The 144,179-nt window shown below is 36.4% G+C and overlaps 1 protein-coding gene across 2 annotated transcripts; it reads left to right on the top strand.

Annotated features, from left to right (window-relative positions):
• The first annotated feature begins 36,587 nt into the window (after positions 1-36,587).
• Positions 36,588-113,727, top strand: LOC149830189 (putative beta-1,4-xylosyltransferase IRX9H). Of its 2 annotated transcripts, none has more exons than XM_090016374.1 (5): positions 36,588-36,971; positions 37,137-38,553; positions 107,570-107,819; positions 107,950-108,158; positions 108,699-109,113. In XM_090016374.1, the coding sequence occupies exons 2-4, from the start codon at positions 37,670-37,672 to the stop codon at positions 108,115-108,117; spliced, it is 1,302 nt and encodes a 433-aa protein (XP_089872500.1). In that variant the 5' UTR covers positions 36,588-36,971; positions 37,137-37,669; the 3' UTR covers positions 108,118-108,158; positions 108,699-109,113. The 2 variants fall into 2 exon arrangements, with proteins under 2 accessions (XP_089872500.1, XP_089872499.1); XM_090016373.1 differs by lacking the exon at positions 108,699-109,113 and adding an exon at positions 113,603-113,727 and having other exon boundaries at positions 36,595-36,971.
• Positions 113,728-144,179: the final 30,452 nt, after the last annotated feature.

Genomic DNA, 144,179 nt, shown 5'->3' with positions numbered 1-144,179 from the left:
TAGATGGGGCTACTCCCCGAAACGAAGGACACAAAGGAAGAAGGTAGGTTCTGCCAACTCTCCTCCAGAGATCACAAACTCAAGTAGGAAGCTTGTAGAAATCTTTGAATGTGTAAAAATGACACCCAAGGGGCATATTTATAGGCTTTCTACCCATTTCTGTCGAGATCCATGCCAGACCAAAGCATTGGTGTGGATCCAGCCACTTTAGATTGGATTCAGGTTAGATTTGGGTCTGGATTGGGTCTAGACCCAACTAGATCCATATCAGTGTTCGACACATTGGTCTGGCATGGATCTAGTAAATTTGGATCTGGGTTGGGTCCAACCTACATCTGAACTGGGTCTAGACCCAGCTAGATCCATGCCTGACTTGAGCTCTAGCATGGATCTGGGTTGGGTCTAAATCCAAATAGGGTCCAAACCTAGCTTAATTAATGCCAAACTTGAGCTTTGGCATCAATATACTGGATCTAGATCAAAACTAGGTGCAAACCTAACTGGATCCATGCCAATGCTTGGCACTGGATTTGGATATGGATCTAAAAACCGTGAACCCATTCTAATACCTTGCGGGAAAAACCTATAACATGGGATTTATAAATTCATTTGACAAACACTTTATAGCATTTGAAAGATAATATCATCAACTACAAAATCACTTTTAGGATCAAAACCATATTCAAGCATTTGGAATGTTAAAAATGCCCTCAAAATGGGCCCTACTTTTCAAACAAGTCGTTTAAAGATCCAAAACTTTGTTTTGGCCATAACTCTTCACCCCAATGCTCGATCAAAGTGATAGAAACCTTTATTTTTGGTTAAAAGTGGTTGAGGATGTTATTCTATGGGACAAAAGCTCCATAAAACTGGATTTTCTTAAAAAGGACTCAAAAACACTAAAATCCTTTGAAAATATTCTTTGAAAAGTATTTTATCAAATGGGACTTTAAAATACCCTTTTTAAAATATGTGAGTGTGCCTGGTTGATGTTTGGGAGACTAAGGATTCCTTCTGTCCAAAAGATTCTTTGTATTGTAAATGAATAACAAAGTACAAAAGAGTTTACACCCTGCAACCTAAGGAGTGTGATAGAACAAATCCTATTTTTCAACGAGTTGTAACATGACTGTGTGTCAGAGACCAACGATGGAAGTTGGTTCAAGATTTTTTTCCTGATCTTTATGTTTTGTGGAGTATTTTCTTGATTTTTATGGAGTTTTCATAGATTGTTTTATGATTTTTTTTCAGAAATTCTATGATATTTTATGTATTTTTTAAGGAAAAATAAGCTGAAATGAACCATAATTCAAGAAGATGACCAAATTTGTAGCCAGTTAAACCAATTGGCTACAATCTGGGTCTACGACCATGATCCATGCCAGTACTTAGCCTTGGCATGGATCTGGATCCCCTCCACTAGCCTAAAAATAGTGAATGGAGGCTCCACCCTCTCTCTTCCTTGTTTTGTGCACCCTTGGGCTACCTCTCTCCCTCTCTTTTCTTGGGGTGCATTTGTATGGTTCCTCCCTCCCTGACCTGGCCTGCTAGGTAAGGTTGTCTACCATTTCTCTCTCTTGTTTATAACTTCCTCATTTTAAAGTTGTTTTTCGATCTGTTTGTTCCTGTGAGCTCTTAGACAAGGATGGGGTGCACATGTACCACTTCCTACACATGGGTGTCTGTGTACACTCCTATCCTTTATTGTCTATCTTCCTAGGCTTCTATATTTCTTTGGCCTAAGGGAACCTCTTGTACCTTTTCATCATTTTCGGTGCTTTATGCATTTTGTGCGCTAATCCAATCCCTACCCTTATGGTAGCTATTTTTTTGGATCTACTCGGTCTGGGCCTTGGTCTATGTATACCTCACATTCTTTTCATGTACATTGTGCATTTTGTGCATTTTTTTATGCACATTTTTTCATTGTTTTCTTTTCTTGTTCTTTTTCTTTCTTTCTTTTTTGTGCCTTTTCTTTTTTTTCACTCTCTCTTTCACTTATCTCTCTTTTTTTTATATCCTCCCACACGATGCTTTCAAGATTAAGCCTTATTAAATCATTATTTTATTTCTTTAAATGTATCGAATTATTCTCTTGTGGATTCCTTAGTGAACTAATTATGCCAAGGTTTCACTTGAATTCCACTAACTTTGTTATTTTAAGGTTTTCAACTAGTCTAGTTAGGTTAAGGTTCTCTGCCTCGTAGCAAATTCTTCCAATCCAAATAGATCCTATCCATTTGAATTTCTAGAGAGTTGATTGGATTTAAAGATCATTACTTCTTGAATGAAGAGGATAAACTTCTCTCTATAAAACTTGGGATCATTTTGAAAAGATTTTTTAAAACACCCTGCCCCTAGTTTAAGGATATGTTTTTTTAAATTTTTTTGCATGAACTGGGTTAGGGATTTCAACTTCATCAACATTGATGAGTCGATAGGAGTTGTTGGGCAAGACTTGTTTAATGACAAATGGTCATTCTCAATTAGGTTTCTACTTTCCCAAGGGATGTGGGCCAAAGGTGTGAATCTTTCTAAGGACCAAAACACCAATCTTGAATGGTCGCGCGACCACAGACTTTTCATAATATTGCTTTACCCTTCTCCTATATCCTTCGGCATGCTTGTCAACAATGAGCCTCCTCTCATCTAACAAATCAAGCTTGGCAAGCCAAAGCTCTTGTTAAGACTCAAGAAGCAGCTTTAATGCAATGGCAATCTTAAGAAAGGGTAATTGCACATGCAAGGGCAACACAACCTCTGCCCCAAACACCAACTCTAATGGTGTAACATTGGTTAGAGTTCAGATCATAGTCTAATAAGCCCAAATTGCATTATGCAACTTCTCTTGCCATTAGTGACCTTTCCCAATGGTGAGCTCAATAATGTGAATAATTGTTTTGTTTGTGGCTTCGGCTTGTCCATTACCTTGAGGGTAATAAAGACTCAAAAAATGTTGAGTAATGCCAAACTTTTTACAAACTTTCACAACCTTTTCATTTTTAGAATGAGTGCCATTGTAAAAAACTCGGTCTTTTGGAACACCAAAACACCTAAGGTTTTTATGAATGAAGGATGCCACATGTTGACCTTTGGCATTAGCTAACGATACAACCTCTACCCATTTAGTAAAGTATGTACCTATGTCCATTGGACATGGTAGGATGTATGGGTCATATGACATCGAAGGTCCACATACAAAAAGGCCACAAAGATGCCACTGAGTGTAATGCTTAAGAAGGTGCATGAATGGTATTGGCATGAATTTGGCAATAAGGACAACGTTTGACATACTCATAATAATAGTTGGACTCTAAGTTTAACCAAAAGTACCCTGCATGAAGGATCTTCCTCGCCATCATACGAGAGCCAATGTGTCATCCCCAGCTGCCATCATGACATTCTTTTATCGTGAGTTGAGCTGCATCCCAATCCAAGCACTCAGAAGCTCATGGCTATACACATTTTTATAGAGAATTCTTGACAGTAAAGTATTTGATTGTCATTTCTGTCAATTGATTTTTGTCCTTAGAAGTAGCTTTTAGGGGAAACTCTCTCTTCTCTAAGAAGTTTATAATATCACAGAACCATGGTTTCCCATTATCAAGTTATGTTCTATTTATCGTGTTGATCTTTTCTTGTAGAGCTACTTATTTCCTCTCTTTGCAAGTTTGCCTCTCTATTTTTCCAATGATAAAAGATTGATATTTCTGGTCATGCCCCACTTTTACAATGGAAGCAATACTAACCAATCCATGTGCAAACTGATTATTTTCTCTTCTCATATGAGAGAATAAACATGAATCAAAATTCTTGACAATATCCAATACCAAACAAATCATTATATGGGATTAGTTTTCTCTATTTCATCTGTCATTCCACAGTAACTTGCTTGATCACAAGCATGTAATCTCCCATTATATGTACTCTCTTGACTTTCAAGTCAATCAAGATCTTTAATCCTTAGATCAAAGCTTCATATTTTGCAATATTATGAGTACACAAAAAATCAAACTTCAAAGCATATGGGATCTCCTTTTTTGGAGTAATAATCATAATTCCAATCCCTGATCCATTGACATTTCTTGATTCATCAAAATATAATTCTCAAATATTTTCTTAATTTTTCTTCCAAAGCCAAGATATCCTCATTAGGAAAATTATCTTTTATTCTAGTTTTGTCCTCTAAAGGGAGGTCTGCTAAAGCTTGCCATTTGATGGAATTTTGTGGAACATATTTGAGATCAAACTCCATTAGCAAAACTTGCCATCTCGCAATTATGTCAATTCGAACTGGCTTCTTGAAAAGGTATTTGATTGGATCCATTTGAGAGATGATTCTCACCTCAGCATATAATGTCAGTTTTTGTGCTGCCCTAACCAATGATAGAAATATTCTCTCCAATTTAGAATATCTTCTCTCATATTCTATAAATATTTTGCTGATATAATAAATAGCATGTTCCATTCTTCCATCTTCCTCATATTGGTCAAGAAGGCTGCCTAAGGCTACCTCATTTACCGAGAGGTACAAAAGAAAAGGCTTTCCTACGATCAAGGGTTTTAGCACCGGTGGATTTAGGAGATATTCTTTTAATCTATTGAATAAATCTTGACATTCTTGATTCCAAATGAACTCAACATCTTTCTTTTAAAGTCTATTGAATAGATCACATCTTATTGCCAAATTTGAAATGAAATTTTTTATTGCTTAAATTTTTTCTTGCAAACTTCTTAGTAGCTTGATGGTGGAAGGAGTTGGCATCTCAATAATGGCTCTGATCTTGGCATGGTCTATTTCTATACCCTTCTTGCTAACCATGAATTCTAAGAGATTGCTAGACTCTCTGAAGACACATTTTTATGGATTCATCCTCAACTACTACTAAAGAAGATGATAAAAGACTCTGGTGAGAGATCTCTACACAACCATTAATCTAATCATGGAAGATCACTATCATGGCTCACTGATAGGTTGCCCAAGCATTCTTAAGACCGAAGGGCATAACAGTGTAACAGAAGGTTCCCTAAGGGGTAGTGAACGTAGATTTAGGTTGGTCTGGGATGACCAACTTAATCTGGTTATACCTACTGAAGCCATCTATAAAAGAGAACATGCCATGCTCAGTGGTACTATCAATTATAGGGTCAATGATAGGCAAAGGAAAATCATCCTTTAGGGTGGCCTTGTTCAAGTCATGGAAATCAATGCAAGCCCTAACTTTTCTAGTGAATTTAAGGACTGCTATGATATTTGCTAACCCTTCAGAATAATTTATAGTTAGATAAACCTTACCTTAAGAAGATCCTCTAGGTTTTCCTTGACTTGTATTTCTACCCGTTGGTCAATCTTCATAAGTTTTGGCTTTATTGGCATCATATCCAGATACAATATTAAGCAATATTTGTCCAATGCTTGATCCAAACTCATTATGTCTTTGAATGACTAGGTGAATATGTCGGAATATTGTTTCAAGAGATCAACCAATCTATCATTTTTTATAGGTTCTAGGCAAGACCCTATTTTGACAATTTTGGGTTTTTTTGGAGTCTTGAGATTGACCTCTTCACTCTCTTTGTAAAATCCAATTTTTTTTTATGAATATTTCATCAATAAAAATAGAATTTTTTCCCAAATATGGTTTGCAATTTTAATTTGAATTTAAAGTGCCTTTAAATTAGTCGATGATAATTAATTGGGCATTTAATTACTAAATTTTAAATTAATAGTAGTAAATTAATTAATATTTGATTAGGAATTTAGATGATAATTAAATAATAAAAACTATTTTTTATATATATCAATTAGTGTTTGAAGGAATTATTGAAATGGTTATTGGATTGATCTGTTTCATATTGGATCTATTGAATCAAATCAATCTAAAGGGGATAGGTTGGATCGACCCACATGGGTATGATCCACTTAGGTCTATTTAGAAGGCCTTGAGGTGACACATTTTCCAAGGAACATGTGGTTAGCCATGTGACCATGTGGCCAAACAAGTGGAAAGCTATATGACACATGCAGCAAGTCATGTGGCCAACCAATTGGCAAGCCATGTAGCCATATGGCCAAGTTAGTAGCAAATCCATATAGGAGATGTAGCAAGCTTAGATATAAGGAAGTTAGAAGAAGAAGCCATGTGGGACAAGTGTCAAGCTTAGACTAACGGAGATAAGCAAGTGGAAAGCCTACTTGGCCAAGTGGGAGGAAGGCTTTAGAAGCCTCTCCCTCACTCCCTTGGTTGACCTCCTTAGGGGAGGAAGGTGGGGCCCACACCCATAGGATTCCAAAAGAGATTGAAATTAAGAAGCTTCCCCAAGCTTCTTGACTCTTAGGTGGCATGATCTTCTCCATTTAATAACAATGCATCTCAACCCCCCACTTGTCAAAATGAGAATGAACCCTAATAACTAATTTAATCTCAACCCTCAACTTGTCAAAATCCTAAGCATCTCTACCAACCACATTTGACTATATATAGCCCTCTTAATCCCTCACTCTTCTTATCTCTCATTTGAAGTAATGTTACTCTCTCTCCCAAACCCCTCCACAATTTTAGTAGAATCTCTCTCTCTCTCTCTCTCTCTCTCTCTCTCTCTCTCTCTCTCTCTCTCTCTCTCTCTCTCTCTCTCTCTCTCTCTCTTGGGCGATTTAGAATGTAGAAGTTCATGTTTTGGTGGAGGAAGAAGAAAGGCCCTTAGTTGGATTTAAAGAAAAAGAAGGAACTCTAATTGGATTGCATGTTGGAATGATAATTCATACAATTTATATTCAATTTTTATGTTAGAATTTAGGGTTTTTCCTAATTGGTACTCTAATAATTTATAAGTATTGAATCATGTTTGATTAAATTTCAATAGCATATTTGAATGTTTATTCATGCAAATCATAATTGAATTAAGGGTTTTTCTTAATTTATACTCCAATCACTTATTAGAGTGTTGATTCATGCGTAATTGAATATCAATAGCATGTTATAATGTTAATTTATGCAAATCATAATTGATTCATGTATTGAAATTAGAAGTTTTTTCTAATTTACACTCTAATCACTTGTTGAAGTGTTGATTCATGCTTAAATGAATGCCAATAACATGTTGTAATGTTAATTCATGTAAATCATAATTGGTTCATGTATTAAAATTAAGGGTTTTTTCTAATTTATACCCTAATCACTTGTTAGAGTGTTGATTCATGCTTAATTGAATGTCAATAGCATGTTGGAATGTTAATTCATGCAAATCATAATTGGTTCATGTATTAAAATTAGATATTTTCTCTAATTTATACTCTAATCACTTGTTAGAGTGTTGATTCATGCTTAATTGAATGTCAATAACATATTAGAATGATTAATTCATGAAAACCATAATTGGTTCATGTATTAGAATTAGGGGTTTTCCTTAATTTATACTCTAATCACTTATTAGAGTATTGATTTATGCTTAATTAAATGTCAATAGCATGCTGAAATGTTAATTCATACAAATCATAATTTGTTCGTGTATTGAAATTAAAGGTTTTCTCTAATTTACACTTTAATCACTTGTTAGAGTATTGGTTTATGCTTAATTAAAATGTCAATAGCATGTTGGAATGTTATTTTGCATATTTTAGATATAATTCATGTTATGGACTTTGGATTTTTTCCAAATCCATATTGTTGATACTTGTTTAAATGCAATTATGATATGCAAAGTTAAAATAAAGCTGAGTTATGCAAATATGAAATTTTATTTGTACATGGAAGACTTGTGTGATGACAAATTTGAATTTTCAAAAGATGACCCTGTACATATAAAATTAGATTTGTATTTATGAATAATGCTATGCATATGAGCACTCAAAATAAGTTTTTATAATGTATGATTAGTAGTGTGTATGAGCACTAAAATCGAATTTGTGACGTGATAAGTGCTTTGTGAATAAGCACTGTAGATCTATTTTATGACAATGTGATAAATGCTTTGTGAAATGATACCTAGCATGAGCATGATGATATTGTTATATGTGGTCATGACCTTGAATGATGATTGTAATGATAAGCATGATGTATAAGAAATCATGTATGTTTGAATAAAAGATGTTAGATGTTATTGTTCTATAAGACGTGCAAGGCATGCATAAACATGAATATGATGTTACATGTTATTGTTTTGTAAGGCGTGTAAGGCATGCATGAACATGATGTTTCTCATATTTTAACTTGTGGTTTATGAAATCATATGATGTTGGTGCTCTCACTTTTGTGTCATTATTAGTTTTAGTTTATCATCACTAGTATGGGTCATATCCAGATCTAGATTAATGATGACAAAATCATTTGTCGTTATTACTTCCTTTTGCTTTTATGTCCAGAGACCCATATTCTGCATTGTGGTTAACAACACTTCTTTTTCTAAGAATTATCGTTATTACTCGAACAATTTTTGTTAACAGTACCTCGATTGTCATTTGTTTCTCCCTGCATTCCTGAAGCTTTTGGATTGTTTCCAAGAACTCCAGAATGCACATTTTGATACATTTGTGCTTATTTTCATGCATTCTCGCATGCATTTCATGTATTTTTCATGTGTTACATGCATTTCCTATGTTTTCCGTAACATGCAAGCATTCTTCTGAATATACCTATACATGCATTTCATGCATTTTGCATATTTCTAACTGGTCTCTTGCAAGAATCCAGTCAAACCCTTAGGAAAAGTCTACCCATATCTCAAATTAGGACCATCCTATAAATAGGTAGATATTAGGTTCATAGGTTATTCCACATATTGATGGAGCAATTTGAAACCCATTTGAAGGACACATAAACCATCCTAAAACCAATCTTTTGTCCTATGGAATGTGTCTTTAAAGCAGTAACTCTTTCATGACTTTCAAAATGATACAAAATATCTCAAAGTCATTTTTTATGCTTTTGCCATAAAAGCCTTCTCTATCTTTGTCTTTTAAAAAAGAAATCTTTGTCTTTGACAAAATCGCCAGCCATCTTTTATGTGATTCTCAGCGATAAGGCACTTGTTCTATCTTTGTCTGATCTTGCACAGACAAGACTCCCCGCTTACAACACCAAGTTCAAAGAAAAACCCTCATATCAAACAAGGTACTAACTTAGTCTATAGTATAACTGTGTTTGGCTAGACTTTTTTGAATATATGATAGGCACAATAGGGAGTTCCTTATATTAATATACGTACACACTTTTAGCTATCATTCTTGCACTGTCAAGACATCTATGTCTTTGTCTTTTATCAAGAATTTTTTTTTTGATTTTTTTTTTCATAGCCAATCTTTTTGGTCTCTTCCAGCTGATGTGTCTACTTCTTTGTTATCGAACGAGATTCACACACTCGACAATAAAGATAAACATTTTGTAGCAACCCGTTTTTGGACCAAGATATTTGTCATATAAAAAATCTTTATTTTCACCATTCAAGTTTGTTTTAATGTGATTTTGACCTTTAAAACTACCTCTTTAAGGGTTTTAACCAAAAAAAAAAGTTGAAGAGGAGGTTCTTAGCTTTCCCAAACAAAATTAATGCTATGCATGTGTGGCCCAAGCCACACAACATGAGGGCACTTAAGGGATTCTTGGGGTTGACTGGGTATTATCGGAGATTTGTGAAGGGCTATGGTCACATTTTCCAATCCCCTGCCTTCCTCTTTAAGAAGGAAGGGTTTATGTGGTCCGACAAGGCCACTGATATATTCAAGAGGTTGAAGAAAGTGATGTGCCAAGCTTTTGTCCTTGGCTTACCAAATTTTATCAAGATCTTTGTAGTGGAGACGAATGTGTGTGACAATAGGGTAGGTGCTATCCTCTCTCAAGAGGAACACCTCACAAATAGCTTCCTCATACATCACACAAGGGAGGATATGGCTGCACAAGAATTTTAGAATAATCTTCTCAACAATGAAAATCATGCACATTATTTGTTTTATAATGGATAAAGAAATATAACAAAAGAAGAAATCAAAATAGTAGCCTGCATAATGCATGATATCAGATGTATAACTATAAGTATATGTTATAGATGCAAAAGTGATGGATTCAAAGATCATGACAGCAACAAGAGTCTATAAAAAAAAAAACTAAAATTGGAAGTACAAGAAAAGGGCACAGGATAACATATAGTGTAAATTTTCCCATATGGGGTTCTATGAAAAAGTACATGCTCATAAGCATGAAGATGTTCAGAATCCATCAGTCATTTTTCAAAAAAAATTATATTCAACAAATTTAATGATCAAGGGAAAACAATGCACTAAATACATAATTTTTGTAATGTAAATCTCATGACCCCATCAGAGAAATAACCACATGAAAATGAACATCTTACCAAATTAAGGAAACAAAGCGAAAAACAAACCCATAAAAATAAATAAAACAAAAGAAACAAAAAAGAATAGGCAAAAGAAGTGTCATCACACGATGGAGAGCAATCAATAGTGCCAAAGAATTTTGCCAAAAATAGTCATAAAATTTTTTTTTTGGGTGAAAGGCAGTTGGGGAAAAATGAGTTGGAGACCACAAATACCCTAGTTTATGCGAAAATAGCTCCAAAATGTGAACCATTACTTTTGAAAAAATAAAGCATTGCATTTAATGCTCCTATGAAGATTCACAAAAACTTGGGAAAATTCACATTTAAGTCGTGAGAAAATATAAGAATCTCATAACCAATGTGAGAATGTTCGACAAGTCCACAAATAAGATCAAAAGATTCACATATACAAAGGGCATTCATGAATCTTGAGAATCTAACGAGGATGACCACACATGAGTGATGACATTCGCAACAGGTATTTGTGAATGGTAGCACACATTTATGGACGTACGTGATGAGTATTTAGTTAAAGGAGGTTCACAAGTTTTCTTCGCGAAGGTCATACTATATTTGCGATTGTACTATTTTTCTTAAGGTTGAATCACAGTACAAATATTAGAGACATTTGAAACAGGTGACTATGAATGTTAGCACACATTTGCTAAGCTCCTTGAGGAGTATTTACTTAAGAGAGGTTCGTAAGGTATCTTCGTTAAGATCATACTATATTTGCGAAGGTAATACTATATTTGTGGAGTTTCGCTCGTGATCTCTTTTTTATTAAGGTTGCAAACTTCATACAATGTAACTATATATCACATGAACCTCAACAGATTCACATGTGCAAAGGGAAAAGTGTACTAAAAAAGTTAGAAATCAAAGATTTTGGATATGCAGGGGATTTCATCAAATTGGTAGGCATTTCGAGAAGTGCGCTATTTTGCAAGGACAATACGATTATTTTTTGTTTATTATTTTTTATTAGTGAATTGGCCATGTTTTACATATTTCTCTAGTCTAAGCTAAAACATGAAACAATGCCAAAAGTGAGTGTCATCTATGTCATTGTCAGCTAGAAAATGATAAGTTTCCAAAACAATATGATGCGTGCAATGTAAATGGTAACATGCATATGCATGTAATGTGTGCCCCATAGGGGTGCACTATAAGAAATCTATGGATTAGCGACGACCTCAATCTGTCGCTAATCCGTTGCCAATCTGTCGCTAAATAGTTTAGAGACAGATAACTTTCATCGCAAAATTCTAGTCGCTAATTAGCGACAGAAACTATCTGTCGTAAGTTCCATCGCTAATTTACAACGAATTAGCGAATGCCATGATTCGTCACAAGGCCGTCATTAATATGCGGAGATTTGGTTTGACGATGGATTTTAATTCGTCGCTATTATAGCGACGGAATTAGCGATGGATTAAAATTCATTGCAAAAACATTGGTCGATTCACTTTTGTGATGGATAAATATTTGTCCATAATCTGTCACTAAATTAGACGCCAATACTAAATAGCGACGGATAATATCCGTCGCAAATAATAAAAAAAAATTTAAAACATAAATATCGAGAAGAAATTCTCATGATACAATTTATATTTCCTATACAATTTATATTTCCTGTGTATAAAAAACAAAGTACACATAAAAATACATATAAAAAACAACTAAAACAATTTATCGATCCATTATAATCCTCGCCAAGTTCTAATTATTTACAAGTGAACATTTACAAAGATTTTCTTTTGAAACAACAAGAAGGTACAACAAATTCAACACATGAATCTAATCATCGCCAAGATTCTGTATGTCATCTTCTTCATTGTCTCGATCTGCCCCTTCAGCTCCTCTACGATGATTATCTCCAGCATCCTACAAGAGAAAAGAAAGGTTAGTATTGATAAACAAAATATAATAAAATAAATGATATGCAATGCACCTAAGTTAAGGCAATCAAAGTAACATGAGTGAATTACACATAATCTAGCTAGCAATAAAGTGAAGGATATTAACAGAATTGAGATGTGTTCTAAGGCTGACATAAAAAAAATCATAATGATTCAATCATGCAAATATGTGTTCTAATCATGTATATACTAGCTTGAAATTTAACGACATGAAACAAATCACATGAAACTTTCATACCTGAGAGGCACCTGCAGACGAAGTTCTCTTGTCCCGAAAAAAGTTGCACAACTTATTATGGACAACGTCAGAAATTGCTTCATGTAAATAGTCACGCATTGTGTCCTTAACAAGCTGGTGGACACCATCCCAAGAATTAGGCGGGTCAGTCGGATGCTTGGAGCTGATGCTGACGGGAGAAGTCTGAGAGCCGTGACTGAAGGAGACAATGACTAGTGAGGTGCTCATATTACTCCCAAACTCGAACACACGACTCTTTTTGGGTTCACTTGTTGCAGTCACCCATGCTGCAGGATCAAAAGGCGGATGCTGAGTAGAGTCATCACCATATCGCTCTACCATCTATTGCTCGCATGACTCATACAAAGTAATGATTACAATATGGATTAATAATTAAGAATTATAATATTTATGATAACTTGTATATTATAATGTTTATTAATACAATAAATATATATTGTTGTTGTTCTCGCCTTCTCTTATATGAACTCTCCTGTGATCTTATGTTTATGTGTTTCAACAAACACATCCTTGTATGACACAACGCCTCATTTTTCTGCTTTCTGCGAAGTTAAATGATAAAAAATTATTTAACATGTATGCAACAATACTTATAAAATTGACAATATATATATTAATGAGTTACCATTTTCTTCAGGTGGCTCCCAAAAGTCCTAGATCCACCTGTGTGTAGATGGGCATCAGGCATCTTCGCTCGGTTTTGTGCAGCCTTCACTGAGCGCTTTCGAAATTCATGCTCTGCCCACTTGTCGCACATTGCATCCCAAACATCTGACCTGATAGTAGGAGGGTCATGACCCTTCCACTGCAGTGGATCATCTATCTCATCAGATGCTTTTCTTGTTGCAGTCTTCATATTGTGCAGCATGTCTGCAAATCGACTGGCAGCCACCTTCTGTCACACCTTCCTCGCGTCCTACTCTTCCATCATAGTCGCAAACTGATTCGAAGCTTACAAATAATTTCAGAAAGTTAGCAGACATGACTATAACAAAAAATTAAATATGAAACACATTAACTATGAGAAACTAGTGTATACCATGAATGAGGACCACAATCTGTCCAACACCTCCTTCAGATACTCTTTTCATTGAGCGACCGGTCCTAGTAGATGTTGAACTAGTGAATGCCTAATCTCTCGTATTACCTCTTGTGGCCCGAACCTTATGAATTGGTACGCATTAACTATCAATATATAATATTTATAAGATAAGTATAAGATAAGTGAAAAAGAAATACTTACAATCGATTATCGATATATACTATTTGAATGAGTCATCGTGTGTCAGACTGAGAAAACCCTGTATCCAGCATTGTCTCGTGACTTGTATGAACAACTGGTGTAGGTGGGTCATGTGTAGGCAAAACATCATCTATAAAAAAATGAGTTACAAAATTCACACAATGCACATTTAAACTAATCAAGAATATAATTAGTTAAATGATATACCTATCGAAACAACCCATGAAGACGAAGGCTGAGACTGGCTACCACTGGGTGCTCGACCACTGTAACCTCCACGAACCATATTCTAACAAATAAAAAATGTCATGCAATACATTCAAACATTGCAATACCTTCAAATCATTGTAATATATTTTAATACATTCAAATCATTCACATCAAATATTGCAATACATTAAAACATAAGATATGACATCACTTACTAATCATGGATAACTTATCCTTAACTTGCAATACAATTTGATAAGTTACACAACTCTATATCATCATGGATACATAATCAATTTGAAAATAACTTAATGCAAGACATTCAAACATTGCAATGCATTCAAATCATTGCAATACATTTCAATACATTCAAATCATAACTCTATACCTATCAAAGATACATAATCAAATCGAAAATAACTTCATGCAATACATTCAAATCATTCAAGTCATTGAAATACATTTCAATACATTCAAATCATTTAAATCATTCACATCAAATATTGCAATACATTAAAACATAAGATATGACATCACTTGCTAATCATGGATAACTTATCCTTAACTTACAATACAATTTGATCAGTTACATAACTCTATATCATCATGGATACATAATCAAATCGAAAATAACAACATGCAAGACATTCAAACATTGCAATACATTCAAATCATTCAAGTTATTGCGATACACTTCAATACATTCAAATAATTCAAATCATTCACATCAAATATTGCAATACATTAAAACATAAGATATGATATCACTTGCTAATTATGGATAACTTATCCTTAACTTGTAATATAATTTGATCAGTTACACAACTTTATATCATCATGGATACATAATCAAATCGAAAATAACTTCATGCAAGACATTCAAACATTGCAATATATTCAAATCATTCAAGTCATTGCAATATATTCAAATCATAACTCTATACCTATCAAAGATACATAATCAAATCAAAATTAACTTCATGCAAGACATTCAAACATTGCAATACATTCAAATAATTTAAATCATTACAATACATTTCAAATCATTCAAGTCATTGCAATACATTTGGTCGAACCATTTTGTAAATCACATATTTTTTGATCTTTAACATCACCATAGCGGACCTACAAGCATAAACAATGACTGTGATCATGACCAATTCAGTAACTTATTGTTGTTTACACAGAAAGAATGTATGTCATCGTCCTTACCAACTCTTTCAATCATGCCACAAACTTATTTTCACGTTCTTTTTGTACTTCTGCATCAGTGAGATGTGGAAGTTCTCTTCGCAACTTCAGATCAAATCGTCTGCACTTAACAAATACTTATATTACAGAACCATGTACGCACGTATAGAACTTAGTGTTACATATTAAGTATACTTACTCGATATATGGGTCGATTGCTGAGCAATTAAAAGGGATATAGATTTGTGTTGCATCTTGCTCTCGATCTTCCAAGAGTCTTAACCGACAACTGCTAAAGGCATGCCCAAGTGGTTGAAATATCGACAGTTTGTCAGCTACAGTAAATTACTCTCCATCATCATTATGAGGTGGGCATGTGTAACGTGTTGGACTGTGAGGTTCAAAGTATATAGATGAGAAATTCGAAATCTCTTATAAAGTGTATGCCTCACAAATAGAGCCCTCTACTCTTGCTTTATTCTGAACCTTTTTTTTAAGGTCAAACATGCATGTATCAATAATGTACATCTCGGATTACAATAAATTTCTCAATAGCATTGAAGAGAAAAATATAAAAAAATATATACCTTTCAAATGGGTACATCCACCGATATTGCACAGGACCACCAACCCTTAGTTCATATGGCAAATGTATGATCACATGTTCCATAACATCGAAAAATGTTGGCGGAAATATCTTCTCTAGCTGACAAATAGTAGTGACGAAAGAATCCTCGAGATTCTTTACCTCAGATACTACGACTTTCAATGCACACAATGTTCTAAAAAATCTACTCAACTCAGACAAAACCCCCATATAGGTTTGTCTAACATATCATGGAATGCTAGGGGTATCAACCATTGCATAATGACATGACAATCATGGCTCTTCAACCCATATAATTGTCTCTTGTCTATCTTCACAGCGCGAGCAATGTTAGAGACGTATCCATCTAGAAATCTCAACTGTCTCAACCATTGACATACCTGCTTTACTTGATCTGGTCCAAGTACGTACCTTACCTTTGGTTTCAGTACTTTGTCATTGTACTCTTTGAGTTCCAATTCTTGTCTTTACATATTACTTTTAAATTCATACGGACCGTCAGATTATCCTTTGTTTTCTCTTTCACATTCATTATTGTATTGAACACATTATCAAACACATTTTTCTTCACATGCATCACATCCAAATTATGTCGTATCAATAAGGTCAGTCAATATGGTAGTTTTTAAAATATGGATTTCTTTGTCCAATTATGATCCTTTCTAAATTCAAGGAAAGGCATCGGGCTACGGACATCTGTCAGTCCATATGAAAAGTATCGCAATCTTCTTAAAATCTTTATGCCAGACAACCTTATGGGTGGACCTTCCATTTCATTTGTGCCTGCTCGAAACACATTCCTTTATCATCGGAACGAATGGTCGCTGAGTAGAAATCGATGGTGACAATCAAACGAGAACGGCTTCATTCTATGCGTCAATCTAAAAGATTTTGTATCTTCCATGCAGTATGGACATGCCAACCTCCCATGTGTGCTCCAACCAGATAACATACCATATGCAGGGAAGTCATTGATTGTCCATACAACAGCAACCTTCATATTGAAGTTTTATTTTTTATGGGCATCGTACGTGAGAACATTGTCATCTCACAATACTTTCAGTTCATCAATCAATGACCTTAAATATACATCAAGATTTTGGCCTGGAGAGGTCGGACCAGGGATCAATAGAGACAAGAAAAGATTTTGATATTTCATACACAATCTTGGAGGAAGGTTGTATGAGGTTACAAATACTGGCCAACACGAGTATGGAGTTGATCTACTCCCAAATAGATTAAATCCAGCTGCATATAAACCAAGCCTAACATTTCACTTCCATTGCGAAGGTATGATGAGTATGATCAAAGTGCTTCCAAGCTTCCCCGTTAACAGGATGCGCGATCTTGTCTTCATCATGTCAAACTTTATTTGCATGTCATCTCATGTGTTTAGTTGTTCTCGAAGACATATACAATCGTTGCAATCTAGGGTGAGAGAAAATTAGTGGAGCGACTTGTATGACACTTCTTTTGACCTCATGCTACCATTGCCTCTTGTCTTTGACTTGAATCGATGATGCCCACATGACGGGCATGATCTGCTATTTTCCTGATCTTTGAAATACAACATGCAGTGGTTTGGACAAGCATCTATCTTTTGATACCCCATACCTAGAGTATTGACCATAACCTTCATACGATAGAAATTTTGTGGCAATTTCTCATCTTTGGGCAATATATTCTTCATAATAGAGCACAGACGATGAAAACATGATGGACTCAAATTAAACTCAGACTTTAGATTCAGTAGTTAAAGAACTGCAAACAAGATAGTGTGACTCTCGCAACCATTCTAAAGTGGCTTATCAGCATCTCTAAGTAAATCATAAAATCTACTAGCTGCATCGTTTGGTGCTTCTTTCTCTACCCCAGTTGGTACATCACTAGAACCTATAACAAAACTCAGTTCTGATCCTGCGACATCAAATATCAAATTCATATATAGATTATCGTGCACCACATTCACACGTGCAACAAAATTGTTCCTAAATTCTTCACCATGAAACGTCTAATTCTAATAATCACTCACAAAACCCTTCATGTGTAGGTGATGTCTAATGCCATAAGGTTCTACAAATTGATTGTTCTTACACATCATGCAGGGGCACCTAATATGACCTGTTGGATCCACTGTACTGACACTTGTCATTGCAAATTCAATAAAATTGTCAACACCACTCATATATTCAAGCGATACCTCATTGTCAACTATCCTACGATACATCTATTCACGGTTTGCAGTCATTTTATTGTATGATGTTACAAATATTATTCTAATTAGTTAAAAGAGAATAATCAGAATACTATGATGAAGAAAATATCAAATTTATCATGCATTCATGGTAGATGTAATGATTTGATATATATATCACACACACACACACATACACACACATATATATATCATACAATCACAAGAACTATGATGCATGCATTAATAACTTAATATTTTCATGTGCAAAATCATTCATTTGAAGCATTGATAACTTATCATTCATTTTCAAGTGCAAACTCATTCATAACATGATATATTCATTTGAAGCATGTTTTCATGATATAATATCACATGAAAGTCATAATCAAATTGAAAGTAACTTCATGCAAGCATGGATACAATCACATCAAATATTGTAATACATTCAAATCATTCATATCAAAACAATGTCAAACATGTACCTACAACAAACATACTCCAATATCCCGCTAACTACTACCATGTCTAGCATGAAATCCGAACTCCAAAAATAAGAACACTTCTATTTTCATACATTAAAATCATGCTCAGCATGATCTTCATCAAAGCAATCCTAGATATCCATAACTAAGTGAATGTGTGAAAAGAAAAGTGTTGCATCCAAGAAATTAAATAACCTGTAATGCACATGCATCACTTACTCACTACGGGTATTTACCCAATTTGCATTGCTTTTGTCACTTACTTACCATGGGTGGCGGGACACAAGCGGGATCCATTGAGAAATCTGCAAGAGACACTATGTTAAAATAAAGTTTATTACCTGATAATAAGGAGGGTGACGCCCCCTGTCGGAAATAAGCTCGGACAGGAAGACACAACCCTTTGGTGAAAGCGAGACAAACAGGGGCGTTGCCCCTGCCGACAGTAAGGTCAAGGCAGAGAGGTCTCGCCCCCTCCCATATCAATCATGAGGCAGGGAGGTCTCGCTCCCTACCGAGAAAAAATTTCCCGGCAGGAGGATCCGCCCCCTGCTGAGCAAAAAAGACAAGGGGCAGGGGGGCTTCGCCCCCTGTCAAAATTATCGAGGACAGGAGAGCAAAGCCACCCTCTGCTAGGGAAAACAAAAGGGTAGGGGCTTCTCCCCATGCCGATCATTCTCTGGCAACAGATAGGGGGGCCCTATCAGCAAAGTCAAGAGAACAATGGGGCCCTATCGGCAAAGTCAAGAGAACAGGGGACCCCTATCGACATTCGAAAGGACAGGGGCGAAGCCCCTTGTCATGCCAGAAAAAAAGAGGACAAGGGCGGAGCCCCTTGTCCTGCCGAAGAGATCAAGGGCAAGGGGAGGGCCTGACAGAGGTGATTGGGGTCTGCCAGCCCCCGTCAACTACACAGGGGTGGGGAGGGCCCGACAGAGGCTGTCGGGCCTCTGCTGGCCCTCCAACAACCATAGGGGGAAGGGGGCGGCTACACCATAGGGGAAATGGGGAGGGTTACCTGCGGACGGGGCTCACCGAAAAACCCAGAGGGGGAGCAACGAGAGAGATAATGGGAGGGGAAAGGGAGAGGAGGTCGATGGGTATCGGGCGGGCGGTGAGAGGTCGACGGGCGATGGGAGGTCACCTGGTGGCGGGCGACGGGAGATCGACGGGCGACGAGCAGGCGAGGGGAGGCAGACGGGCAGCGGGTGGGCAACTAATGAAACAGAAAGGGAAAATGGGCTCACATTAGAGATTTATGGGAAATTTAGCGACGGATTCACGACAACAAAATTGCATCGCAAACGCCGTCGTAAATGTGTGACGGAGTAGCGATAGTAAATTTCTGTTGCTGAGCCATCGCGAAGTTGCAATAGAGTTTGAGACAGAATTGTTTCGTTGCGAATCCATCGCTAATTCGCGACGGATTCTCGATGGAATTTTTTTCGTCGCTAATTCTATAAATAATTTGAATGTTAGGGACAAATAGTTTTATCTAGCTAAGCCATCACAAATTTGCGACAAAAAAAATCTGTCATAAATTTATGTCGCTAATTAGAGTCTTCTTGTAGTGGTGGGCAACGGGTTAGCTCGGCTGAGCCCATGCCCATGCCCATGTAGAGCTTGACCCAATGAGTTTTAAGTACAATCCATAACTGAGATGGCTCGACCCATTATTAATGGGTCAGGTTTTGGCTCAGTTCTTAATGAGCTAGGGTTTGAAGAGCAGTCCATGACCCACTCCATTGGCTTAATAGGCCAATGCTCAGCGGGTTGGTCCAGCCTGGCCCATACCCATTTGTAGGTTATTTTTAAATGAAGTTTATAAATTAATTTCTATAATAACACAATCTATGAATTAAATGAAACATTAATGCAACCAACTAACTATCTTTCTATTTTTCATAAAATCAATGCAACTAATTAGATAAATAATAATAGTTAACAACTTTCCATGTACACAACTAATTGTCTTTCTAGTTTTCATAAAATTAATGCAATTTATCAGGTAAATAGTAATAGTTACCAAGTTACTATGCAAATGCCGATGGGGTCCTAATAGCCTATGGGCCGACCTGGGCCTGGGCCAGGGCCAACTGAGCATAAAAGTTTGACCCAAACCCAGCCCATGGTGGGCCGAGTCGACTTGGTCCACCCATCGGGCCGCCCATTGCCCACCTCTATATATGTCCCGCTTGCATGAGGCCTCCCAGCTATAACACATGTTATCATGCTTGTGCTTGCATTATTACTGAAGGTCATTGTCGTTGAACATTGGCAATGACATTACTTTTTAAGGGTTTTTAATGCAGTCGATGCTCTCTATCATCAACAAAGGTTACAATCGATGGACATTAGTAGCAACACTCCTTTTTTTATGTTTGCTAGCTACTATCGCTTACCAGTTACCGTATACAAGTGAAAAAGTAAAAAAAGGTGATGTATTTTAAAAAGTTAAAAATCGATTTTATTTTTTTGGTTTTGAAAATTTCAAGTGGCGCTCCTCTTTGAAAACAACATTTTTTATTTTTGGATTTTGAAATTAAGATAAAAAGGCAAATGAAATATGAGAAATAAAAAGGAAATTTGGAAATAATTGGATTTCAAAAATCCAATCTTGATTTATAAAATCCAATTTTGGCAAAAACTGGATTCAGAATGATTTTTTTGAGAATTTTTGCAAAAATATTGATTTTGGTTTCTGAAATTTCAAAGATTATCTTGAAATTAGGGATAAAAATTTGATTTTAAATTTGAAATCCCCAAATTGATCTTTTATAAAAATTGGATTTTGAAATTAGATCTAGATTCATTTTGACATTTGGAAATCCAAACTGAATTTTGAATTGGATCCTGGGTATTTTTCAAGAGATTTTTGAAATTCAAAGGTTTGTTTTTGGATTTGGGGATAAAAATTAGATTTTGATTTTAAATTTGAAATCCCCAAATTGATTTTGAATAAAAATTAAATTTTGAAACTAGATCTGTATTCATTTTGATATTTTGAAATCCAAACTGAATTTTGAACTGGATCCAGGGCATTTTTCAAAAGAAACTTTGCAAAATGATGGATTTTAATTTGAAACCCAAAGATTGATTTTGAAATTAAGATAAAAATTGAGTTTTGAAAAGGATTTGGATCTAACTTTTTGAAAAAGATTGGATCTAGATCTCGATTTGAAAAAAAAATGGTTTAAATCGATGTTTAACAATGGTGACCTCCGCTGATGATGGATAAGTGCTACCAAGATTGCAGATGGCTAAAAAAATATGTTTCTACTAATGTCTAATGACAGTGACATCTGTTAACGATGGATGAACATCGAATATGTTGAAAAGTTCTCAAAAAGAGGTGTTGTTACCAATGTTTAGTAAGATGACCTCCACTAGTGATAGACGAGTACCACCGATATTATAAATTATCAGAAAGAAGAGTATCACTACTAATTTCCAACGATGGTGACCTTTACTCATAATAGATGAGCATGCAGTATGTTGAAAAATACTTAAAAAGCAACGTCATTGCCGACGCTCAGCGACGTTGACCTTCAGTGGAGTATGTCATAACGGCTCTCGCAAGTAGTCTCCACTTTAAGGGTAAAATCATCACAAAAGCTCACAAATTCACCATAAATAAATCTTTGGACAGAGGAGGAATATTGCTATATTTTGTGGTTAATTAGGTAGAGAAATATCAATATTTTCAGGGGGTAGTATATTTATTTAAAAATGATAAAATGCCCTATAAAAATTTTAGTATCCTTTTTTTTCTCATGATTGGCTTGGTTTACTTGACACACGGGTGATAAATGGGCATCTAAATCAATGATGATATTGTTTTTTCTAACATAATTTTCTTTCAAGAAAATCAGGACAGAATAGGGTGAGAGGAACTTGGGTTGATTCATATTGTCAAGAGTTTTCTCTTCATTGACTTCAACATGTTTCTCACGGAGGAATTGGGGTATAGAAAAAATTCAGAAAAATCTTGTAAAAACATAACAGCTGACATAAGAAGGTGAAGAGGTGTAAAAGACATAGCAAGTCACAATATTATATACAAAACCTCACCTACAAAAACTAAAGCCAGGATTTGTATTGGATGAATTTGTGGAATCGTTTTCTCCACAATTGATTTGGACAGAGAACAAACATCAAAGAATCATCCTATTTTTAAACTTTAAAGCATCCAAATTAAATTGAGGGCCTCTCTCATACGCCATTAGAAATAGCATTTCCAACCTTAAAACATGGAGATGCCTTGCCAAAAGAATAAAAATGGATTCGTAAAAAAAAAAATCATAGAGAAAACAAAAGCACATCAATATTTCTATGTACATGTAATATTTTCCAAAAAATACAAACCAAAATTGAGTTATTTTGGACGATAAATGACTGTTTTCACACTCATATAATGTTTTCAAAAGAAAAAAATAAAAAACCATGATTTTAAGAATATTTTTGAAGTTTTTTCTTGATTTTTTTACCTTCTTTGGGAAAAAAGATTGTGTTTTTTCGGTGAATCACCAGAAATTGTGATTTTTGCAATCCGATTTATCGCAGAGTTACTGCTTAGGCAATTTCTTCATAAAATTGGGGATTTTCCCTCAACGAAGCCTCCAATCACGATTCCTCGATGATTTAAACAATTTATTGCCGAGAGAGAGAGAGAGAGAGAGAGAGAGAGAGAGAGAGAGAGAGAGAGAGCATAAAACATTGTTTGAAAATATAACCATTAGCCTTGTGCAAAAATTACATGTCATATAACACATCCATTTTTTAAGAAAAAAAATTCAATTGCCCAAAGAAATTTACAGATTTCATTCTAAAAATACATGATGTTACTTGAAAAAGAAATTATAAAAGAAACTTTTTGGCCTACATTATCCATGCCTATGCTTTTACAAGATTTAGGATACATATTCTTGGCTGGCATAGATTTTGTCCCCATAGGTTGTAATCACATATTGCTTAGGACATGTGGGATTGCCTGCTTTATATGGCCCAACTGGCCCCAAGGGGGTTGGCTGCTAGACGGACAATCAGGGTTTGATTCCCATGCGTGTCACCCTTCTGCACAAGCCAATGTGTAGCATAGGCCCCGGGGGCAGGGGTCCTAGTCTCGAAGTTTTATGTTGCCGGCACGACAACCGTAGGTATGGAAGGCTGAGCCAAGTGCGACCAGGTCTTCGGCTGTGGTTTCTTTGGGTTATAAATCCAAAAAAAATATGGCCCAACTGGCCATAGGCAACATTAGTGGGATGACAAAATGGGTATAAAACTCTATGAAAAAAATACAATGCATCAAATAATATATTATATGGAACTATAAAGGCACCAACCATCGAGTTTCTTGATAAAAGAGATTAAGCAAATTTTATCAAAATAATTCAAATTATTTCAAAGATCCAACATGCATTTCTGTGTAGTGGGCTCTTTCATCAACTAATGGGTCAATCAATGTCCATATTTTATCTTTATAGGAAGATAACGAGATGGCTCTATGTGCCTTGATTCTTTAATTCTTTTTCTTTATGCTTTATGATTATTGTTCCATGTTGAGAAAAACTTTCTTTAGTTGGAAATTTTACCAAGCTTTGAATTTAGTTTAAAGAAAAAAATAGAACATAAAAGGTTATATGCATTTTTTTTTTTTTGCTTTCCTCACATGAACACATTTTCCACTAATGAATAGTAAAATTTATTTTTTATGAGGGAATTGCTACCGTACATGCATGTGCATTAAGGGTTAATAAGAACTATATATACCTAACCCAAAAATTAATTAAGACCGAAAGTGTCCATGTCCACTTCGGCAATGGATACTCCTAAGAGATAGGTGCCGCCAACCTGCAACGTCGACCTGTAAGAGAAAGGAATCGGGTGCCGCATAGATGCTCACAACACACTATTTGAAAAGAACCAACTATTATTAACTTCAACTTTAATTCTTTCAAAAAATTAACTTCAACTTTAATGCATGTCATATATAAAGCAAGGAAAACAAAACCATATTTTAATGCCTTTCTCAAAATAAACTTGAAAATAAATGTTGGGTGGGCATGATGGGAGAGTTAAGATTCTACATCTTCCATTAAGAAGTTTATATATATATATATATATATATATATATATATATATATATATATATATATATATATATATATAGAGAGAGAGAGAGAGAGAGAGAGAGAGAGAGAGAGAGAGAGAGAGACTCTTGTGTGATCAAGATCAAGATTCAGATCCAACGTTGGATCAATATAAGTCCAAAAAGAAAAACATATTCCAACGTTGGTTCTTGTGTGAAGTTCTAATGTGAAGACACTTGCTAATGAAAGGACACCTTCCAACGTGAATCCAAGGACTGGAATCCAAAGAAAGGTGGGATTCCCAATGGATCTCCCATCATGTACTCTAAAAATCAATCTTGTATGTTTTTCAAGACTGGATGTATTCTTGAGAGGTTAAACTATATTAGAGACCTCTCTAAAGATGGACTTGTACATGCTTCTATAAATAAAGAGTGACCCCCATCCTCTCTATAGTGTGAGATAGAGAGCGAGACAGTCCGTGGACGTATGTCATGTTAAGACCAAACCATGCTAAAATCATGTGTGCTTGTGTGTGTTGTGCGTGTGTGCATCCTTTTCATGGTATCAAAGCCCAACAACTCATACTGATTTTCAGTATTCAAAGTCTTTTTGTGTTTGATCGTAATCCTCATGGTGTTCACCTTAGCTTCCTCTATGTCTGGTCTCTCTTCACTTATGCCCAAATTTACTATTAAACACATTTTCATCATTGGTGTTTCAAGCTCAATAGACACAACTATCTATTATGGAGGTCGCAAATAGAATTCGTTATGCATTCTCATGATCTCATCAAGTATGTAGATAGACATTTCTATGCCCCAAGTCAGTTTATCAAAAAAGGAGAAGAGATGAAACCAAATCCTGCGTTTACAGTGTAGAAACAAGCAAATCAATTGGCTCTAAGTTGAATTCATGCCACAGTTACAGGGTATGTTCTTTGTCAGATTATATGTATTCCTTTTTCTCATGCATCACGAGTCATGTTGGAATGATTCTATGCTTCCCAATCCAGCCTTAGAATCCTTCAGTTGAAAAAAGACCTCTAAGATGTCAAAAAGGAGAAGACAAATATGGTAGAGTATTTAAACCATATTAATTTTTTTTGCAAGTTCTTTATGTGCGGTGAGTGAACCAAGTAAACCTCTGAAGCAATTATCGAAATATTTAGCGCAAAATTTTACTAATTTCTTTTTCCTTAAACTCGCTTTTTCAAAAACACAACGGAAGCCTATTCTTACTTTAAAGCTACTTTTTGAGCCTCTCTTTTTTTAAAACACAGTGAAAGATTGTTCTTACTTTAAAACTACTTTTTGAACACAGGTTTCTAAACCAAGATCCAAATTCACAAGACAATTTGTGCACTTATGCAAAACATAAGTCATTCATTTCACAAAATGTATCTTATACAAAACGTTTATTCTTATGTATATTTTATGTACAAAGTTCCCAAAAACTATATAAGCAGTCTCAGGTCCACATCCATGAATGTCCACAAGACGTCCATGTATCCTACACTGCCACATCTGCCTACCGCTGATGCCTAAGAATAACATTAATCGAGAGGTGAGATACCACACGTATAAGAGTGATCCAACTACTCAACACAAGCATCACAAAGTAGTAAAACGAGATCAAATAAATTAAATCACCACTAGTCCAAAGTCAATTTCCCAAACAAGAAGAGTCAGCCCTCAACTCATCAAGTGTCAACCTTTAGGTGAACTCACATTAAGAAAGAAACTCAAGAGTCAACCCTCAACAAAAGGTTAAACCTCTCTAAAAGAACAAAGAGGAGTCGAGCCTGCATTCCCAAGAGTCAACCCTTAGAAAAGAGCATAACACAAAACAAAAGGCGAGTCTACTCTTCCAACTCAGGAGTCAACCCAACGCCCAACAAAACCACCAAATTGAACAAAAAAGTAGTCGACTCACCCAATTCAGGGGATCGACCCTTAGGCATGGATCACTATGCTTATTTATATTGCATGGGTATTTTATTTCTTTCTTTATTTAGTTATTTTTGCATTACATGCCATGTTCATACACAATTTTTGTTATGATCTTGTTTACAACCAAGAGGGCACCACTCCCTTCTCACTATGGGCATCACCGGGCCATTCTAGCAGTGTTCATTCATCCATTTCATTTATAAAATCCTAGATAGTTCATGATGCTTGCACTAGAGTTTGGGATCCTTCGTCAAGGCGTCTCTCTCCCTGGGACCTAGAGATTGGGACCTTATCCCTCTCCATATAGTCAATGTAGTACACTACTAGGCATACCGCAACAACTCTACCTCCGCTTCGAGTATTGGAGTGTAGTGTTCTATAAGCCATCATGGTGGGAAATAGATCCCTATGATCCAAAATACAATAGCTCACTCAACTATCTAACTTCCACATAGTTGGTGCGTGCTTGTTCACATCTAAAAAGCTGGCTCAAGCCACAAATACTGGTGAGTTCATGTCACCCTTCATGACAACATATAGTATATCTTGTTTTTAATTAAATTTTGTATGCATTACATAACCTCTCTGTGTACCTTGGGTCAACACCTAAACAAAATACATCTAGGATCATCATCCTAAAATTTCAATTGTATGTATACATACTTTTTCTTCTCATTGGTATTACCATCCTTGTAATACTCGTAACTGAAAATAGGGAACTCTGCATCCTAATGCATTACACAACATATAATAACAAATATGCATCTATGCACGAACTGGGTCCCTCTTGGACCAACAAAAAATAAAGAGTGTCTCACGCATAAAGATTGATAAAAATCATCATACACAAGTCTCAACAACCCATATACAATTGTTTCAGATTGCTTCCATTGAATCTCAAGCTGAACAACCCTTATTTGCACAAAAAATCACCATATAAATCACATAACCCACTCAAGACTAGACTCTTTCGAGTTCAAGGGTCAACTCTTGAGCCAAAAAGAACTTAAATAATACACTAGAGTCAACTCTTCTGATTCATGAGTCAACTCTTGGGCTGCAAGAGTCAACTCTTACACTGCATGAGTCAACTCTTACATTGAAAGGGTCAACTCTTTTATTACAGGGGTCGACTTTTACATTGCAAGAGTCGACTTTTAATTATAGGAGTCAACTATTACATTGCAAGAGCTAACTCTTTGTCCTCTAGAAACACAAACAACCATAAAAATGACGGAGTCGACTCCAAATCTGTAGGAGTCAACCCTCAAGAATATAACAGAAAGCATGACATGATGGAGTCTACTCCGAATCTGCAACAGTTGACCCTCGACTAGGCCAAACCAAAAACCCAAGTTTCAAAACAACAATATCAACAAAAAATTCATGAATTTTTATTATAAAACATGAGGCAAACAATTCAAGCATAAATTTCTATAAGAAACAGGTTCAAAATTAGCACTTAAAACTCATACCCACTTAAACACACATATGCTTTAAAAAACACCATTTTCTAAATATACAATCGTCATGTACATGCATTTTTTTTGCAAAACTCAAATCTAAACATGGTTTGTCAACTTCATAATATCAAATGGCATACAACAAATTTCTCAACAAAAAACACTCATGATGCACATATTAAATCACCTCCCAAATATGCTAAGAATTGAAGAAGCTAGCATGGTTTCCAACACAATTTCATCTACATGCTTACATGCCCCTAGAACTTCATAGAGTAAAGGTATCACACCTTGATACGCAAAAAATTCAAAGAATCCACCCAAAATTGGATTCATCCCCAAATCAAACCACAAATCTATCAAGGTTCAGTTAGTATCACACACCTATTATCCTTCCTTCGTAGAAACACCCTCTACCAAATCTTCAATGTGAAGGGGAGCTTGGTTTAAACAAGATGGGGAAAACATGTAGGGAATCCAATAATATGAAGCAAGGGAGAGAGCATGAGAGAGAGAATATGCGTAAGTGGGGAAAAATATAAAGAAAGTAGGTTTAATGATAGTGGCGATCCCAAATCAGTTGGTGGGGGCTGAGTTATTAGATTTAATGATAGTTGCCCCTACCAAAATTCCAAAATACCCCTTATTGCTTGTTTAATTTTCCAACCTAACCTTCCTATACCAAAACTACCCTTAGTTATAAACCTATTTGCCAAGCTGCCAACCTCAATAAAACCAAGAACTTTTAAATAAAACCCTAACTTGTCCCTTGACAAAGTAGCCTTTCACCTTTTTTAAAATTTTTGGGCATGTCCCTTGCCAAAAAAATATGGTTTTGACTTTGATCAAATCAGATCTGATCCAAACCCACATTCGACCATTTTACGATCCGATTTCAGTGAGGAACTCTTATTCATCACTATAAAATACAAATCCCAATGCAAAGGCTCATAATTATTAAATAAATCCCCTTTATAAAGGGTTTAGAAATTTAGGGCATTACAAGTTTCTGATAAAAATCTTATCCACTACATATTGAATGGTCTCTCTCGAGACTATGAAAGCTTTATTACTTATATTTACACCTGATACAAGTTACCCACATTTGTGAAGATCCATGAACTATTGTTGAATCAAGAGAAGAGGTTGCAAATGATTCGCATGCAACCACCTTAAGAAAAGTCATAAACTACAACATTTTTTTCTCAAAGAGGGCATGGAACATGTGGTTTTCATGGTAACAGACATTTCAGAAAAGCTGGACATTCATTTGAAATGTTTCAAAATTTTATTAACAAGGATAATCAGGGTGAGTCTGCTTGTCCCCAACAGAGAGAAGGACAAGTTACTTGCCATTTTTGTGGGCACTAAAATCATACTACTTGTACTTGCTATGATATCCCTAAAGCTTTTATAGTCATGACACTTGATAGCATGCAAGACTCTTTGTGGTACCTAGACACTGGAGTCACTCACCACATCAGATTAGAGGACCAAGGCATGACAGGCAAGAGTGAGTGTCAGGGTCAAATGACATTATGATTGGAAGTAGTTCACATGTTCCTATCACTAGTATATGTAATCTTTTTGTAAAGCGTGAGAATAAATCTTTTATAATATGAGAAGCTTTTCTTGCTCTTTTCATTAAGAGAAATTTTTTATCAGTAGCCAAGTTCTCAAGAGATAATAATTGTTTGTCTCAATTTGATTATAATGTATTTTGTTTGAAGGATCAACAAAGCTGGACTACTCACCTAAGTGGATCGATTAAGAAAAATTTATACTTATGGCCGATTGGACAACATGATAATTAAAATCGGTCTCCTAAAATTAGTATTGCTCACATTAGCAATAATCAATTTAGATTTTTTGATTAAGTTTGACATTGTCAGCTGGGTCATCTCGATTTTAAGTCTTTGAAAAAACTTGAGAAAAATTAGTCTATTTTATTTATGAACAATAATGGTTTTGAGTTATGTTTTGTGCCATGAGAAAAATTCATAAGTTCACTTTTGATCAAGTTGAATTTTCAACTAAGGTTTTATTGAAACTTATTCATGCAAATCTTTGAGGACTCACATTTGTGCCATCATGAGAAGGTTATAAGTTTTATTTGTTGCTTGTTGATGATTTTTCAAAATTTTCATGGTTGTTCCTGATGGTCAAGAAATCTGATGCTTTAAAAACTTTAAAAACATTATTGAAAAGCAAATTGGTGGTTAGATTAAAATATTTCATGGTGATGGAGCGGTGAATTTGTTAGAGATAACTTTACCAAATTCTTAAATGATTGTAGTATCAAACACTTATTATTTTGCCCTCACACACCTAAACAAAACAGTGTTGTTGTGAAAAGAAAACATATGCATGTCTTTGAAAGAAGTTTGACTTTATTATTTCATGCTTCCCTGGATCTAAAGTTTGGGTAGATGTTTTTAGAACAACCGCGTACCTCATAAACCATCTCCCTACTCCAAATCTTGTTTAGAAATCACCATATGAGCTCCTTAAAAGAGTACCCGTATATGTTTATTTACAATTTTTTTGGGTGCATATGTTACTCATATTTGATCGCTTATGTCAAATCTAAGCTTACACCTAGATTCAAGACATGTGTTTTTATTAGATATGATTCTAATTACAAGGGATATATATATATGTTATGATCCAGTAATCAAGAAAAAAAATTATATCCAAGCATATTATTTTTTATGAAGGAAAATTTGTTTATGCTGGAAAGAAGGAGCTTGTCACATACTAGGAAGTGTTGAACTGGATCCAAGACCAAAAGTCCAATAAAATCAGGAGTCCTACCATACCTGGAACTATAAAGAGCCAACCTACGAACCTTATATTGTTAGGCAATCCAACGTCCTATCACGAAACTTCCCTACCAAGTACTCTATCTGAACCATCTCACCTTCAAGTCTTAGAACATGACATTGTCATGGAATATGAAACTTCACATGAACTTGAAAATCCAATGTCTTCTCAACCCAGCCATCCAAATGAACTTAATGAGTCTAGTATGTTTTCAAGCTTGTCATCCTCATGTTTAAATTTAATTGTTGATCTCTAAAACCAAACACCTCCTAGGACACCACATGGTCACTAGTTCTCATGATGAGACATGTTTATTATTTGTGTCCAAATATCCCATGGCTCTTCTCAGTGAAATGAGTCAAAGAGAATATGAACCTAATTTCTTTAACCAAGCCAACAATAAACCCAAATGATGTTAAGCTATGTAAGAAAAAATCAGGGCCCTTAAGCAAAACCAAACCTAGAATCTTGTTTACCTTGATAATTAAAGTATGTAGTCTTGTTGGGTCTGCATGAATCAACAAGATCAAGAAGCATGATAATGGATCCATTGCCAGAAATAAAGTTTGCCTTATTGCCAAGGGCTAGAATCAACAAAAAGGAGTTGACTACTTTGAAACCTTGAGTCAGTGTTATAAAACTCACTTTTCTCAGAATGATGTTCTCCATTGTTGTTAATTTGGGTTAGCCTATACATCAACTAGATGTCATGGTATTTTGAGGAATGAGGTTTATATTTACTACCTACCTAAGGTTCGAAGATATGAACCATCATAATTTTGTATGCAAGCTTACTCATGCTCTTTATGGTCTAAAGCAAGATCCTCATATATGGTTTGAAAGGCTTCAACTTTATTTTAAAAAGTTGGGGTTTGTTGAATTGAAGGTTGATCCATTACTTTTTATTTGCCACAACAATAATCAACATATGTTTGTTTTGGTATATATTGATGGCATAATTGTGATAAAGAATTCATGTGACGATGTTACATATTATTTAAGATTTTAGCTATGACTTTTCTATCAAAGACATAAGTCCTCTACTTTATTTTCTTGTAATTGATCCATGAATTCTTTAGAAATTGTGTTGTGTGAGAGAGTACATTCTGAATCTTTTTGGTCAAAATGGGTACTACAAAATGTAAACCAGTTGTTACTCCAACACCACCAAAAGTTACTTTGTCCATATATATAGTGGGTGTTACTTGAAGATGCTATCCAATACAAAAGCATTATTGCTTATGGTTAGACCAACCATAAGGAGTTTGGTGCGATGGGATGAGGCCTAGGCTACTAGGAAGGCAGGTTAAGATCTCATGGGTGTCACCTCTTTATGCAAGCTTAAGCAAGGCGACGAGGAGCAAGGCGACGAGGACTAAGGTCATGGAGTTTTACGCTATCAGGACAACGCCATGTAATAAATTGAAAAAAATTATGGTTCAACACTTCAGGATTCAAAACATTTAAAGAAAATAATTCAGTTTTTTCAGAAATCGGATAGAAGCTGCTTGTATTGCAATATTACTTGCTGGAATGACTCTCTATCATGCTTTGGATTTAGATATGGTCTAGCATGATCCAATCCAAATCTTACCCCTACTTGATAGGGATATCAATGGGTTGGGTTTACCCAGACCCAACCTGTACCAAACCCTATAGAGTTCAAGTATGGTGATAAATAAGAAGATCCGATTAAGACTCAGATCCAGACCCAAAAGTATGATTAGTACATGGATTCAGGTATAGTTTGTGAAATTTTATACCAAATCTAGTGCTGACATGAGTTTCGATTAAGGCTTGCAATTTTTCAATGTAAAAATGATAAAAATAGTATTTTACCGAGTCTGGTTTATGTAGTTCTTATCAGGTCTAGGTATGGTTTCTCTTATGGTGAATCTGATTAGACCCGAGTTTGAAGTCGGTAACATACCCCAAAATCAGAGTCAGGTCTGGTTTCACCTGTGTACAAATCAAACCCGACCCGTTGACACCCCGATAAAAGAAAAAAAAATTAAGAGAGAAAAATGCAAATCAGAGTTCTCCCAACCCCTCACACACATCTACACATGGCTCAAATCTGAACCCTCACACACACACCAACACACGGTGGCACCGATTCCCCCAATCATAGTATGGGCATCGAGCCGCACGGAAGTACAGACCCACACGTGTGCCAGCCCAAAGCCAGAATAGGGCTGGGCTTTTAAATTTCTTTTTTTTTTAACTGGGATGGGAGGCAGGACTAGGTTAAACTACATTAGAGACCTCTCTAAAGATGGCTTTGTACATGCTTTTATAAATAAAGAGAGACCCCCTACTCCTCTCCATCACATGAGATAGAGAGGGAGATAGTTTGTGGATGTAGGTTATGCTAAGACTGAACCACGTTAAAATCGTGTGCTTAAGTGTGTTGTGCATCTTTTCAAGAATGAATGTATTTTTGATAGGATAATGTATATTAGAGACCTCTCCAAAGATGGACTTGTACAAGCTTCTATAAATAAAAAGAAACCCCCTCTTCTTTGTAGAGAGAGAGAGAGAGAGAGAGAGAGAGAGAGAGAGAGAGAGAGAGAGAGAGAGAGAGAGAAGGCCATGTCAAGATCAAACCACGTTAAAATTGTGTGTGTTGTGCGTGTGTGCTTCCTTTTCAAGAAGAGAGGCATCAATTTTCACAGTAAGAGATGTGAAACCTTTTTCTCTAATTAACTTATGGCACATTTTATTTTATTGTAAATTCTTTTTGCCATTTGATAGCCATGACATGAGGCCATGAAAAGCAGTAAAGTAATAATTGAAAACAATTACACATGCTAAAAGAAAAAAAAATCTACCACTTCATTTGCTTTAGCAATTGAAAATTAAATCAAGAAAGCAATCATTGATTTAACTGCTAAATTACCAATGTCATCATGATTACCATCATGGTTGTTATCATCACTGGCTTACACACTTTTACTAATGTAAACAAGAAAGCCAATGCTTAGGGGATTAATAAAGGTAGATCATAATCAGCAGAGATAATTACACTGATATAGTCTGCCAAGTTACAGGTAGAAAAGACTTCTAAGTACCAATTCAAAAATAAATTCCTGCTATATTTGAATTTACAACAGTCAATGCTTCCTTGCATAGCAATTACCATAATAGTGGTTATTTACTCAAACAGGTTACCCTAGCATTTTTTCAGTACCCCACAAATTAGTCTTGGTATATTAAGGATGATTAATATCGAGTTAATGACATTATTAGTTGTTCCAATAAAGCATCTTCATGGATCATGCGGCAGTCTCATTTCCTATGGCCCATGTTCATTAATTACTTGTAGTTTTCTATGATCAAGAATTGTGTACGATGCCTAAAAGGGCCAGTCTGTCTTGTCTTTAAAAGAATTCAATTAAAACTTACATAAGAAGCATTTGCTTCATCTTCTTGCAAGGCGTTATGGTTACTCTCTCTCTCTCTCTCTCCGAGAGGGAGAGAGAGGGATGGCAATATTTTACAGTGGTACATGTTTTTTGCGCGGATACAGCCACCAAATGTTAGATTGAACCATAAAAATATGTTTATCATGAATTATTGACAATGTGAGGTTTCTTTTTATCATGTCTAATATATCATGAGATTTGTTTTTTTTTGAGATGATTGAGATTTGATGGTTGACAATTCATGAAGATAAGAACTGACTTAAAATTGGCCTAAAACATCATGTTGGGATCAACATTAATACTTGAAACAGTATTTTTTTTTTATGACGAGGAACCCTTACCAAAGTGAGGGAAAACCCTAGGTGGGGCCCCACGACTACCCTGCCTTACCTGGCCCACCTCTGAAAGCTACAGACACAGCCGTGCACAGAGGGGTTTGATCCAAGGTCTTCAACTCAACACCTTCAGAAGCCCCCTGCTGGCCATGCAGGCCACCCACAGTGGTGTAATTGAAAAATAGTAAATAAAACATGTCAAACAAGATCCAAATATCACTTTTCACTTTTGGAGATTAGATCTACTTAAATCAAGTATATACCATAATAAGTTATGGTGGTACACGACCACAATAGAATCGATAAAAAGAACCATGAAAATTTATAGCTTCTACTATATATATAAAAACTCATTAAGTGATTTCAGCCATGAAAGTTCAAATGTTGTAACTGTAATGGACTTAAATAACACTAACGTGACAAACTTCAAATTTTAAAAATATGCACATAATTTTTTTTTTGTCCAAATGGTCTTATTTATATCTTTAGACATGGAAATATAATAAACATATAATATATGAAAAATGTAGGCCGAACTTCAGTCTAGAATTTGGATTCTAAACCCTAGCCTTAGTTCTATTCATGCTTATACATGTTCTTGGTGCCAAACACATAACTCGTACGAATTTAGTCTTTAGACTGGTTTGATAAAATTAATCAATACATTAAGATCTTTTGTTTTTAGGCGTTAAAAATGAGGCCACAATTGGATGGGTTTCTTATATGTGTGCGTGGAACTGTGGAAGGGATCCTATCTAATGTCAAGCTCCTTAGCCCTTTAAACAAACTAAAGTTCAAACTTTTGAGTGCAGATTCAAAAACTAGATTGTCATAGAAAGAATGCTTGAGTGTAGCTTGAACTTGCTCTACTTATGATATACCAATATGTGACAACCCTAACATGCAGGTGGCTTGTTTGCCGGACTAACCATTTTTATTTTCAGGAGATTAAAAAAAATGTTTGAAAAGTCAGTCAGTTTTTTTATAATTGAAGAAACATTGCATCTCTCTCCTAGCTCATTAAGGTAAAACCTCATGCCCTTATATCCAACCAGGAAGTACACCCAACTTCAGGGTAGAGGCAAAAGGATGTGCAACCATGAGTTTTGTACCATGGTCCATGATGTCCTTTCAACTTAGTGGTGTTCATGAGTCACCCCTACCAAATAGGGGTGTCAATGGGCCGGGTTTGACCCAGACCCAACCTGTACCAAAACCTATAGGGTCAGTGGTTGGTGAAAAAAACAAGGAGGTCCGATTAGAATCCAGGACAGACTCAAAGGGTCCGATTAATATATGGAGCCAGGTATGATTTATGAAATTTCATACCACCCTGTTCCAAATTTTGATTAAGATCTTCAAAATTTCAATGCAAAAAAATATAAAAAACATTATTTTATCGGGTATTGTTCGTGTCTGGTTCATGTAATTCTTATAGAATCTGGGTATGGTTTCTCTTATGGTGGGTGCGATTGGACCTGGCTCTGGACCCACTAGCAGCATCTCAAATCATATCTGGGTTTGGTCTCACGTAGGTATGAACCAAACCCGACCTGTTGACACCCTTACTACCAAATGATTGGAGACCTTTTGGGCTATTTAAAGGCCATGATATATTGAGGAGGTGGTATTAGAGTCCATTTTGGTCCATTTTTAGCTTAGTTATGACATACAAATAATGAGGAGGTGGTAATTACCAAAGTTCATGCCGACTGCTACTCCGGCTGCCCATTCCAAACCTCCGGTTACCTCCACTAGATGGCAACAACTATTCAAGCTGTTTTGATTTTTCAAGTGTCACCTAGTCAACTTGACGTAAGAAATGACAACCATGTTGCTCGATTATTGAGAGACCCAAACAAGCAAGTGGAATTACTAATTCCATAAAGTAACAATATTATCTTTACAAATCGGTGGATTGCTTATTTCCAACGGCAGCTACCGTCCCCAGATGAGACAGAGCTTTAGGATGTCCAAGCAACCAATTACTGTTCATGCGGACAAAGAAAACTACAAAGCAAAGGGTTTGAAATGATATGAAAGCTTATCCGTCAAAAGAAGAGTGATCAGGTCATTGATGCGAGACATTGGGGGGTGTTTGGTGATTTGGGGGCTGCAACATTTGACCCCTCGCAGTCTCTTTGACTGGCGATCGGGGAAAACGGTAACCGAATCAAAAACCAGAAAAAAAGACCAACATTTTGCAAATTGGCAAATTGCAGCATCACCGGGCACTCCATTTTTTCACCCTGAGAGCAATAAAAGATTAGCAAAGGCTGCAGCAGGAGAGTGAAAAAAAAAGGAAAGAAATCTCCCCCTTCTCTCTCTCTCTCTCTCGTTATTACAACGTGAGCCTCACCTCCGTACAGACGAGGAATTTCCGAGCAGGCCCTGGACGGCCGATATCCGACGACCGTCTTGGTGATCTCGCGTTCCATCCGGTAATCACCCAGGGACAACTCTCTCTCTCTCTCTCTCTGTGATTTGGGTATTGTTTTATTGTTAAGTGCAGATTTTAGATTTTTGCATTGCTTCTTCATATTGGTGATTCGTGGTGATCTAGTTATTGATGGAAATTGCGTTTTTGTGCATGTATCGTTTGTTAGGTGTGGGGGAGTATGGGGAATCGTCGAAGGCTGGACTAGTTTGAGAAGGATCTTAGTGGTTTTGAGATGAAACTTTTGTGGGGTTTGCTTCTAATTGGTCGGAAGTGGTTTTTCTCATGACGAGTTGTAGTTTATCTCCATCTGGGCGGTGGGTTTTTGCAATTGGAATAAAAATGTTTTGTGGAAGGAGTGCTTGATTTGGGCAATTTGGATTCTTTTTGAACGGGGAGTTTGGATGGAGTTGAGGGAGTATGCTGCCCAGGTAGGATAAAAGAAAGCTTAACCCAAGATGATTTCTCTTTACGGAGTGGGATTTTGTTGCCGGAACGAAGAATCTATCGCTCTTGGTCTAAGCATATCGAATTTGTGATGGTGTTTAGGTCCTTTTTGGCAAGCCTAAAGTATTTGGACTGAAATATGAAGCTATAAGTGCCTGTGAGTAACGTGGCAGGAAGGATTTGGTTGTTGCAGCAGGGAGAATCTGGTTGCCAAAGAGGGAACATTTGTTCATAATTCCATGTCCTCAAATCAAAATGGCATCTGTTAGGCGATCGATGTCGGTGGTTCAACGAGATGGAACAGCGCAAAACGGGGAAGCGGTTTCACATATGTTGCCATCTCAGAAGGTGTCAAGTTCTCAGGCTTATTCTTCTTCTAGGGGGATATTGGCTGCATTTCTTGGTTCTCTCAATTGCTTTGCATTTGTGTCCAGAATTTTGGGCTTTGTGATTGGTTTCTGCTTGCAGAGATCCAATCGGAGCTTGGAGAGGGCAAAATCAAGAGGACTTGGCTGGAAGAGAGCCTTTCATTTTTCATTATGTTTTATTTGCGGCCTTCTAATTGGATTTACTCCCTTTGTCACATTGGATTTCTTTTCCAATTTTGAGTTAAGACATCGAGGATTTCCAATAGACTTAAATTACACCAGCAGAGATTCTGGTCACAGTGAGAAGTTAACAATTAATCCACTCTCTTTGAATGCCACTGTTGGTCCAGTGCTGCAACTGAAACAAGAGACAGAAAATGAAAGCGCAGAGAACAATACTGAAGCAGTCCGCATTGATGAGCATCGGAAGTTGTTGATAGTTATAACTCCAACATATAATCGTCCTTTTCAAGCATATTACTTGAACCGTTTGGCTCGCACTTTAAGACTTGTCCCTCCTCCTTTGCTTTGGATTGTAGTGGAGACGTCTTTACAGTCTGCTGAAACTGCTAGCCTTTTGAGGAGAACTGGAGTTATGTACAGGCATCTTGTTTCTGATAAGAATTTGACAAACATAAAGGATAGGGGTGTTCACCAGAGGAATGTTGCTCTTGCTCACATTGAAAAGCATCGGTTAGATGGGATTGTGTACTTCGCAGATGATGATAATGTATACTCGAATGATCTCTTTCAACAAATGAGGAATATAAGGTAATTACTTAACATCATCGGAAATTTTCTAAGCATTTGCTTTGAATATTGTGTTTGTATGTAAGACATTATAGTGCTATTTTCACCTTACACAACTGCATTGCCTCTGCTAGAATTTAATTCCGATGAATTTAGATTCATGTCTTTCTTATCATATATGATCGTGTATAAGACATTATGGTGCTAGTTTCACCTTAGGCAACTAAATTGCCTGTGCCAGAACTGAATCCACATAAATTTTGAATTCATGTCTTTCCTATCACATATGGGTTCCCCGAGCATTTTATGATGGTTGTTGATTTAAGAACAAATTACTCTATGAAAGGAGCTGACTTTTCTATTTCTTCTATGTGCGTTATTTTTGTTAATATATTTTTACTTGCACATTCACAAGGTTTATGTTTGTCAGCTAATTACCAGAAGTGTTATGTCTTGTTCTGCCTTGCAGAGGCATGAATGTCTCTCTCTCTCTCTCTCATAAATACACGCATGCATGCTTGTGCGCGTGCAGACACACACACACACACACACACACATGGGAAAGAGCTCAGAGAAATGGAACAAGCATACAATGGAACCTAACATCTCCAGAATTATGACAAACTATTCATGTTGTTGGAGGGAAAAATTCCAAGCTAGCCAATTTTCTCTTGCTTTTAATCATATGGAAATCATTTCTCTGGACTTCAAAATATGGGCTTTACATGGCAGTTTTCTCTTTTAATTTGACACTCATGTATGTGCTTGAGATTACTGCATACATTTCATATAAACCATTCTTTAGATATCCGTGTTACACACTTAATTTCTTATATTTGATGATATTTTTCCTGCTCTGTGGCCAATTTTTTTCTCATATAGGTTTGCAATATATTTCTCCTACTCTATGGCTACTACTTTTTTGATGATATATTGATTCAGACTAAGATATATTGATGAAATGGTAGCATAGTAAACCTCATACTTAGCACTGTTAATTCAAGATAGAAGTATTTATTGATGAGCTCTATATGAAACTAACAGAGCTCCATTATTTCAATTTTAAAGATGCTGATGCCATTTCATTTCTTTACTTAGACAAGTTATGAAAAGTTGATCAACCTATCAATAAGCATCTTTATACCTTCCTCTCTTTATTAGGTAGGTTAGCCATTATCCTTGCCAATCAATCTGTATCTTAAGCTCGATATCAATAGTGCCTATTTTTAACTCTATATTTGGTGCCTCTATATAAGAATAAGGGTGATATACAAGATTGCACAAACTATCGTGGTATAAAACTCATGAGTCATACTATGAAACTTTGGGAGAGGGTGATTGAGTATAGGTTGAGGAAGGTGTTAAAATATGTTGATCCTTAAATGTACATATATATATTTATATATATATATATATAAAGATACATATACATATATATATATATATGTATACATATCTCTATTTATATATATATATATATAAATATATATATTTTATCTTCCTAAAATACCCTTAAGGGTATTCTTGTAAATTAGCATTTTACGCATATTCCAATTGGAATATGCATTGTAATTTTTGTTTTATTTTTATTTTTTGTTTTTTATATTTTTGGATTTCGTACCACATTGGGGGCCTCCCAAAAGTGACGTTGGGAGCCCCCAACGGTCACAAATGTGACCGTTGGGGGCTCTCCAACGTCCCCTTTGGGAGCCCCCAAGGTGGTCCCTTTTCATGCTTATAAATAGGGGATTTCCCCTTTGTATTTTGTATTCTTGAGGGAGCTTATGCTCCATTGTAATGGGGTTTTTACCCCTTCTCCATTATTCTTCAATGATATGCAACTTAGACTTTATGTCATATTTTTCCCTTTTTATGGGTTTTATGTGTTAGCACATTATGTGCTTATGTTGTTTCCCTTTAATGGGTATATTTGCACTCCACGTGCATAAGTATGGGTTCATTATTGAACCCAATGTATTCCAAGTCACTTTCTAACATGGTATCAGAGCGAGGTCACGATGGGGTTGTCCTTTGGTGCAACGGAAAGCGTGTCGCTCAAGAAATGGTGAAGTATTCATTGCTTTTCCTTTTTGCTTTGAAGTTATTCGGTATGTATCCCTTTTCTTAAAATATTATGCATTTGAAAATATGTTTCTTGCATATAGTTTGTTCGTTTAATGGTTATGATAGTTGAATTATGTCTTTTCACATTTCGTGTGCTCGTATATTTTAAAATTATCTCCCTCAAATTTGGTGAACTCGTTTGTTGTTCAAATATATAATTTGTGTTTATCGAACTACTCATCGCATATAATAGCAATTTATGTTTTTTTTTAAATTACCTTCAATTATGTGAGATTTATAATTCTTACATAACTATCTCATGATTGACCTATAAGTTAATTTTTAAAATTATATATATGATTTCTTGCTAAAGTAATGATCTTTGCTTAAAATTTCTTAACTCTCATATGAACCCTAATTTGATTTGAGTTCCTCTTTTGATTATGAATTTTAGTGCATTTTTTGAAAAATTTGATATAATCCTTATATGAAAATCTCTCACATCTAAAAAACTTTGTTGAATCCTAAAGTAGTTCTTGTTAATGATAACTTATAAGAACTCCTAAAAGTTTTTCAATGTTTCTTTTTTGAAAAATTGTTTATGATAAACCATTAGGAAAGATTTTTTAAAAGGAATTTCTCACACTACATAGAGTGCATAGTTCATCTTTTGCATCCTTTTGGTATAAATGATTTCATTTTTCATCTTTATAAACTTGTTGGTTTGTATTTTTCATAAGGTTTCGAAACATCTTAATAATATCTTTTAAAAATGCCTACATTGGCCATAATATGGTTTTCTTTGTCCTCAATTGCAATTGTTAAAGTTTGAGAATTTCAAGCATTGCTCTTTTTATAAAGTGCATACTTGCTCACTTTTGTGTATTTTTGTGTTTTGTGCACATTTGTTTCTCAAATATTTGCGCTTGTATGCATTCCCTCTTTTTTATGAAATACATGCCTTAGTGCATGTTTGTTTACATCTTGGTGTGTATTTGTTCAAGTATTGTATGAGTGCCTTCGCGCACATCTTTTATAAAGCCTTTTGTGCTCACATGTGTATTGTCTCTTCGTAGACATTTTTGCATTATGGAGCCTTTATGCACATTTATTTTTGTGAAAAATATAATGAATTTAGATATTGAGTCCTTTTTAAATCATTGTAAGTGCTTTTAGCACTTTGAATGTTTCCGCATATCTCATCACAATCAAAGGTTTTTTAAAAATTGTTGTATGGGATTTAATCCCAAATTTATAAATTTTCAAGTGTTTTAAATATTCATTCCTTGAGTATTGTGTTAAAGCCTTCTTTGTGAACCATTATAGTTCTTATGATTTCTTTGATTAAAAGCTTGATTGTCTTGATGAATTCTTTATGTTGTGTTTATTGCTTAATAAGTCCTTTTTGGTATAAATGACTTGTTTGAAGATTAAGCATAACTTGTGTTTATGCAAAATTGTTGTTATAAAGCACATTATTGATTATTGGACCTTTTGATTCAATTTTTTAATCGGTCCTCTTTTCTTTGAAAAATGATTCCTTAAGTGTTTATTGCCTTTTTGTGGCATTTATATTTGTCCATCACATGTTATTTAATGCATCTTTTATTTGGCCTTATTATTGTTATATTAGAGATGTTTGTTGAGGTGAGTTATGGGCACCTCGTGTTATATCATTTTAGTTTGTCCACCTTCCATATTATAGATGGTTGTTGAGGTGAGTTATGGGCACCTTGGGACTCTAAAATGATTTGTTGTATGATCTCTAATTATGAGTGTGTCACTCATTTTTTCTCTTGTGGCCATTGATATTATGGATGCTTCTATGTAAATGTGATGGACATATGGTGTTTTAAAACCTTAAATGTTTTAAGGTATATTAAAAATCAAGGGTTTTGGGATTATTGCCCAACCTTTTCTTGTTTATGAATCTTATGAGTGCATTTGCACATTTATGATTTTGTGTTCTTGTGATTTTGCACAAGTATTCTAAGTGTTCTTGGTGTGTGTATGTTCACACATTTGTTCTCAAGAATTTTATTTTATCGATTATAGTATCTTGTTGAAGATATTTTTTACATGCATGTTATTGTTATGAGAATTCATTTTGAAAGGAGTATTGTTTTATTCGAGGTTTATTTTCATTACAAGTTTATTGCCTCAAAAGTCTTTTCCTTTTATGCCCATTATCTAAGTGTCATCATATGTAGACAAGAATTTTATTACACCTTCGTGTGTTTTTAGCCCTTTGTTGGCTTTTGCTCTCTTGGTCTAGTAGCTGAATACACTTGTCTTGAGTGTTTTTATATGTAGACAAGGCACGTTGATTCACACCATGGTGTGTGATTTTTAGCCTATGTTGGCGTTTGTGTCCTTGTTCTAGTCGTTTAAGATGTATGCCCATGGTTGGCTTATTTCACTCATTTCAAGTGCTATCATATGTAGACAAGAGATGTATTATGTTTTAGCCCATGGTTGGCTTATTACTCTTGTTCTAGTAGCTGAACATACTTGGTTTTAAGTGTATTTTTTACGTAGACAAGAGATACTTTTTAGTCCATGTTGGCATGTATTCTCTTGTTCTTGTCGTAGATGCACTTATTTCAAGTATTATTATATGTAGACAAGTGGTTCTTTTACACACCTTTGTGTGTGTCTTTGGCCTTTAATGACTTTATATTCTTGATCTTGTAGCTTATACACTTGCTTTATGGGTTTTGGAGGACTAATGAGGAAGATGTTTGTAATGGATAAACTATTGTTGAAATTTGCAAAATTTCATTCATGACTTGTGTTTTTCAAGCAAATCATATTTTTGATATGCATATCAAGTTGATTTCTTAGCATTTAATCTATATATTAAGTGCTTATAGTTTTTGCCACCCTTATATGTAAAATGTGTATTAAGTAGGTCTTTCATAAATGATTTTAAAACCTTGTGAACTCTTGGGTTTATTTTGCCTAAAGTATGCTTGGAGACTTTGTTTCTCTTGTTTGGCACTTCATTACATGTTTGAAGTATGTTCATTAATGAGTTCTTTGAGTATTAATTCATTTCATGATAAGTATATGCATATGCTCTTTATGGCCTTTTTGGACCCTCATTCAATAATGTTTATGTATATCATGCCTCTTCGTAGGCTTATTGTGGTGTCCCTTAGTGGACCATTTTGTTATTCTCCATTATGGGGTTATATTTGTCCAACATTGGACCTTATGAATGCATTATGCATTCTTGCAATTTATTTCTGCATAATTTGCTTCCGCTCATTTTGTTTTAAACATGATATATGATTCTGAAACTTTGGTGTCATTTTTGCATAATTTGCATCTCTTCTAACCTGTGCTAGTTAGAAATGTTCCATTTGAATAAAAGTACAAAGATTTGTTTTACTTGTTTCTTTGTTGTTATTTCACAGGATCTTGGAGATAGGACAAAGAGAAGTACCCTGGATAGTTCGGGAAATTTGAAGACAATAGGAGGAAGGCCTTTTCAAGTTCCATTGCATCCTTGCCGGGGCCTCTTGGAGTCTTGCCCTTTGTTCAATCTTTTCGTTTCCCCGCTAAGATTGAGGGGGGGTGTTAAAATATGTTGATCCTTAAATGTACATATATATATTTATATATATATATATAAAGATACGTATACATATATATATATACATATGTCTATTTATATATATAAATAAATATATATATTTTATCTTCCTAAAATACCCTCAAGGGTATTTTTGTAAATTAGCATTTTACGCATATTCCAATTAGAATATGCATTGTAATTTTGTTTTATTTTTATTTTTTGTTTTTTATATTTTTGGATTTCGTACCACATTGGGGGCCTCCCAAAAGTGACGTTGGGAGCCCCCAACGGTCACAAATGTGACCGTTGGGGGCTCTCCAACGTCCCCTTTGGGAGCCCCCAAGGTGGTCCCTTTTCATGCTTATAAATAGGAGATTTCCCCTTTGTATTTTGTATTCTTGAGGGAGCTTATGCTCCATTGTAATGGGGTTTTTACCCCTTCTCCATTATTCTTCAATGATATGCAACTTATGACTTTATGTCATATTTTTCCCTTTTTATGGGTTTTATGTGTTAGCACATTATGTGCTTATGTTGTTTCCCTTTAATGGGTATATTTGCACTCCACGTGCATAAGTATGGGTTCATTATTGAACCCAATGTATTCCAAGTCACTTTCTAACAGAAGGTTGTCATGATATTGGAGAATCAATTTGGTTTTATGTCTGGAAGATCAACTATGAAAGCTATACATCTTCTTAGACAACTTATTGAGAGATATAGAGAGAGGAACAAAGATTTGCATATGGTTTTTATTGATTTGGAGAAGGCATATGATAAAGTACCTAGGGATGTTCTCTGGTGGAAAATGATGAAGAAAAATGTTTCTCTCAAGTACATTAGTATAATTAAAGATATGTACGAAGGAGTAGTAACCAATGTTCGCACTTGTGGAGGGGTGACAACCAATTTTCCTATAACGGTTGAGTTACATCAAGGATCTGCATTAAGCCCTTTCCTATTTGCTATAGTGATGGATGAACTTACGAGATCAATTCAAGGAAATGTGCCGTGGTGTATGTTGTTTGCTGATGATATTGTTTTGATTGATGAGTCTAGAGCTGGGGTTAATGCTAAGTTAGAATTATGGAGACAGACATTGGAAGCAAGAAGTTTTAAGTTGAGTAAGAGTAAGACAAAATATATGGAATGTCGGTTTAGTAAGCAACGAAGTAGTGGTGGGAGTGTAGTGAAGCTTGGTGAGCAAGAAATACCGGTGGATGACTGTTTCAAATATTTGGGATCTATCATTCAAAAGTATGGAGAAATTGATGGAGATGTAAATCATAGGATAAAGGTTGGGTGGATGAAATGGAAAAGTGCAACTAGAGTGTTGTGCGATCGTAGAATGCCATTGCGGTTGAAGGGAAAGTTTTATAGGACGACAATTAGGCCCGCTTTACTATATGGTACGGAATGTTGGGCTGCCAAGAGACATCATATTAAAAAAATGAGTGTAGCTGAGATGCGTATGCTTAGATGGATGTATGGAAATACAATAAAAGATAAGATTCGAAACAAGGAAATACGTAAGAAGGTAGGCGTTGCACCCATTGAAAATAAGCTGAGAGAGAATCGTTTACGGTGGTTTGGACATATTCGGCGAAGGCCTAATGATGCTCCAGTTAGAAGGATGGAGAAATGGGAAAATATATTAGTTAAAAGAGGTCGGGGTAGGCCTAAGAAGACTTGGATGAAGATGATAGGAAAGGATATGAATGCTTTGAACCTCACCGAGGACATGACATTGGATAGAAATGATTGGAGGAGAAGGATTCATGTGGATGACCCAGAATGATTTTCTTTTTTGGTTTATATCACCGACCCCAATTGTTTTGGGATGAAGGCGTAGTTGTTGTTGTTTGTTGTATTTGTTGATCATTATTTGTTAGTTAACTATATACCTTTGACATGCTTTATGCTTTTAGTTTGCAATTGATAGCTATAACTTTATATTTATAGAATATTGTAAAATGTAACATAATTATGTAGGTTTTCACACACACACACACACACACACACACACACATATATATATATATATATATATATATATATACCTTGCACCTATTTTTTTTAGATATTTTTATGTTGTACCCTGTACTCATGCTTGTACCAAGGTGACATAGTTAGTGAGTACTGACAATCTCTAGGAGCATGAGTGTCTAGAATTAGAAGCTTAGAACTATTCAACAAGGCAGCAATTGTGAAAAGATGATAACTTCTTGTCTAAGGTGATCAAATTATTGGCTGATGAGTCTTAGTGTCCAAATATAGGATTAGCTTACCGCCTTTTGTTTGGGGATAACATGTCTTGCTCTTGGTGCATTTGATAAGAGACAAATTGGTGGTAAAAAGGAATCCTCATTAATAGGAGTTTCTTGAGATTTAAGATATAATACTTGCATGGTACTGTGGAACCTATAATTTCCCAAGAAAAATTTCTCTTACACCTCTAGGCGATAACCTTGAATATCGTTTTTTACTGTTAAAAAATTTGATACAAGTGTCATGTTTCCATGTTTATCCAAATGTGTGAAATATAGGCCTTTTGAATCCAAATGCACCCGTTGTCTCCCTTATGTGAAGAAATTGGGTTAAGACACTAGATGTATTCTTAGAAGGCTTTTGTTTATCTGCAAAGTGGGGATTATGCTCCTTTGGAAGCACTGGTGAACTCTTAAGGCTTCTTCCATAATTTGTATCTACATTTGCTTCTTGTGTGAGAGTCACTTGGAAGTTTCATGGAAGAATGTCACTCCAGTGAGGGGCATGGGTGGATTACTTTTTAGAAAGGTGTGAAAGTGCTGATGGAACAGCTTATGTATTGCAACTCTCTGATGTTGACTTTAAAAGTCTTTACAGGCCTACTCCTGCATGGGATGTGATAGGCGTAAAGAGAGCATCTGGTCCATCAATATTTGCTAGTTGTCATTTTTGGAGCCTTCTATGGCCATTTCCAACAAAGGAAATTTAAGGGGTTTGTTCTTGTCCCCATGGCCAAGTTTTTGCCTTTACTCTTGACAATCATCAATATCAAGTTTTTCATGTAGTTGACCTGTGCATACTATGTTTGGCAATTGACGTTTCTTTTGAAATGCTTTCTACCTGGCTTGGCCTTAAGAGACCATCCGAGTCTTAACTTTTGGCAATTTCTGTGATCCATGAATTGCCTGATGGAAGAAAAGTAAGGGTTAGAAGTAAGCCTTAGATGGTAACTTCTCCCAGCTTCAGCCATTTGGTGTTGAAGAAAACAACTAAATATTCCAAGAAATCTGGAGCAATGTTTATCAAAGAATGTCATAATTCATCCTGAAATTTGCTTTAAGGTTCTCATTGCTTGTGGGAATTAAGATCCCACTGGGATAGGCTTGTATTCGGCTCCTGATCGAGTTGCTTCTCTTTGTTGCATAGTGTTCCTGCCATATTACAAAGTTTACATTTTTATATATTGCTTGACTACCCTTTAGGACTTCTAATAATGTTTATTTTTTCCCACCTTGTTAGCTGAAAAAGGAAAGAAGAAACAGAAAAGAAAAGAAAAACACTTAAAATCTTCTGCTTCTGACAAAAGTTTGAACTAGTCGATCCATTACGTGCATCTTAAAACTGCATAACTATTTTTGAAGGTTTATCTCGATGACACATAAATATGGATCGAGTCTCTGACATGACACAAACATGCTTGGTATGACATGAAAGTTTTGTATCATTAGGAGTGAGAGACATACATATGTACATGCATGGATGCACACACCTTAGTTGTCATAGACGCTAGGCGGTAAGCCCCCAAAAGGCCTAGGCGGTACCCTAATTAAAAAAACAAAAAAAGACATAAAAAACATAAAAAACATAAAAAACATAATAAGAAATTGTTAAATTGTAATTTATAAGACAATGTATTTTCTATATAAGATTTGGTATACAGGAATAAATAGGAATAGGAATGGAGTAGGGATTGTTATGAGTCGTGAGTTTATAGATAATGTAGTTGAGGTCCGTAGGAAGGGTGATAGGATTTTACTTATTAAATTAGTATTAGGTTCGGAGATTATTAATATTATTAGTGTTTATGCACCTTAAGTAGGTTTAGATGATTCCATTAAGCGTCAATTTTGGGAAGATTTAGATGGAGTAGTACAAGGAATATCTTATGGAGAAAGGCTTTTCATCGGCGGTGACCTTAATGGGCATGTAGGCATTAGTAGGGATGGATTTGAGAGTATCCATGGAGGCTATGGTATAGGAGAAAGAAACGAAAGTGGAGAAAGGATTTTAGATTTTGGTTTGTCCTATGATATGATCTTAGCAAACACTTGGTTTAGGAAGAGAGAGTCTCACCTAGTAACATTTAAAAGTGGGGTTAATACGAGTCAAATAGATTTTTTCCTACTTAGAAAGAGAGATAGGGGTTGTTGCATCGATTATAAGGTTATATCGGGAGAAAGTGTAGCTACACAACATAGAGTCTTAATTTTAGATCTTAGAATTAGACAATGCCACAAAAGGGATAGACATAGGATAGATCATAGAATTAAGTGGTGGGCACTGAAAGGAGCTAAACAAGGAATGTTTGTAGAGCAGGTAGTTAAGGAAGCTGATTGGTGTCTCGAGGAGGATTCAGAATCAATGTGGAATAAGATAGCGGGTGGCATGAAAAAGGTGGCTAAGGAGGTATTGGGTGAGTCTAAAGGCGGTGCACCGCTAGGTAAGGATACATCGTGGTGGAATGAGGATGTCAAATTAGTTATTAAGGTTAAAAGAGAGTGTTATAGAAATCTAAGTAAGAGTCGTGATAATGAGAATTTGAAGAAGTATATGATAGCAACGAAGGAAGCTAACAAAAGTAGTTCGGAACGCGAGGGATAAGGTATATAAGGAGGTTTATGACAAGTTGGATACCAAAGAGGGCGATAAGGATATTTATAGGCTTGCAAATATGAGAGATAGAAAATCGAGGGATCTGGGTATGGTTAGATGTATCAAAGATGAAACGCAAAGGGTTTTAGTCAAAGATGAGGAGATTAAGGAGAGATGGAAAAATTATTTTGATAAGCTATTTAATGAAAGTCATGCTCAAGATCTTGGAGACTTGTTCATTCCTTTTCACGAGATGAATCGTGACTTCATGCGCAAGATTCAAAAGAAAGAAATTGCAGAGGCTTTGAAGAAAATGAAATCAAGTAGGGCAGTTGGCCCAGATGGTATACCTATCGAGGCTTGAAAATGCTTGAAAGAGAAAGGTTTAGAATGGTTGACAAATCTTTTTAACAAGATTTGGCGGACAAATAAGATGCCTAATGAGTGAAGGAAGAGTACTTTGGTGCCTCTATATAAGAATAAGGGTGATATACAAGATTGCACAAACTATCGTGGTATAAAACTCATGAGTCATACTATGAAACTTTGGGAGAGGGTGATTGAGTCTAGGTTGAGGAAGATTGTCATGATATCGGAGAATCAATTTGGTTTTATGCCTGGAAGATCAAGTATGGAAGCTATACATCTTCTTAGACAACTTATTGAGAGAAATAGAGAGAGGAACAAAGATTTGCATATGGTTTTTATTGATTTGGAGAAGGCATACGATAGAGTACCTAGGGACGTTCTCTGGTGGACAATGATGAAGAAAGGTGTTTCTCTCAAGTACATTAGTATAATTAAGGATATGTATGAAGGAGTAGTAACCAATGTCCGCACTTGTGGAGGGGTGACAACCAATTTTTCTATAACGGTTGGGTTACATCAAGGATCTGCTTTAAGCCCTTTCCTATTTGCTATAGTGATGGATGAACTTACGAGATCAATTCAAGAAAATATGCCGTGGTGTATGTTGTTTGCTGATGATATTGTTTTGATTGATGAGTCTAGAGCTGGAGTTAATGCTAAGTTAGAATTATGGAGACAGACATTGGAAGCAAGAGGTTTTAAGTTGAGTAAGAGTAAGACAGAATACATGGAATGTCAGTTTAGTAAGCAACAAAGTAGTGATGGGAGTGTAGTGAAGTTTGGTGAGCAAGAAATACCGGTGGATGATTGTTTCAAATATTTGGGATCTATCATTCAAAAGTATGGAGAAATTGATGGAGATGTAAATCATAGGATAAAGCTTGGGTGGATGAAATGAAAAAGTGCAACTGGAGTATTGTGCGATCGTAGAATGCCATTGCGGTTGAAGGGAAAGTTTAATAGGACGACTATTAGGCCCGCTTTACTATATGGTACGGAATGTTGGGCTGCCAAGAGACATCATATTCAAAAAATGAGTGTAGCTGAGATGCGTATGTTGAGATGGATGTGTGGAAATACAATAAAAGATAAGATTCAGAACGAAGAGATACGTAAGAAGGTAGGCGTTGCACCCATTGAAAATAAGATGAGAGAGAATCGTTTATGGTGGTTTGGACATATTCGGCAAAGGGCTAATGATGCTGCAGTTAGAAGGATGGAGAAATGGGAAAATATATTAGTTAAAAGAGGTCAGGGTAGGCCTAGGAAGACATGGATGGAGGTGATAGGAAAGGATATGAATGCTTTGAACCTCACCGAGGACATGGCATTGGATAGAAATGATTGGAGGAGAAGGATTCATGTGGAAGACCCAGAATGATTTTCTTTTTTGGTTCATATCGCCGACCCCAATTGTTTTGGGATGAAGGCCTAGTTGTTGTTGTTGTTGTTGTTGTTGTAATGTATTTTCTATATATATTTTATATATATAAAAGAAGATACATATAAAGATATATATTTCATATATATGTACATGTATCCATCTACTTGTATATATAAAATATATATTTCTTTCTTGTATTGGCTGTAGGGGTATTTTAGTCATTTCTACATTTTACGCATATTCATGTTTTTTAATATGATTGTAATTCTTCCTTTTTATTTATTCTTATTTTTGTAATTTTTTCCATTTCTTATTTTTGTTTTTTTTATATAATGTTTTTGTACACAGTCAGTGGCTGACTGTGTACAGTGTACAACAGTCAGCCACTGACTGTGTACACAGTTTTAAAAAGATAGACGTTGGGCTGATTCCCAACGTCTCTAATAAGAGCCGTTGGGAATTGCCCAACGTCTCTCTTAAGTATGCTTATAAATAAGGGCTATGTGAGCCCATTGTATGCATGTATTACAGTAAGGAGTTGTCTCCTTAAGCTTATAACACTGTGCATTTATTGCACTTTCTTTGATGTAAAGCTTATAAACACTGTGCATTTATTGCACTTCTTTTGTGGTGTAAAGCTTATAAACACTGTACATTTATTTTGTGTATTGAGTATTTGAAGTATCAAGTTATTTGAAAACTTGATTGTTTGCAAGGATTCTTCACAGAAACATGTATACAATATAAAATCAATCAACAATAAGCAGTAGCCAAATAATATGTCGTTGAAAACTGTAAAGTAATTATATTAGATAACCTTAACCTGCTCAAACAAATTAAGAATAAATTAACAATTAAATAAACAAATCATACAACTAACAATGTGAATGAACAATACACAAAAAATAAAATCATGTATATAAAAAATTAACAACAATAGGCATAATACAAGCAATAGACAAATAATATGTCTTCTTCTTCTTCTTCTCAACAATAAACATAATCAATGTTATTAAAAATGCGCCTCACGGCGCAAAAGGCATGCCTTACTTTATGGCAAGGCACTTTGTGCCCTGAGGCACATGCTTATAGCGTAAAACCCCTGAGGCATGCGCCTTGGGGGTTATGAGGTGCACGCCTTATGGCGAGGCATGCCTCGGTCAAATGGGGGTCAAAGCCCCCATTTGACTCGTAAAAGGCGAGAGGCCCTAACTTGGGCCTCTCCCCCTCTTTCCATCTCTTTCTCTCTCGTCTCTCCCTCTTAGTCTCTTTCTCTCTCATCTCTCCCTCTTAGCCTCTCTTGCTCTCCCTCTCTTTCTCTCTCGTCTCTCTCTCTCTTAGTCTCTTAGTCTCTTTCTCTCTCATCTCTCTCTCTCTCCCTCTCTTTTTATATCATCTCTCGCTCCCCCTGTCTTTCCTCTTGTCTCTCCCACTCAGCCTCTCTCGCTCTCTCCCTCTCATTATCTCTTTCTCTCCTTCTCTTTCTCTCTCCTCTCTTGCTCTCCTCTCTCTCTCTCTCGTCTCTCGTTCTCCCTCTCTTTCCACCTCTCCCTCTCACACACACACTCTCTCTCTCTCTCTTTGCTGAAAGGATTAAGAAGAAGAACCACCGACAGGTACTTTCTATATTTTGTTTTTTGTTTTTTTGCTTTTTTTTTATTTGTGAATGTTGTAACACTCTCTTGTATGCACCTATATTTTGGTTCTTGTTTTTTTTTTAAAATTTTTTAAAGTTTTTTTAGGTTAATTTTTTTTTGAGGTTTATGCCTCTCTTTAGTTTTTGGTGTAATGCCTTGCTATAGGAACCTGAAACCACCAGCCACCCAAACCTAATTCATGATGAACCCATCAATTTTATCGAAACAGATAACCCCATCGATGCTACTTTTCCATCATCATTCAATGAAAGAGAGAAGTGACAAAAGTGTTTTCTTTCGTCAACATAGCCTATTTCACACTAACAGCTCCCCCCAAAAAGTTCTACCCATCTTTGGGAGTCGAAGTACATATGGTGCAAGATGACTCCATAGTTCGAGGTTGGAATTGGATTGGGTGTTTTTATATTTCACCGTATTGCCCGATTTGTCTCTCTTTCCAATTGAACCATGACTCGTGTTGAAAATAGATATCCTTTGAAAGTTTTCTTGGCACCTTCTTCTAACAAAGACGAATGATAGTACGATCCTGACCACAACACTTCATCAATTAAAAGAAAAAAATAGCTCGTTGGCATGATTGAGTCGATAGGCAAGCGCCAACAACAAATACCATTTGAGGATTTTCAAATGGATGGATTTTTTTAAATCTTGGCTCTTTTACTTAGAGGAAGTGCATGAATCCTAGGAGAAAGATTGGTGAGCATTCATTGATTCTTTGGATTGCATCTTCTTCCCTTTTTTCACTTATGGATTGAAATTGGTTGTGTCATTCCAGGTTGATTAACACTATCAACTTCGATTGTCGAGGGAAAGAGTACTTTTTGCAGGTTGTTTATGAGTTTGTGCTAGTGATATGCAAATCCTAGAAGAATTGTGAAAAAGACATTCTTAGTCTAAAGAAACAATACAACCAATAAGCAATGTGTAAGGGCCACACAAGATAGAGCATGCCCTTCATATGGATGTGCATAATAGGATGATTATTTTGACCATCACTATCACTGACTTTAAAGCTGCTTGCTTTTCTTGCACCCAACGGAGTGACTTTCTCAAAAACCCAAGAGATAGAAGAAAAGGGAAGCAGTTTGTTTGTCCAGAGCATCAACGAAAGAGAAGCCATTTGCACCATCTTTTTTCGGAAGCCAAAACGGAAAATTTGCTACGTTAAAGGTCAGAATGCTCATTTGCCTAGCCAAGAAAGGCTTTTCTTAGGGCATTGTATAGGAAATAGGGCTGATGTAGGGAAAAAGTTAAGGCCATAGAAGATCAATTAATATCTGCTTATGGCGGTCCTCCAGTCCTCAAGGTGGGAGAAGGATCAACAAGTTGGGGATCCTTCCCTAAAAACTGGTCCTTAGGGCTGCACACAAGTTGGGCTTGAGCCAAGTTTAGGCTGGCTCAAACTCGGCTCGTAAAAAACAATTCTGTTTAAGCACGGCTTGAGCTCGAGCTGAGCTTGAAAAGCTTATCTTCGTAATGAGCTTGGGCTGAGCTTGAGCTCGGTTTGAATTAAACATTTTTATGTTACCGAAAATATTTCGAATGGATAGGACAATGTTGAGACTCGAACTCAGCACTCTCCTGTGCCAGCCTAATGACTTGCGATGTCACATGCGTTTTCGAACTCAGCACTCTCCTGTACCAGCCTAATGACTTGTGATGTCACATGTTAATTTAAAAAAATGTGGGTACAGGGACATGGCTATATATATTAAATATCACATAAATATAAAATAAATTCAAAATAAACTGAATATAATCTAAATATCTATGCTATATCTAAAATATATATTATATACTAAAAATATAAAGTTATAAACTGAAAATATAATTATAAATTATAAATTATAAATTATAAATTGAATATAAACTTGTATGTGCAGAGGGCTATGTAGCCAAAAGCCTTAACTAGGCACCGGCTAGTCCGCCTAGTCGGTCTAGGCGTAAGTAAAACACCTAGGCTTTGCAATTCCTAGGTGGGTACCTTAAAGGGTACCAATTTTGCCGACTAGGCACCGACTAAGGGGCCTAGTCAGCGATTAAGCTGCCTTCGCCTAGGCATAAGGGCATTTTAGTTATTTATTATTCTTATATATTTTTTGTTATTTTTTTGTATATATAATTATATATGTGTTTGTGTGATCTATTATGTGAAATCATGAAAACATGCTTATTTATTATATTTATATATATGTGTGCATTGAAAGCATGCACAATTAATTTTAATTGATTATGTTTTTCATATATGTGTTACTTTGTTTCAGATGAATTTTTCTATAAAAGCATGAAAGCAGGTTTAGTATTATGAATAATGTAATATATTATTTATATATGTATATGTTATTGTGCTTCTGTGAAAGGTTGGAAGCATATTTTGTTGATTATACTGAATATGTTATGAATAATTGAATATATATATATATATTTGTGTGTGTGTACAATTATATATATGTATATTCTGGTTATGTATATTAATATATTTTGTGAAAGTATGTGTAATTTTGTAGTGTAATGAAAACATCTTATTTAAAAGAATTAAACATATTTTTATGTATATTTTTTGTACTTTTTTATATTTTAATTGGGGTACTGACTAGTCCAACTAGTCTTGCCTAGTCCTCGACTAGTCTTTTTAGGGTTCTAACGACTAAGTATTGCCTAGCGCTTTTGACTACTTATACAGAGGATAAAATGGCGTGTCCAGCTGTCAACATGGGGACACGCTTGTCAGCACAGGTACAAAAAGCAAAATGTAGTGTCTGTGTGACATAGCTTACTTGTTAGAGTGAAAGCCTTTCTTTGGTAATTTTGTCAACAAAAAATGATATGTATAACAAATCTAGGTCATTATATACCTAAATTAACCGAGTTTAATCAAGCTTAACCAAGTCAATTGCCTGTTCAGGCTTGGCTCGTTCATCTATATTGAGCCTAAGCCATTGTTCAAGCTTGGCTCATTTATTTTTCTGAACGAGTTCAAGTCGAGCTTAAATGGGTAGAGCCTGAGCTAGCTCGGCTCATTGTGCAGCCCTACTGGTCCTATTATGAATTGATGTAGCCAGCTAAAATGTAGTGAATAACAATCACAATAGAATGCCACTAAGGTTTACAAGAGATAGGACCACTGTTGGATCAAATACAATCTCACAAAGGAGACAATCACAACAATCTCAAAAGAAACACAATGTAAAATATAAATCTGTATATCACTTCAAATATGCTTGTAAAAGTATAAATTAATATAAGATAATGGCTCTATTTATAGGGCCATTCATAGTAGACTCTTGGACTGCCTCCAACAGTCCTATTTATAACCGTTGGGAGCAGTCCAACGACTAGTTGTACTTTCCCCCAACAGTCATGTTGACTAAGACTCAATAAAAAACAAAAAAAAAATAAAATAAAACAAAAAGACTATACAACCCCTACTAGACTGTATTTATTACATTCCCTAAAAAATTAAAATACCCCTGATATACATATATATATCGATGCATTATATTTTAACACTCTCCCTCAAACTTACGGTGAGATCACTGAAAGTTTGTTAAGCAGAAAAAAATCATGGTAGAGCAAGAACTTTGGTGAAGAAGTCCGCAATATGAAATTTGGACTGAACGTATGGTAAAGTAATCGTCCCCTTCAAGTGTTCTTCCCGAACACAGTGACAATCTATCTCGATGTGCTTTGTTCGTTCATGAAATGTGTGATTGTTAGCTATATATATGTCACTCTTATTATCACAACATAACTTTGAAGGTTTTGAAGCATCAACGTCCATGTCTGAAAGTAAGGATATCATCCACACGACTTCGGTTGTTGCTTTAGTTATCTCCCTATATTCAATTTTCGTAGTGGATAAAGACACTTTATGTTGCTTTTTGCACCAACAGGATATAAGGGAATCACCTAAAGACACAAAAACCCGTAGTTGAGTGTCGATTATTGGGATCTCCTAACCAGTCAGAATCAGTATATGTAATAAGATTTAAAGATGAGGAATAGGATAAGAATAACTCTTTAGATATAGTGTTCTTGATGTATTGAACTATTCTCAACGCAATACTCATGTGAACGAATAAGCTACTTTAATACCTAAGAAATTATTAAGATTAATGTACCCTTTGTATATATATATATATAATATATATAAATATATATTTATATATAATATTATATATTAAGTCAACTAAAGTTGACTTCTTAGCTTTTCTAGCCGTTGGACTAGATCCAACGACTAGTCAAACTAGCCATTGGACCTTGTCCAACGACTAGTCAAACTAGCCGTTGGACCTAGTCCAATTGCTAGAGAGGACTCTCTATCCTCTATTTTTCCTCTTCTTTTCTCTATAAATTGGGATGAGTATGTGCTTTGTAAGGTGAGAGAGTGATCGGTAGTATTAGGTATTTTTTTGTGTGTTTTGAGAGTTATGTAGTGAGGAATTCATGTAATTTCTTTTTGTATTTTATTTGTGTTCTTTATTAATGAAGATATTCATTTATATTTAATATGCTTCACCTTTGTTGTTATGGTCTTGTCTAAATGCATTATGTTTCAACTCTTGGAGCTCTTTTTGGAGTGCATCGAGATCCGTGCTATCTCGTGACATGGTATCAGAGCTTGACATCTTGATCTTGGTACCTTGTTCGTGTTTGTTCTTCTAAAGAAAATCCTTAATTGATGTATGGATTAGACTCGATGATCTCACATTCCGGTACGTGTTTCTTATTTGGTGAAGTGTCTATGGTCAAATTCCAAAAATTGGTTTTTGGTATTTTTTGTTGAAAAATTGGACGTGTTTTTCAAACTAATTGAAATTTCTTTTAAATCTCTTTTTAAATATGTTATTGTTTTGTTGTTATTGCGTGAGCATGTTGATTCAAAATATATTTTGAGAGATAGGAAATCGAAGGATTTGGGTATGGTTAGATGTATCAAAGATGAAACGCAAAGGGTTTTAGTCAAAGATGAGGAGATTAAGGAGAGATGGAAAGATTATTTTGATAAGCTATTTAATGATAGTCATGCTCAAGATCTTGGAGACTTCTCCATTCCTTTTCATGAGATAAATCGTGACTTCATGCGCAAGATTCAAAAGAAAGAAATTGCAGAGGCTTTGAAGAAAATGAAGTCAAGAAGGGCAGTTGGCCCAGATGGTATACCTATCGAGGCTTGGAAATGCTTGGGAGAGAAAGGTTTAGAATGGTTGACAAATCTTTTTAACTTGATTTGGCGAACAAATAAGATGCCTAATGAGTGGAGGAAGAGTACTTTGGTGCCTTTATATAAGAATAAGGGTGATATACAAGATTGCACAAACTATCGTGGTATAAAACTCATGAGTCATACTATGAAACTTTGGGAGAGGGTGATTGAGTCTAGGTTGAATAAGGTTGTCATGATATCGGAGAATCAATTTGGTTTTATGCCTGAAAGATCAACTATGGAAGCTATACATCTTCTTAGACAACTTATTGAAAGATATAGAGAGAGGAACAAAGATTTGCATATGGTTTTTATTGATTTAGAGAAGGCATACGATAGAGTACCTAGGGACGTTCTCTGGTGGACAATGATGAAGAAAGGTGTTTCTCTCAAGTACATTAGTATAATTAAAGATATGTATGAAGGAGTAGTAACCAATGTCTGCACTTGTGGAGGGGTGACAACCAATTTTCCGATAACGGTTGGGTTACATCAAGGATCTGCTTTAAGCCCTTTCCTATTTGCGATAGTGATGGATGAGCTTACGAGATCAATTCAAGAAAATGTACCGTGGTGTATGTTGTTTGCTGATGATATTGTTTTGATTGATGAGTCTAGAGCTGGGGTTAATGCTAAGTTAGAATTATGGAGACAGACATTGGAAGCTAGAGGTTTTAAGTTGAGTAAGAGTAAGACTGAATATATGGAATGTCGGTTTAGTAAGCAACGAAGTAGTGATGGGAGTGTAGTGAAGCTTGGTGAGCAAGATATACCGGTGAATGATTATTTCAAATATTTGGGATCCATCATTCAAAAGTATGGAGAAATTGATGGAGATGTAAATCATAGGATAAAGGTTGGGTGGATGAAATGGAAAAGTGCTACTGGAGTGCTGTGCGATCGTAGAATGCCATTGCGGTTGAAGGGAAAGTTTTATAGGACGACTATTAGACCCGCTTTACTATATGGTACGGAATGTTGGGCTGCCAAGAGACATCATATTCAAAAAATGAGTGTAGCTGAGATGCGGATGCTTAGATGGATGTGTGGAAATACAATAAAAGATAAGATTCGGAACGAAGAGATACGTAAGAAGGTAGGTGTTGCACCCATTGAGAATAAGATGCGAGAGAATCGTTTACGGTGGTTTGGACATATTCGGCGAAGGCCTAATGATGCTCCAGTTAGAAGGTTGGAGAAATGGGAAAATATATTAGTTAAAAGAGGTAGGGGTAGGCCTAGGAAGACTTGGATGGAGATGATAGGAAAGGATATGAATGCTTTGAACCTCACCGAGGACATGGCGTTGGATAGAAATGATTGGAGGAAAAGGATTCATGTGGAAGACCCAAAATGAATTTCTTTTTTGGTTCATATCGCTGACCCCAATTGTTTTGGGATGAAGGCGTAGTTGTTGTTGTTGTTTGTTGTTGTTGTTGTTGTTGTATGCTAGTACCTTTTTTAATTATCAAAGCATGTTAAAAATTATGTACTAAGTAAATGTGTGATTTCTTAAGGATTTTAAAATTATGATTACATGTTCTTCATGTTTCTTGCACTTTGATGAATGAATAAAATATTTTGTAAATAGGCCTACTTGTGTATGCCCTTTTATGGGCTTTGATGGTGCGTCCTTTGACACTTGTTGTGTTTGTTCATTTATATCTTTGGTAGACACTTTTGTTCTTGGTTGTAGACTCTTAATTTATTGCATACTTGTTAAATATAAATTAATTTATTATGCCCTCTTTGGTATATACTCTTAGTAGTTTTCATGCATCCCTAGTGGCTTTTGTGATCATCTCTTGGAAAATACTTATATCATGTATCATATGCTTATTTTTATATATGACTTGCATTAATCTTATATGGGTGAATGTGTTACTTCATGCATGTTTGAATGATATTGCTTATTAAGGAAGATTATTTTCAAATTAATGACTTGTCATTATATACTCAAATGTTTTTTTTAATATTTAATGTATTTCTCCATTATGTATTGTATATTAGAGGATTCTTGTATTTATGCTTCCTCTTGAGCATTATTAAAAAAAATTGAAAAATTCTTGTCGTTGAATCTTTAGTGACTTTGTTTTTTTGGCCCATTGGTGATTTATTGACTTGGGTACTTGTGCCCTCTTGCAAAATGATTTCTTTCTTTGATATTTTATCACGACTCTTATTGATTTTATACTCATTGCATTATGATAAAATTTTGTGTATGACATATGTAGAGATAATTGTATCTTTATGAATCTCTACATGTGTTCCTCCATTTATCTCATAGTAGACTTATGATTTAGATTTAGCTTTTTAAAACTATTATTCTTGTCTTTTTATTGATTTTTATTGGATCTTTATACCTTGGTGCATATGTTCTTTGATTGAAAAATTTATGAACGGTAATCTAAAAAAAATATTTTCTCTATGTTGATTGCGTAAATTGGGAATGATCCATGTTGATTGCTTGCTTGTTCAAATTTGTGAAAAATAGTCATGAGACCTCATGTATTGCATATAATTGCATCGATAGACATATTGTTGTACATATGATTACACACATTTTTTATAAGGTTTTTATCTAACTTTATTGGGCTTGATTTGAAACTTGCTTTTTTAAATCGGATATTTGATATGAACTCACTTATTTGGAAATTGAATTATGAGTATGTATTGCCTTTTGTGGCATTTGGATTGTCCATCACATTTTATATGATACATCATTCTCTTGGCCTTGTTATTTGTTTAGAGATGTTTGTTGGGGTGAGTTGTAGATACCTCATTTTATGTTAGTTTATATTTTAAACTTGTGGTTTGGCTCTAATTGATAGTTGCTTGATCTTTAGATTTGTGAGTGTATTGCATTACTCATTTGTTGATTGACCATTGTTATTATTATGGATGCTTATAACTCTGTTTATCTGTGATGACAATCTATTGTTTGAAACCATGATATTTCGAAAGATTGTTAAAATTGATATTTTTTTTGGTGACGCTAGTGTGCTTCCATTACAAGTTTTTTTTCCTAAAGTGACTTCTCATTTTTATGCTTTTTATTTAAGTGTCACTTTATGTAGACAAGAGACATTGTTTATTAGTGTGGTGAGGTATGTGCACCCGTCAAAACTAATGTTTATAAGAGATTTTGGATTATCAGTGTGGTGAGTTATATGCACCCATTGAAACTGACGTTGTTTACAATTTTATAATCATTTGTAAGGTGAGTTATGTGCACCTCTTGTGGATTGTAATTGTTTTGTATTGTTAGGAAGCCCTATTTTGCCTGTGCATGGTCATAAAGGTGATTGTTGCTGACATTTGTGATTGATCTTTTAATTTGTATTGGCAGGGAGCCTTGTATTGCCTGTACATGGTCACAACGATGATTGTTGTTGACATTTGTAATTGTGCTCTTGTTCTAATAGCGGATACACTTAAATTTTGAGGTTTGTAGGTCTAGTGAGGTGATTTGTTTATGATGGTCAAACTAGTGTTTTGATTTGTAAAAATTCATTCATTATGATGTATGAGATTTTAAATCTCTTTATAATTTTTCTAAATTCATTTGCTCTTTTATGAGAAATGGTTGTTGAAATATTTTCATGTATTTTGCATTATATATGCTTTAGTAGCATGAGTTACTCCATGATTGATTGTCTTGCATAATTTGCATAAGTTTATGCATTTCATTAGTAAAATCTCTTAATCTATATGCCCATAGTGGCTATGTGTACATTGGTTTGATCTTAAGATTGTTCTCACTTTGTATTACCTATTGGTAAACTGGTGCTTATGCACTCTTATTGTATTTGTGTGAATTCTCGTTGGGATTCTTTTTTTTTTTTGTATTTCCGTTTGTTGCTAAGCATGTGCTCTTGAAAGTTTGTTTATTATTATCTCTTAAAATTGGTCCATAAGTGACTTATTTAGTTGCATGGCTGATATTGCTTATAAAGATGTAATTGATCTTTGTGCATTTGACTTCTCTTAATTAAGTGATGAAAATCATTTCTTGTATCTTCTGCTGTGTAAAAATATTTTGGGATTTAAACTCTTTTGTGGGTTATTTCTTTATGGTATTAATGATTGCTTGAAAAATTCATATTTTAGGTCTATTATGCATTAATGTGATAAATATATGTGTGTATGGAATAATGCATGTTTTCATGAATATTTAAAGTAATTAATGAGTTATGAGCTTATCTTTGAGATATTTTGTGCATACCTTTCTGTTTTTGATAATATGCAATTATGTTCTCTTATGAATTAAGAACTATGATTTCTTTATTTGAAGTGAGTCTCTCAATGACTATTGTGTTTGAAAAATTAATGGTTTTTTCCTACCCTAATTTTTTTTAAATGTTAAATTGTTTATATATTATGTTTTTGGTGTGTTTGGCAATTCTCTCTCCATAATATATTTTATGAAATTCTCTTATATAGATGTGTATAGTTGGAATGTGTTAGCTCTATTTAAAGGTTCTCAAGGATTGATGATATTGAAGATCTTAAAGACCCTTTGTATAATAGAGCACTTGTTTGAAGATCAAGAACATCACCTTAAGGAAGCAACGAATAAAGGAACTTGATGAAGTCAAATGAAAATCTTTTATGTAATGGGTTATTTGTTTGTATTTGGAAACTTACAAGTGAGTCTCAGTAAGTTTGAGGGGGGTGTTAAGATTAATGTACCCTTTATATATATAATATATATACGTAGATATATATTTAAATATATATATATATATATATATATATATATATATATATATATATATATATATATAAAGTCAACTAAAGTTGACTTCTAGTCGTTATGAACTAAGCCCAACGGCTAGCATTTCTAGCCGTTGGACCTAGTCTAACGACTAGAGAGGACTCTCTCTATCCTCTCTTTCCTCTAATTTTCCTCTTCTTTTGTCTATAAATTGGGATGAGTTTGTGCTTTGTAATGTGAGGGAGTGATGAGTAGTATTAGGTATTTTTTGTGTTTTGAGAGTTATGTAGTGAGGAATTTATGTAATTTCTTTTTGTATTTTATTTATGTTCTTTATTAATGAAGATATTTATTTATATTCAATATGCTTTACTGGAGCTCTTTTTAGAGTGCATTGGGATCCATGCTATCTTGTGAAAGAAATATCTTTAAAAACCAAAGTCAGTTATATCAAAAGATTTTTTAGGCATAATTATAATTTCCTCAACTTCCTTCTAATAATTCTCAGTGATAATCCTTCAAAAGATTATATAGATGTGTATAGTTGGAATGTGTTAGCTCTATTTACAGGTTCTCAAGCATTGATGATATTGAAGATCTTAAAGACCCTTTGTATAATAGAGTACTTGTTTGAAGATCAAGAACATCACCTTAAGGAAGCAACGAATAAAGGAACTTGATGACAAACATAGTACTTGTAGATTTTAAGTATAACATGATTTAAATCAAAGATCTAACATAGTTGCATTGAACCGATCATACTATGCTTTAGGGGCTTGTTTTGACCCATATAAAGCTTTTTCCAAAGGCAAAGAACCATACAATTTTCAATAGTTAGACCAGGGTGATAATCCATGTAAACCTCTTCATTTAAATTTTTATTTAAAGAAGCATTCTTAACATCTAACTGATATATAGGTTAATTTCTAATGGATGCTACCGCAACTAGAGTCCTGACTGTGCTCATACGAGCTACTAGAGCAAAAGTTTCCTCATAATCTATACCATATTCTTGAGAATACCTTTTTGCAACCAACATAGCTTTGTATCTTTCTAGGAATCCATCACTCTTTGTTTTGATTTTAAATACCCATCTATATCCTATTGTCTTTTTTTTTCCTTAGGCAGATGTTGGACTTCCTAAGTATGAGCCTTATGTAATGTATCTAATTCTATTTTCCTAGCCTCGACCCATTCTTTTATGTCTTTGGCTTCTCTATAGTTGGATGACTCATGATATGAGTGAATCACTAGAAGACATACCCTATAATTGGGAAAAAAAGATTCATATGAAACAAACTTGCTTGGGGTTTTAGATATTTGTTCAGATCTTCTAACACTAGGTTCTTCTATTTCGAGTAGTTGACTATATTTTTCAAGTGCGCATAGATGCTCTCCATTATCACATCTAGAGTATTGTATAAGGTTATAAGTAGGTTCTTTTCCTTCACTTGGTTCATTACTTGGCTCAACATTATCACTAACTTCATTATCATCATTTTTATTATTGGACTTGGGCAATAAGTTAAACAAAAAACATACTCAGATTCTTCCTTAGGTTTTTCAAGATCAAATCCATTTTCTTTTTTAAGTAATATTTCTAAATACATAAAGTTTATCATTTTATGAGTCATAGCATCGATAGCCTTTTTTATTATTGGCATATCCAACAAAAAAATACATTTGATAGCTTTGAGAGAGAGTTTGTTGTATTTTTCAAGATGCACAAAATGTTTACATAAAAAAACCCTTAATCTTTTCAAATAAGGAGTAGTCTTAAAAAATATTTCAATTGGAGATTTGTTTTCTAAGATTTGAAAAGACATTCTATCAAATAAACCACGGTAAGAGTGGCTTTGACCCAAAATTTCTTTGGTACTTTTGAAATAAGTAAAGTCTTAGTAATTTCAATAATATGGCGATGTTTTCTTTGGCAATTCTATTTTGTTGAGGGGTCCTAGGACATGATTTTTTGGTGCAATATACCATGGGTTTTTAGGTATGATTAAAATTCATTTGAAAGAAACTCTTTCCTTAAGTTGGAGCGAAAGATCTTAATATTTGTTTTTAATTGATTTTTAATAAGATTATGAAAATCTTTAAAACATGAAAAGACTTCGGATTTGAATATAAGGAAGTAGATCCAAGTATGTCTACTAAAATCATCTATGAATGTAATATAATATGAATAATGACCTTTTGACATAACAGAGCAAGACCCCATACATCCGAATGCATAATTTCATTAGTCAAAGAAGTTCTAGATCCAGAAGGCAACATTTGCATTTTTTCAAGCGTACAATTGTTACATACATATTCTTTTTCCTTACAATTTTTTTTCAAAAACGGAAAGAGAGATAATTTGGATATACTTGGATGTCCTAATCGTCTATGCAAAAGATCTAAGTCAATTTCCTGGGCATGATTACAAAAAGAGTCTTTAGGTAGACACAAAAAATTCATATAATAAAGATCTTCTCTTCTATAGCCTTGCCCAATCAACTTCCTTGGCTACAGATCCCGCACCCAACAAGCCTTAGATAAGAAGAAGACATTATACCTATAATTGAAAATTTGAGAAATAAAAAAAAGATTAACTCAAGTTTTGGAATAACCCTAGTATTTGAAACAAAGAACTTATTTGAATCACTTGTAATTTTGTTAAAATTTCTTATACTTTTAACTTTTAAAGAAGTACCATCGGTGGTTGACACACACGAAAAATATGAATTAGTGCAATAAGATAGTAATGACTCATTATGTGTCAATGAAAAGAGGCTCCCGAATCCAAAATTTAAGACTTACCCGGAGGAGAAGAGGAAGAGACAACTGCACCGGATGTAGGAGTGGCTTTTGAATGAACGTACTCGTTAACAAAACTCATGCATCACATGATTTTTTGAATTTGATGATATTGGTAGCAATCTTGAACTCTATGGTATTCATGAACCATGAGAGTATTTGAGCATTGTTAGCCTCCCAATCCTCTATTTTTCCTTGATATTCTTACTGATGTAGAGCAGGTCCGGGACGTCTACGAGCACAGAGAGTACAAGTCGGGACGCCCCAGATCTAGCAGCACTCAGGAGTGGTCCCGGGTCCGATAACCGGACTCGCGACCCGGAATCGGCTGAAGCCTTTAAATAACCCAACTTAGGGTTGCGTGCTGGGTCGATGAGAAAACTGACAATCTCTGTCATTTAATTTTTTTAGCCGCACGTCTATTTATTCCTACTGTTGCTTTTCTTCTTCGGTTTGTCATTTTCTATAGGTTCACTGCAGCCGTAGGTTTCTTTCACGTTGTTTGCATTTATTTCTTTACATTCAGCCACTCTTTGTCAGTCTCTTTACCTTTTGAACCTTGTAATGCTTTATTAGTCCAATAAAAAGAAGAAAAAAAAGAACGAAATTGCAGCAACCCTTTATTTCTTTTTTGTCATTACTTCCTTTCTTCCCTATTGTTTATTAGTTCCATTATTACTTTTCTGTTTCACGTCAGGTTTGCAACCTTTCTTCACTTTGTTTATTTTGGGTATTTCAGCTACACGTTATTGCTGTTTGTTTATGTCTTTATTCCTTTTGAATCAGTTTGTTGTCAGTCTTTGTCTTCTTTACTTCGTTGCTTGCCCCGCCTCCACCATTGTTTGGGTTATCGTGTATTGCACAGTCGTGCAGTGAAAGAGTGCAGCCAGCGACAAACCAACACGTCGGCACCCATTAACGCTAAAGTTCATGGCGCATCAACGAGTGTCGACGCTGGCATCCATTAGCGAGAGTTTTCGGTTCCCGCACTGCATCACTTACATAGCTTTCTCCTTTTCTTCAGAAAGAACTTTAATTTGATCTCTTTTTGTTAGCTTTAGTTGGGGTTCATTAGTAGTTCCACTAAGAATACTCCATAGCTTTTTTCCTTGATATGGTTTTCCATGATGGTAACCCAAATCAAGTAGTTGCTTTCATTGAGCTTGTAGGAAATGACAAAAGATGATTCTCTTTCACCCATAATAACAAAAACGGTGAAGGAGATGACTTGAAGATGAAGAATAAGGCTCGAAGATTACCACAACCACAAAGATATTAAGTTGTATATATATATGCTTTGTATGTATTCACATATATATGTATTTATAATGATATAATAGGTAAATACCCATTGTGGGTATTTTGGTTATTTCAATCTTTGTAATAAGCTGTGCCCATTAGGGGCACATTAGTACTTTTACTTCATTTTGTTCTTTTTGTAGAGCCGTTGGGTTCTTTTTGGACTAGTCAACATAGAGTTGATTAGTCAATAGAGCTATTAGAACAATCCAACATCTATATTTATAGCTGTTGGAACAATCCAACAACTCTAGGGGTGAACCCCCCCTCTTGTTCTTTAATGTTTTTCTAAAGCATTCTAACTCAAATAAAAAGTTATTTATTTTTAATCTTGCTTTTGTGCCTTAATGCATAGTATTGCCCTTAGTGGATGTTTGTATGGCCTATGTTGGCACCTTGTATTGTCCCTTGGTAGGCTTGTGCATGTGCACTCTGTTAAATATGTATATGTAAATGAATATATTTCTGTACTGTATTGTACCACTTGTACAGCATACTGTACTGTATTGTACTACTGTACTGTATTGTACTGTATTGTACATCATACTGTACTGTATTGTACTGTATTGTATTGTACAGCATACTGTACTGTATTGTACCACTCGTACAACATATAAATATCAATGGAAAGGGGAGAAGACATCATTGTCGCCCAACATTTTTTTCTCTCTTCCCTCTTACCTCTCTCTCTATCTCTTGCTACGATAGTAAGGTGACTCCCACATCTGATTTCTCACATGGTATCAGAGCCAAGGGCGTGGTAATCACGATCATCTGGAAGGCCCCTAAGGACCTTGACGTGCGTTTTTGGGCGTTCTCAAGGAAAGTGTTTTTTTTTTTTTTCATCTTTTCTCTGTTGTTTCTCCGTTGAATCACTATATTTCGACGTCGTTTCTTCATTTCCTCATATCGTGCATCTTTTCCTTCTTACATATTCTGTTATCCCCAATTTTATCAACCCTAATTTCTGTTTTCCCCAAATTTGGGAACCCTCATTTCTCAAAAGTGCCTCTTTTCTCAAACTTCTTGTGATTTCTTATCTATTTCTTGCAATATAGTTGATAAATCGTACATTCTGCACGATTAACTAAAAAAAAAATCGTGATTTCCAAAACTAAAAAATTTCTGTCCGTACAACCTACGAATTTCTGTCGTGCTGTTTGATTCATCTTTGATCTTCTTCCTTATGGATTCTAAAATCAGCCCCGGATTTCTTTCTCAACTTGTTTCTCACAAATTAACTCATGATAACTACTTACTTTGGAAACGCCAAATTCTGCCGTTTATCCGAAGTCATGGTCTTTCCGGGCATCTGGATGGGGGATCACCCGCCCCACCTATGACTATTACGCAAGAGGTAACTGGTAATGATGGGAAGGTGAGTTGCATTGCTATTCCAAATCCTGCGTATGATGTTTGGTTTCAGAAGGACCAATCTGTGGTTGCCTATTTGACTGCCACGTTATCTGATCGTATATTACAAACTATCTCTGACCATTTTACTGCTGCAGAACTATGGAGACATCTTGCTCACTCTTATTCACAGGTTTCTGAATCACGTGCACTTCAACTGAAATGGCAGTTCCAATCTATGCGAAAGGGAACTAAGACCATTACTGAATTTCTAGGGGATATCAAAATTATCATTGATCAGTTGGCCGCTATTGGATATCCTGTTTCTGACAGAGATGTTGTTCAACAGGTATTGGGAAGCCTTGGGCCCCAATATCGTATGTTTTGCACTGCATTACAGGTTGCCTCTACACTTCCATGCTTTGAGGATTTACAGGCCAAACTCCTACAGTATGAAGTTAGTTTGACTCAAGATCATCTTATTGATGATCCTCATCCTGTCATGTTTACATCTGGGTCTACCTCATTTCGTCCACCTGCTGCTCATATGGGCCGTGGAGGACTCCTTCCTACTCCTACTGCTCCACCTGCCACTAGAGGTACCCGTGTCCCTACTTGCTTCCATTGCAACAAGCGTGGCCATGTGAAAGCAGATTGTTGGCACAACCCACAGAATCGCAACAAGGCAGGGAGGCCAGGACCAAGAGCTGGACAGATGAATGTTAGACAGTTTCAGGGGCAGCCGCAGGGAAATTTTCGAGCACATCAGGGTACTGATCAGGGACAGAGTGCAGGGTTGCCACATGATGTGCAACAAATTCTGATGACTGCATTTAACAACATGAATTTGCGTCAGAATAATGATGGAGTTTGGTATATTGATTCTGGAGCAGCCGCACATGTTACTTCTGATGCAGGTAAACTTTCCAACATGGTTCCTTATATTGGCACTGGCACTATTGTCACGGGAGATGGTTCCCACCACCCTATTTCTCATACTGGAAATGCATCTCTCTCTTTGTCACAATCTACACTACCATTGAAAAATGTCTTACTCACTCCTGCCATTGAGAAAAACATTTTATCTGTTTCTAAATTGGTTGATGAAACAAATTCATCCATGGAATTTACTCCGTCTTCTGTTTGTCTTAAGGACCTTCGAACCAAGAAGATGCTCGCTAAGGGTGAACGACGCGGAAACATGTACGTCTTCGAAGCAGCCCCCGGGACTTTGAAGACGTCATCTACCGTGTCTCCATCTTTTCCTGCTTATTTGAGTCAGTCTTCTTCTGTTATGCAATGTAATAAGCCAGTTTCTTGGCATCGTCGGTTAGGTCATTGTAGTCAAGGGTTCCTTGACAAATTGTCTTCTCAGGGTTTTATTCCCAAAGTCAAATTAGATCATAAGTGTCCTAGTTGTAATGTCTGCAAGAGTCATGTACTTCCCTTTCAAAGTATCAATAAAAGAGCTTCCAAGCCATTTGAAATTATTCACTCTGATGTTTGGGGCCCAGCTCCTGTTTCATCTCTATCTGGCTCTCGTTATTATGTGTTATTTCTTGACTCTTTCACTCGTTACACTTGGATTTACTTTATGAAATCTAAATCTGAAGTGTTCAAACTTTTCAAACAATTCCATGCTCTTGTTCAGAACCTTTTCAATTCAAATATCACTTATTTCCAGTGTGATGGTGGTGGAGAATACATATCTCATGATTTTAGTGAATATTTAAAGGACCATGGCATCACACGTAACTCCTCTTGTCCTTACACTCCACAACAGAATGGAGTAGCAGAACGTAAGCATCGGCATATTGTTGAAACCGCGTTAAGTATGATGCACAATATTGATATTTCTTTCTCTCTTTGGACTGAGGCCTTTCACACTGCAGTGCATATCATTAACAGGTTGCCTATGGAATTATTAGGAGATCAGTCTCCTTATTATTTGCTTCACGGTTCTCACCCTTCTTATGATGATTTGCATGCTTTCGGATGCATTTGTTATGTCCATGTGGATCATTCTTTACGTAACAAGTTTCAGGACAGAGCAGTTCAGTGCAGATTTCTGGGATATGCCGATGGGTATAAAGGATATAGATGTTATGATCCTATTTTGGGTAAGATTAAGTGTCTAGAAATGTTGTTTTTGATGATGACCATTTCAGCACTTGTGATACCTCTCAGGTATATGAGCAAACTACTTATGATCCATGGCTTTGTGATACTTTGCTATATGACTCTATCAGAGATCCTGTTGTTGATGAACCAATTCAGTTTGAAGCAGACAACTCCATCATCCAGGATGCACCTTCACGGTTTTCAGGTTTGGTTTATGCCCGTCGAGGAGCCCCTTCAACTCCATCTCACGAGGCTCCCCCTCTTCGACGATCCACACGTGAAAGGCATCCTATCAATCGTTGGGTTAGTTACAACAATTTTTCTCTTGACTTTCAGTTGTTTCTAACCAATGTGGCCAAAGAGAAAGAGCCGTCTACTTTCCATCAGGCAGCCCATTCTCGAGCTTGGGTTGAAGCTATGAACGAAGAAATGGCAGCACTTCATGAATGTCATACATGGGATATTGTTCCTCGACCTGTTGATAGAAATGTTGTTAGTTCCAAATGGGTTTACAAGATCAAGCGTAAACCAGATGGTAGCATTGAAAGATATAAAGCTCGCCTTGTTGCACGCGGATTCACACAACAATATGGGCAAGATTATGAGGAAACTTTTAGCCCTGTTGTCAAAATTGGCACCATTCGTGTGATCCTCACTTTGGCACTTCAGCATGGTTGGTCTCTTAGCCAGTTGGATGTCAAGAATGCGTTCCTACATGGGGACTTGAAGGAAGAGGTGTATATGGAGCAACCTCCTGGATATAGTGAACATGATGCGGCTACATGGGTTTGTAAATTGAGAAGGTCTCTTTATGGTTTAAAACAGGCATCTCGGTCTTGGTTTGAGAGTTTCTCCATGGAAATTCAGCAGCATGGCTTTTCTAAGAGTATACTTGATCATTCTTTATTTATGTATAAGAATGATCATGTTACTACTTGAGTTCTTATATATGTTGATGACATCATTATCACTGGGAGTGATGATGCACATATTGCCTTGGTCAAGTCTTTACTCATGGCCAAATTCAAGATGAAGGACTTAGGACCATTGCGATACTTCTTGGGAGTTGAAGTCGATAGACAAGATGATCGACTCACTCTAAGTCAACACAAGTATACTCTTGACATTCTTCACACCACTGGTATGATTAATTGTAAACCTCTCAGCACCCCATCTGTCTTAAATCATAAGTTTAGTGCAAAAGAAGGCCAATTATATCATGATTCCACTTTATATCGCCGCATTGTTGGTATGTTGCAATATCTTACATTTACAAGACCTGACATTGCTTATGCTGTAAATCAAGCATCTCAGTTTATGCATGCTCCCACTGATTGTCATATGGAATGTATTAAGCGTATTCTCAGATATCTGAAAGGGACTATTGGAGATGGATTGCTCTATCACAAAGATGAAAGCTTCACTACAGGACACCGTTTACTTACATATTGTGATGCAGATTGGGGTGGGGACCCTGATGAGCGTAGGTCGGTTTCAGGATATTGTGTTTTTATTGGCCCAAATATTGTCACTTGGAGTAGTAAGAAACAAAAGGCCATTGCTAAATCCAGCACTGAGGCAGAGTACAGGGCAATGGCAGCAGGGACAACTGATGTCACTTGGGTACGACATCTTCTTCAAGAGTTGAATGAACCTATCTCTTCCTCTCTGCTTTTATGTGATAATCAAAGTGCCATTAATATTTCTTTTAACCCTATTCATCATTGTCGCACGAAGCACATTGAGATTGATCAGCATTTTGTTAGACAAAAGATTGAAACAGAAGAAATTGAGGCTTCGTATGTCAGATCAGAAGACCAAGTAGCAGACATCTTCACCAAAGGATTGGTTAGTCATCAATTTTGGTTACTTAAGGGCAAGTTGAGCATGATTGAAGATCATCCTCAACTTGAGGGAGGCTGTTAAATATGTATATGTAAATGAATATATTTCTGTACTGTATTGTACCACTTGTACAGCATACTGTACTGTATTGTACTACTGTACTGTATTGTACTGTATTGTACAACATACTGTACTGTATTGTACTATTGTACTGTATTGTATTGTACAACATACTGTACTGTATTGTACTATTGTACTGTATTGTACCACTCGTACAACATATAAATATCAATGGAAAGGGGAGAAGACATCATTGTCGCCCAACATTTTTTTCTCTCTTCCCTCTTACCTCTCTCTCTATCTCTTGCTACGATAGTAAGGTGACTCCCACATCTGATTTCTCACACACTCTGTGTTTATGTTATTGAAAGCCCTTTGAGGCTCTTGTTTTTTTTTTTTTCGCATATTGAATTACATGGTCCCCAATTGTTTTGGGATGAAGGCGTAGTTGTTGTTGTTGTTGTTGTTGTATATTGAATTACATGGTATCAAAGCGAGGGATTTTTGATCTTGGTATCTTATTTGAGTTTGTGCTTCGAAAGAAAAATATGGATTGATATATGGCTTGGGTTCGAAGCTCTCATATTTTGGTATGTATCTCTTGTTTAATCTTTAAAAGGTATTTATGATATATTTTTCAAAATTTGTTTAAAGCATTATGGTTATTTCTTGGGTCAAGGTTAGCCATTGAGGTGAGTTATTTGTGCACCTTATATCGTCTTATCAGTCTAGATTCCCAAGGGCTATGAGTGTCGTGTTGTCACTTATCTTGGGTCTGATTGATAGTTGATTGGCCTCTAGATCTATGTTGGTTTTGATCGAACGAAAGATGTTTGTTGGGGTGAGTTGTGTGCACCTCATTTTTTGTAAGTTTAGATTATTGACTTATAGTTCAGCTCTAACTGATGGTTATTTGATCTCTGATTTTATGAGTATGTTGTATCGCTCATTTGTTTATTTGACCATTATTATTATATTGGATGCTTATAATTATGTTTATCTGCGATGACTGTCTATTTTTGAAACCATGGTATTTCAAAAGATTGTTAAAATTGATATCCTTATTCTTCTTGTTGGCATTAGTTTGTTTTCATTAAAAGCTCTCTTACCTCATGTGTTTTCTCCTATTATGCCTCTTATTTAAGTGTCATTTTATGTAGACAAAAGATGTTTTTCAATGTCGTGGGTTATATGCTGTTAAATTATATATCAAATATTGTAATCTTATATATATTTTATATCTATAAAAAGGTGATACATATACATATACATATACTATATATATGTATATGTATCTACCTAATTATATATATAAAATATATATTTCTTTATTATTAGCCGTAGGGGTAGTTTAGTCATTTTACTAGTCTTGCGTATATTCATTTTATGAATATGTTTGTAATTTTGCTTTTTTATTTTTCTTTTCATTCTTTTTTTATTTGACTTACTCAACTCACCTTGGGGGGGCCACTCTTATAGACGTTGGGCCCCTCCAACATCTATGAGTTGGACCCCTCCAAGGTCCTCCTTATTGTGTATAAGTAGGGGCATTTCTCCCTTTGTAATTTCAAGGCTTTGGGTCAAAGCCCAAGTGTTTTTCAATAAAGCTTTTATTCTTTTATGCCTTTGTGCATTTGTGAGATTTGGTGAGTTATGCTTTTGTGCACAAGTGTTCTAAGAGTGCTTATTGTGCATGTGTGCACGCGTTTATCATAAAAAATATTAAGGTCTTGATCATAGTATCTTGTTAAAGATACTTTTACATGGTATCAGAGTAAAGGTTTAAGGAAGAAAGATCGTGCGTTTCTCCACACTCTTGGGTGCCTCAAAAAACGTGTCTTCAAGCTATTGGAGATTGAAGTGGATCATTTCCTTTAGCCAATATTTTAAAAGTCTTCTTTGTCAAGAAAGACTTAAAAATCTATTAAGGTACATGTTCTTTTTTTTATTTCTATCCTCTCTAATAGGCGAAAAAGACTCCCACTTCTTCCTCAGGTTTAAACTCAATGATTCAATCTATCATGTTTGGGCCTGTAATATGGAAGCCCATATTAAAGGAAAGGGGCTTTGGGGGTATGTTCAAGGTTGGATACCGGAAACCGAACAAAAAATTACCATTATGGAAAAAGGAGATAATTCTTGAAGGAGAAGAAATACAAAAAGCTCTTGAAGATTATTCAAAGAAACATGACGAGTGAGAAATGAAAAACTTCAAGATCTTATCTTTGTTTTTCTCATCCGTTGAAACCAAGATCAATGTCAACATCATCAAATTCAAGAAAGCTTTCGAAGCTTGGCTATATCTTGAAAAATGTATACTTCAAGAGTTTTGTTACACAAATACTGCCTTCAAAAAAGGGCTTTGACCTTACAACAAAATGAGATGACTATTCAGAAATACTTTGCCGAATTGTCTTCCATTTGGGATAAGCTTGCTATGCTTGAACCCAAATGGAGTGGTGAAGCTATCGAGCTTAGACATAAACAACTAGAGGAAGATCACTTTTTTAAATTTCTAAATGGTCTTAGACCCGAATTTGAATAAATTTGGTATTCTCTTCTTTCTTCTTTCACATCTCCCACCATTGAAGATGTTATTACTAAATTGAGTGTGAAAGAAACCCGTACGGGCATTAGTAAAAGCAATCCTAGCATCCTTGCAACCTCCTCTATTCAAGAAGAAAGTGAAGGCTTGAATGCCGTTTCAAGACCGGGTAACAATGTGAGGACTTACAAACCTCCTCATTTTAAGAATCAAAATCAAGGAGGAAATTGGCAAAATGGAAAGCGAAACTATAGCAAATTAAATTGTCATTTTTGTAAAGAACCGGGGCATATCAAACCAATTTGCCCAAAATGAAAGAAATTACTTGCAATGACCACTACCACTCAACCGGAAGAACGACCACCCTCTTCAAATGGGTCTCTCTCTCTACAATAAATTATGGAAGCTCTTCAACCTCTTCTCAAGGGAGGAATTTTCGGAGCCGCTATGTCAACCTCTTCCCCTCCCGGGGAGACATCTTGGATCTTATATTTCAGTGCATCATTTCATATGACCCCAAGTGCTTGTTCTTTTTCCGAATACTCTAAAAATTCTTTTTCATCCTTTGTCTCAACAGCGGATGAAACATCCCTTGAAATTAAAGGAATAGGCAATTTCGAAAAACAAGATTTTTTTATTCCAAAAATTAGATTCATACAAAAACTAAATTTGAATTTGCTTTCGGTTTTTCAACTCTCGGACTATGGTTGCGATATAAAATTTTCTTCTAATAAATGTTGGATATAGGATCGCCGATCCGGGAGGTTGATTTGGGAAGGCTCTAGGAAAGGAGATCTCTACTATGTCGACTTTCTTCAAGTTCCCAAGAATCAATTTTGTAATGTTGTCCAAAATAAAGATATTCATGTGTGGCATAAGAGACTTGGACATCCTAATATTGTTAAAATTTCATATTTACCTTTTGTTAAACATCTTTGTAAAGGAGATTTTACATGTAATGAATGTATTCTTGGGAAAATGAAAAGTTTACCCTTTTGTCAAAGATCCATGTTTACAACAAAACCTTTTGAAATCGTTCATTCCGATGTATGGGGTCCGGCTCCTGTGATATATAAAGGAGGATTCTCATATTATGTGATTTTTGTTGATGATTACACTAGGTATTGTTGGATATACTTTCTCAAACATAAGCATGAAATTTTTTCGACTTTCAAAACTTTTCATATGATGATCTCAAATCAATTCAATGAGAACTTAAAAATCCTTAGATCCGACTATGGAGGAGAATACCTATCAAATGAATTCAAGAGTTATCTTGAAAGTTATGGTATTTTCCACCAAAAATCTTGTCCAAAAAACCCTCAACAAAATGGATTAGCCGAACAAAAGTATAGGCATATTATTGAAACAACTCGAACTTTGCTTATTTCACAAAACATTCCAAAAAAACTCTGGGCTGAAGCAACCCTTACATCAGTCTATCTCATAAATAGACTTCCATAAAAAAGTTTGAATAAAATTTTCCCTTTTGAAAAATTACACGAGATGGAACCTGACTACAACAGGTTAAGGGTGTTTAGATGTAAATGTTTTGTCCTTACAGATAAAAATGATAAGCTTTCTCCAAAGGCCATTCCTTGCGCCTTTCTTGGTTATTTGGAAACTCAAAAGGGTTTTCGGTGTTACGATGTTAAAAATGACAAATTGTATGTCTCCAGAAATGTGAGTTTTTTAGAAAATCTTAATGGTTTCGAAAATCTTGTATCTCATTATGAGAATATGGATTATTCTTTTGTATTTGAAATGTTAGCTAAAGATGATGATACAAGTGATGATGAGTCAACTCAGAATAACTCAAGCGATAATGAAACCGAGGAAACTATCACCTCTCTGCCCTCTCCTCCTCATCAACATATCGATGAGGGATCATTTGGAGAGCCCATCACCTATGTCCATAGAGATAAAAACACCTTCAGAAGTGCTCTTGAAAGATATGATGAAACCAGTAGGACTGTTTCTGCAAGAGAGGAGAATCTGCGAAGAACCGAAAGACATAAGAAAGCTCCCTCTAGGTTTATCTCATATGACTCATTTTCACCTAAATATAGGGTCTCTCTTAGTGCCATTCATTCTTACATAAAACCTAAAATTTTTGAGGAAGCATGAAAATGTTCTGAATGGGTGGAAGCTATGGAGAATGAACTGGGTGCTCTGAGAAGAGCCAAGACTTTAGAATTTCAAGATCTTCCTAAGGGTAAGAAAATAATAGGATGTAGATGGGTATTTAAAGTAAAAACTAAGAGCGATGGATCTCTTGAGAGATATAAGGTGAGATTAGTTGTAAAGGGATATAGTCAAAAACATGGGATTGACTATGAAGAAACTTTTGCCCCTATGGCCTGAATGGTCACTGTCCGATGTCTCATCTGTTAGATTTTGAATCTCCAGGTCCTTCCACGCTTGAGATCTGAAAAACAGAGAGAGAGAGAGAAAGAGAGAGAGAAGTTGAGAGAAACCGATACCCCTTCAGCAATCGGGTCGGCTGTTGTGTATTCCTTCATATTAACATGTGGTTACAAAATTTTAGGGTACTAAAATACCCCTCATTACAATAATCAGTATTACAAAATGCCATTAATGAAGAAGTGGATGTCACGGGTCCTGGATCTTCAGATCCATGACCCGTAACCAGAGAAAACACTTCTTTTCACCCTCCCTCAAGTTGTGCATGATCTTGAATCATGAACAACTTGCCTTTTAACATCCAAAATCTGTCTTTTGTCAATCCTTTTGTAAATATATCCGCCACTTGATCTGTAGTTCGAACAAATTCAGGCTCAATCTCTTTCTCTTCTACCTTTTGTCTCACAAAATGCTGGTCTATTTCAATATGTTTGGCACGACTGTGATGGATTGGATTAAAAGACATACTAATGGCGCTCTGGTTGTCACACAAAAGAAGTGATCGAGATATCGATTCTCCGACTTCTGTCAGTAGATGTCTAACCCAAGTAGCCTCAGCAGTGGCGGCTGCCATTGACCTGTATTCAGCCTCTGTACTGGATCTGGCAACAGCCTTTTGTTTCTTACTACTCCAAGAAACCAAATTCATCCCAACAAATACACAATAGCCGGATACTGATCTGCGTTCATCTGGATCTCCCGCCCAGTCTGCATCAGAATAAATAGTGATCTCATGTGCACTTTGCCCATTTGTCTTTCGCTTATATGTGAGACCATCCCCAACCGTTCCCTTCAGATATCATAGTATCCGTTTAACTGCTTCCATATGCCCTTCACATGGGGCATGCATAAATTGAGAAACTTGATTCACCGAGTAGACTATATCAGGGCGAGTAAAAGTGAGGTATTGTAACATACCCACTATGCTACGGTACTGTGTGGGATTATCAAATGGATCTCCGTCTTAAGAGCTAAGCCTTTGATGAAGAACGCTAGGAGTGCTTAAGGGCTTGCAGTCTTTCATACCCGATTTATTGAGAACATCAATAGTATACTTATGTTGAGTGAGAGTCATTTTTTCAGAGGAACTGTCGACTTCAATTCCAAGAAAGTACCGTAGTTTGCCAAGGTCCTTCATTTTGAACCTCTGATTCAAGAGATGTTTGACTTCTTCAATGTGCTCATTGGAACTGCCAGTGATGATAATATCATCCACATATATCAACAACAGAGTAATTGTGTTTTGGTTCTTAAATATAAATAAGGAGTGGTCAAGAAGAGATTTCTTAAAACCATATTTTTCTATTTCAAGAGAAAAGCTGTCAAACCAAGATCGAGATGCCTGCTTCAATCCATATATCGCCCTTTTTAGTCTGCTGACATATTTTGTAGGATTACCTTCTGCATAACCAGTGGGTTGTTCCATGTAAACTTCTTCTCTCAAATCTCCATGAAGAAAAGCATTCTTCACATCAAGTTGGCTAATGGTCCATTGGTGTTCAATGGCTAAAGAAAGTATGACTCGGATTGTCCCCATACTCACAACGGGACTAAAGGTTTCATCATAATCCTGTCCTTGCTCCTGTGTAAAACCTTTGGCTACAAGTCTCGCCTTGTATCGCTCTATAGTCCCATCCGGTTTATACTTTATTTTGTACACCCATTTCGAACCAACAACGTTTCTGTCAGGTGGTCTTGATACGACATCCCACGTACCACATTCATGTAGAGCTTCCATCTCCTCATTCATTGCTTCAATCCATCTTCTGGAATTTGATGCTTGAGAGAACGTTGTGGGTTCATCTTCTTTATTCAAGGCTGTTAGAAAGAGTTGAAAATCTAATGAGAAATTTTAATAACTGACCCACCTTTCAATTGGATGGCGAGAACGTGTGGATCTTCTAGTATCAACAATGTTGGATGTTGAGGATGCGTCCATGTCTGAATCAACTATGGTGGGTGACTCTCTTTCTCGTCGAGTGTAGACAAGGCCTTTATACCTTCCTGGATTCAAAGTTGAGTCTGTATTTTCATGATCAATCATTCCATCAGTAGACACAAGTTTCTTATCCTTTTGAATGCAATTTGAGCAAGCATCACTAGCTCCTGAGAGAAGTTCATAATTCAACCAAGGATAATAAGCCTCAACTCTATGTTTTGATTCTGAAGAACTAGTACATCGACAATCAAAATTCAATTCATCGAAGATGACATTTCTTGATATTTTGATGCGCTTGCTCACCGGATCATAGCACTTGTACCCTTTATAGTCATCAGCATAACCCACAAACCTGCACTTTAAAGCCTTGTCCTGAAACTTATGTCTCCTTGAACTGTCAACATGAACATAGCATAAACATCCAAAGACATGCAAATCATAGTAGTTGGGGTGTATACCAAAAAGAGACAAGTAAGGAGACTTGTTTTCCAAAATAGTCATGGGCAATCGATTTATCACATGAATTGCAGAATGAAAAGCCTCTGTCCATAAAGTGATCGGAAGATTACTGTCATGCATCATGCTCATCGCACTCTCAACAGTATGGCGATGCTTCCTTTCAGCAATCCCATTCTGCTGAGGTGTGTGTGGGCAAGACACCTTTTTTCTTATCCCATTACTTTGAAGAAAGTTAGTAAAGTCAATGGAAGAGAATTCGCCTCCTCCGTCACATTGGAAACTTAGGATGTTTTCAGAAAATTGGTTTTTGACAAAGGAATGGAAGTTACGGAACAACTTGAAAGTCTCGGATTTTTGTTTCATGAAAAATATCCAGGAATAGCGAGAATAACTGTCAACAAATAAAAGATAATATCTAGTTCCAGACATGGAAGCAACTGGAGCAGGCCCCCAAACATCAGAACAGATAGTCTCAAAAGGTCTTGAAGCTCTTTTATTGATAGAATGAAATGGTAAAACATGACTCTTACATAAGAGACAACTAGAACATTTATTGTCATTGACATTTATTCCTAAACTTGACTTGGGAATAAGATTATTCGAAACAAGCTTTTCAATGAAACTACTACTGCAGTGACCTAGACGACCATGCCAAAGATTTGGCTTATTGATTTCAGAGACACTAAAAACGCAGGTAGGATTTTCAGAAGACAACGATGATTGGAGCTTCAAGTTTGGATCTGCAAAGCTAACATGTGCTGAAGGATCTTCTTGAAAAACATACATATTGCCTTGTCGTTTTTCTCTAGCGAACGTCTCCTTCGTGCAGAGATCCTTAACAAGAACAGAAGAAGGAGTAAATTCAACTGAGGCTTTGACATCATCAACAAGTTTAGAAACTGAAACAATGTTTTTCTTGATATTAGGAGCATAAAGAACATTTGAAAGATTGATGGAAGATTCGGGCAAGGGTATGATGGAGTTTCCAATATGCGAGACAGAGTGGTGTGATCCATCTTCAGTAACTATACTACTTCTACCAATGTAAGGAACAAGTTTTAGGAGCTTACCTGCATCACCAGTAACATGAGTCGCTGCGCCAGAGTCCACATACCAAGTACCTTGCTCATTCTGTTTCAGATTCAATTCTGCTAAGGCTGACAACAACAACTCTTTTACTTCTCCATTGGTCCTTGTACTGTCTGTGCCTCTTTTTGCTTCAGTTTGTGTTGATTTTCCTTTATTTAGGGGATTGAACCAGCAGTTGGCTTTGATGTGCCCCCTTTTATTACACAGAAAGCAAGTAGGAATTGGCCTCTGTCTTTGTGAGTTGGTATATGAGTTGGGTGTAGGCAATAATCCACGACCGCCATGGCTACTTCTCCCTTGTGCTCCTTTTCCCTTGATATCATAGTTTCCTCGTCCTCGTCCATAAGTAACCCCTGTAGCAAGAACTTCTTGTGCCCCAGTATGCATAGATGATTCTTCAGAAAACCCCTTTAGATTCATCTCATATTGTAACAATTTTGCGCGCAGATCTTCGAAGTTGGGCAGCTCAGGTAAACATAATAGAGAAGTGACAATCATATGATAGTCGTGTCCCAATCCACTGAGGGTTTGCTGTACCAAATCTTTATCAGAAACTGTACTTCCAACAACTGCTAACTGATCTGTGATAACCTTCATTTTGTTCAAATATTCCATGATGGACATGGAATCCTTTCTTAACATTTGAAATTCTCTTTTAAGAAACATAATCCTGGCCTGAGAAACCTGTGAGTATGTCTGAACTAGTCTGTTCCAAAGTTGCATGGCAGTGCAGTCATCTGGAATGGCTACAAGAACCTCTTGTGACAGTGTTGATGTAATATAAGCAACAAGCGCTTGGTCTCTTTTCATCCAAGCCACAAATTCAGGATTTCTAACATATACGGTAGTAACTTCCCCTTTGCTGTCCCTTTCTTCTTGTGATAGGAACTCAGGAGGAACTGGAATAGATCCATCCAGGTGTCCAGAAAGATCCTGACTCCTAATGAAAGGTATGATTTGCCTCTTCCAAGTCAAGAAATTACCATTATTTAATTTTTCAGACACGAGTTGACTGAAGAAACTGGAAGAAAGAACTGATTGACTAGGAAGTGAATTCATGTTTCACAGAATTAAGAATGTATTCAGCACAATCTGCTTACACCTGCAGTTTTTTTTTTTTTGCAGGAACTAACTCAGATTGATGGCTATCAGACTGCAGAAACTAATTCAGATTGCTGATATGAAACAGAAATTGAATGTCAATCAGATTTCTGATTTGTATGAAATGGAATATTTGATATGAAAATAAAAAAGAAATGTGAATGTATCGGCTTGATCAAGAATGCAGTTGCATCAAAATAGGACCCTGCGTGATTAGATCACGCTGCTATCAACAACAATAAACTGGGTATTTGGGTAGAAAATCTGGATTGAGTTACTCAGGGGATAGAAAGAAGGCTGTGGGGAAACCGAGGTTCAGCCACCACGGAAGTAAAAGAAAAATAGAAAGAGGCGAAAAGAAGACTATGGGAAGAAGAAGAAGTCAGATCTGAACCAGATCTGATTGATATCAGATTTGATAGAGAAGAAAGGAATGTGGGGAGACAAAAATGGGTCGGTCGTGAACCCCAAAAAAAAAATATGAAATTAGGGAACGGAAGGATATGTTCTTGACTTAGAAGAAGAAATCGAGAATGATAGATCTATTGGACGTACCTTTGAGATCGATTCCAGTTTCAACTGAAGCGTGGCTTTGATACCATGTTAGATTTTGAATCTCCAAGTCCTTCCACGCTTGAGATCTGAAAAACAGAGAGAGAGAGAGAAAGGGAGAGAGAAGTTGAGAGAAACCGATACCCCTTCAGCAATCGGGTCGGCTGCTGTGTATTCCTTCATATTAACATGTGGTTACAAAATTTTAGGGTACTAAAATACCCCTCATTACAATAATCAGTATTACAAAATGCCATTAATGAAGAAGTGGATGTCACGGGTCCTGGATCTTCAGATCCATGACCCGTAACCAGAGAAAACACTTCTTTTCATCATCACCATTGCCTCAATCAATAAATGAAACATCTATCAAATGGATGTAAAAAATGCCTTCCTAAATGGTGATCTGAATGAAGAAGTATATATGAATGCTCCACCAAGAATACTTCTAAAGAGAAAGTGCTTCGCCTTCGCAAAACACTTTATGGTTTAAAACAAGCCCCCAAGGCTTGGTATGATAGGTTTAACTTCGTAATGTTTGAAAATGGTTTTTCATCTTGTTTCATTGACACTATCTTATTTGTTAGAAAAACCAATGCAGAGATTGTCATTCTGCTTTTATATGTGGATGATATGCTTATAACGGGAAGTAATTCTAAAGGGTTAAAAGAATAAAATCAATTTTGAAGGATAGATTTGAAATGTCTGATTTGAGATTCCTAACTTATTTTTTGAGTATTGAGTAGTATACTCTCATAGATGGTATTTTTTATCTCAAACTAAGCTTGCCTCTGAGATTATTGACAGATCAGGTATTATGGATGATAAGGTTTGTGAAACTCCTGCCATAGTGGGAGCCAAAATGAAGATTGATGATGGTACTTTCTGATCCCACCCCCTACAGACAACTTGTGGGATCATTGATGTATCTGAGTATTACTAGACCAAATATTTCTCATGCAGTTCATACTGCAAGTCAGTTTTAATATGCACCAACATCGGTTTACATGAGTGCAATTCTGCGGGTCGTAAGATACATAAAGGGTACACTAAATAAGGGAGTATTCTTATCTTCTTCTGAATTAAACTAATTGCTTATATTGATTCTGACTGGGGAGGTGACCCAAATAACCGTCACTCCACCATTGATTTTTGTGTGTTTTTAGGAGATTCGTTGATCTCATGGAGATGCAAGAAGCAGCAAAAAATGTCTTTATCCTCAACCGAAGCTGAATATCGTGTCATGGCAACTACTACCATGAAAATCGTATGGATTCATTAGCTGCTAGAAGATATGGGGATCATATTAGAAGGTCCCACCAAACTATGCTGTGATAATAAGAGTGTAATTTATATTGCTAAAAATCATACTTTCCACGAGCGGACTAAGCACATTAAAATGGACTATCACTATGTTCGTGAAGCCTATCTGCAGGGAGTCATCGATCTTCAATATGTTACTTCAAAATATCAGTTGACAGACTTTTTCACCAAAGCTTTGTGTGCTCCGCGATTCAACTTTCTCCTTGGCAAACTTTCGGTCATCTTGCCCTAAGTTTGAGGAGGGGTGTTAAATTATATATCAAATATTGTAATCTTATATATATTATATATATAAAAAGGTGATACATATACATATACTATATATATGTATACGTATCTACCTAATTATATATATAAAATATATATTTCTTTATTATTAGCCGTAGGGGTAGTTTAGTCATTTCACTAGTCTTGTAATTTTGCTTTTTTATTCTTCTTTTTTTTTCTTTTTTTTATTTGACTTAGTCCACTCACCTTGGGGGGGGGGGGCACTCTTATAGACGTTGGGCCCCTCCAACGGTCACAATTGTGATCGTTGGAGGGGCTCCAACATCTATGAGTTGGACCCTTCCAAAGAACTTATTGTGTATAAATAGGGGCATTTCCCCCTTTGTAATTTCAAGGCTTTGGGTCAAAGCAAGGTTTTAAAACCCATGACTCGGAACTTGACTCGTTCTTTATTGACTCGTGACTCGGCGGGTCAACTCGGTGACTCAGACCGAGTTTTGTTAACTTTTGATTTTAAAAGAAAAACACTATATAATTTGTCTGAAACCGTGTTTTTGAGTAAACATAGTCTCCAAATGTCTATAAGAATATAAAAACAACTGCAAAGAGCTATAGAGGTTTGCTTGAATAATTGAATTTGATATCTATACAAGCACTTTGACTAATTCATGACTTGAATTAGAGGATTTGGTCACCATGAGTTCAGTCTGCTACTACCTAAGGTTCCTAAAATGGCCAATCATATATGCTAGCTTGTTTTAAAAGTTTTAATTCCCTCTCTAACAAATCCATAAATGTAAAACAGGGATATATGTGCATATTGAAAGTTTACAGAATGCCCAATATCAACATAAATAAGCAATTTTCTCTCATGTATAAAACTATGCAGAAAATATATTAATGGCACAACTATAAAAAGACTACTAATATTTGAATATGTACAATGCTTGTTCACATAACAAATGGATGATGAAACCTAAATGTGACTTCCCATAGGCACAATTGACCCGCCATATATAGTGAGAATCATTTCTTTAAAATATTTTGCTAGAATAAGTTGATAACACAGGGTGAACAGTAGTTCAAACAACATGGCGATTTTATTCTATGGATTTAAATGCTTTTTTTATCTTTAAATGCTTTTTATTTTCTTTTTTATACAAAATCTGGGGGTAACCCTTGTTAAAATATATGTACTTATATATTTCGAAACTGTAATTTGAAACTCAAAAAACAAATTTCAAACATCCCAAAACTCGCCCGAGTCAGGCCGAGTCAAGCCCGAGTTTTGGCAAACCGAGTTTGCCTTGCCGGGTTGACTCGCTGGAGGGGCGAGCCGAGTCAACGAGTTGACTCGGCGAGTTTTAAAACACTGGGTCAAAGCCCAATTGTTTTTCAATAAAGCTTTTATTCTTTTATGCCTTTGTGCATTTGTGAGATTTGGTGAGTTGTGCTTTTGTGCACAAGTGTCCTAAGAGTGCTTATTGTGCATGTGTTTATCATCAAGAATATTAAGGTCTTGATCATAGTATCTTGTTAAAGATACTTTTACATGTGCACCCATTGGTTATTCACACTTTTTGTGTATTTGTTTAGCCCATAAGTGGCATTGTGATTGTGCTCGTGTTCTAGTAGCTGATACACTTAAATTTTGAGTGTCATTTTATGTAGACAAAAGATGTTTTTCAATGTTGTGAGTTATGTGTACCCATTACTTATTCACACTTTTTTGTGTATTTGTTTAGCCCATAAGTGACATTGTTATTGTGCTCTTGTTCTAGTAGCTGATACACTTAAATTTTGAGGTTTTTAGGTCTAGTGAGGTGATTGCTTATGGTGGTCGAACTATTGTTGAGGCTTGCAAAATATCACTTGATATTTGTGGGATTTTAAATCGCTTCATATTTTTTGCAAATTGATATTGATTTGCAAATATCATTTCCTTTGTTATATGGGATTTTTAAAATCTCTTCAAGAAATTTATAAACTTTTACTACTTGTTTTTCCTTGTATGATAAAATTTTATGTATTTCATTGATATATATATATATATATATATATATATATATATATATGTTAGAGATTGTTATTTGGTCATTGGTACTTAAACCCATTCTAGGTTGTGTGAGTCAGTTCTAATGGTTTGTGATTTATGAGATTACTCTCATTCATTACTATGTGCATTAAAAATATTGCATATATATGTTTCGTATTGATTATTTTGTTCACATTGTTGTATGCATAAATTTAATTAACTCCTCTTTTCTTGAGGGTTCTTTTTTGAAGCGCTATACTTTATATGAATGTTGTTTTTAGTATAAATTGATGATTTATTTTTTTTGAAATGTTTTTCTAAAAATTTGGGATATTATTAATGCATGATTATTTATCTCTTCTTTATAATTTATATGTTCTGTAGTGATTAAATTCCCTAATGATCAATGTTTATGTTTTCTTGAAAAATATGTTGATTTTTTGTTTATGATTGTCTAAATTTGATTTCGTAAAATCTCTTTGAGGTATGCTCCTCTTATCTTTCTTAATGGTTGTCTAATGTTTCTAGAATTGTTGCTTAAGGTTCATATCTTACTCGTTTTTAAAAATTGTGTAGTTTATAGTACCTTTATATTTTGTTGGGGAATTTAACCATCCTCATTCTCTCTCTCTCTATATATATCCATCTACTTTAATATCTGTTATTCTGGTCCACATGTTTTCAAACTATTTACATAATTATTTTTTAACTATTGTGTTAAAACATTTTCTTTCAAACCTATTTAGTTAGGGTATCTTCTTTTGTGTAGTTAGAACCTTTGTTTTTGTTCTGCAGGTTCTTAAAGATGATATGGATTGAAAAATAAATTATGTTTTTGATGCATTGTTTCATGAAGATGGAGATAGCTGACGAAGGTATTTGGTGAAGATTATCAATGAAGACTTGTATTCAATGAAGACTTGTAATTAATTGAGACTTGTATTTTATTAAGACCTTCAAGGGATTGTATTTTCAAACTTTCGGTTATTACACCGTAAGTTTGAAGGGGAGTGTTAAGTTATATATATATATATATAAAAAATAGGTAAATACGTATTAGGGATATTTTGATTATTTCAGTCCTTGTAATAGGTTGTGCCCATTAGGGGAACACTAGTACTTTTACTTTATTTTGTTCTTTTTGTCATTTTTTATTTTTATAGGGACTATTGGTCAAAGACCAGATAGAGTTGTTGGGTTCTTTTTTGACTAGTCAACATAGAGTTGACTAATCAATAGAGCTCTGTTGGAACAGTCAAACAATTATATTTATAGCTGTTGGAACAATCAAATAACTCTTTTTGAGGCTACCTCTTGTGTAAAACCTACGTTTTTTGAAAAAAAAAAGAGTTTAGTGCAGGGATCCACAGTTGGATCCATTTGGATCTAACCTGTGGATCCACATTGCCAGTGAGGCGCAGATCCAACACTCGGTTGGATCCCGGGTCTCGGACCCTGGCCGCGCCCCGTGTAACGAAACAGTTAAAAAAATCTTTTTTGGACCCGGGCCGGACTTGGACCCGGACCCGGGACCCGCACCGGGGGAAGCCCCCGGACCCCCCTTCCTGCAAGGGCAAAAACAGTGAATCAGGCTCCACAACTCATCACACCCTCCCTGCTCCCTCACCTCCTCCTCTCTGCCTCCCGTCTCCGCCTCCTCCCCTTCCTCTGTGGCCACCGACGATTATAGTCATCGGCGATCGTGCCAACAACCTTCACTCGCGGTAACCCTCACCGGAACCACCATCGGCATCACCAACCCTCGTCGCCCTCTTCCTCCCTGTGTTCGGCAGACACCCCTGCCGACTTCGCCTCGTTCCCCTCTGCTGAGATCTCGGACGATCGCTTGACACCCAGCGTCGCCCCTTCGTCTCGCACTTCCGGCCACCGTGGCTCCGACATCGGCAGCTCGTCACTGGCCGTCTTCGTAGGTAACTCCTTTCCTGTGTCTTCTTCTCCTTCTGTTTCTTTCCTGTCAACCGTCAGGGGCTAAATCCCCTGCCTGTCTTTCTTTTCGGCTGCCATGGTCGTCCGACAAGGGCTAAAAGCCCCTGCCAGTTTTTCTGACAAGTCGGCAGGGGGCGACGCCCCTGCCGCCTTGGTGCTTTCAGCAAGTGGGGGAGGGGAGAGCCTCTGCTCCCACCTGTTCTTTCTTTTTCGTCAGGGAGGGGTTGAGCTCCCTCCCTGTCTCCCTGTCTCGGCAAGGGAGGGCAAGGCCCTACCTGCTCCCCCCCCTCTCTCGCTTTCAGCGTGTCTGTTGCCCCTGGCTTGCTTACTCACTAGTTCGGCCATTGTACCAGCTAGTGGGTGGAGCTTCAGGCATGCTATGCATGCATAGGCGCATAGATGGTGTTGGCTTCGATGCCCGACGACGTCGTGGCTGTGTTGTACTATGTTGCCAAGAGGTGCCTGGGTACTTGGCTTCTCTGCATGTCCACCGTGCACATGTCTGTGTGCACGGTTGGTGCTTTTCGGGTCTTTGTGTTTGCTTTCCCCTTTGCCACAGCAGAATCGTGTCCCTACTCATTGCTGGCAGGGCTCTTTGTGCCTATTGCCGGAAGGCTTGGACATGACGTTTGTCAGGCCACACTGCAGCATGCTGTTGTTATTGGTCCCCTTACCGCTATGTAGGCTTTTGAATGTTTGGTAGGTGTTGACTCAGGTAGGGAGTCATAGCAGCTCTCCTACCTGCACTGACATTTTCAATGTCTGTATCAGTGGATGACGCTTCACAGTGGCTTGGCCTTTGGGCCAATACTGCGACGCTTGCAAGGGATGCTGCCTGGCCGATCCTGCCAGTAGCCGTTTGCTTAAGCCATGCATGTGATAGTATGAACTAATCCAGATTGTGTATTTGCGAGGGGCTCATTAAATCAGTTATAGTTTGTTTGGTAGCCCCTGCTGCTGTTCGAACAGACAAGGAGTTAGGCTCACTGCCTCTGTCATTTCATGCCTCTGCCTCCCTTAATGAATGCCAGGTTGGTTCCGGCTTGCAGATGAGTCTGCCCACCCCTTCAGTTTTCTTTCAAATGGTTAATTGATTACCTTTTTCGCAGCTGGCGCAACAGAGCTTGCTCGCCCCCACATCGATTTTGAGGTACGGGTCTCTTCTTTTGAAAATAAGTGAGAAATCGAACGCCTGTTCGATTTCATGTAATATCTTGGATGGAATCTATGGGAAAAACATGTATGTGCATGTTTTCCTTTGAACGCATGGAGGATGATCCATGGCTGAATTTTTGCGTATTTTTACCTTTTTTTTTCATGAAGTAAAAATTATGTCCATGTATAACAAAATTTTTATTCATAAAATGAGTGGTCCTATAGGGGACCCCTATGCTAAATATCGATTTCCAATGGTGGATTTTGATATGGGCTATGTATATGCATGCATATAGGCGTGGAAATAATGTTTTATGCATATATTTTTCAGAAAACATATATGTAATGGCATGCTTATTGAAAACATTGGATGAATAGGCATTGTTGAATAGGTATGTACAAATAGGTGTAAGGTTCACGTTAGATTTTTTATCATGCACATATAGCTTGATCGGTTGACAGTCATATGTGAATATGAACATATGTTTAAACCTGCATATTTAAGCCCCTAATTTGTAACTACATGTATGCATAATCCTGAAAATAATTACTATATGTTTCTTTAATGGAGGGTTGCCTAGTCATGTGATTATTTTTCAGAATTTTTGCTAAGTATGGTGGACTTAATATGATGAATGGAGTTCTTCTTATGCTTTAGTTTGAATTTAGTATGTTGGATATGAATGCATGTCTGTTGACATGTTATTGCGAAGTTTGTTTTGGTATAGGTACGTACGTGATCTGAATGTGTGCAGCCTTGAAATTCAATTTCTAGATCCGGGTTATGTTCATGTGTGTTGATGTTAACACATGTTATAAATGAAAAGTTTCATCTGCTTACATTTATGGGACATGTTTAATTATCGTGCATTTATGGATTGGTTTTAAGTGCATGTGCATACATGAAATCGATGTGTGTTTAGCATGTACAATCCTGCATAAATGTTCTCATGTACTTATGAATCATGAATGAATGCATGTGTGTTAAGTGATTACATGAAAACAATTTCACATGGATGGTGAACACATGCATATGACTGTGGTTGCTCATGCACATTGTTAAATTGGTATGAATGAATGTGCATTTGGAATCATGTTGGTATCATTGCATATTGTTATGATTTTTGCATACAATGCATCGATGTTCGAAATGAATCCGCATGGGCCTGGTGGGCCTCGAGTTTTAGTTTGCACTTTTTTATGTATTTTAAATGCATCGCAAAAATCACATTTATTTTGATTGCTCTATATTGCACTGTTCTGTGTTTCCACGAGCGGGAGTCTCGTGATGGTTCTAGCAGGGGTAGATGCGAGCTTTTACCTTTGCTTTTACATACTGATTTGCAAAACTCAATATTTGGCTTTTAATAAAAAGATAATAAATAAGAACAATGTAATATATGTTCTGAGATCTCTCATCGGAAGAATGAAAATCTTAGAGATTTGGTTTTGGGGGACCACGAGGATACAAAAAATACTCTGTGTGCACTAATGTTTACCTCTGAACCCGATATTGAGGTTCTTTCTTTTGGCCACGGTTTTATGGAGAGTCCGCCACTTGACCTGGGGAGTCGTGTGTTCGATACAGCTGCTGTTTTGGTATACCAAGAAAGTAACTCTATTGGATGTGGAGGTCCTTAGTGTCCCGATATTTGATGTGGAGGTCTAATTTTTCGAAGCTTATTTGGTCGAAGGCTAAGTTTGGAACCCAGTAAATAAAATACAACTTGTGTGCTAAGTTACCCTATGAACCCTACTTGACCTGAGAAAATTTTATCCGTTTGGTGTATCCGTGAGCAATGGTAATTAAAAAGAAGAACTTAAATTGTGTGCATTTAATAGGGCATGCATATGGAAAGAAAAACTTGAAGGGAATAAAATAAAGTGTTCATGCATTGCACATAAATCATGCATATTTCTGCTATGCATTAGTTCATGCGCATTTTATCTGTTCCCTTAATTATTACATGTTGGTAAGTTTAAGTTCTAATGCATGTTAAATGTCTTGTTTACTTAAATTGTGATCCATATTATTGATTAATGTTCTTTGATGCTTAATAAATGTTCTCTGTTGCATGAATGTTAAATTGAATTATGTAATTGTCATAATTGCATTCCTCTAAACTATTGCATGAAATCTTATTTGTATTCTTTATGCTCATTTATTTCATTAAACGGATTCATACGCAGAATTCTTCGAATTTTTGACACTCTATTTATGGTTTTTCACAGCCGTAGGAGACCAATGAAACATCTAGTTTTTGGTAGAGTTACGAGTGTCACACTTTTGCTGGACAGTTCTATGATGGACAACGTGGCTCAAAATTTTTTTTATTTACTTTTATGTCATTAAAATAACTCTGATATGTCTCCTGCAATTATTGTTAGATACTCCTTCTTTCATAATTAATAAATAATGGGTTGCTATGGGTTGGGATGTAAGTTCTATTGTGGTTGGTTGTTTTATCCGATTGGGAGTAAAACTGTAAAGGCTCTGGGTTTTTGGGAAGACTTCCGCAATGGTTTAAAAAAAAAAATTCTCCATTTTCAAGGGGTATGAGTTGGGGTCGTTATAGGTTTGGTATCAGAGTCACCATAAAATCTTATACTTTTATTATCTTTTTAGCATTAAGTTTTTAAATTTTGGTAAGTAAGCCCTGTCCTGAAGTGTCAGCAAGTCATGCATCGTACTCCATAACAGTCTCCTTCACTGGTAAGGCTATTTAATACTTTTATTTAAAGCATATGAACTCTTTATGATTCATTGCATTCATAATTTAAATTTTCATTTGTTGTGAATTTAAAATTTTTAGTGTGATTGTAGGAAAGTAATTTGTCTGGGATCAATCCTAAGGGGGTAGGGATGTAATATCGCGTATTTTCATGCTTAGTCATTTCATGAGATTTTCGAAAATTTGGCCAAGTCTCGGAGAAAAAAATCGTTTGAGACTCGATTTTTAGACCGATGTCTTTGAGTCAGGCTTGGCCTAGGTTCCATCGACAAGGTCGTAACGAGCCAATCGAAGCAAAATAAAGAGTTTTATTTTTTACCTTTAAATTTGAGCGAAATTCAGATTTTTTTGGGCAGAATTCAGAATTTAGTATTCATGTAACATATCGTTGAATGCGTCTCGGAATTCTGAGCGCAACGATATTTTACTTTTCTGAATTCGACTCCCGGTTTGCCCAGAAATTACATTTTTCTGAAAATTGAGCAGTTTGTCGAAATTGATACGGAGTTGGATCGGATTGGATCCAAGGCCTACGATTCGAACTAATATGGATTTGGGTCTTATTTAAGTTCTACTTAAATATGGATTTGATCCAGATCTTGATCCATTTTCGTTTTGGGTATGGGTTTGGATCTTGGATCCGGATCCGGATCCTTATCCAAATCCAAGCCCAATGTTTTTTCAGCTTTAAATTCAATGTAAAGCCTTAATTTGGAGTTTAATAAGGTTGATTGAGATAACTAGTTATGAATTTATAGATTTCGCTTTATGTTGTAGAACGATTAGAGAATCAGATCTTTATTGATCTTAAATCTTGATATGAGGTTATGCTTCGGTCTTTTGAGGAAAGATGAGGTCATTCTGATAATGACACCTTAAACGAAGTCATGACAGCTAGCCGCACAAGGCCTTGAGATATGAGAATAAGTTAAGGTTATTTCAGACAAAAAGTCTGTTAGAAATAGTAAGGACAACAAACAATAACCTGATTATGATAAAATACAGAGATCCCATTCAAGAAACAAAAGTTTATTAAGGAAACCACACATATATTTTGTTCAACTGAAACCTTTCTCAGGAGCTCATTATGAGTTGTCTTGATCACTTTAAAACATACATGTTTGGGATCACACACACATGTTGTGCATCTTTGTCAATACCGATTAACTAAGACTTCGATCTCTACGAAGTGTCATTCAAGGAAATTTCACGGACAAAATTCTTTTAAGGGGGTAGGATGTAAAACCTACGTTTTTCAGAAAAAAAGAGAGTTTAGTACAGGGGTCCACAGTTGGATCCACATTGCCAATGAGGCACAGATCCAACACTCGGTTGGATCCCGGGTCTCGGACCTGGGCAGCGCCCCGTGTAATGAAACCGTTAAAAAAAAATCTTTTTCGGACACGGGCCAGACTCGGACCCGACCTAGACCCGATAACCCCTTTAGGGTTATAACACCCGACGCATGGGGGGGGGGCGAGGGTGTTTAAAACCCTCTTACTCCCCCGCGCTGCTCTCCCTTTCTCCCTATGCGAGGAAACAGGAAACCCCATTGGGGTTTCCCAAATCTCCCCCCCTTTGTGCCCTTTAAAATCGTGCAGAGGGGAGAGAGGGCTCTCAACCTGCGCCCTCCCTGCTCCCTCACCTCCTCCTCTCTGCCTCCCGTCTCCTCCTCCTCCCCTTCCCCTGTGGCCACCGACGACCAAAGTCATCGGGGATCGTGCCAACAACCTTCACTCGCGGTAACCCTCACCGGAACCACCGTCGGCATCACCAACCCTCGTCGCCCTCTTCCTCCCTGTGTCCGACAGACACCCCTGCCGACTTCGCCTCGTTCCCCTCTGCTGAGATCTCGGACGATCGCTTGACACCCAGCATCGCCCCTTCGTCTCGCACTTCCGGCCACTGTGGCCCCGACATCGGCAGCTCGTCACTGGCCGTCTTCGCAGGTAACTCCTTTCCTGTGTCTTCTTCTCCTTCTGTTTCTTTCCTGTCAACCGTCAGGGGCTAAATCCCCTGCCTGTCTTTCTTTTCGGCAGCCATGGTTGTCCGGTAAGGGCTAAAAGCCCCTACCAGTTTTTCTGACAAGTCGGTAGGGGGCAACGCCCCTACCGCCTTGGTGCTTTCAGCAGGTGGGGGAGGGGAGATCCTCTGCTCCCACCTGTTCTTTCTTTTTCGTCAGGGAGGGGTTGATCTCCCTCCCTGTCTCGGCAAGGGAGGGCAAGGCCCTACCTACTCCCCCTCTCTCGCTTTCAGCGTGTCTGTTGCCCCTGGCTTGCTTACTCACTACTAGTGGGTGGAGCTTCAGGCATGCAATGAATGCATAGGCACATATTAGAATATAGATCAGATATGGATCCAGTATTGGATCCATATCCATATAGAATAGGTTCACGTGGTTGCTACATTATAATGTATTATACATTACTAACCAGGGGCAATCTTGCCATTGTAAAATATTATTGTAAACCTATTTTATACTAATGATGTTTAGTGCAGCACACAGAAAAAGAAGTATGCACTTTTACGCCCAGATTAATCGTTGCTTTGATACCATGTTAAAACTGCTTGGATTGGCGGTTCTATCGTGAATACCGAGAAGGAGGAGTGGAGAGGAGAGGAGAGGAGAGAGGAGAGGGGATTTCCTTGGAATCGGCAGCCACTTCTTTTTATACTAAACATCATTAAGGAGAGCGACGTGGAAACATGTATGTCTTCAATGAAGATCCAGCCTCCAGTGTCTTGAAGCCCAAGTCTGATCATGTCTATGAAAACGTCCTAAGTTTATCCAAATGTAATAAGCCAGATCTCTGGCATTCTTGTCTTGGTCATTGTAGTCAAGTCTTTATTGAAAAGTTAGTGTCCAATGGTTTTCTTTCAGAGTCTGTTTCATTTTCATTAAAGAATAAAATGTGTTCCAGTTGTCAAGTTTGCAAGAGTCATGTACTTCCTTTTCATCAAATAAATAAAAGATCTTCTATTCCTTTTGAGATAATATGTTTGGGGTCCAACTCCCAATCCTTCTTCTTCTGGAAGTAAATATTATGTATCTTTTATTGACAGTTTCTCTCGTTTTACCTGGATATTCTTCATGAAACGCAAATAAGAGGTTTTTCTTATTTTTCGTCACTTTCATGCCTATGTTAAAAATCAATTCTCCCAAAATATTCAAATTCTCCAATGTGATGGAGGTGGTGAGTATTCCTCCAAAGAGTTTTTAGATTTCCTCCAAGATAATGGGATACATCGTAGAGTTTCTTGCCCGTATACTCCACAACAAAATGGAATTGCTGAACGCAAACACAAACATATTGTGGAGAGTGCAATGAGTATGATGCATAGTTGTAATTTGGCCATCAACCTTTGGACAAAAGCTTTTCATACTGCCACCCATGTGATAAATCGTCTTCCTATGCCTATCCTTGAAAATCAGTCTCCCTATTATGTTCTCTTTGGTATACAACCTAATTATGATGAGTTACGAGTTTTTGGATGCACATGTTATGTACATGTTGACAAATCCATGAAAAACAAATTTCAGGACAAAACCTCTATATGCCAATTTGTAGGTTATGCAGATGAACACAAGGGGTACATGTGTTATGACCCTATCAATAAGAAGATCAGAATTTCTAGAAATGTTGTCTTTGATGAAAATAGCTTTCTAGAAAATAAAGCCAACTATGACCGTGAACATGGTGATATGGCTGATAATTGGTATAATCCATGGCTCAGTGCTGAACTTATCTCATATGCTGCTGAATGTACCACTTTGGCTCCTGAAAACATACATGATGAGACAGTTTCAGATAAGGTGTCGGAAACAGAATGTCAGAGATACAAAGGGAATGTCTACACCAGAAGACCCAGAGCGCAAACAGATGCACCTGTTGGAGAACACATGACATTCCCCAATGTAGAGGCACCAAGAAAATCAAGCAGGATAAGGCATCCAATTGAAAAATGGGTAAGTTACGATAACTTTTCTATGGATTTTCAGATTTTCCTATCCAAGGTTGAAAAACATGAAGAACCACTTGGATTTTGTCAAGCTGTTCAATCTGACAAATGGATTGAGGCGATGAATGAGGAAATAGAGAAACTTCATGAGTGTCGAACATGGGAGATAGTTGGTCGTCCCCCTGATAAAAATGTTGTTGGCTCAAAATGGGTGTATAAGATTAAATATAAACCGGATGGGAGCATTGAACGATACAAGGCACGTCTTGTTGCCAAAGGGTTTACCCAAGAATATGGTGAAGATTACAATGAGACCTTCAGTCCAGTAGTGAAAATGGGAACCATTTGCATTATCCTCGGCCTGGCCATTGAGCATGGGTGGAGCCTTAGTCAGCTTGATGTCAAAAATGCATTTCTTCATGGGGACTTAAAAGAAGAGGTCTATATGGAGCAACCTCAAGGTTATGCAGAGGGAGACCCAAAAGCATATGTATGTAAATTAACCAGAGCATTGTATGGTTTAAAGCAAGCCTCCCGGTCATGGTTTGAAAGCTTCTCCTCAGAGATTCAGAACCACAGTTTTATTCGTTCCCAACTAGACCATTCTTTATTCATATACAGGGATGGAACCACTGTAGTTTTCTTACTTATATATGTTGATGATATAGTGGTCACTGGTAATGCTCCAAAGCATATTCAACAAATTAAAGTTTTGCTGAGTATGCGATTTAAGATGAAAGATCTTGGAAAGCTAAGGTATTTTCTTGGTGTAGAGGTGGACAGACAGGATGGAGAAATGTCATTAACTCAACACAAATACACTCTTGATCTTTTGGCCAAAGCAGGAATGACATATTGCAAACCTGTGCCTACACCCAGTGTTGTCGATCAAAAACTCAGCATTTGTGACGGCGAGTTATATCCTGATGCAACCAAGTATCGCAGTTTGGTGGGCATGTTACAGTATCTTACTTTTACTAGACTAGATATTGTATATTCTGTAAATCAAGTATCTCAGTTTATGCATGAATCAAAGACTGGTCATATGGATGCCGTCAAGCGTATTCTCCGATATCTAAAAGGCACGGTGGGTGATGGACTCAAATATGCTCAATCTTCATGGGCAACACCGAAACATGACATATTGGCCTATACAGATGCAGACTGGGTAGGAGACCCAGATGAAAGAAGGTCGGTTTCTGGATACTGTGTTTTCATTGAAAGCAATCTTATCTCATGGAGTAGCAGAAAACAAAAAGTTGTGCCAAGGTCTAGCACAGAGGCAGAATATAGATCTATGGCAGCTACCACAGCAGAAGTAACCTGGGTTAGACATCTCCTTACAGAAATGGGAGAGAGTATCTCAAGTTCAACCCTCATGTGTGATAATAGAAGTGCTGTACAAATTGCTTTCAATCATGTTCATCACGGTCGGACCAAACATATTGAGATTGACCAACATTTCATCAGACAAAAGATAGCAGACAAAGAGATTAAACCGGTCTATGTGCCTTCAGAAGACCAAGTTGCTGATATGTTCACAAAAGGTCTCACAAGTAACTGCTTTTGGTATCTAAAGAACAAGTTGCATATGGTTCAATCCCATGCACAACTTGAGGGAGGGTATTAGAATATAGATCAGATATGGATCCAGTACTGGATCCATATCCATATAGAATAGGTTCACGTGGTTGCTACATTATAATGTATTATACATTACTAACCAGGGGCAATCTTGCCATTGTAAAATATTATTGTAAACCTATTTTATACTAATGATGTTTAGTGCAGCACACAAAAAAAGAAGTGGCTGCCGATTCCAAGGAAATCCCCTCTCCTCTCTCCTCTCTTCTCCACTCCTCCTTCTCGGTATTCACGATAGAACTGCCAACCCAAGCAGTTTTAACAACGCATAGGTGGTGTTGGCTTCGATGCCCGACGTCGTCGTGGCTGTGTTGTACTATGTTGCCACGAGGTGCCTGGGTACTTGGCTTCTCTGCATGTCCACCGTGCACATGTCTGTGTGCACGGTTGGTGCTTTTCGGGTCTTTGTGTTTGCTTTCCTCTTTGCCGCAATAGAATCGTGTCTCTACCCATTGCTGGCAGAGCTCTTTGTGCCTATTGCCAGATGGCTTGGACATGCGGTTTGTCAGGCCACACTGCAGCATGCTGTAGTGTGCTATTGTTATTGGTCCCCTTGCTGCTATGTAGGCTTTCGAATGTTCGGTAGGTGTTGGCTCAGGTAGGGAGTCATAGTAGCTCTCCTACCTGCAGTGACATTTTCAATGTCTGTATCGGCGTATGACGCTTCGCAGTGGCTTGGCCTTTAGGCCAGTACTACGACGTTTGCAAGGGATGCTGCCTGGTCGATCTTGCCAGTAGCCGTTTGCTTAAGCCATGCATGTGATAGTATGAACTAATCCAGACTGTGTATCTGTGAGGGGCTCATTAAATCAGTTATAGTTTGTTTGGTGCCCCCTGCTGCTGTTCCAAGAGACAGGGGGTTGGGCTCCCTGCCTCTATCATTTCATGCCTCTGCCTCCCTTAATGAATGCTAGGTTGGGTCCGGCTCGCAGATGAGTCCGCCCGCCCCTCCAGTTTTCTTTCAAATGGTTACTTGATTACCTTTTTCGCAGCTGGCGCGACAGAGCACGTTCGCCCCCGCGTCAATTTTGAGGTACGGGTCTCCTCTTTTGAAAATAAGTGAGAAATCGAATGCCGGTTCGATTTCATGTAATATCTTGGATGGAATCTATGGGAAAAACATGTATGTGGCATGTGCATGTTTTCCTTTGAACGCATGGAGGATAATCCATGGATCGTCCTTCATGGCTGAATTTTTGCGTATTTTTACCTTTTTTTTTCATGAAGTAAAAATTTTGTCCATGTATAACATAATTTTTATTCATGAAATGAGTGGTCCTATGAGGGACCCCTATGCTAAATATCGATTTCCAATGGTGGATTTTGATATGGGCTATGTATATGCATGCATATAGGCGTGGAAATAATGTTATATGCATATATTTTTCAGAAAACATATATGTAATGGCATGCTTATTGAAAGCATTGGATGAATAGGCATTGTTGAATAGGTATGTACAAATAGGTTTAAAGTTCACGTTAGATTTTTGATCATGCACATATAGCTTAATTGTTTGACAGTCATATGTGAATATGAACATATGTTTAAACTTGCATATTTGAGCCCCTAATTTTTAACTACATGTACGCATAATCCTAGAAATAATTACTATATGTTTCTTTAGTGGAGGCTTGCCTAGTCATGTGATTATTTTTCATAATTTTTGCTAAGTATGGTGGACTTAATCTGATGACCGGAGTTCTTATGCTTTAATTTGAATTTAGTATGTTGGATATGAATGCATGTCTGTTAACATGTTATTGCAAAGTTTGTTTTGGTACAGGTGCATACATGATATGAATGTGTGTAACCCTGAAATTCAATTTTTAGATCCGGGTTATGATCATGTGTGGATGTTAACACATGTTATGAATGAAAAGTTTCATCTGCTTACATTTATGGGATATGTTTAATTATCGTGCATTTATGGATTGGTTTTAAGTGCACGTGCATACATGAAATCGATGTGTGTTTAACATGTACAATCCTGCATAAATGTTCTCATGTACTTATGAATCATGAATGAATGCATGTGTGTTAAGTGATTACATGAAAACAATTTCACATGGATGGTGAACACATGCATATGACTGTGGTAGCTCATGCATGTTGTTAAATTGGTATGAATGAATGTGTATTTGGAATCATGTTGGTATCATTGCATATTGTTATGATTTTTGCATACGATGCATTGATGTTTGAAATGAATCAGCATGAGCCTGGTGGGCCTCGAGCTTTGGTTTGCTCTTTCGTTATGTATTTTAAATGCATCACAAAAATCACATTTGTTTTGATTGCTTTATATTGCACTGTTTTATGTGTTTTCACGAGCGGGAGTCCCATGATGGTTATCGCAGGGGTAGATGCGAGCTTTTGCCTTTGCTTTTGCATACTGATTTGCAAAACTCAATATTTGGCTTTTAATAAAAAGATAATAAATAAGAACAGTGTAATGTATGTTCTGAGATCTCTCATCGGAAGAATGAGAATCTTAGAGATTTGGTTTTGGGGGACCACGAGGATACAAAAAAGACTCTGTGTGCACTAATGTTTACCCATGAACCCGATATTGAGGTTCTTTCTCCTGAACACGGTTTTAGAGAGTCCGCCACTTGACCTTGGGGAGGTGTGTTCGATACAACTGTTGTTTTGGTATACCAATAAAGTAACACTATTGGATGTGGAGGTTCTTAGTATCCCAATATTAGATGTGGAGGTCTAATTTTTCGAAGGTGATTTGGTCGAGGGCTAAATTTTGAACCAAGTAAATAAAATACAACTTGTCTGTTAAGTTACCCTAGAAACCCTACTTGACCTCAGGAAATTTTATCTGTTTGGTGTATCCGCGAGCAATGGTAATTAAAAAGAGGAACTTAAATTGTGTGCATTTAATAGGGCATGTATATAGAAAGGAAAACTTTAAGGGAAGAAAATAAAGTGTTCATGCATTGCACATAAATCATGCATATTTCTGCTATGCATTAGATCATGCGCATTTTACCTGTTCCCTTAATTATTACATGTTGGTAAGTTTAAGTTCTAATGCATGTTAAATGTCTTGCTTACTTAAATTGTGATCTCTGTTATTGATTAATGTTCTTTCATGCTTAATAAATGCTCTTTGTTGCATGAATGTTAAATTGAATTATGTAATTGTCATAATTGCATTCCTCTGAACTATTGCAGGAAATCTTATCTGTGTTCTTTATACTCATTTATTTCATTAGAGGGATTCATATGCAGAATTCTTCGGATTTCTAACACCCTCTATTTGTGGTTTTTCGCCGTCGCAGAAGACCGGTGAAGCGACTAGTTTCTGGTATAGCTACGAGTGTCACACTTTTGCTGGACAGTTCATAGAGGGACAACATGACTCAGTCTTTTTCTTTATTTACTTTTATGTCATTAAAATAACTCTGATATGTCTGTTGCAATTATTGTTAGATACTCTTTCTTTTATGATTAATAAATAATGAGTTGCTATCGGTTGGGATGATAAGTGTAAGCTCTATTGTGGTTGGTTGTTTTATCCAATTGGGAGTGGAACTGTAAAGGCCTTGGGTTTCTGGGAAGACTTTCACAATGGTTTAAAAAAAAAAATCGCATTTTCAAGGGGTATGAGTTGGGGTCGTTACATCTTATGTATAAATAGGGGTGAACCCCCCTCTTGTTCTTTAATGCTCTTCTAAAGCATTCTAACACATTTTATAAGTATATTATGAATAAAATATTATTTATTTTTAATCTTGTTTTTGTGCCTTAATGCATGGTATTGCCCTTAGTGGCTCTTTGTATTGCCTAGGTTGACACCTTGTGGTCCCTTGATGGACTTGTGCATGTGCACTTTGTATGTATGTTATTTCATTACAAAAAAAAGTAAATGCTCTGATACCATTAAATGAAGTGAATAACAATCACTATAGAATGCCATTAAGGGCTAAGTGATCATAAACACACAAGGACCACTATTGGGACAAATATAATCTTACAAAGGACACAATCTCAATATTACAATCTCACAAGAGACAATGTAAAATATAAATCTGTATATCACTTCAAATGTGCTTGTAAAAGCATAAATTAATACAAGAGAATGACTTTGTCTATAGAGCCATTCAAGGAAGGAAGGGAGTCGTTGGACTGCCCCCAACAGTCATGTTGACTAAGACTCAATAAAAAGCAGAAAAATAAATAAAACAAAAAGACTATACAGCCCCTACTTGACTGTATTTATTACAAGACCAAAATACCCCTGATATATATATATATATATATATATATATATATATATATATATATATATACATTATATTTTTACACCAGTTTCAAGTTTAACTGTGTCCATAAAGTGTCATGGTGTGTCTAGGTGTTGTGTCAACATGGATACACAAGATAGGTGAATTGTGTTTGTGACAAAGATCTCTAGGAGGCACAATATTAGTTACTATAAATTGTCTGCTGAAATGAATTAAATTGAATATTGTTTATATCACTTGTAATGGTCCATAATAATTGTTGAAAGTCTGGACCTGTATCTGATTAATACATATGTGGTGTTAAGATAGATGTATTTTTCCTTGTATATATACGTATGTATATATATTCTTATGTATAATATATATCTTCATATATATTATATATAATATGTATATATATTTTTATTTATATATAATATATATAGTTATATATATATATATATTATATCTTAGTCAACCTTGGTTGACTAAGCCTTAGTTAACCAAGGTTGACTAAATTCTAACCATTGGAGGCTAGTCCAATGACTAGAATTCTAGTCATTGGACTTGCTCCAACCACTAGAAGGCTCCTCTTTCTCTCCTTTATCTCTCTATTTTCTCTCTTCTTTTGTCTATATATATGAGTGGGTGGGTGCCTTTGGAAGGTGAAAGAGTGATGAGTAGTTTTAGGGTTTGTGTGATTTGAGTGTATTGTAGTGAGGATTAAAAGTAATTTTCTTTTGTATTTTTAATGTTCTTTATTAATGAAGATATTCATTCATACTCTGTGTGTTATTTTAGTTCTTATGTTTTTGTTCAAATGTATTATGTTCTTGGAGTCTATTATGGAGTGTATTGGGATCCATGCCATTTCGTGACATGGTATCAGAGTAAATCATCATGGTCTTGGAAAAGATTTGTATTTATGAATAGTTTGGATTTAAGATTTTGCATTCCGGTTTGTATCTTTATGTTTCTATCTTTATATGTATGGTAGGTGGTTTTTAAAAGGGTTATATTAAAATTAATTTTTTTTCTTTTGAAATTAGAATTAGAGATTGTTGTCTTTTGATATATGAAATATATGTTTTGGATTATGAATATCTAGTGAAAAATTATATTTTGTAAAAATATGTAGTTTCTTATAATCTTATGTGTTCATATTTTGAAAAAATTTAAATTTCATGTTTGAATATCCTTTAACTTATGTGTATGCATGGACTATCTTTGGGATTTTTAATATATTGTATGTTTTTTTAGATAATTTTTAAATTATGAGACCAAGCATGAATTTTTAATGATATATTATGTGAACTATTTTAACATAAATGTTTTTCTATGCTCTCATAAGGTCTTTCTATCATCATGTGAATGTGTTATTCCATGTATGTTTAAGTAATATTGCTTTATTATTATATGACTTATTAAGATTATTTTCAAATTAATGACTTGTGTTAGATTAAGGAATTCTTGGTATATGCCTCAAGTAGTCTTTATGATTATTATTGAATAGCATAAGCATGACTTGTCATCATGTACTCAAATGCATATTTTAATGATATTAAATGTGTTTCTCTATTATGTATTGTATCTTTCTCTTAGTAGATTCTTGTCTTTATGTTTCCTCTTGAGCATTGTTAAAACTTATTTTTGAAAGACTCTTGTATGCTTGTCGTTTAACCCGTAGTGACTTTATGTGCTTTTGCTCATTGGTGGTTTATTGATTTGGGTATTTGTATACTCTTAAAATTCTTAGTGGTTTCTTTTTTATGCATTGATATTTTATATCCTACGTCTTAAAGATTTTATATTTGTTGCATTGTGATAAAATTTCTTATGACATGTAGGTTCATGATTAGAGATAATTATGTATGTTATTAAACTTCTATCTATAGATCTTTATGAATCTTTATATGTTTGCCTTCAATTGTCTCATGGTAGACTTATGATTTAGATTTAGCTTATTAAAAGCTATTATTCTTGTCTCTTTATTGATTTTTATTGGATAGTTGTATGTAATGTGCTTTAGTGCATGCGTTCCTTGATTGGTGGATTTATGATTCCATTATCTCTTTAAAGGTACCCCCAACTTCATAAATTTCATCTCTTCTATGGTGATTGCTTAATTTGGGCATGATCCTTGTTCATTATTTATGAAAAATAGTCATGAGACTTTGTGTATTGCATATAATTGCATCAATTGACATATTGTTATGCATATGATTGCACTATATTCATTCTAAGTTTTTTTTATCTTTATTGAATTTGATTTGAAACCTTGTTTTCTTGAAATCGGTTCTTTTATATGAACTTACTTATTTGGAAATTTATTTCTGTGAGTATTTATTGCCCTAATATGGCATTAGTTTTGTCTATTATAAAATTTTATATGATGCGTCATTTATTTTTGGCCTTGTTGTTGTTAGAACAAAGTTAGCTATTGAGGTGAGTTATGTGTGCACCTCAAATCATTTTATCAATTTGTAATTATCAAAGTTTATTAATGTCGTGATGACACATGTCTTAAATCTAATTGATAGTTCATTAGCCTTTGGATCCATGTTGACTTTGTTTGAACTAGAGATGTTTGTTGGGGTGAGTTGTGTGCACCTCGTTTTTTTATTAGTTTTGATTGTTGGCTTATAGTTCCGCTCTAACTGACGGTTGTTTGATCTCTGGTTCTATGAGTGTATTCTATCACTCGTTTGTTTATTTGACCATTATTATTGTGTTAGATGCTCATAATTATATTTATCTGTGATGACTATCTATTTCTGAAACATGTTTCAAAAGATTGTTAAATTTTATATCCTTATTATTTTTGGTGACATTAGTTTGTTTTCATTACAAAGTCTCTTACCTCATGCGTTTCCTCCTATTATGCCTCTTATCTAAGTGTCATTATATGTAAACAAAAGATGTTTATTCACACATTTGTGTGTTTGTTTAGTCCATTAGTGACATTATGATTATGCTCTTGTTCTAGTCACTGATACACTTGTTTTGAGTGTCACTATATGTATACAATTGATATTTATTCACAATTTTGTGTGTTTTTAGCCCATTAGTGACATTGTAATTATGCTCTCATTCTAGTTTCTGATACACTTGTTTTTTAGTGTCATTATACGTAGACAATTGATATTTGTTATTCACACTTTTGTGTGTTTTTAGCCCATTAATAACATTATGATTATGCTCTCGTTCTAGTCGCTGATACACTTGTTTTGAGTGTCATTATATGTAAACAAGAGATGATTATTCACACTTTTATGTGATTTTTAGCCCTTTAGTGACATTGTGGTTATGCACAACATTCTAGTAGCTAATACACTAGATTTGTGAGGATTTGAGGTCTAGTGAGGTGATTGCTTGTAGTGATCAAACTAGTGTTAAGATTTGCTAATATCATTCATTGTGATATTTAAATCTCTTTATAAAATTTCTAAACTCATTTTCTCTTATATGATATATGGTTATTGAAATATTTTCATGCGTCTTGCATTAAATATGCTTTAATTGCATGATCAAGTATATTTTAAATGTATTCCATGATTGATTGTCTTGCGAGATTTGCATAAATCTAATCGATGCTTTTTCTAAGCATATGTTAATGAAATATTTCTCATTTTTGCTTGTGACTCTTTGAGAGTTGTTGATATGTATCTCCATTGGGAGATTCCTTGATCTAAGCATTTCTTGACATTTATGAGATTTTAAATCTCTTCATATTTCTTATAAGGATTTTCATTATTATCTATTAAAATTGGTCAATCAGTGATTTTTTCATTGGTTCTAAATTATTGTATGGTTCATTTATATGTGCATTAGTTGTGTTCAAATATTGCTTCTAATTGATCTATGTTTGTTTATATCTTTCGCTGTGTAAACATGTTTTAAAAGAAAATCTATCTATGAGAAATTTTATCTCCTTTGTGGGATTTTATGAGTTAAACTCTTTTGTGAGTTATTGATATTGTTTGAAAGTCCATGCCTTAGTGTGTTTTTTGATAGATATATGTGTGTATTGATTTTGAATGATGTATGTTTTCATGAATATTTAAAGCAATTAATGATTTATGAGTTTATCTTTGAGATATTTTCTACATGCATCCTTCCTTTTGATAATATGCAATTATGTTCTCTTGTGAATTAAGAAGTAGGTTTTCTTAAAATTATCTACTGAAGTAAGTCTTTCTCTATGACTATTATGTTTGAAAAATTAATATTTTTTCTTAATGAATTATTGTTTTTTTAAAAAATGTTAAATTGGTTTATTAAATATTTTTCTATAACTTGTATTTTTTGCGTGCTTGGCCATCCTCTCTCCATAACATATAGCTAATATCTTTTGAAATCTTCCTATGATTATATATATATATATAGTTGGAATATTTTGTTAGCTCTATTTGCAAATTTTCAAGAATTGATGATATTAAAGATTCTAAAGATCTCCTTTACAATGGAGCATATGATTGAAGAATAAGAATACCCTTTAAAGAAGCACCAAATGGAAGCACTTGATGAAATCAATGAAGGCATTTTATGTAATGGGTTCCTTCTTATTATAATTTCAAGCTTACAGTGAGTTACCGTAAGTTTGAGGGGGGGGGGGTATTAAGATGAATGTATTTCTTCTTGTATATATATATCATAGTCAACCTTGGTTGACGAAGCCTTAGTCAACCAAGGTTGACTAAATTCTAGCCGTTGGTGGCTAGTCCAACAGCTAGAATTCTAGCCGTTGGACTAGCTCCAATGGCTAGAAGGCTCCCCCTTCTCTCCTTTATCTCTCTCTCTTTTCTCTTTTTTTGTCTATATATATGAGTGGATGTGTGCCTTTGGAAGGTGAGAGCATGATGGGTAGTTTTAGGGTTTTGTGTGATTTGAGTGTATTGTAGTGGACATTAAATATAATTTTCTTTTGTATTTTTAATGTTCTTTATTAATGAAGATATTCATTCACACTCTGTGTTTCATTTTAGTTCTCATGTATTTGTTCAAATGTATTATGTTCTTGGAGTTTATTATGGAGTGCATTGGGATCCATGCCATTTTGTGACAATGTGGTACCACCGAATTTGTCTTCGGTGCTTTCAAGGAAATTGTCAAAGCTCAAGTGTCAAAGTTTTGCACTTCCCTTCCGTAGCTTCTTTGGCATGCACACTTAATCATATGCAGATTTTGAAGCACAAGGTGGTGAGATTTTCAGTATACAAAAAGCATGCAAAAACTCGCATCACATGCCTTCACATTTGAGCTGAAAGATTGATGCTAATGTCTTTTAGTCATGTTAGATATAATTAACATTATCTGGGAAATTTTCTGATCGACAACCACTTGAATATCTTATAAGGAGGCATTTCCTGTGCTGATGTAAGCAGTCAATTTTAGTTGATATAAAACCCGCTTGCAATAGCATATCCTGAAGTAATGGAGCTTCTTGTCATTACACTATGTGATGTTGATGTGTTACAAGATCTGCTAGGGGCCATAGCTGCAAAGAGAATTTATCTTCCCTTGGTACATTTTTCCTTTTTGTTTGAACAATCAGGACAAGGATTTTAAACATTCCTTAAGTTTGCCTTCGTAATTGTATATAAGCCTAGATTTTTGGCATTATCTTAATTATTTGGCACATTTTCCTCTGGAGGTCATTGTTACATGTCTCCAATTTCAAATTTCTAGGAGGCAGTGAGCTGCTTCCAAGTGACCATTAAAACTGGCTTATTCTTCCTTTGACCATCATGCAAGAAACTTTCTTGCAATTGGTTAAACTTGGTAATATGCATCTTTCTTTAGCTCAGGAGATTTGGCCATGTTCAGTCTGCCTTCTTTTTTCGGACCAAAATCCACTATTGCAGTTGAGAAGAATAATTGATTGAATATTTGGTGTTGGTCATCATTTTTAGATAATACAGAACTAGGGTCTTGGGAAAGTTTCCCTTCTTTTTTTTTTCAAAAACTTTTGACCAGAGTGTTACTAGGATATTATACTTATGGAAATCACCTACTGTTTCCCCCTTTTCATTTTTCCATTCAATCTTTCTTCATACTGAAGCTTCGGAGTACTTGTAGTTAGTTATATTTGTTGTTTGCATAATATGTGCTATTGGCCAAATGCTATTGCCATTTTGATCTTATAATACACTGAAACAAAACATTGGTGTTTACGTTTGCAAAAAAATATTTTAATTGTCTCCAGACTAAACTTAAATGGGATAATCATACTTCATGTTTCTTTATCACAAGCTCTTCTGGTTGACAGTTTTTCAGCAATTCTTGATTTTTTCTTCTTTTTCCTTTCCTTCTTAATGAGAGTTTTGATGTGTCTATTTACTTGGGTGCAGACGTTTTGGAACTTGGCCTGTTGCCATGCTTGTGAAATCAGGAAACAGGGCTGTATTAGAGGGACCTGTTTGCAATGGAAGTCAAGTTATTGGGTGGCATACAAGTTTAAGAAGAAAGGCCTTTTGTAGGTTCCATGTTGATATGTCTGGCTTTGCCTTTAACAGTACCATACTGTGGGACCCTAAAAGGTGGCAACGTCCTACTGCTGTGCCCATTAGGCAACTGGATACGGTCAAGGAGGGTTTCCAAGTGAGTTTCACGTCTCCTAATACGATATTCAAGTTTTTTTTTTGCATTTTCTGCTAATATACAATTTCCTGTCTTGCCAAATGGAAAGTGCTAGGACATGTGTAACTTACTAACAAAGCAACTCTTGCAGGCAACTACATTTATAGAACAAGTAGTTGAAGATGAAAACCAAATGGAAGGCATGCCAGATGGCTGTTCAAGAATCATGGCTTGGAATCTACATTTGGAAGCGCCTGGACTTTCTTTTCCTCATGGCTGGGTCATGCAAAAGTATTTGGATGTGGTTGCTTCTCTATAGTAACGGTCTTTCATCCATATGACAGTACCAATGGCGACAAGGTTTATCTCTTTCCAGTTTCTTTCATTGAACAGATTACTGAACACTGCAGATCATATAGTTCTCACAGTTACCAACAGAACTTCTTCGAACTGATTCATGTCCCTATGTCTTAGCATCATCATATCAAGTATCTTGCTAGGGTCAACTTACCTACATCCACAATCCTCAACTTGAGGTCTTGGTCCAAGTTGAGCCAAACTATTTCAGCCATCTCCCCCCCCCCCCCCCTTCACTGACCACACATTGGCTGGCTCCGGTTGGTAAAACCCTTGCGGTCCCCTTTAAGCATCTGTTACCAGCATGCTTTTTATATAGTAAAGAACTGCTTAATCCTTTGGCAATATCTATTCATCATGCGTGCAGACTTCTTTGGCAGTTCCTGACATTTTGGTCTGTGAAGCACATATGATCATGCATAAACTTTATTTGTATTTGTCAAAATATATTGTTTGACATGAAAGTTTATTGTTTCTTCAGTTGAATGACATTGATTTTCTGTTGCAGTTGCCACTTTATTTAGTTTTTGGTTTTGTTCTCAGGTAAAATATGCATTCTTTTTTGTGTGCGGGTCCCTTTGATGTACTTGGGCATGGATCCATTGAGAGCTGCTGGCTTTCTACTCAATGATCACCTGTCACCATTGCTGCCTGCATCACCACAACTGGTGTGCACATTAGCAGCATCAACCTCTCATTCATGTACTTGCTGTTCGTCCAGGGCAGAAAATTGTGGCCGAGTTCCATTGTGCTCTTCTATTTTTAATTTTGTCATTCAGCAGATTCTTGTTCTTTTCCATGTGTAAAATTAATTCTAGTTTTGTCACCCATATCTGCTTTGGATCTTCAAACACAAAACTAGTCTTCGTTTCTTGAATTGTCCAGCTATTGTAAGTCATCTATTTGGAAGATCCCAGGATATAATAGCTATGTTATGAAATATTGTTTCTTGAGAAAATTTAGTGTAATTTTTATGGTTGTCAAAGAGAATCTATTGAATCATTCCATCTTGTTGTCTAGTCATTTTTTTCTCAACGTCTGCATTGTATTACCTCCTCTTTAAATTTGTCCCAACAGATTGTGCTTTGTCTAAGACACGGAGACTGAAAATCTTGTGATATTTTTTGAAATTTTCACGAATTGTGAAAATCTTGCCATACTTATGTGAGTTGGGCATGTGTTGGTATATGGACGGCATCTCAATGAATCCATCTTGGATTTGATTGTTTTGTTGGATTTGGACATTCGGTATCACCCTGGAAGGATCTAGTGGGTCCTTAGATTTAGGATCCATTTTAGAAGGCAAAAGACCTTGATCGAGGTCTCTCAAATCTTTTAGCGCAGAAGTTTGGTCTTATTGAGCTATTTTCCTAAGCTCTTCTCTATTTTTTTATCTTGTTTGCAGCGTCACTTATGAAGTGTGTGCTTGTAATTGTTCTTCACTAAAACACTACACTATTACAAGGATTGGGGTGGGGGGGGGGGGGGGGGATGGGGGGGGTCGTCTAGCCTTTGGCTTGGTTACAAGTTATCAAAATAAGATAAACTTGAACTCCTTTCACACACTTATTAAAAGGGAGGCTGCTGCCTTCTAGGCTACATTCAGCCTTAACACAATCCTCTGCCTCATAACAGACAACTCACAAGAGTGTCGTCTGAGGGAGGTTCACAGACTCAATAGAATGTGATAGATCTGCAGGAAAGCTTGCTGCGGCAGTGGAAAAATGCAGTCAAGTCCTGATGTTGCACATGTTGGATGAGTTGCGGCAAACGGCGCATTGCAGGAGGCGGCGCGAATGAAGACACACACTGCAGGATAGGCACAGAGTGCGCAGTGTCACAAATGATATTCTTTTTCTCAGAGCCCTTGATTGAGCATGACTTCACATCCATTGATCTCATAGACGATGAAGGATCACCAGAGATCTGTCTGACTGAGGACGTAAAATCTAGCGCTTTATGTGAGGTAGCTTATATTTGTGATGTACTATTAGTAGTTCTATTAATTTTCTATTTTTGGAAAGTTTTTTTCTTTCATGAGTTAGATGCCAGATTATGTATGCATTGTATTTTTGGTATACTTTTATGAGTTGCATAACAGGTAGACAGGTGAAACCTATACAGAGCCATTCACATGCCGTATCAGGTAAGGTTCCACAGCGTGGATAAGGTGACTTTTACTACTCTTGTCCCATTTATTTTCATTCTCATATACATTTACTCAGTTTCATACAAGCATGAGGGAGTGCCACTGAGGACAATGTCATTCAAGCACGGGGGAGGGTGTAGTTTGCACACTCAATTTTTTTTTGTCTTTGTACATGCACATTGATGACAACTCATAAAAATTTGGCTTTTTAAGGAATGAGTTTGACCTTTATATGAATGCTTTACATAATCTAATATTTTTAGAGAATTTTTAAGCAACGCCAAAACTCTGACATTGATCTAGAAAAATCATGGTTTTTTATGTAGATTTTAAAAAAATGGCGATAGATGCATGTTAAAGTTTAGTTTGAATCACAAATATGAATATGCACAGTTATTTTTGAAAAACTAAGCAAATGAACAACATTGAAAATAAGAGTTCAAAAGTAAAAAAGAGCATACGTTTAGTTGTTTGATCTCTTCGTAATCCCTAGTAGCTGAGCTCAGACACAAGTTGAAGTGTTTGAGTTCCATGTTGAAAATGATAACAAATGTAGTCACTTCTTTGTCTAAGTAGTTACTTCTTTGTCTAAGTTGATATCTGTAGTCTATTTTGTTTGAGCAAGTAGAGCTTAAAGGGTGTTTATACCTGGTGCCCTAAAGCCATCTGGTTTGGGAGTCACCGGCCTGAAAGCCCGTTAAATAGACTTTATAGAGAGCATAGTAGATATTGACATTGCACATGATAAGAAGTAAGTTATACATAAACTATAAAAATGAAATGTCTAGTGACTCAAGCAATTAAGTTTGAGGGATATTTTGTATCTAGTGCCCTAAGGTCGTCTGGCCTGGGAGTCACTGACCCAAAGCTTGTTACACGGGTCACGGAAACTGAAAATTTGATATAGTGCTCAAAAAAAAAAAAAAGAAAAAGTGTAAAAAATTGAAAATTTGAAAAAAGAAAGAGCATAAAAGAAAAAGTTCACTGCTTAAATATAATTATTGAGAAAACTTGTGCAGAAAACATATGAGTGAGGATAAGTAAATAATGACATGCGTGCATTTATTTTTTGAGAATAAAGCATAAATGATTCTACTATTTAGAAAAGTGAAAGAAAAAAATTTATTTTGTGGTGGCCTATAAAAGACTAATCATGTTTTGAAAATGTAATGGTATGAAATATTTGTGAAAACAAACTCCTTAGTTGCCTAATGCTTTTTGAAATTTAAATCTTTATGCATACATGACAGAGATGTTTGTGGGTAACATCACTGCAAACCCTCATGAGACCTTACTCGTCCACTAGGGTAACCCAAGGGTTTAAAGGGAATGTTGCATACGCTAAATGCAATCGTGATTCCTACGAAAGTGAATTAGGTTTTTGTTTTGGTTAATTTGTTATTTTTGCTTTTTGCTTCAATTTGCTCGAGGACTAGCAGACGATAAGCATGGGAGAATTTGATCATGCATATGTTTTTTCATTTTATTCACATTAGTTTATACATGATTGTTAAAAACCTAGTCTTATCGATATTTTTGAGAAACTGCATTTAAATTAAAAATAAAAGAAAAATCATGTTTTTAAATACTTTTCTGCATTTTTCAATGCTTACTTTTGTTTAGGACGTTTTGATTAGTGTTTTAATTAGTGTAGAAGTGTCTAAGTCATAGTCTATTTGGTTTAGGAGAGGTAGCTTTGTGAAACATGTTTTTCATAAACACTGTTTTGAAAATTTTGAAAATATATTAGAGTTTTTTGAGAAAAACATGTTAACCTAATCCTCATAATATAAATAGTGTTTTTGAGAGAGAGGAAAACATTTTTCCTCCTCTGTAGCTTGCTCCCCCCTCCCTCTCTCTTCTCTGCCTCCCCTTCTTCCTTTCTTTTCCTTTGTTCGATCGACCAGTTGCCTACCTCTTTCTTCTTGCTCCTTATACTTTTCACTCTTTCTTTTAAACCTTGTCGTCGCCGGTTCCTCACATCCTCTCTGTTGGAGAGAGAGCGGAGTTCATTCGGCTGCACAGGTAAAAACCAAATTCTTCTTCTTTCCCTTTCTCCGTAGTTTAGTTTCATAGCATGCATTGTAGTTAGATTTTCATTATTTTCATGGCATATTGTATGATTTAATTTCAACATATCATATCATTGTTTCTTGTTTTCGAAAAAGAAAAAGAAAAATATATAGAAAATAATAAAATAATTAATTTTCTTGGATTGTGTGCAAGTAGATAATCGTAGGTTTATTCTAATTTCTGATTTTTTTATTCATGTTTCTTGCTGTGCTTCTAGTTAATTAGTTTAATTTAGGAATTAGTTTAATTAGAAATAACCTAATAGAATCACTTTTATTGAATAACGTTTTTCATAGTTTGCATTTTTCTTTATTTTTTTTCTTTTTTAGACTAATTAAAGCTGACATTTTCTGGTTGATATTAACAAGTTAGTTAGTTATTTATCTCTTAAGTAGTTGTTTTAACATGTTAATTTAGTTTGATTGATTGATTGATGTTTGTTAGTTTTCTTGACCGTAGAATAAATAGATTGCTTGTTCGATAAAGTAGAGTAGATAGTTAATTATTTTCTTTATTATTATTATTATTTTTCTTTCATCAAATTAGAATAGAATTATTTCTTGTGTTCAGCAATTAGTTTAGAATTTATATTCCCAGCACTTAGATTTTTAATTTAGTTATTGATTATCGTTTTTCCTTAGAAATTACATTAGCTGATTTAGGTAGATTTAAATTCCAACAATTAGTTAGTTTTACTTTCATGCTAAATCTGATTTTTTTACATCAATTAAATTTAATTAAGTTCAGTTTATGTCAGTAGATTAATTAGAAATTAATTAGTTAATTTAAATTATTTGAATTACATTAGCCGATTTTGGTTAATTAGTTAATTTGTTGATTGCTTGCTTAACTAGTTGATTAAATTCCTTTTTAGAATTCAGTTAGTATAGCATGTAAGTTAAATTAATGTAGTTTGTTTTATAGTTCACATTTTCTTTTAGTAGTTAATTAGTTTAGTTTATTTCTTGTTATTTGCATTAGTTAATTCCATAACTTGTTTCTTGTTCCTTGTTAGTTAGTTAATTAGTTATGCTAATTTGTCTGTTAGTTAGTTGATTCATGTTAGTTCTTAGTTAGTTATAGAATTAGCTATGTTATTTTGTTTTTTTAGTGTAGTGTTATTCCATAGTTTATTAAGTATTTTTGTGATTTTTTGTAAAACTAACCCTTAATGTTTTTGTAGTTTTTCATTGTATCTTTGTGTTTTGTTTGTTTATTTTTGCAGGGAAGCATTTAGACGTGCGGTGAACCCTCAAATCTACCCTCGAAGAGCCTCTGAGGTCTCTAAAAGGTCCCCTCAAAAGGCCCTTCAGGCCCCTCAAAGAGCCCTCAGGGAAACCTCATGTCTAATGAAAACCAATAATGAAGGAAGAGAACTAAAGACTCAAAGCACTGAAGACTTTTTCTCTTATTTTTAGATTAGGATTTTAATTATTAATTCATTGGGTTTGTAATAAAATCATTTGTTTTTATTTGTTTAAGCCCTTTGCAGGGGCAATACTCTTAGTTTATTTATTTATTTAATTGATTTTATTTTCAAGGCAATAAAGAGTAGCTTAGTTATTTGTGAAATATAAAGTATTTTTTCTGTTCCCTGAGTTTGACCCAGACTTCACCACTAGTGTGAATCAGTTTTTATTATTTGGTGTCTGACTTTCACATTGCTTTTATTAAAAATATTATTTTAAAAATCATTTTCATAAAACTCACATCAATAGCCTTGCTCATGAATACTAAAGGAAATTCATTTTATAGGAGAACTGCTTCAATTTCATAGTCACTTGCATCAGCTTCAATTACAAACTCATTTGAGAAATTCAGTAATGACAATATTGGAGTACTAGCCATGGCTTCTTTAAGTAAGGTGAATGCTTGGTTGACTTTTTTATTCCATTCAAAAGCATTCTTTTTTAATAACTGTGTAAGGGGAGCGACGATCATTCCATAACCTTTGATGAACCTTCTATAATACCCAGTTAGTCTGAGAAAATCTTTCAACATTTTGGTGGTCTTTGGCACAAGCCATCCTTTCATATCCTTTATTTTATCGAGATCCGACATCACCCCATCCTTTGAGACAATGTGTTCAAGGTACAAGACTTGAGGTAAACCAAACTCACATTTAGACCTTTTTGCATATAAGGTGTTTTCTTTTAGAATTCTCAAGGCTTCATTGACATGTCGTAGATGTTCTTCCCAACTTCTACTATAGATGAGAATGTCGTAAAAAAACCAAAATGTATCTTCTCAAGAATGATCTAAAAATATCATTCATGGTTATTTGAAATGTTGTTGAAGCATTTGTAAGACCAAAAGGCATAACAAAGAACTCATATTGCCCATCATGAGTTCGAAAAGCAGTCTTATATATGTGATTTTTGGCCATCCTTATTTGGTGATATCTCGCTCTCAAATCTAACTTGGAGAAATATTTAGTTTCATGCAATTCATCAAGTAACTCTTCAATAACCGGTATGGGATATTTATCTTTGATCATGATATTGTTAAGTGCTCGATAATCAATGCAAGTATTATCCTTCTTTTTTATTAGCAAGGCTAAAACTTAGTCTAATAATTTCACTTTCCAACATTTCTTTCACCATTTCTTTCATGACCTCTTTTTCAGTGACTGCATAATGATATGGCCAGATGCTTATTGGTTTGGAATTTTCATTAAACACAATGTGATGATCTTGGGTCCTCTTTGGAGGCAATTTCTTAGGTTTTTGGAACACCATATAGATTTCCTCCAACACTAAAGCCAAATCACTTGGAATGATTGTTTGGTTATCTTTTGTTTTTATTTTTTTAACCAAACATAAAACAACATTTTTGGATGTTTTCATTACTTGAAGTACTTCCTTATTTTCAACTTCTTTTGAACTACTTGCTTTGAGAATGCCACATTCATTTCCTTGGTTATATGATAACTCCATGTTTCCAAAATCCCACGTTACTTTTTCCAATTGCTTGAGCCATGTTATTCCTAAAACCACATCTATTCCTTGAATAGGCAATGGATAAAGATCTACCAAAAAATTTGGACGTGTTGAACATAAGTGGAGCATCTTGCATAACTTGAGAGCATTTTAAACTTCCTCCATTGTTGATGAATACTTGAAACATTGGATGTTTCTTGATTTGACAACCAATTTTCAATGCCATTTTTTCTTCAATGAAACTGTGTTGCCTCAGTATCTACTAAAACTTGTACCTTATGGCCATTAAGTTTGCCTTCAAGCTTCATCGAATTTGGACTTGCATTTCTAGATAATACATGGTATCCTTCACTCACTTCTAGTGTTTTCTTTTCAGATTCATCACTCTCCTCTTCCTCTTGGATTTGGAGAATTTTTAAACTTTTACACTTGTGGCTTGGATTCCACAATTCGTCGCATCAGAAACACTCTCCTTTTTTTCTTTTTTCATCGAGTTGTGCTTGAGTCACAAACTCGGTTTTAGGCTTTGTCAAGCTTCCTTTTCTTTCTTCTCTTGGACTTGATTTGATGTGTTTGTATTTATCCTTACCCTTCCATTTATTCATTGAAGTACTTAGCCTCATTTTTTCTTCAAAAAGCTTAGTTATTTTGTAAGACTCTCGAGTTGTGTGCACATTTGTTGCGAGTACTTTTATTCGTAGCTCATCCTTTAATCCTCCTACATACAAGCCAAATAAGGTTGCTTGGTCCATTGGTGGAAGCATCAAACATACCTCTTCGAACTCACTTTAATATTCGTCAAGTGTTCCCCTTTGTTTGAGTTGTTTAAGGGTTACACTATGGTTCACTATCAATGTAGGGCCAAATCTTTCCATTAGCACTTGTTGGAAGGTTGGCCAATCTGACTTTCTATACATTATCTCATACCAAGAATACCATCTCAATGCATTCTTCTCTAACCTTGAAATGACTTCATCAACTTTCTGGTCATTAGGAGTTTAATGGCATGCAAAATAATGAATGACCTTGAACAACCATTCTCTAGGGTTTTCTCCCCTAAAAGTAGGTAGCTCTACCTTTATCTTTGCTTTTTGAACAAAATTCTAAGGTAGAGTCTCATTACCCCTTTCATCTTCTCTAAACCGTATTTCATGCTCTTAAATTAGAGTCACTTTCTCTTTATTTTCTCTCACCATAGTATTGACATTTTGAGTGAGTTGAAGTATGAGAATCTTGAGCTTCTTCATGCGTGAATTGAATTCCTCATCTTTTTGAGTGAGTTTCCTCATGAACTCGGTTTGAGTTTCAATATAGAATGATCTAGTCAATTCTTCACCCCCAAAACGAGAGTTAGAACCTTCATCTATTCTATGGCCTTCATTGACTTTGATACCACTTGGTGGGTCCTTAGATTTAGGATCCATTTTAGAAGGCAAAAGACCTTGATCGAGGTCTCTCAAATCCTTTAGCGCGGAAGTTTGGTCTTGGTGAGCTATTTTCCTAAGCTCTTCTCTATTCTTTAATCTTGCTTGTGATGTCATTTGCGAAGTGTGTATTTGTGATTGTTCTTCACTAAAACACTACACTATTACAAGGATGAGGGGAGGTTTCGTCTAGCATTTGGCTAGGTTACAAGTTATCAAAACAAGATAAATTTGAACTCCTCTCACACACTGATTACAAGGGAGACTGTTGCCTTCTAGGCTACGCTCAGCCTTAACACAATCCTCTGCCTCACAACAGGCAGCTCACAAGAGTGTCGGTAGAGGGAGGTTTATAGACTCAATAGAATGTGATAGATCTGCAGAAAAGCTTGCTGTGGCAGTGGCAAAATGCAGTCTAGTCCTGATGTTGCGCATGCTGGATGAGGTGCGACAAATGGCGCGTTGTAGGAGGCGGTGCGGATGAAGACGTGCATTGCAGGATAGGCGTAGTGTGCAGCGAGAGTGCGCGTTGCAGGAGGTGCACGGATGAAGACGCACACTGCAGGATAAGCGCAAAGTCTGACGCGGTGTGCGGCGGGAGTGCGCATTGCAGAGCAGTGCAGAGAATGTAGCACGTTGTGCAACGAACGTGCGCGTCGCAGGCGGCGATGTGTGCGCTGCTTGACGCAGTGCAAGAGTGCATGAGCGTGCGACTGCAGAAGTGTGTGACCACTGCACGAATGCCTTGTGCACTAGCAACATGTGCAAGGTTCCACATGACGATCCTGGGCCTATGTTAGCCCCGACTGTGCGCTGCTCAGTTGAAAGAGGGCGTTCGACAATTAGACCTCCCTGCAAGGCAGTCTGGCCGAGAAACCTCCCTTCCCCTTAGCAGAGCTAGGAAGACCTCTGCTGTACGCAGGGTTGAATTCTCCTGACGGCAGTTATCAACGATCGTCCCCAAAAGGTCAGCACTGCAATGAACAACTCTGAAGGAATCTGCAAATCATTGGATGTGCGATAAACTTGATCTAGGCTCGAAGTGCTTGATCAAGTCTGAATCCAACTCAGTTAGCTTGAAACTAACTGGAATTGTCCCAAGGATGAATGCTGAGCATCAATCCCGAATTTCTCTGATTAAGAGAACCGAATGCACTAAGGCACCAAAGAGATTTCTCTCTTCCCAAAAGAAGACCGCGATCTACAATTCTATTCAAATGATTTCAAAAGATACAATTCAATGAAAATGAAGCCTATTTATAGGCCGTATAAAACCGCAAACCAGTTTGTATAAACCACCATTTGATTCCCAACTGTCACAAGTGGTCCCAACCGATCAAGGCTCCCATTCATTGAACCTGGCCTGCTGAAGTGGCGCTCAAGACTCCCATGCACTAAACTTGGTCATTCTGATATGGTGCACTAAGTTGTGCAACTGACTGGCCAATTGACCCTGCTGACTATTAGCTGATGTGGCAAGCTTTGCTGGCAGCATGTTTTGTACAAGCAAAAACCCACGCGGGCAAGTGTGGCCTTCAGCTGTGTTGTTGCACTATGTGTGGCTGCGCTGACCGATAAAACCGCATGTCCCATAACCAAACGGATTCACTGTGGGTCACATCAGATCCCACCCTGATGCATGTTCACATTAAAATGCCCAACTCAGATCCGGATTTGGGTCTCTCCTCTAAGAGGTGGATTTGGGCATGGATTGCCCATGAGCACACTCCGATCCCTACTTGGCTGACCCCTACTAGCAGGGCTGGATGGCCATGATAATGATTGACATGATCAGATTTATGGTTGTTCTTTTAAGAGAGAGAATCAGTTGGCAATGGAGCAATGGCGTGAAGTTCATGCAATTGGAATTCTTGGGGTTCTATATCAGTGAGGCAAGAAAGGGAGCTAAGAAATGCTTTTCTTTTACTACAATCTAGCATGTACGACAGTGCGCTTACTATTTGTTCCTTCATTCATGTTGATGTTCATCTCTTTTCATTTTCATTCCTTCCATCATGTACCCCAACTTGGATCTGCTCCTGCTTGCCTTCCTGCATTGGACAGCAATCATGGTCATCCTCCTTGTGGGCATTTTCCTACTTATAATTGTCCTCTGGATGGCCTCGTTTCTTGTGCTAATTGCTATCCTGATTACGGATATTTATGACTTAATCTCCTTTTATCCTTATGTAGTGCACCCCTTGTGGCTTTACCTAGAGAGAGGTTTAGTGATGACTGTCTCATTTCATTGAAATTTACCATAACATGGGTCATCGTCATGGCATACCGACTGAAGTTGGATCTTTAAGGGATACGGTTCATCGTGGAGATGCGAATTTGGTAGCAAAACTTGAGGAATCAGGCTTGACAAAGAACATGGATGAGCCACCAGTTATGTCCCCTGATGTGCAGCCTCCAGACACTGAAAGGCCACCAGCTAGGTCCTCTGATGTGCAGCCTGCAGACTCTGAAAGGCCACCAGCTAAGTCCACTGATGTGGAGCCTGCAGATGCTGGAAGGCCACCAGCTTGGTCCACTGATGTGCAGTCTCCAGGCACTCGAGGCTTAGTGAGAAGAGCATGGAGTCAAGTCCGAAGCTGCAATTAGTTGGAAAATACGGTCTGGAACCGTGTTCTGAGGGATCCAGCAATGGGTTGCGGCCTCCTGAGCTGAAAACCGCCAATAAGTCCAGTCCAGACCAGACCCGAGTGCCTCACTAATAAAGCCAGGCCAAAAGAACTCAGGCTCAGGCAAACATGGTTTCTAACTACACTCAGTCAAAGTTGCTTAGGTGACATCCGGAGCCCAGACTGGGTCATTGGATTCAGCCTAGGACCCTTTGAAAGGCATATGACATGAGAAGTATGCACCCAATGTATGTGCTTGATAGCATTAGATATTGGGCATGCATTTTGCTACAGTGGTTTGTATATACAATTTAGTAGAAAACGACTTTTTTCTTTTTCCAAATCTTTTGTGGATCTTACGACAGAATCTGAAATGCATTCTGGTATTCTTATTTTGTTGCACCCTACAGCCCTCCTGTGCAATAACTGGACTAGACCTCTTCTGCCTAAGATTCCATCTATGCCACAAAGGTAGGGCTATGACCTGACACGCGACTCGAGTACAAAAATCTTTTGAAAAATATGATACAGTGACACGGTTTTTTTTTTTATATTTTTAACAGTACAAAACTATTTCAATAATTCAATATATAAAACGTAGTTTATTAAAATAAAATAACGTCTATACATGTCTGTGTTGTGTCAGAGTATCATAGCGTGTCTGACTCGTGTTATCCAATCTTTTTGCATCCCTAATGCAACTTTCTTTTAACTTGGACATTTCTAAGCCAACCCACCTAACCAGATGTAGTACCCCCTTGGGGTTCTTTGATTGCCATCATTAAATAGTAAGCCAGTGGAAGCACAAGTTCTGTAAAGAAGCTGGACCATAAAGCATTTTAATTAATGGTTGGCTCAGTGTATGTACACATTTGCTACTGTCCTGGGTCCAAGCCTAGGTCACAAGGCCACTGATTACTTGAAAATTGAAAAAATTAAGAAGTATCTAATGGGCGAGTGAGTGGTAGCTAGCTGAACAACCCTTACGTGCGAAACTACCAACGGAATCATATTGGCTGTTCATTGCGGCCTTGATGGACGGCCAGCACAAAAAATATGAAAAAATGCTGAAAAACAGCATTTCTTTTCGATGCTTTAGGCTTTAACAACGCTTTTAGAGCACCGCGCGCTAAAGATGGTTTCAGTTCCGCTGGGACCTTTAGTGGTGCTCAAAAGCATCGGTAAAAACACTTTAAGGATACATTCATCCGTTCTAAAAAAACTATTTTAACGATGCTTTTGAGTGCCACTAAAGGTCCCATAGGAACAGGGACCTTTAGTGGAGCTCTGAAAGTGCCACTAAAGCCTAAAAAGCAAAAAAGAAACTCAACTTTTTAGCGAGTTTGTTTTCGCATTTTTTGCTCTGGCCGTCCATCAAGGCCCGGATGGAAGACCAATATGATTGTGCCTGTAGCTGCGCATCTAAGGGTTGCACAACTACCATTTTATTATTCAAAAATTTAGCGTCTCTACAAATAGAGTTGTTTGCACAATCAATCACATTGAATGGGTAATCATTCTTAATTGCTACCATCTCCCATCCCATCTTCTGACTCTAAACATAGCCTTAAAATAACCTAAAAGAAATTTATTTTTTTATTTTATTTTATTTTATTTCATTAATAAGAGGAGGAATGTATTATCCCTATCATATCCAGCTCCAGTTCCCTGGACCCGATCCACAAAGAGTCTAAAAGTTGCAGGACTTCCCACGCCAGCACCATGGTATCCTACCTAAGCTGGGACTCCAAAACCAAGCCAAACTCTATCAAGAAAAAAATCACGCCCAGAAGAAATCCTCTAATCCTAATCTCCCCCCTAAATGTAAACTCCTAAGGAGTTCTATAAATGGTAAGGGCCTGACCCTGAGAGATCAATAAGATTGAAAGCCTCTGCACCGTGGATGTAGGCACGTTGTGCACGACTACTGAGACTCGTCTGCTGACGATGCTATGGCATGAACGCACTATGCAGGTATGATGCTGACTCTAAAACATATAGGTGAACGATATTATAGCCGAAGAAGGGGGAGGAAACAGGAAATGAAACCAACCTAAAAGACACACAGTGACATACAGCAATAATGGGTTACTGTGAACTGAATGCAACTCAAAATGGGAGAATGGAATGCCTTTACCTGATCGTATTAACACTGATTCCCATAGGAGCGTATGCTCCTCTAATAAGAAGACGCGGGTGATGGGGAAGTGGATGTTAGGCCAATGATATTACCAATACAACCGATGTGCATATGCCAAATCACATAAACCTCTAGGAGTATCGTGTTCAATTCTCTCCTCTCTCCTCTTCTCTCTCATTTTCTCGTTCACCAATGGTCTTAGGAATCGTTTATGGTATCAGAGCCCGAGCCGTGACACCAAGTTCATTTGATGGCCACCATGACATCTTTTGTTTCCTCTACTAAGTTTTTCTATCTCACAACATTAAATGTTGCAAATTTTGTTTCATTAAAGCTGTCTCATATGAATTACCATATATGGAGGATGCAACTTCTAGGCTTGATCGAAAGTCAGGACCTACAAGGATTCATTGACAACAAGGTCGCTGCCCCGGACCAATACATCACCGGCGTTAACAGAGTTCGTTCACAAAATGCCTAGTATGTCGCTTGGAGGAAATCAAACCATTTGCTCAGAGGCTGGATCATAGACGTGCTTAGATTCGTTGCCGTCCTAGATATTGTTGCTCAAGTCTGGTCAACGCTTAAAGAAGCCTTCACCCTCAATTTTCAAGTGCCTGAGTGCTATCTTCTCCAAAAGTTGTAGACATCTCACAAGGGTAATGTCTCTATTATTGAATATATTGCTGCACTAAAAAATACTTGTGATGAACTGGCTGTCATTGGCAAGCCTGTCGATGATTGGGCTAAAGTTTTTTCCATTCTGAACCTGGGCCAAGGCTATGAAGCTTTCGTTACCACCATGATGAAACCACCAATCCCATAATACAAGCAGCTTGTATCTCTGCTCGAAGGCCATGAACCCTTCAATCGTTTGACCACGATAACTGTCCTAACCAAAATGTGGCTTTTGTGAGACAACATCAGGACAAGAACTTTAATAAACAAGGGGGGTATCATAATCAAAATAAAATTTCATCTAGAGGATGTGGGTTCTTGCAGATGGGAAATCAATCCTCCCGACAGATGAATCAAAACCTGAATCAAGGCCAAAATTAGAATACTCAGATCCGTCAGGTCAAAATAACCAATAGAAGGATAAAAATGTTTGCTAAATTTGTCTCAAGCCTAATTACACCGCCTTGAAGCGTTACCACATGTTTAACTAGAGATATCAAGCGGGTGATATCCCTCAGGCTTGGTCTGCTATGACCATTTTCAATGGTCAAGATCATGCATGGTTCCTAGACACAAGTGTGAGTTTCCACGTAACAGTTGATTCAGGTAAGCTCGAAAACCTCTCTCAATATTTTGGACATGAAAAATTCATGATTGGCACCGACAATAAACTCAAAATCACACACGTCAGGTCAACAGACTTAAATGTGGATACGACAAACCTTAAACTAGATAATGTCTTGGTAGTTTTTGATATAAAAAAGAGCCTTATATCGGTAAGCCAATTGACTTCTAAATAGCCTTGTTTTTTTGAATTTTACAATGATCGTTTTCCAATAAAGGACAAGAAGACTAAGAAAGTGATAACATCAGGGCGTAGGAACGGTGACCTTTAGATTTTAGAGCCAAATAGTAAAGAGGTGTTGTTTTCGAACAAGCAATACACAGTAAGCAGAGAAGCTTGACATCATCATTTGAGGCATCTGGATATGGATATGGAGTTGGTTGATTTCCTGCATAGTAGAAACTTGATTTCATTTTCTAGCAGTAGTAATAAAGGTCCTTGCCATAGTTGTCATATGGCTAAGTCTAGTGGTCTTCTTTTTGTTGTTTTTTATTCTACTTGTAGCAAACCATTTGATAAAATTCATTGCTATATTTGGAGTCCTGCACCTGAGTTTCGTCTCAAGGATACAAATATTATGTTATCATGGTTGATGACGGCTCTTGATATGTGTGGATATTTCTGTTGAAGTTTGAATATGAATTTTCTGATCGATTTTATGAATTTTATAAAACAGTCTCTAATAGATTTCAAAGTAATATTAATATTTTTCAGTTTGATCATGGGGAGAATTCACGAGTCATGAATTCTATAATTATTTGAAGGACTGTAGCGTACCTATCATAGTATTTCTTGTCCTTATGCTCCCAAGCAAAATTGACGTGTGGAAAGAAAAACATTGCAGCATTGTGAAACTTGTTCTCGCCATGATTTTTCATGCCAATCTACCAAAACAATATTGGGTGGAAGCCTTTCTTACTCCCATTTGGCTTCTTAATAGGTTGCCCAATACAGTTTTGAAAATGATGTAACTGTTTGAAAGGTTTTTCTCATAAAAAATCAACCTATGACTACCTTCATATATTTGAAACTTGTTGTTTCCTCATTTGAGAGACTATGCCAAGAATAAGTTCTCTCCTCGATCATTATCATGTGTTTTCTAAGATGTAGTGACCACTATAAAGGATATTGTTTGCATGTTGATACTGGTCGTGTTTATATTAGTGGACATTTGATATTTTATGAAAACATGCTTTCTATTAAAGCATAGTTGTGGTCTCACAAATTCATCTAAGTGGTTGCCAGATGATGGTGTTATCAGAAACCACCAAAAGCCACATATGTCCTCTCATGGCCCTACCATCGACTATCAGAATCTCACAATTCATGGTGTTTTCGTAGAACCGATTTTCATAGAACATATTGATGATCATACTAGCCATGTCGTAGCCAGTATGGACCCACTAGTTGATTCAACTAAGGACTATATATGTCCAACAATCTCAGGACAGCCTAGCATTTGCTACAGTTCTTGAGCCAAGTGGTCAGCCAGGTAACAACCATAGCACGATGACCTGCACCAAGCATGAGATTGTTAAACCAAACCCAAAATATTTTTTTGCTGAACTTGATATTCCCATTGAGCAAAAAGTGTCAAAGCCGCCTTGGCCCATCCTAGGTGGTTCCAAGCCATGCAAGAGGAAATGGACACCTAAGAGATCATTTCAAAATGCTTAAACATGAATGTTGTAGGCCATAAATGGATTTTTTTAAAAGCAAGCTCAAAGCCAATGATACCTTGGACAAGCTCCCAGCTAGGCTGGTTGCCAAAGGTTTTACCCAATTACCAGTTGTCTTTCTCTTTTGTTGTTAAACCTACTACCATTCATATTGTCTTATCTATTGCCCTAACTTACAAATGACCAATCTGTCAATTAGACATAAAAAATTCCTTCCTTCACGGCTTCCTATAAGAACCTTTTTATATAGACAAACCACCTGGTTTTTGCAGTCATCTCGAACTTGATTTGACCAGTTCAACACATTCCTTCTTGCAATGGGGTTTTATTTTAGCATATTCCATTCCTCATTAATTATTCATCTACCGTTAGTCTGATGATATCATCATCACTGACAGTGATTATGAGTTTTTATCTCATGTTATATGTCAATTAAGTGACGAGTTTGATATGAAAGATCTAGGCGATCATCATTAGTTTTTGGATATTCAAGTTACAAAGTTTGATGGCAGTTTATTCTTTGATCAGGCCAGATATGCATATGACATTCTCGGCAAAGCCCAGATGAAAGAATGCTGCCTTATTTCCTCTCCCATGGCCGGGCATCCTAACCTCCCCCTTGATGACCCACCCTTTGAAGACATTCAATATTATCAGAGTCTCATCGACAGCCTCTATTATCTCACCTTTTACGTGGTCAGACATACTCTACAGTGTTAATTCTGTCAGCCAGATATTCATGATCCTAAGAAGTACCATATCCAACTCATTAAGCACATTCTAAGTTATATCAAAGGCAACATTGAATATGGTAAACCCCACAATCCTCTCATCCTCTATCGGTTTTCAGATGCAGATTAGGCCGGTTGTCTTGTCACCCATCGCTCAACTTTTAGCTTTTTTTGGTGGCAATTGCATTTCTTGAGTGCAAAAAAGCTGCTCGTTCAAGCACTGAAGTAGTGTACCAGTCCCTTGCCTCCATAATCGATGAAATCACGTGGGTTACTTTTATCATTCATTGTGATAATATCTCTGCTACACATGTCCATCAACCCAATGTTTCCAAGCATATTGAAATCGATTATCACTTCGTTCATGATAAAGTGACTCGACGTCAATTGGTCACCACCTTCATTCCTTCTCACCTCCAGGTCACACACATCTTTACTTAACCTTTAACCAAGCCCACTTTTCAGTTTATTCAACCCAAACAACGCTTATGAACCTCTCCACCACCAAGTTTGAGGGGGGGTATTAACCGTATCAGATCCAGCTCCAGCTCCTTGGACCCGATCCACAAAGAGTGTCAATACTGCAGGACTTCCCACACCCAGCACCATGGTATCCTACCTAAGCTGGCACTCCATAACCAAGCTGAACTCTATCAAGAAGATCACGCCTATAAGGAACCAGAAGGAATCACTACAACAAAGCAGTAGATTAGCGACGACCACATTCCATCGCGAATCCGTCGCTAACCATGTTAGCGACGGATTAGCGACAACGAGGCGACAGTATGCTTACGTCGCGAATATTTCTGGCGACGGAATAATTCCGTCGCTAATTGCGATGGAATAACGAGCGCTATATTCCGTCGCCAATCCGCCGGTACTAAACGGCGACCACGGCTTGGCGACGGATTTAATTCCGTCGCTATGCCGTCGCTAGATTAATATGAATAGCGACAGATGGTTCCGTCGCTAAGCCGTCGCTAGATTAATATGAATAGCGACGGAATCATCCGTCGCTAATCCGTCGCAAACATGAAAAAAAATCAAAAAAAATTTATTTAAAAATTAATTACCGAGAACTGTACAATTTCTATTTCCTGTACAATTTATATTTCCTGTAAATAAAAAACAAACCACACAAAAAAATTTATATAATAAGTATCTATAATAATTAATCATTCCACCTTAAAATTAAGAAGTTTAATTATTTACAATTCAACAATTACAATTAGGAAAAATAAAAAAAATAAAACTTCTTCAACACAGTCCTCTAATCATCGCCAAGATTTTGTGCGTCTTCTTGTTCATTGTCTTTATCTGTCCCTTCAGCTCCACTACCCTGATTATCGCTAGCAGCCTACACAAGAAAAGAACAGTCAGTATTGATAAACAAAATATAATGAAATAAATTACACACTATATGTGATTCTATCATGTGCTCATGTGTGATCTAAGGCAATAAAAAAACTCTATATGTGATTCTATCATGCTCATATGTGTGCTAAGGCAGTCAAAAAATTGAATATGTGATTATAGCATATTCATATATGTTCTAAAGCATCTAAAAAAACTCTATATGTGATTCTACCATGCTCAGATATGCTTTAAGGCAGGCAAAAAACTATATATGTGATTCGATCATGCTCGTATGTGTGCTAAGGCAGTAAAAAAATTGAATATGTGAATATAGCATGCTCATATGTGCTCTAAGGCAGTAAAAAAATTGAATATGTGAATATAGCATGCTCATATGTGCTCTAAGGCAGGTAAAGCCAAAAATTTTATATGTGATTCTATCATAAATGATATATAACATGTTCATATGTGTTCTAAGGCAGTTAAAAAACTCTATATGTTATTATAGCATGCTCATATGTGTGCTAAGACAGTCCAAAAACAGAATATGTGATTATAATATGCTCATATGTGTTCTTAGGCAGTCAAAAAACTGAATATGTGATTATAGCATGCTCATATGTGTTCTAATGCAATAAAAAAAACTTTATATGTGATTCTATCATGCTCATATGTGCTCTAAGGCAGACAAAAAGTTAAATATATATATATATATATATATATATATATATATATATATATATATATATATATATATATATATATATATATATATATATATATATATATATATATGTGATTCTATCATGCTCATATGTGTGCTAAGGCAGTCAAAAAATTGAATATGTGATTATAGCATGTTCATATGTGTTCTAAGGCATATAAAAAAACTCTATATGTGATTCTACCATGCTCAGATGTGCTTTAAGGCAGGCAAAAAACTATATATGTGATTCGATCATGCTCGTATGTGTGCTAAGGCAGTAAAAAAATTGAATATGTGAATATAGCATGCTCATATGTGCTCTAAGGCAGGCAAAGCAACTTTATATGTGATTCTATCATGCTCATATGTGTGCTAAGGCAGTAAAAAAATTGAATATGTGATTATAGCATGTTCATATGTGTTCTAAGGCATCTAGAAAAACTCTATATGTGATTCTACCATGCTCAGATGTGCTTTAAGGCAGGCAAAAAACTATATATGTGATTCGATCATGCTCGTATGTGTGCTAAGGCAGTAAAAAAATTGAATATGTGAATATAGCATGCTCATATGTGCTCTAAGGCAGGCAAAGCAACTTTATATGTGATTTTATCATGCTCATATGTGTGCTAAGGCAGTAAAAAAATTGAATATGTGATTATAGCATGTTCATATGTGTTCTAAGGCATCTAGAAAAACTCTATATGTGATTCTACCATGCTCAGATGTGCTTTAAGACAGTCAAAAAAACTATATATGTGATTATACCTGAGAGGGACCTGGAATCGAAGATCCCCTATTCTGAACAGCGGCCTTGATCTCATTTCGGAGAAAGGGGGCGACGGTGTATTGGAAGTAGTTATTCAGTGATTTATTAATGATCTCGCGTACATCATCACCGGAAAGAATAGTCGGCTGCTTGGAGCTTATGTCGGCGCAAGAAGTCGGTGAGCCGTAACTAGAAGAACCAATAACTGGTGAAGTGTTCATATTACTCCCGAACCCGAACACGCGACCTTTTTTGGGTTCACCTGCTGCAGTCACCCATGCTGTAGGATCAAATAATGGATGCTGAGTAGCGTCTTCGCCATATCGCTCTACCATCTGTTGCTCATATGCCTCCTACAAAATAATGTTTAAAGTATTCATTAATAATTAATGATAACATTATGATAACTTGCATATATATTGCAATGATTATTAATAGAATTAATACATACCGTTGTCATTCTCGCCTTCTCTGATACGAAGACTCCCGTGGTCTTCCGTTTATGTGTTTCTACAAACACATCCTTATATGGTACACTGCCTCCTTTTTCTGCTTCCTGCGAAGTAAAATGACAAAAGATTTAGTACACAAGTTTGCAAAAATACTTATAAAATTAATATTATATATTGATGAGTTACCATTTTCTTTAGGTGGCTCCCAAATGTCTTAGATCCACCTGTGTGTAGATGGGCTTCAGGCATCTTCGATCGATTTTGTGAAGCCTTCGCAGAGCGATTTTTAAATGCATCTCCCGCCCACATATCGCACATTTCATCCCAGTAATCTCTCCTGATAGTAATAGGACCATGGCCCTTCCACAGTAATGGATCATCTACTACGCCAGATGCTTTTTTTGCTGCAGTCTTCATAGTGTGCAGCATGTCTGCAAATCGATTGGCAGCCACCTTCTGCCACACCTTCCTTGCATCATTTTCTTCCACCGTAGTTGCAAAGCGATTCGAAGCCTACAAATATTTTCAGAAAGTTAGTAGACATTGCTTAAATAAATTAAATATGAAACACATTAACTATGAGGAACAACTGTATACCATAAATGAGGACCACAATCTATCTAACACCTCCTTTGGGTACTCTTTCCATTGAGCAACTGGTCCTGGTAGATGTTGAAGAAGTGAATTCCTAATCTCCCGTACTACTTCTTGTGACTCAAACCTCGTGCTGCACATGAATTGTTACACAGTAAATATCAATATAAAATATTTAAAAGATATGCAATAATTGAAAACAAAATACTTACGGTCGATTATCGATATACACTATTCGAATGAGTCTTCTTGTGCCAGCCTGAGAAGACCCTGTTTCCTGTGTTGGCTGTTGACTTGTGTGATCAACTGGTGTAGGTGGGTCGTGTACAGGCGCAACATCATCTGTAAAAAAATACATTAGAAATTCTCAGAATGTGCATTTGAACTAATCAAGCATCTAATTAGTTATATGATATACCTATCACAGGAGCCCGTGAAGATAAAGGTTGAGCCTGGCTACTACTGGATGAGCGACCACTATAACCTCCACGAACCATATTCTAACAAATAACATATGTCATACAATACATTCAAATAATTCACATCAAGTATTACAATGCATTCAAGTCATTCACATCAAGCATTGCAATGCATTCAAATAATTCAAATCATTGACATCAAGTATTGCACTAATTCAAATCATTCGTTAATTGCATAAATTATAATACATTCAGATAATTGAAATCATTCACATCAAGTATTACAATGCATTCGAATCATTCGTATCAAGTATTACAATACATTCAAATAAAATTTTTAATCATTCACACCAAGTATTGCAATACAACTCACATCAAGTATTACAATGCATTTAAATAGAGGTTTGTAGTATAAGATTTTGCTCACTAGCTTGAGAATTCTTCCTCGTCACTAGTTTGACTTTCTTCTTCTTCTTCTTCTTCTTCATTGTTTGCCCATCCACTTGGTACATCATTTGGATCACATTCTTCTATGAATGTTTCATCAGCCAATGGAGATATGACATGCATATCATGCGCAACATCGTGACCATAAGCGAAGTCACAGACATCATCTGATTGATAGTAATCACTGTCTTCAGCTAACTCATCTTCTTGTAACTGATCATACTCGGGGTATAGTTTGGATTTCACCTTGCAAACTGCCCACCATTCATTTCTATCTGACTTTTTTATACTCGGATATGAAGTATAATAAACTTGTTGAGCTTGCGAGGCTAATATGAATGGTTCATATGTTCCAAACCTGGATTTATGATTCACCTCCACAATGCCTAAAGCTTTATCGAGTCTTGTTGCAGTTGGATCAAACCAATGACACTTGAATATCGTAACCCTGTTATTCATGCCTAAGTAAGTCAACTCCATTATTTCCTCTATAACACCGTAGTAATCATGTTTATTTTCACCGTAGCTGCTACCCTTGACACACACGCCACTATTTATCGTTGATTTGTTTATACCGTAGTCTTTTGTATGGAATCGATAACCATTTACGATATACCCGTTGTAGCATTGCACAACTTTGGTCGGACCATTTTCTAAATCACATATTCCTTGATCTTTAACATCACCATTGCGAACCTACGCACAAACATAAACAATGATTGTGATCACGATCAATTAAGTAACTTAGTGTTGTTTATAAGTACAAAATTTATGTTAGCTTCTTTACCAACTGTTTCAACCACTCCACAAACTTAGTTTCACGTTCTTTTTGTACTTCTGCATCAGTGAGATGTGAAACTTTGTTTCGCAACTCCAGATCAAATCGTTTGCAAACCACAAATACTTATATTACCGAGTCATGTATCCACATATAGAACATAAAAGGATTTATAATTGAGTTGCATATACATATACTTACTCGATGTATGGGTCGATCGCTGAGCAATTAAAAAGAATATAGATGTGTGCTGCATCTTGCTCTCGATCTGTCAATAGCCTTGATCGGCAACTTCCAAATGCATGCCCAAGTGGTTGAAATATCGACAGCTTGTTAGCTACAGTTACTTGTTCTCCATCATCGTTACGGGGCGGGCATGTGTAACGTGTTGGAATATGAGGTTCGAAGTACATAGATGAGAAATTTGAAATCTCTTCTAAAGTGTACGCCTCACAAATAGAGCCTTCTACTCTTGCTTTATTACGAACCTTTTTTTTTAGGTCGAACATGCATCTGACAAGAATATACATTTCAAATTTTAAATATCTGTCATTAAAGAGACAAATATAAAAAAAATATACCTTTCAAATGGGTACATCCATCGATATTGCACAGGACCACCAACCCTTAGTTCATATGGCAGATGTATGATCAAATGTTCCATAACATCGAAAAATGCTGGCGGAAATATCTTTTCTAACAGACAAACAGTGGTGATGACAGAGTCCTCGAGATTCTTTACATCTGATACAACGACCTCCGATGCGCACAATGTTCTGAAAAATCCGCTCAACTCAGACAATACCCCCCATATAGGTTTGTCTAACATATCATGGAATGCTAGGGGTATCAATCGTTGCATAAAGATATGACAATCATGGCTCTTCAACCCATATAACTGTCCATCGTCAATCTTCACAGCCCGAGCAATGTTAGAGACATATCCATCTGGAAATCTCAGTTGTCTCAACCATTGACATACATGTTTTATTTGATCAGGTCCGAGCACGTACTTCGCCTTTGGTTTCAGTACTTTGCCATTATACTCTTTGAGTTCCAATTCTGGTCTTTTACATATTAATTTTAAATCCATACGGGCCTTCGGATTATCCTTCATTTTTCCTTTAATATTCATTACTGTATTGAACACATTATCAAACACATTTTTCTCTACATGCATCACATCCAAATTATGTCGTATCAATAGGGTCGGCCAATACGGTAGTTCCCAAAAAATAGATTTTTTCGTCCAATTGTGATCCTTCCCAAATCCACGGAAGGGTGTAGGACTGCGGGCATCTGTTAATACATCTGGAAAGTATCGCAATCTTCTTAGAATTTCTATGCCAGACAATCTTGAGGATGGACCTTCCGTTTCAGTTGTGCCTGCTGTAAATGCATTCTTTTGACGTCGGAACGGATGATCGCTGGGTAGAAATCGACGATGGCAATCAAACCAGCAAGGCTTCCTTCCATGCCTCAATCTAAAAGCTTTGAAATCCTCCATGCAGTACGGACAAGCCAACCTCCCATGTGTGCTCCAACCAGATAACATACCATATGCAGAGAAGTCACTGATTGTCCATAGAACAGCGGCCTTCATGTTGAAATTTTGTTTTTTGTGGGCATCATACGTGGTAACACCGTCATCCCACAGTACTTTTAATTCATCAATCAATGGCCTTAGATATACATCAAGATTTTGGCCAGGTGAGGTCGGACCAGGGATCAACAGAGACAAGAAAAGATTTGGACGTTTCATACACAAGCTTGGTGGAAGGTTGTATGGAGTTACAAATACTGGCCAGCATGAGTATGGAGTTGATCTACCCCCAAATGGATTAAATCCATCTGTACATAGACCGAGTCTAACATTTCACACTTTCATTGCGAAGTTCTGATGAGTACGATCAAAGTGCTTCCAAGCTTCAGCGTCAACAGGATGCGTGATCTTGTTTTCATCGTGTCGAACTTTATTTGCATGCCATCTCATGTGTTTAGCTATCTTTGAAGACATATACAATCACTGCAATCTAGGAGTGATAGGAAAGTAGCGGAGCGACTTGTATGAAACTTCCTTTGATCTCGTGCTACCATTGCCTCTTGTTTTTTGCTTGAACCGAGGATGCCCACATGACGGGCATGATATATCGTTTTCCTGCTCCTTGAAATACAACATGCAGTGATTTGGACAAGCATCAATCCTTTTGTAACCCATACCTAGAGCGTTGACCATAACTTTCGCACGATAGAAATTTTGTGGCAATTTCTCATCTTTAGGCAACATACTCTTCACAATCATGCACAAACGGTCAAAACATGATTGACTCAAATTATACTCGGACTTCAAATTCATTAGTTGAAGAACTGAAGACAAGATAGTGTGACTCTCACAACCGTTCCAAAGTGGCTCATCAGCATCTCTAAGTAAATCATAAAATCTACTAGCTGCATCGTTTGGTGATTTTTCATCTATGGCAGTTCTTACATCACTAGAACTCATAGCAGAACCCAGTTTTGTTCCTGCGGCATCAAATATCAAATTCGTATATGGATTATCGTGCACCACATTCACCCGTGCATCAAAATCGTTTCTAAATTCTTCTTCATGAAACGTCCAGTTCTGATAATCACTCACAAAACCCTTCCTGTATAGGTGATGTCTAACGCCATGAGGTTGTAAAAATCGATTATTCTTACAAATCTTCCAGGGACACCTAATCCGACCTGTGGGATCTACTGTACTGATACTTGCCGTTGCAAATTCAATAAAACTATCAACACCATCCATATATTCATGCGATAACTCATTGTCCACTATCCTACGGTACATCCATTCACGGTTTGCAGTCATTTTGTCGTATGATGGTGCGAATAGTATCCTAACCAGTTAAAAGAGAACCATCAGAATGCTATGATGAAGAAAATATCAAATTTATCATGCAATATATGATGTCATACAATCACAAGAATTATGATACATGCATTGATAACTTAATATTTTCATGTGCAAACTATTCATGACACGATACATTCATTTGAAGCATGCTTTCAGTATACAATTTCACATGGAAGACATAATCAAATTGAAAGTAACAACATATAAGCATGGATACAATCACATCAAACATTGCAATACATCAAAATAATTCATATCAAACAAATGTCAAACATGTACCTGCAGCAAACACACTTCAATATCCCACTAACTACTACCATGCATAGCATGGACTCCGTACTCCAAAAATAAGAACACTTCTATTCTCATACATTAAAATCATGCTCAGCATGATCTCCGAACTCCAACAAAGCAGTCCTAGATATCAACAACTAAGTGAGTGTGTGAACAATAAAGTGTTACATTCAATAAATTAAATAACATGTGATGCGTTTGCATCACTTACTCACCACGGGTATTTACCCGATTTGCATTGTTTTTGTCACTTACTTACCACGGGTGGCGGGGCACAAGCGAGTTCCGTTGAGAAATCTGCAAAAAACACTGTGTTAAAATGAATATTGAAGCTAATTAGGGAAACACAAACACTTATGCAATGCAAAAAACAACTAAACTGTTGATGATATATCTAATGAGAACTCGATGAAAAAACTAAAGGCTAATTTTTCAAATTGCTCCCATGTTTTCAGTATAATTCAAAATTGCACCAATGTTACAAAACTTTTCGCCCACAGTAGGAAAACAAAAAGAAATCTGATTCTTTCATGCTTGATGCACACATTCATGATCATCACCAAAGTGAGAAAAAGAAGAAAAAAATTAACACAAGCATGTGGAATCTTAAGGAAGAAATGTGATTTTGATGATTCCAATAACATGTGTTTAGAATGCCTATAGGGTGCATACATTTAATGGTAACATGTACATGACCATGTATGAAGAAGAAGAAGAAGAAGAAGAGAGCCGATATTCATTTATATCAAAACTGCATTTTTTATATATATCAAAACTGCATTTTTTAAGTTATTTTTTTTAAAAAAAGTTGAAACTAGTCAATCTTAGTTTTTTGACTTAACAAAAATCATGTCATTTTGATATAGGAGCACAAAGTTATAAACAAATTAGAAATGAAAGATTTGCCTATGAGAAGTTTTCCAAAAGATTTTTTTGGCTTGTTTGTTTAGCATGAGAAAACAGAATGGAAATGAAAGATAATTTTTTTTGCTTGTGTATTTGTGCATAGAAAAACTTTCTCGTGCTACATAGAAAGCTGGTTATTCCACAATTGGAGATCATTAACAACAACTGAATAAAACAGTTGGTCAACCTGAACTTAAGACATCTTAACGAAGAATTCTCCCTCACTGATGCCAAAGGCCCAAAGTAACCAATTACTATTTATCTAGACCGATTCATTCATCTAGATAAAGGTAACAACCTAGAAGACTTTATTTGGAGAAGTTGCATCACAGTTTTCACATTTATCATTTCAGGATACATGTATCATAATTCAAGAAACAAGAATCATCATAATTTCATTTTGAAGAGAAAAATATCCCAAATTATCGTACCTTTTGGGATAAATAGAACAACAGAAAAATACAACAGTAAAACAAACACAATATAGTTCCTAACACCCACCCACCATTACAAATCAATCATAAAGTCAGAAAGCTAAAACCAAAATCACGATAAACACTTTCATCGTTTCAAACTAACTCAAACTTTAAAGACCGGATGCCCAAACTCCCCTTAAAGAGAACAACTAAACCTAATTAGGCAAAAAATACAGCGCCATTCATGAAAACAACCAACGACAGCGTGAAGAAGAGGAAGAAGAAGAAGAAGAAGAAGAAGAAGAAGAAGAAGAAGAAGAAGAAGAAGAAGAAGAAGAAGAAGATTACCTGCGCGTCGCCGGGCGGTGGCGGGAGGTTGACGGGGAGCGGCAGCTGGCGAGCGCCGGCTGGCGAGCGGTGGACGGGGAGCGGCAGCTGGCGAGGTCGCCAGTGGTCGGCGCAGTCGACAGCAGAGAGGGGGAGACCTGGAGCGAAGCTCGGGGGCCACTGGGTCGCCGGAACTCAGAGCGGAGGCGAAGAGGTGGCCGCAGGGAGGATCGTCGGTCGTCGGCGGCTGAGGACGCCGGTTGCGAGTCGCCGGCGACCGAAGGGGAGACAACACCTCCCGGCAGCAGCCACAGGGAGGAACAGCAGGGAGGAGGAAGAGGTCGGCGGCGGGTCGCCGGTGCTCGGGGTCCCTGGCGCAGCCGCTAGCCAAGCAGGGAGGTCGGCAGCGAGGATCGTCGGCGAGGCGGCGGCGGCCGGACGGTGGAGAGAGCCGACGGACGGCGGGAGGGAGAGGGCGGCGGGCGGGAGCAATACAGCGAAACAGGAAAAAGAGAAAGAGGGATGGGATTAGGGATTTATGCGACATTTAGCGACGGCTTAGCGACGAAAACATTCCGTCGCTAAGCCGTCGCTAAATCAAAATACAAAAAACGCGACGGAATATATTTTGTCGCTACGTCGTCGCTAATTAGCGACGGATTAGCGACGACAGAGTTCCCTTTCTAAATCCATCGCTAAAATGGTGTTCTTGTAATAAAAAGTAGCGACAAAAAATTTAGTCGCTAATCCGTCGCTAAGTAGCGACAGATTAGCGATAAAATTTGTTTCCTCGCTAATCCGTCGCGAATTAGCGACATATTCTATCTCTAGCTAATCTGTCCTAATTAGTGACGGATTATTTCCGTCGCTAATTTCCGTCGCTAATTAACAATTTTCTTGTAGTGAATCCTCTAATTCTAATCTCTTCCCTAAAGGCAAACTCTCAAAGAGTTCTATAAATTGTAAGGGTGTGACCCTGAGAGTTCAATAAAATTGAATGCCTCTGCACCGTGGATGTAGGCACGTTTTGGCCGAACCACGTAAACCTCTGGGTGTATCGTGTTTCTCTCCTTCTCTCACCTCTTCTCTCTTGTTTTCTCATTCACCAACGGTCTTAGGAATCGTTTAGAATGTATATTTACTTGTTTCTTTTTTCTTGCCCTGTCCCGGCATGTGTTGTGTGTATGTATTTTTTTTTTTGGATAATCTAATGCAAAAAACTCCCTATCACCAGCTACACATTGGCTGGCCTCCAGCTCCTTCAACCATTGAAGTCCCCCCGAACCCAATGAGTTCACCCAGCTTCGACCTTGTGGCAAGGGGCGCTACCTGTGGGTTTCAAACTTGTGACGTCCTGTCAACTTGATGACATTCACAAGTCCCTACCACATGAGTGGAGCCCTTGTTGGATAGTGTATGTGTTTGTGCTTGTGCATGCACGTGAGAGTGTGTTTGTGAATGTAAATGTAGGGCGTGGGGTAGGAACCATGGCTGTGTTTTTCTAGTAAAAACATATATTAAGCAGTGCATTTTGTTTCAGATTCTTTTCTCGAGAGATTTAGATAGGGGTGGACATCGGGCTGCTCACTCCAGTCTCTGACCCGCCCCAAGCTTGACCCAGTTCTTCTAAGGTTCTTATCATGCTGGGCTTAGTGTGGGTCGTGTTGGAACCTTGTAAACCCGAGTATTATGTGGGTCGAGTGGGTCAGGTTCTATTGAGTTGATCTTTCATTCCTACGTGAATCAGGCCCTTGTAATACGAGGGCAGATCAGGTGCAATCACATTGGACACTTTGAGTGTGCCACGGTACCTGACTACTCTCAACAGCTGACACAGAGGGAGGACAGTCAGGTATGGCAGCGCACACTCAAAGTGTGCAATGTGATTGCACCGGATCCGTCATCGTTTAATACTTCGACTGGGTTAGGCCCGAGATTTATTGAGTGTTTTGCTATATAAGCGGAGCAAACTTGACCTAGTCGGGTTGGATATTGTATTACTCATTGAGTACCTGACCCGATTTTCACTTTTAAATATAAGTAGATTTGCACAATCTATTTTCGATCCATCATGACATCGTCGTATCTTTTGCATCTTTTTCAAAACAAATTACTTCAATTGGATTTACCCAATTGACTTGACAAACCAAAGGAAAAAGAAAAAGTGATCAACACAACTTGCAAAATAATTATCCTGTTTTTCTGCTGCTTTTGGGGTTCTCTTTTTGCTAGACTCAATCCAAATACTGTTCAGGTCTCGTCTGTGTGAAAACAAAAATGGGTTCTGTCACATTTCGTATAAGCAAAAGACTTTACTTTTTGCTGATTGAAAATTTTTAAGTTCAGTCCTACCTTTTAAAAAGTGAAGCTATACCATTTCCTTTTTGGATTAATGAACTATTTATTATATGCATTTCTTTTCAACATCAAATAGCTAATTTGAAGATTTTCTTATGCCTTTGGAAAGAGTCTAAGATTGTTACTAGGGCTGCACAATGAGCCGAGCTAGCTTGGGCTCAGCTCGAACTTGTTCGAAAAAAATAAACGAGCCAAGCTTGAACAAGAATGCAGGCTTGATTGACATATGTATCCAGCTTGAACATGCAATCAAATTTAGTTAAGCTCGATAACCCAATTAAGTTCGGTTCATATAGTTAATAATGCATGTACAATTAGTATATGTATGTATTTTGTTAAGAATATACATACAACTAGGGGTGTCAATGGGTTGGGTTTGGCCCGGTCCTGACCGAAGCCTCTAGGGTTTGGTGATAAAGGAGGAGGTCCAATTAGAATTTGGGTCAGACTCAAAGAGTTTAATTAATATATGGATCCAAGTATGGTTTGTGAAATTTCATATCAGACATGGGATATACCTGAGTTCTGATTAAGATCAGCAAATTTTTAATGTAAAAAAGATAAAGAAAATATTTTATCGGGTATGGTCTGAGTCTGGTTCATGTAATCTTTATAGGACCAGGGTACATATGGTTTCTCTTAATTGAACTTGAAACTGGATCCGGTATCAGAACCTTAAAATAGATCCGGGTTCAGTACCACCTGGGTCAGAACAAGATCAGACACCGAGTCTAGATCCCAAGTCTTTCTTAAATTTCAAATTTTTTTTGAAGTAGAGATGCTCAGCTCGAACTGAGCCGATCATGGACACATGATCTTTAAGCTTGGCTTGAGCTTGAGCCGGGATTGAACGGTCAGTTCGTTTATGAGCAAAGCTTGAGCTAGCCTAAGCTCAACTCGAACCTGGAGTTATGTGCAGCCCTCATTGCTACTTCTCTTTTCTCGACAACTTTCATGTTTTCTTCTAGGTGAGTAGCATTTATAGCAAAATAAGAAAAGTAATATGAATGGAATGTCATTGATGAGCAAATATGAAAAGATATGTTAATATGAAGAAATGAAGATTTTAATCAATAGAAATTAATTTTAAATATTTGAACATTAAAAAAATATATTTTTGTTGAAATAATATAAAGATATCAAAATATATGAAAACAATATCTATTCTTGTCGATGTCCGAATCACCATGCCCACTAGTGTCACTAGAGACATGTATTGCTGCTTAAAGTGCTTGAGCTATGTTCAAGTGATGTACAACACTGCCAAAATTTGGAGATATTGCCACACATTATGATGGAAAGAAAACAAACACAAGACAGGCGGGACACGAAATGAGAAAGGCGTGTTGTCCACATGCAATATTACGAAAATTTGGTGATGGTGCATATCACCTGATGAAAGTTTGGCTCATGGGCTAAGAGTCTCATATGGATCACTATTGATCAACTAATTGTAGGCCAACCAAACCTTGTCATGCATCCAAGAACAAGATCCTAGATTTATCACCATTCCATAATCCATATTTTGCTTATCAAATGGGGGTGGAAAGTTAATTTTAGGTAACGATCATGGCCATAAGTTAGAATAGTAGTCCAATTTCTACAGGCTACACTGCAATTTTATCCACCCGGATTAGAGTATTCATCTCTAGAAAGACTAGATCGAGATTGAACACCAACCCGGAATAGACCCAGTCCTTCAAGTGGGCTGGGGCAGTCCAAAATGTGTAGAACGGGCCCAATGTCATAATTCTTTTGTTTCACAGCATTTTTCTTTTGAAGAATGGTGACCCCACATGTCGTATTGATGCCCAACGAGCCTGTTTCGGATCGATAGCTGGGATGGGCGTTTATGGAGTTTATGCATTTGAGGAAGTGACAGCTGCTTTGCGAGATACCACCTCTAGGAGGTGGTAGCTGCCAAATCCATCCTTTAGTGTAAATACAAAGGAGAAAGGGCTTCACTTCCTATCCCAAATGCATAAACGCTCATCCTAGTGTCGAGATTCCAAACGGGACCACCACGGTCGTTTGACCAAGATTTTGCCTCGGGAACATCAAATGCATAAACGCCCCCGGCGCCGAGATTCTAAACATGCCCTTCCCATCCCGGCGCTGAGTCTTTAAGTGTTGATTGGAATTTTTGTTGACAAAGGGAACTTGATGGTGGAGTACTTAGAGGACGTCCAAATGAGGACACAATAAAAACTTCTCATTGTTGTATCATATACAAGAATTCGTGTCATTTGAAAGACTACCAATTAAGTTCAATGCGTAGAAGCAAAAACACACTTTATTGTTTGCAATTAGCATTAATTGTAAATAAAAAAGTTTGAACCAATGTTAGAATCCATTTCAGACATGAAATGATTTTCAGATAGATTTAGAGAATCGGCCAAATTTAGGCTCAAATTGAATCAGGCTGAACCGGTCAATTTATTTTTTTAAATTCAAAAATCATAAAAATTCAAAAAATTACAAAAAGGGCCAATTCAACCCTACTTCGGTTTGAATCAGGCCATTTCAACCTGATTCTGCAATTTTGAGATTAATGAATCAATCGAGTAGGGCAGATTCGATCCTGAAAGGAATTGGTTTGCGGCTGATTTGGTTTAAATAAGCTGATTCAGGTTGATTCGAGGTTGTGTTGCTTGGTGAGGTCTGACAGATATCCACCATCTGCATCTTGGTCCTTGTGAGTCTTAGGTCAGGCTTACTCTATCAGAGGTGATGCGACTTTTTTCTTTTGGCTAGGTAAAAAAAAAATGTAAAATGACCGTACTGTGACAAAAATGGTGTGTTTCTTGAAAAACTTTATAATTTTTAAAAATTTGCTTGATGCCCAAAATAGCAAATGTTGAGCTTCAAAAGGACTATTTTAACCTCCACACAGCAGACCGCCTGAGTTTTGCGTGATATATCGATTCACACATTGGCTATCGATAACACTCACTTAAATGTAGATTCACATGTTTTTTTTTTTGTGAACCTCATGAAGTTCGCATAACTATATTTACGAACCTCCTGTTAAACTAAAACCTAAAAACTTTCGCAAATATCATACTAAATTCACATATATAATATGAAGTTCACAAGATATAGTACAAACCTCATGTTAATATATCGTAACATCCCAAATACTGTACTAAATTTGCATATATATAATACAAACTTCATGGGATATAGTGCAAACTTCCTATGATCCTCAAGAAGTCCGCAAATTAGGTACTAACTTTGCAAATCATGTCATTGCGAATATGCTTGTTTGCATTTTTTTACGAGCATTAAATGCAAATTTCTTTTAATGTATACAAACTGATTGTCGCACTTCATGGCTATTTTTGCATAAACTAGTATTTTTTATGGTATTCGATGTGCTTCCTCATGCAACAATTTCTAGCAAATCATAGGTGATTCATCCACAAAAAATCATCAATGATGAGTTTTTTCGATAAGCACATCTTTATCAACTGAACCTATTATTTTTTGAAACAACGGCTTGAATTAGTTATTTTTTTGAGACATTAGCATGAGTTAGTTATGTTGTGAAAGAATTGCATGGTTTTTGAGTTGTCTTTGTATATTCTATTTTTACTTTGATTAAATCATTTGTCTGTGAGTATTCGTGTAATTATATGTTGCGTACACAGTATTATAAACAATTAGACAACACTCTGTAGACACCCAATTTCGGACTAAGATATTTGTCATATCAAAAACCTCTATTTTACCATCAAAGTTTAGTTTAATCTGATTTTGACCTTCAAAACTATCTCTTCAAGGTTTTTAACCGAAAGAAAAGTTGAAGAAGAGGTTCTAAACTTTTCAACAAGCCAAAAATCAAGTCAAACTGACATCAAAATCAAAAGTTATGACCAAAACCAGTTTCAGAGTTTTAATGACAAATCAATTTGTTGTTAATACATTTGATTTGTTGTTAATACTTTTAAATTATTGTTACATCTTTTGAATTGTCGTTAAACTTGTGTCTTCATATCTCATTTCAAATTGACCCATTTTCGGTTATGGTGTCATGTGTTGTTAACTCTCGGGTCATTTATTGTTAAATCTTTTGATGTTTTTTCGTGTTGGTAGGTTCAAAAAAAAGTGTCCCACCTGATTTTGAGTGTTTTAGCCAACCAAGGATAACCCACTTCTTAATGACCCTCATTAGACATAAATTATATAGCTAAATCACATCACTAAGATCGAATCCTAGCTCTTGGTTTGAATTCTTTTGATTTCAGTCATAGATCCTTTTTTGGACCCGGATATGCATGAAATATATTCAGATCCACTTAGAAAACTATAAATAGAGGTCACCTTCTTCTATTTTGAGGGATTTGGAACTCAAACAACCTTATTCTATCAAATTCTCCATAAACCCTAGCTTAGCCGACCTAGCTTAGCCTATCTAGGTTAGTCGACTTAGCCAACCTAACCAGACCTAGGGTCCATACCATCTTATCTCACACCATTCAGAGCTCGAGCCTAGCCAAAGTGCCGTTCATACTCTCCCACACTCATCAAACATAGAAAGGGCTTCTTAAGCCTTATGTGAGATTTGGTTAATCAAATCTGTATTTTATTTATCTTATATATTTTTTTGAATTTTAGTTATTCTAACGTTCGTATATCATTCAAGTCTTTGTATTTTTCCTGAGTCTCGTGGCATCTGCCATCAAACTCATCTTTTTCATAAGATCAAGTCTAAAGTACATACATTCCGCAACACAGTCATCTCAACAATGGAGCAGACCTCAAAGATCCATAGAGCATTCATGGAGAAATTGAAAAACCTGTTTTCAAAATCTTGATCTGTGTGCTATTTGACTTGTTTAGACCCTTGATTGTATTACATCGTAAATTATGGTCCCACAAAAGAATTCTATGGATCCTCCAAGGAACCAATTTGCATTTGAGCTGGGGTAGGGTTCTGAGAACCTTAACCCATCTGATCAAACTGAGCTCAGGATCTAAAATCGATCTGCGAATTTGAGAAAATTACCCAAAGGCACTTGAGAGTTAAGATCTTTGCTAGTTGGGAGTTTGTTCTAAGATTTGGGAGCACTTCTATTTGGTGGGATATCCATTAACGAACCTATTAAGGAAGAACAAGATCAGTAAGAACCAGAAGAAGAAGAAGAGGATGAGGAAGACATTCAAGTCGAAGAGAGACAAGGAAAAAGGAATAGTAGATGAATTCTTGGATCAATCCATCTTAGAGAAAGTTGAAAATTCTAATGCAACTTTGAAATTCATAATGCAAGGGAAACAACAAAAATTCTTAGAAAACAAAGCCAAACTACAAAGCTATAAGCAAAGTCAGAAGCGTAAGGCACAATAGGTGCTGATAAGGAAAGTTTGATCGATTCGAATCCCAGAACTGCCAGTAAATCCAGTTTCCAGGAGAACAAATTTTTGATCCAATTAGTATGAGGAACATGTCTGCAATCTCAAAGAAGAGCTGAGAAATGTGACTCTTCATATGCATGGAGCCAAAGGAGAACGAAGACCTTACGAGATTCAAGACTTTGTCCTAAGCCAGGACACAAAACCTTTGGGTCTAATCTCCCAGAAGTTTACGAAGTTTAATGAGACTGGGAATCCTCATACCCATATTACCTTCTTCATGGATGCTTGCTCAGATTGATTGTCTCAACAATGATTGAGCTTTGTTTCGATGGTTCTTGAGGATCCTGGTTTTCTACCATGGATGTCCACCTGATCCAACAATTCTAAACCCCGATGAATATCTTTATTGAAAGATTTAGATTCAAAGTGGATGTCTTGCCAATGATCTTAGGCAAAAGAAAGATGTAGATGCACAAGACTTTATAAATTGATGGAGATTTGATTATCATTGTATGAAGGATCTAATTACCAAGTTACATGCTATCATTATGATCATGAATAACTTCAACCAACCATTGAAGGAAGTCCTTGCTACTTAAAATTATGATACCTTCGTAGAGCTTATAGATGCAACTAGTTGGATGGAGTCTAACCACAAAAGGGTAATGTATGATGGACTACTTAAAAAAATTGGAAACAATAAAGATACCAGGACCAAAAGGTCTAATCCGAAAAACCAAGTTAATATCGTGAATCCTAGAAAGAATAAAGGACAACAATATGGACCATCACAAAGTCAGAATCAACAAAAGTTTCAAGGACAATACATACATCCAAAATAGTAAAATCCAGAAAGGGAGCAGAAGAAGAAACTCTCAAGTTG

Source organism: Nuphar pumila, chromosome 8 (genome assembly GCF_984573655.1).
Source record: "Nuphar pumila chromosome 8, dmNupPumi1.hap1.1, whole genome shotgun sequence".
Classification (NCBI taxonomy): Eukaryota; Viridiplantae; Streptophyta; class Magnoliopsida; order Nymphaeales; family Nymphaeaceae; genus Nuphar; species Nuphar pumila.
This window is presented reverse-complemented; position numbering and strand designations above follow the sequence as displayed.

Excerpts from the sequence above, each read along its gene's own strand:
- LOC149830189 (XM_090016373.1), top strand. The coding sequence starts at position 37,670 with ATGGCATCTGTTAGGCGATCGATGTCGGTGGTTCAACGAGATGGAACA. Across the intron at positions 38,554-107,569 it reads CAACAAATGAGGAATATAAG|ACGTTTTGGAACTTGGCCTG; the intron begins GTAATTACTTAA and ends ACTTGGGTGCAG. Across the intron at positions 107,820-107,949 it reads CGGTCAAGGAGGGTTTCCAA|GCAACTACATTTATAGAACA; the intron begins GTGAGTTTCACG and ends CAACTCTTGCAG.